The following is a 144,179-nucleotide window of genomic DNA, read 5'->3' on the forward strand; positions in this document are numbered from 1 at the left end:
TGGGGCTGTCTATATTCCTTCTAAGCCCCGCAATGGCTGTGCAGTGGGGCTCCATCAGCTATACAACACAACTGCCTACTTGCAGCTACCACGGGACTTCCACACAACGCTGCGCTTTAAAAAAGTTGGGGACTTATCCTGATGTTTTCCTTTGAAGCGAAGTCACCACAGCTCTTTCACCGTGTGACCTCGCTCTGGCATAGAGCCGGGGGCATTCTACGGCAGATGGCGATCCTGATTGGTTGCTGGAAACTGGGCAGGGGGCGGACTCAGCAAGCCGAAAGGCTGCCAGAAAAGCCCACGCTGCCTCCTGCTGTCGAGATTACCCATTGCCACCTTGCAGCAGCGAAACTGTGGGGTTTAGCAGCAAAGCGTCAGCGACGCAGCGCTGTGAAGGCAGGGCCCATATCAGGGGTATCAAAACTCTTCCAGCTCAAGGGCTGAATTAATTTCAGAGACGTTCTTGGGGGCTGCATTCCAGTGGTGGGCATGGCCAAAGGCAAAAACGGCAGGACCAAAAATACCTGTGCATCTTAGCTTAAAGCCCTTGCTGCCAGTAATATCCTTAGGAGAGGCATTTCAACCTTTTAGAAAGAGAAAAAAACTGCAAAAGCCAGGAACCCACCAAACCATCTGTGGGGCCATGGAAAAGGGGTGGGGCAAGGAGAAAGGGCAGGGCCAACTGGTGACCCAGAGTTGGCCTGTGGTCCTGAGGTCCAACATCATTGCTCTACTTGTTTACTCTGAAGTAAGTCCCACTGTCTTCAATGGGTCTTACTTTCAAGTAAGTGCAGGGTCAGCTGTAGGTCTAAGGTGGCTCTTGCCAAAGTGCCCTCCTTCCAGGAGCCACCATTATAATTTCCCAGAATGCCCCCTGCTATGAGGCAGGGGTAGGCAGAAAGTAGTACTCCAGATGTTTTGGGCTTCAACTCCCAGTATTCTTTATCATTAGCTCTACTGGTAGGGGCTGCTGGGTGTTGGAAGTCCAAAACAACAGGAGATTTACCTTCATTTCCCACCCCCTTGCTTTAAGGTGTTGTAGGAAATCCAAATAGCAGCTCCCACACTGAGCCACCTGGATATTTTCTTTAGGGGTGCCCAGGGCATATGTCAGCAGTGGGGCTGGGACACTGGCTCCTGTCCAGGGGTTATCATGCACTGATGCTGGGCTTGGGTAAGTGTGCCCAGCCTTGAACACCTAAGATCTATAGGTGCTCATCTAAGATCTATAGAAGTCCCGCTCTATGGTGTGTCCACCCATAAAATAAAATCTGTTAGGGCATTGTGTAGAACTTCCTTTCCTTGCAGTCTACCCTGGATGTCCCTTCCCATGTACACTTCAAACGAGGGTGGTTGTAGTGCCAGGGCTGAGGAGTTCGTTTGCATCACTGGCCTGCATTATATTGTCAATAGTGCAGCTTCGGTTGGACCTTGAGTACAAAGTCCAGGGCCCTGCAGGCAGCCCACCCACCGACCCCAATGACCACTCAGAGAGCAGCAAGTGATGAGGGCAAACTCCATTTTATTCCTGAAGTCATAGTTGTGCTACCGATTTAAGTGAATTTGAAATGCTCAAAGTAGTATTGGTTTTATTGGGTTGACTAACAGGTTTTGTTGTAACATATCAAGAAGCAGCAGTTGTAAGCATGAAATGGTGAGTATGGATTGGAATAGAAATGTTAGCTGTGTGCTTCACAACTGAAGTCCTACGCGTGGCCGTCTAAAGCCTCCCCTTAAGACTGAGTCCAGAGTCTAAAATTACCTAATTGCACCAGTATTTATTGTTCTTGCTTCAAATGAGAATTATTCTCCTGTTCCTACTTGAGCTTCAAAGATCAGGCATGGCACTCACCAGCTGTGCAGGCCTCTCCTTGGAGATCATTATAATAAAAGACTGTGATATCAATGGAATAGATTTCGGAAATGTATCTGATGCCAAACTGGACATGGGGCCTACATAGCTCTTGTCAAAAGGCAATAGAAAGACTTAGTCCAAACATGATGGGTCATAAGAAGGCCAAAGAACCAACAGACGTTCTCATGTATCTGGGAGTTCTGCCTCATGATTTCACCCTGTAATGGAATTAACCTAGTAAAGAAAATAAATTGTGCTGGGACAACGGATTACAATTTCCGAACACACGACTATTACAGTGCCAGTGCCATCTGTTTTGTATTGCAAAGAAAATTGTTTTAAAACTGATGCTTGCTGCATGAAAGTATTAATGTAGGTTTTTTTTAAAAAAAAATTACAAGAGCATACACACACACATCACATGGGGGAAATCGCGTTTCCTTACCATTGCTTCTCTGCCCATGCTTTTGTCTCTCATTACTTCCTCTTTTGAAAGAGGAAGTAAACAATTTGCATGTGACCCATTCAGTGGGCTGTTTTGATCCCGCTGCTTCTCCTGCACACAGCAGGAGATAGCGGCAACTTCCGTCTTAAAAATAAGTCAGACTTACTGGGGTGTTTTTCTGTCACGCAAAGGAGGCTAAAAGGGGTTAGAGATGTAGACAACGTTGTGAATACGACCTGCAAAAATCTGTAAGTGCCCAGTAACAAGCAGGCATTAAAACGCTTTTTTGATGACACCATTAGTGTGACTAAGCAGCCAATTCTTTTGTGAAGCAAATGTTACTAATACGTCTTGGGAGACAGTAAGCAACCCCCCAGAACAGGATCTTTTCAAATGAAATCTTCCTAATATGCAGAATGTGTAAAACATGCATTTTAGCAGGGCATTTCCATATCCTGGCTATGATATTCTGCTCCAGCTGCAGCTTCCAGACCAATGGCAGCCTCACATAAGGTACTCCAATTTTGAGGTTACCAATGCATGGACCAGTGGTCAAGGCATCCTTGAGTGTCTCTACATAAGTGATATATGGCACACTTTTGACTGGCCACTCACGGAAGTTTGTGGATCCTTCAGATGACATCATCAACTTCCTGTACACTCCCATACTTCTCCCTGGTTATCCCATTCTAAAAAAAACCTGGAGATCTTGAGTCTTCTGAAATATCGTGGAGTTTCCTAATGTATGCGCCACCAGAGGGTGCTGTCCCATTCAAGTATATGAGCACTGAGAGGAGGCAAAGTTTTCAATTACAAATCAGCAATTCAAACTACATGATCACCCTTCTTCACGTGTGTAATGCAGCCCATTACACTTGTGCAAAAAAAAGCAGGAAGCACAAAACCCCAGTAAAGCAATGCAACTTCTCCTTAATGTAGAGACGCCGCCTGTCCAGGAATGGCTGTAACTCTCTTACCTGCCATGGCTGGTAAAAGCTGCTCCTAGCCACTGAAGTCATCTGTGGCTCCAATATCAGTGTTGGATCAAGGAGCATCCCCAAATGACACACCTGCTCCTTCAGGGGGAGTGCAACCCCATCCAAAGCAGGCAACTGACCTGTTGGAATCCTGTGTTTCCCCAGCAACCCAAGAGAGTAAAGGGAGAGGGGAAGAGGCAATGCAGCCCCAACAACTCCATTGCCCGACTCGCAATGAGGCCCACAGACACTGCTGAATTAGCCATGCATGGAAGACATCAATTAACACATGGTGATGGTGAGAATGCCAGGATGATAGTGAAGCAAGCACAGTGAATGCCATAGTACAGTAGTCAAGGCTCAAGATGGTGGCAGTCACAAGCTCTAGGGATCCCTCCAGTCCACAGTTCGAATCCCCTGGGAGCCCACATTTATACACACAGCAATGAGGCAGCTCCATATAACCCAGTGTCTAAGGGGTAAACTACACATGATGTTAAATGCAACACATGCTGTTAAGCAAAGCTAACCATTGTTTTGTAGAGCTCAGATGTAACAGGAAACTCGGGCTAGTTTAAAAGAGAAGCTTCTTATCTCCACAGGAGGAAAGGGAAAGGGTACATAGGAAGATACCTTATAATGAGTCACACCCATGGTGCATCTAGCCCAGTATTGTCAACCCTGACTAGCAGCTGCTTTCCAGGATTTCAGGCAGGAATTTTCCCAGCCCTACCTGGAGAAGCTGGGGATTGAACCTAGGACCTTCTGCATGCAAAGCAGGGGCTCTACCACTGAGCTACAGACCTTCCCATAACACAAGGAGAAATGTGTGAGCTTAGGGTGGCCAGATGAAAAAGAGGACATGACCCTTTAACAGTCATTTAAAAGAGAGTGTTTCAGCAGATGTGATGCAAGCTACAACTGTCGAACTCTTCCTGGTTGTATGTTTTTTAAAAAGCACATTCCCGGGAGGGGGGTTTAGAGTAGGGAAAATGGGGTATTATTTATCAACACAAAATAAATTGTATGTCCTACTACCGTATTTCGTTGATTGTAAGACGCCATCGATTGTAAGACACACACTAATTTCAGTACAACCAACAGAAAAAAAGCCCCTAAGACACACCTGCGATTCTAAGACGCATCCCATTTTTAGAGATGCTTATATGGGAAAAAAAGGTGTGTCTTAGAATTGAAGAACTAGGGTACTATAGTTACAATATTCAGCTATAGCACAGCGCCACCTCGAGGATATATCATCAAAAAGCACGAAAGGAAAAGTTCTTTGTTTAGAGCTCAGTTCTGCCACGAAACCAAAAGTAGATACAACGGATTAACAGCCTTGTGTAAAAAAGCTCCCAGATATAAATAAATAAATACTCTGAGCATATGTAATTTTGCATTTTAAGCTTCAAGGTGAGACTATCTCTGCTCTGACGGGGCTGTTTTCAGATAAGTCCTAACTCTACCACTGCTTATAAATACAGGGTAATAGTTACACAAGTATTTTATGTCTAATGAAGTCAGTTTACATATACAATTATGAGCTTTCAAGTAAAAAGAAACCGACGATGCAATCCTATACATGTTTATTCAGACATAAATCTGATTGTGTTCAGTAGAGCTTATTCTCAGGTAAGCGTGTATAGCATTGCAACTTGAATAATTATGTACATGCACAAGGAGGTAGCTATAAGCTGATAAATTCCCATTTCTTAATCAATTTCCTTCCAAAAATTCATGCAAAAAAAGAAGTGATTCTAACCAGTTATGAAATATGGAAATCAAAACTATCAAGAAATGAAGGGCAGGCTTTTAGATCAGTGGGTTGAAATATTTAGGAATAAAAGAGCCAAAGCATGACCCATACTTGATCCAATTAGGCAATAATAATAATAATAATAATGGAAAGTGTAATGTGTACCTGCTGCTTTTTGCATTCTGGCACAATAGATGGAAAAAACAAACTCTAGTAATAATCTCAATCATTCCAATAATAGCAAATTATATGGAGGGTTAAGCCAAGGTTCTTTTAAATATATCACATCAGCTTGATTATTGCCAGCAAAACTGCATATAAGCAAGGCTTTCTGGGCTTTTGAGTGCATATTAAAAATGAACAATATAATTTAGAAAGAGATTAAAGAATAACCACACACAATGCAAGTACTTTGTTTACTTCCGCTGCTGGTAATGGGCTCCATTTACTGAAAGGAAAATAATTCACAGTTAACAGCACATAATTTACTACAGCCAAACATCATTTTTATCATATTTGCGAGATATGGTTACTTGCATGCTTTGCAGGGGGAAGAAACTGAACAGAAATTTCCCTATTCTGGAGGAATGGAGAGATGGCAGTCCTATTTTGTTAGGCATCAAATATAGTATTCTCTACACAATTTTATCATTAGACCAGGTGCAACTTGATGCGTTTTTCCTTGAATTGCTGTAACTTTTGCCACTTGACTGCTTTTGTTCTTGCTTCTAAAGGCTCAGATATACTTGTTGAGACTTGGATTGAGTATTTCCATGTTGCAGAGGGCCCCATGCAGAAGCAATAGTGTGTTTGTGATGATGTGCACTTAGCTAGAAACACCTTTATCTTGCTGCTACAAAGCATCCCCAAATCACATTGCTTCTGGCATGGGAATTGCATGTGGCGATTGACAATGTGGATGTCAGAGGCAGTAGGCAATGGGCATCTGTACCCAGATCTAGACCAGAAGATTTTCTTTAACCAAAAGACTAAGAAGTCAGCTGCTGGAGCCTGAAATGCAGGGAGTGCTGGGTTGTTGATCAGGCAAAGGCAGAAGGCCTGGGAAGGTCCTTGGATTTATTCATTTCCATTCATTACATTTCTGTACTGCCCAATAGCCAAAGCTCTCTGGGTGGTTTGCAGAGATTAACACCTTAAAAATATAATATTGTACATAATACACTCTTTTTTTTACATACAACCATACAGACCACACACCACACACACACACACCTAAATACACGTATAAAAACAATTTTAACAATCAACAATAATACATCCCAGGACTCTATTGTATGTTGCCTGAGAGCAGAGGAAGTTGTTATCCTGGTGCTGAAAAGATGAAAATGTTGGTGCCAAGTGAGGCTCACTGGGGAGACATGATAGCACTCTTCAAATACTTAAAAGGTTGTCACACAGAGGAGGGCCAGGATCTCTTCTCGATCCTCCCAGAGTGCAGGACACGGAATAACGGGCTCAAGTTAAAGGAAGCCAGATTCCAGCTGGACATCAGGAAAAACTTCCTGTTAGAGCAGTACGACAATGGAATCAGTTACCTAGGGAGGTTGTGGGCTCTCCCACACTAGAGGCCTTCAAGAGGCAGCTGGACAACCATCTGTCAGGGATGGTTTAGGGTGGATTCCTGCATTGAGCAGGGGGTTGAACTCGATGGCCTTGTAGGTCCCTTCCAACTCTGCTATTCTATGATTCTATGAGACAGTTCTATAACTGGGGGGAGGGGGCTCCATCAAGAAGGCCCTCCCTCTTTTTGCCACCTTCTGAGCCTCCCGTGGGGGAGAACTGGGTCCTCTAAGCCTTATTTCCCACCCAACATGATTCTTAAAGCCCCAAGCTCAAACAGAAACAAGCAAGACAATGTTCCATGGCACCCTGAGGCCTGGGAACAGCATGCACATCCCTGGGTCCATATCAGCTTTGGAGGCTTGTGGGGAGGAGGAAATAGGGATTACTGTAATACCCATATTACATCCATGAGGATGGCCACTCATGATTCACCTCCCCAAAAGAGGACATGCATCACCAAGAAAGAGGACAAAAGGCACATATTTGCATAAAATTTGCATATGCTAATTCATTAAGTATATAATTGACATATACATGCGGTACATCTCACCATAGTGCAGAGGACTGTGGCCAAGTGCATTGTTTGCCTGCCTGCTCAGCCTATTGCCCAAATGCTAACAATGGATCGGCCACACTGGTTATGGTTCATTGTCTTTTAACTGGAATTGGGCAGGACAGTCCTTCTAATTGAGGATGCCTTCAAATAGAGGATGGACCTCTGTAAAAGAGGACACATGGCCACCATTCAGACTAAGGGTGGGAACCTCAGGCCTGGGGGCTAAATCCACCCCTCCTGGGGTACCAGTCCATCCCTCAAGGGTTCCCCAGATGGCCATGCTCCCTTGCCCTAGCCCCGCCCCATTTCCCCCAACCAACAATCATTTGGTGGTCTCTCATCTTTATGCAGTTTTTCCCCATTCTGAAAAGTTGAAATGCCCTCTCCAAAGGCTTAGCTGCTAACAGTAAGAAGGAGGAAAGGAAAGGAACCTCTTGTGCAAGCACTGAGTCATTACTGACTCTTTCGCTGACGTTTTCTTGGCAGGCCTTATAGTGGGGTGGTTTGCCGTTGCCTTCCCCGGCCATTATTACCTTTCCCCCAGCAAACTGGGTACTCATTTTACCGACCTCGGAAGGATGGAAGGCTGAGTCGACCCAAGCCGGCTGCCTGAAACCAGCTTCCGCTGGGATCGAACTCAGGCCGTGGGGAGAGTTTCAGCTGCAGAAACTGCTGCTTTACCGCTCTGCGCCACACAAGGCCCTCAACAGTAAGAACTGTAAGCTAAACTATGCTGGTATTTATTTATTTGTGTTTTGGGTTCTATCCCTTTTGCCTTTGGTTCCACCCACCACGGGAACGCAGCCCCCGAGAGCTTCAGTCCGTGATTGAATGAGGCTCCTCCTTACCCCTGATTTAGGCCCTGCTCACACAGCCTTCCGTTTCCAACCATCTGGAAGGCTTGCAAATCCTTCTAATTTTTCACAGGGGTAGAGAAACCCTTCTCTAGCCCATTATCCCCCATTGCTGCCCCTATTTAAGCTCTGGGATTTCTGCACACTTGCAACACACAATCCTAGCCCTTCATTAATTCCAGTGGAGGCACAACCCTAGGCATGAGTATTTGGGAGAGTTCTAATACAGGGCAGACTCAAAACAAGGCTTCCCCCTCCGTCATTTCTTTTTGTAGGGGAAAAAGATTGTAATTTGCATGATAGCAGTTGTTTCAATGAAATAATACTCCCATCTTGATGAGGAGTTGTACATTCATTCTTACACATGTCAGTTTCTTCCTATTAGATCAGGGGAAGGGTTCTTTATTACCAATCTTTTCAGGGTTTTATCAAGCAAGGTGAATGAGGAAATGTTTGTACAATATGTCAGTGGAGCATATTCATAACTCATCGCTGATCCAGCAAATAATAATGCCAGCACTGATTGTTCAGGAAATGAAAAACGGCATCTTCCGTAGGGTGCCCTCTGTGCATTTGGAAAGATTATTTCAAGAACCAAAAAGTACACAAATGTTCTGAAGCTTCTATCTTTCAGACGTGTGGAGGCTTTGATGTACAAATGCCCGTTGATTTTTAAAATGCCTTTGCAAAATGAAGATGAAAGAGGTTGTTCCAAATTTGTATGGATTTTGCTTGATTTGTTTCACATGCTTGCTCTTAATAAAGCTAGGCAGGTTTTTTGGCACTCATAGCAACACTTCTTACCATTTCCATATAATTTAAAACTTTATGCAATTTTTTTTAGGGGGTCCGTGGACTAATCAAATATAACTGAACGTGAAATAACATTTTTGGAGATAGGATAATCAGAAGATAGGATTCAGAGAATAATTAGGAGGGCAAATTCATTTCACTCTCTACTAAACGAGCCCTAGTAAGATTTCCATTCCTGTTACCCTTTATACTAGGATTAAACAACAACAACAACAATAATAAAAATAATTTATTTCTTACCCGCCTCTTCAATTTGATCGAGGCGGGGAACAGCAGTAAGTATAAAATACATAAAATACTGATTAAAAACATAGTATACATTGTTAAAACTTCCTAAAAAAAAATCCTAAAAGCATACTAAAATTATCCTAAAAGCATACTAAAATTCCACTGGATAGGCCTGCCGGAAGAGATCAGTCTTGATAGCTTTCTTAAATGCTAAAAGACTGTTGTTGACGAATCTCCTCCGGCAGGCCGTTCCACAGTCTGGGAGCAGCAGAAGAGAAGTTCATCTGGGTAATACCTGTCGGCCTAATCTTGGCTGGCTGACAGAAATTCTTCCCAGAGGACCTGAGTGTGCGGGGCCGATTGTACGGGAGAAGGTGATCCCGTAGGTAGCTTGGACCCAAACCATATAGGGCTTTAAAGCTGATAACCAACACTTTATACTTCACTCAGAAACTAATAGGAAGCCAGTAAAGAGATGTTAAAACTGGTGTAATGTGGTCCCCCCTAGGTGTACCGCTGACCAGCCTGGCTGCCATATTTTGAACTAGATGAAGTTTCCGGACTAGGCACAAAGGTAGCCTTATGTAGAGTGCATTGCAGAAGTTGAGCCTTGAAGTTACCAGCATGTGCACTACCGTCTTTAGGTATTCTGACTCTAGGAATGGGCGCAGCTGGCATATCAGCCGAAGCTGATAGTAGGCACTCCTGGCTGTGGCATCTCTCTGGGCTGTCATTTGGAGCGACGGATCCAAAGAATTCCTCTTAGTTGGATACTTGGTATAAAACATCAGTTTACAGTGCAATTGGATTGTTATCACACAATGATGAACCAAGAAGACACTCCAAAAACAAATTGCTTTAAAAGCGTCATACAGACAGAAAACCTCTCTTGAAATAACAGTGGGAGAGAAGCCACAATGTGAATGCTAAAAAAGAAAAAAGGGGGGAAAGGGTTTCTGTACATGATAACATATTTATGTCACCCAAGATAATAGTGTTACTTTACTTCCTGCCTATAGTATAGACTGGCTAGCAAATGAAATGTGGACATTTCTATTCAAATGGAAACATTAATGCTTTTCAGAAACCACTTTCATCTCCATTCTTACTTTGTATTCAACTGGGGAAAAATGTTGATATGTTTCCAGTGAAAGTCATCCTCATAGTTTCATCATCTAATCTGGTGATCCCCTCCCCCCATGTTGCCTTTAATGCTCTTGGGTGACAATTTGGTTTTTGTACTTTTCAGAGTGGGTAACTGCTCAAAAGAAGTGCATTCTTCCAGTACTTTTCCCAGCAGGAGGGGAAAGCTCATGCTTTATCTGCAATAAACCCTTTCCCAGCATTGCAAATAAAGTAGCTAAACAGATGACTACATGGAAATCAGGGAAAGAAAGGAGAATCAGATTTATTTATTACATTCCTATACCGCCCAATAGCCGGAGCTCTCTGGGCGGTTCACAATTGTTTTTTCGCCTATCCCATCTATGAACGGATAGGCTGCCCAGTTCCTCAAGAGTGACTGTGGCCAGTGGCATTTAGAGCAAGGCCACAGCTAGACCTAAAGTTTATCCCTGGATCACCCAGGGGTCAAACCTGTTCATCTAGGTGACACACAGGGGATCCAGTGCTCAGGCAGGGGCGAACCCTGGATGATCCCAGGACAAACCTTAGGTCTAGCTGTGGCCCAAGACAAATGAACTTGACAGGCCTGGTTCAAGAATTTTTGCTAGCTTAGATGAGGGGACTTGAGGGATTTACCTATGTGAGCAATGGGCTGGATCCAGATTTAGTCACACTAGAGTATGACTAAATCTGTATCCAAACAAATGAGTGTGCCCTGGATTTTGATATCACGGATTTTGATATCTAGTGCAGCCTGTATAAAATAATAATAATAATAATAATAATAATAATAATAATAATAATTTTAAGAAAAAAATATAGTTGTACATCAAATACACAGTAATGTAATATGTATTTCTAAAAGCAATTTGGGATGCTAATATAAGATTGATAACTAATTATATGTCATTGATATTGTGATATTGAACACACACACACTTTATTATTAATATTATATCTTTGTTTCCAAATGTCAGTAAATGGATGCCAGGTATGCAATCAATGGGCTGGATCCAGAATTAATCATTAAGTATACCCATAGAAATCAATGGGATGTAAGTAGATCACAACTAACTGAAGTTGCGTAGATTCCAATATGTGTATTCTAAATATGACTGATCTAATAAATCCAATCTAATTATGCTTCAGAATTCTGCCTTCTGTCCAATAATGTAACAATTTCACTTAATTTTAATATCTGAATTCTTATAATATTTTTGCCAGTCATCTTATCGTTTAGATGGAAGAGCAGGATATAAATGATTAGAAATAAATATATTGCAAATATAATGGATTCATGGCCAATAGTGTTGTGGCATTGCTGTCTGCGCATAGTATAACTGAGAAAAACAGCCGTGCTAGATCATTTATTCCTTGGTAACTTAACTTACATCCCGTTAGTGTAAGAGGCCTCTATCACAAGGCTAATTGTGTTAGCTAGCACAACGGATTTCCCAGTTAATCCCGTCATGCCAGCTAAAGCTATAGGCATTGCACTAGAGGTCCCTTATGCTAGCGCAACATAATTTACATTAGCGGTAATGTCCAGGCCCATGTCTGTACAACACTTCTTTGCCTCCTCATTTCCCCCAAAACCCACAATATTGCTGCTACGAAGCAGCAGTAGAGTTACACAGCAGGAAGCCGTTTTCAGATGGAGCCTCATATTTCCCCCCAGTGGTTGTGGAGAGAATCAGATTTAGTGGGGGAGGCAGCATGGGGGTGGCGTGGATGTTCCTAAAACCTTTGCCCCATTTTGAACAGAAAGCAGAACCACGCTGTGACTTCGAGGATGTATTGCTGGGTACCTGCAATGCTTCAGAGTAATTGAACAAGTCACGGTAAAATGACACTGTGAAAAAGAGCAGTTTCGGGGGGGGGGGGGGGAAGCCTGATGTGGCCGAGAGTTGGCGGCTGTGTCATTGAACAATGCAACACCACTGCACAGCCATGACAGGGTATCCAGGGTGTATTGATAACCCCCAGTTTGAGACTACCCCTTCTTTTTTCTGTTGGTAGAAATAGTATTGCAATTCCAAGACAAGAAAATGCAATTAATTCATTCACACACAAACACATACACATACACACACACACACACACACACACACACACACACAGAGAGAAACTGATGTTCTGAACAGCCACTGCAGAACGAGATGAGAACCAGGATGTTTTACTACATATCTGTTTATTCAATAGATTCTTGGAGTAGGGGTTGGTGGGTTGGTTAGGTACTGTATAAAACATTTTTCCCTTCCGTAAAAGAAAGGGGTGAAAAAAAAGATTCTCTCTCAAGGAATTTGAACAGCCAGGTTCTCTGCTAAAAGAAGGTTACAAAGTTCATTCCGAACACTAATAGTCTCACGATAATAATGTTTTTATTGTCAACAATGAAACAAAGAGAGATGAGTGACAGGTCCACAATTAAATCACTGCTGTAAACATTCAGAGCACATAGTATGCACACCAATTGCCAACAGCAGGACAAACCAATACTCAGATCTCCTGAGGCCATATCCATGAGTATATTACCCCCAGGTTTCCATTTACCTCTCATACAGTAAGTCGTTACTGTAGGATGTTATTACACTGTTTAGATCAGAAGCATTAATACTCTCCACTTCAAGTTGGAATGCATAAAGATGCATGTGAACTCATGTGGGATCATAGAATCATAGAGTTGGAAGGGGCCTATAAGGCCATCGAGTCCAACCCCCTGCTCAATGCAGGAACCCACCCTAAAGCATACCTGACATATGGTTGTCCAGCTGCCTCTTGAAGAACTCTAGTGTGGGAGAGCCCACAACCTCCCTAGGTAACTGGTTTATTATTTATATTTATTTATTTATTTATTTATTACATTTTTATACCGCCCAATAGCCGAAGCTCTCTGGGCGGTTCACAAAAATTAAAATCATCATAAAACAACCAACAAGTTAAAAATACAAATACAAAATACAATATAAAAAGCACAACCAGGATAAAACCATGCAGCAAAATTGATATAAGGTTAAAATACAGAGTTAAAACAGTATAATTTAAATTTAAGTTAAAATTAAGTGTTAAAATACTGAGTGAATAAAAAGGTCTTCAGCTGGCGACGAAAGGAGTACAGTGTAGGCGCCAGGCGGACCTCTCTGGGGAGCTCATTCCACAACCGGGGTGCCACAGCGGAGAAGGCCCTCCTCCTAGTAGCCACCTGCCTCACTTCCTTTGGCAGGGGCTCACGGAGAAGGGCCCCTGTAGATGATCTTAAGGTCCGGGTAGGTACATATGGGAGGAGGCGTTCCTTCAAATAACCTGGCCCCAAACCGTTTAGGGCTTTAAATGTCAATACCAGCACTTTGAATCGGGCCCGGACCTGGACTGGCAGCCAATGAAGTTGTAAAAGGACTGGCGTAATGTGATCTCGCCAGCCAGTCCCTGTTAGTAAACGGGCTGCCCTGTTTTGTACCAGCTGAAGCTTCCGGACCGTTTTCAAAGGCAGCCCCACGTATAACGCATTGCAGTAATCCAAACGAGAGGTTATCAGAGCATGGATAACTGTAGCTAGGCTATCACTGTCCAGATAAGGGCGCAGTTGGTATATCAGCCTAAGCTGATAAAAGGTGCTCTTTGCCACTGAGTTCACCTGTGCCTCAAGTGACAGTTCTGGATCGAAGAGCACCCCCAAACTACGGACCCGATCCTTTAGGGAGAGTGCAACCCCGTCCAGGACAGGGCAAACATCACCTCGCCGGACAAATGAACCACCCGCTAACAGTACCTCCGTCTTGTCTGGATTGTGTCTCAGTTTGTTAGCCCTCATCCAGTCCATTACCGTGCCCAGGCACTGGTTCAGAACAGTCACTGCCTCACCTGGGTTTGATGAAAAGGAAAGGTAGAGCTGGGTGTCATCCGCATATTGATGACACCTCAGTCCACATCTCCGGATAACCTCCCCCAGCGGCTTCATGTATATGTTAAACAGCATAGGGGATAAAATAGAGCCCTGCGGAACCCCATGGCTTAGGAGCCACGGCACAGAGCAATAATCCCCCAGCACCACCTTCTGGAATCGGCCATCCAAGTAGGAGCGGAACCACTGCAACGCAGTACCTCCAACTCCCAGTTCAGACAACCTATCCAGAAGGATACCATGGTCGATGGTATCGAAGGCCGCTGAGAGGTCCAGGAGAACCAACAGGGTCGCACTCCCCCTGTCTCTCTCCCGACAGAGGTCATCCCACAGGGCGACCAAGGCAGTTTCCGTTCCAAAACCAGGCCTGAAACCCGATTGAAATGGATCTAGATAATCCGTTTCATTCAAGAGTGCCTGGAGTTGTCCTGCAACCACCCGCTCAAGCACCTTGCCCAGGAAAGGGATATTAGCCACCGGCCTGTAGTTGTTTACATCTTCCGGGTCCAGATTAGGCTTCTTCAGGAGTGGTCTAATTACCGCCTCTTTTAAAGAGGCCGGCACCACTCCCTCTCTCAAGGAGGCATTTACAACCTCCTGGACCCAGCCGGCGATCCCCTCCTTATTTGATGTAATGAGCCACGAGGGGCAAGGGTCAAGCACACAGGTGGTCGACCGGACTTGGCCAAGCACCTTGTCCACCTTGTTCCATTGTCATACTGCTCTAACAGTCAGGAAGTTAGGATAGTTTGAGCCAATACCATTTGTATGTTTTCTCACACATAGCTAAGGAAAAGGTAACACTATGGAAATTGGTTCTTATTCAAATTAGTTACCAGCAAAGGAATTTTAGACTGTGGCAAAGGAAGAGTTTTTGTTTGGAAGAGAAGGGAAATAATAATAATAATAATAATAATAATAATAATAATAATAATAACAATAATAATAATAATAATTTTATTTATTTCTTACCCGCCTCTCCCTCTGGATCGAGGTGGGAAGCAACATCAAATACAAAAATACTATAATATACATAAAACTGATTAAAAACATATAAAACTAATACATTATTAAAATAACAGCAAATAAAGATTGATTGAACAGCCAGACATCTTAAAATTCGACTGGGTAGGCCTGATTTCTAGGTTATTGGATACTGGCACTCTGGTATTCCAATCTTTCTCTCAATGTCCTAGAACTTGCAAAACTTTTCATTTTTTAAGCAGAAAAGGGCTGGTGGTAACTATTCTTTATTCCATTTTTTTGCTTTGTCACTTTTCAAGGAAGATTGTGTATTTGTGAGTATATTGGAAATATGGCGTTCCTTTCCCAAGGTTATTGAGGGAGCGGCACTGCTGCTACCCATTTTTGTAGCTGGGTGTCTGTACAGTAATATGGATAGGTCAGATGTTTTTTTAAAAAATATTTAGGGTGCAATCCTATGCATTTTAGACAGGAAAAAATCCTACAACTCCCTTGCTGGGGTATGCTGGGAATTGTAGGACTTTTTCCTGTCTAAACATGCAGATGTCAAAACCCTCCCCAAGTCAAAGCCTTCCCAAGGCAGGTAATTAGGGAGAAATCCTATGTATGTTTAGACAGAAAAAAAAATCCCTAAGTCCCAGCTTTCTCCAGTGTATTTCAATGGGAGTTTCTATGATCTTGCTTATGGCAGATTCTTTGAATGTTTGTAGAGCTGCCTTCGGACCATCTGAGTATGTATGTGGTATAAGCGATTCTGTGGGGCTTTTGAGAAGATAACTATCGTGAACCGCTATGATGAAAGACGTCTACTTCATGGATCTCTCTGCGCGTGTGTGTGCGTGTGTGAAAGAAAGCACATTATGAAAGACGTAGCCAAATGTAGTACATCAGTGGCATCCAAATGTAGCCATGTGACTTATTTTGGGTAAAATCCAACCTAATTAGAATAGAGCCATTGAAATGAATTAATTTTAATGAGTCAACTCTAAGTAGGGCTTAAATTGGATTATCCCTTTGTTTCCGAATAAGAACTCCGGATCAAGAAAAAGAAAATAATAATAATCTACTCCTCCTCCTCCTCCTCACAGGGCATGTGAGTGTTAGGAACTAACGTTGTATCATATTTCTTGTTTTGCACCAGCCCTGTAGCGTTGCTCGCGTGGCAGAGGTGCGAGGGAAGGAAATTGTCTTCCAGGGAAAGATCTGAGGAGCACAAGAGGAGCGCCCGCAGGCTAAGCCCTAGGGGCAACCGCGCATGCGCCAGCAACAACACAGAGGCACAAAACTGAGTGGCAAATTAATTATTTAGAGCAGCTTCTCATGACGCTGGTTTAGTCAGTGGTGGCTGGTGGCTGCGATGTCAGTGGGGCTGTGAATCCACACGAGTTTCAGTGATCCAAGGTCCAGAAACAAACCGCCATTCAGCACCTTAGATAGCTCCTTTAGAGTTCTGCCTGAAATTCATAGCCCCATTAACAACGGAGCCACTAGACTCCACTGGGTTTAAATTTAAAGGTAAAATCCTTCAAACAAATCACCCTTCAGGCTACTGTACCAAAAAAAGCAGTCTACTAAAATTGCTCCCCACAGACTTACTTGCCAGCCCAAATCCAGCGCTCAGATTAATGCAGAAGCCTCGCAGTCCATTGGCTTGCATGCAGACTATTATTGTGCTGATAAATTTTAAAATCTTTTAAAAAATAAATTAAAAAATCACATGAAATAAGGCACGAGTTCGAGCATAAGAGTTGTGCAGCTACTTTTTGTAGCGGGGGATGCGTGGAGAGGAAACCGCAGCTGTCCAATCCCATCTACGCTAAAACCCTGGATTCCCCCATTGTTTTCAATGGAAAACAGAAATGGTCTAAAGTCAACCCGGAAACTACAAGTTCTGTATGCGTTTACAGTATAACTCTACGTTCGGATTTGGCCTCCCTCCGTCGATACTCTGAAAGCGCAGAAGCGCAGCACATGCGCTATAGAATCTCGCTGTGGCGTAACCTAGCAACAGGCAAAGCGAAACGCGCTAGGAAGAGAGTGAGAGACAGGCGCTGGGCGGTCTTGGGAACGCGACTGCCCGTGTAGACAGTCGGGTACAGATCTCGCCGAGTGAGTGGAACTTCCCCGAGAGCAGACAGGGCTGGGCAGTGGTCTAAGGGAACAGAAGGGAAGCGTGTTTGTTTGTTCCTGGGTAGTGTCTGTGCCCCTTAACGGGGCTGAGTACAAAAACAACAGCAACAACTGGGATGTGTTTGTATCCGCGTAATTTTTGTAGACTAGGTCCGTCAGTTGATAAAAACACACACCAAAATCTTAATGAATTTTCTGAGATTTTGTAGATATTTCTTAGATTATTTTTTCCTGAATTTTCATAAGAATAAACCAATTATTTGTAAAGTGGCGGGGGTGGGTGGGGAAAGAAACATCCCCTTGCTTTTAAAAGATGCACGTGTCACAACAGGAAAGGCAGTAATATCTGTGAGAGAAAGAAAGAGGAAGGAAAGCCCCCTTTAAAAAGTTGTTTTCCATTTATAAACATTTACATTTTTAAAAATGTAAGCGACTGCTGTCCGAGTAGTCAAGGTCACATTTTCAATTGATAAAAAGATTTTAAAATTGATTAATCAATTAAATGCTGTAGTCCAGATTACATAATGACCATAATCATCAAGGAGCACCTTTAATAGTTAATCAATTTAACTGCTGGAATGGTAGTACTAGTTGGTAGCAGTGTGTTATTGCATGCACAAATATGTAATTTGACTTCAGGTATTTAATTTTAGTCTGTAAATTAATATGTGTGAAATCTATCTTTATGTTCAAAGAAGGCTATTTTCCCTTCTATTTTCCTTTCCCCAACAAATTTGCACCATAAATCCCACACTTCTTTTCTTTGTGATCTAAGTTTGTTTGGTGAAACACAAATTTGTCTTACTCTGATGTAAGGGCCAAACAATATGACAGCAGGAACTATGTTCACGTTGCTGTTGGGTCAAGCATTCAAGGGCAGGAGGGTTAGAGGATCTAATGTTAATATCAAAAGGACTACTTTAATGCTATGGGGAGCTTAACTCTCCCTGCCTTGCTTTGCTGTGCTGTCACTCGAACCTGCCCCACCCTGTTCTGAGATTGGTCATGATGCTTTTTCAGTGGACTTAAATGGAAATGTACATACGATTGCACCTAACCCTAACCTGGTTGTTCTCAAGCTATAATTGACTACATCTATTTTCCTTTAGACTTGGTGCTACCTTTCCTGACTTGTGGTATGGACTCTAGCTGAGTTTGTTATCGTGGTTTTGAGTAATCACCGAGCTTTTTGGAGAGATTTAACCTTTCTGACTGCCACTGCCTGTCAGTGCTGGCCATACTGAACTAGATGAACCATTTGTCTAACATTATATAAGACGGTTCCCTATGTGCCTCAAAAAGCTCTTAGACCTCACTTGTGCAGGCTAATTAGTTTAGAGTGCAATTGCACCCTTAGTCAGTTTTAACTGCTTATTGTCAAACACTGGACGTGAACGTTTGAAACAGAGGTGTAGTACCATTCAATCTAGTTCAGCACTGTCTACTCTGACTGGCAGAGGTTCTCAAAGGCTTCAAGCAGGGAAGGATCTTTTCCAGCCCTGGAATCTGAGGACATTTTGCATACAAAATATATGCTGTATCACTGAGCTATGCCCCCAAAGACCCCAGTTGCTCTTATTATCCAAATAGACTTCTTGCCAACATCCTCCTTGTTATCAGGAACTTATGTTTGACCATTTTGCTCATATCTATCCTGAGAATATCATATAGGTGTGTGTGTGTCTATCTATAGTGCCATTAATCTTCCTGGAACTTTATATAGAAACACAAGCAGACTTATCTCTAAATTATTATTATTATTATTATTATTATTATTATTATTTACATTTATATGCCGCCCCATAGCCGAAGCTCTCTGGGCGGTTTACAAAGATTAAAATATTGAGCGTTAAAACCAATGTACAAAATTTAAAAAGCATAAAACAGACAAAAAGATAAGTAACAAGCTAAATTCAACAGTGGAAGAGGGAACAGAGGGAGGAAATGGAGGGACAGTTGAAATAAGGGGTGAAATCCTTGCATAGTCATTCTCAAAGTCTTAATTAGATGGCTGCTAACTCCTAATGAGTTAGGATTGACAAGCCATTTCCAAATTCAGTCCAGAAACTTATTCACTTAAGCCATTGTTCTGCATTGTACTCTCTGGCAATTGCTATGCAAGGCTCTCCTATTGCAAAGGATATCTTAGTTCTGAGTCCAGTCCCTGTTAAAGTTTGATGAAACTTAGATGGGCCTTAATAACAAGTTCAAGTACTTTTCCATGGCTGATTGCTTCCTGTTCATTTGCTCATCTTGATTCTTCCTTGTTTTTCTGCTATGAGTTTTGGACAACTTTGACTAACTTATCAGGAGAGACACTTATACTGGCCTTAAGAAAGAAGTCTCTTCAGGTCCTCTGCTGATAAAAGTAACATCCAGCAGCAGGGAAGCTTGGTAGTTGGAGATTTGTCGCAATGGATTTGCATTTTGATGAAAGGGATGCGGGTGGGAGGGGACTACTCTCCGTTTGTATGTATTAATTATAATTGCATGTTGCCTTAGATTGGGGTGGGGTGGGTTTAAAAAAAACTAGCAAAACAGTCAGGGCTGTCTTAGTATCTGTCAGATTTGAAATCAGCTAAGTGGTAACCCATGAGTACTTGCATTGCCCTGATTTCCAGTTGCATGTGAAATACGTATCAGTCTGCTTGTTACTGCAGCAAGCATGAACTAAAGAACACAATTGGATCACACAGACATTTTTTAGTTTAGAGATGGAAAACAGGGCTTGATCTAATTACTCTGACACTTCTTTTAAAAGCTCTTTAGTTTATGTGACCCTTTAATATGATTTGCTTTTAAGGCAGACCTTCCTAATTTTCTTGATAAAATTGCCCTGCTGTTAATTTAAAGTAACTGATTGAATAGCTGCCATGTTCCATTTCTTTTAGGTTCCTATTAAAGCGCTTTTTCTTAAAGTCTCTCCCTCCTGGGAGGAAGGATTTTACTGTACATCGCAGCAAGATGTTTAAAATCTCACACATCATTTTTCCATTCAGATTGTTTGTTACAGCTTGTGTTCTCCGCAAGGACTGCTAGTGGAGCGTCCCCTAGAAACCTGGATTCTGCCTTGAGAACCCTGTAACTGCAGTCTAGGATGCGCTTCATCACATGTTGTCATTTGTCTCCATTAGTGCTGAATCAAACATAATGAAAATATGTTTCCTTTTTGAAATAGCTTACAATACATGCAGGGGGTGGGGGTTGTGTGTGTTTTGCATGACAAATATGATTTTCTGGAAGAGTCCTACATTTATCTTTAAAACATTGGAAGAGCTGTGCTGGATCAGAACTAAGACCCATCTAGTCCAGCATTCTGTTCCCACACTGGCCAACCAGTTGCCTATGAGAAGCCCCAAAGCAGACATGAGTTCAGTAGCACCTCATGTTTGTGTCCCCAGCAAGTAGTCTCTATCTTTTTATTTTTATACTCTGCGCTTTTGATCCCATAGGCTTCTCACTAGTTGTGAGAGTCAGTGTGGTATAGTGGTTAACGTATTGGATGAGACCTGGATTCAATTCTTACCTGAGCCAAGACATTCAGCGGTTGACATTGGATCAGTTACCAACTTTCAGTCTAACTTGCCTCCTGGGGAAGTTGTGAGAATAAAACAGGGATGGGGTGGACCATGTACACTGCTATGAGCTTCTTAGAGGAAGGGTGGGATAAAATGTAATAAGACCAGTTTTCATTAAATAATAAAATGAAATTAAACTACTCTTATCTTTAGGTCTAATTGAAAAATAAGTTAGACTAAAAACATTTTTGAAACCAGTTAGCCAATTCTCCTGGTTATTATTTTGCCAAATAATTTATAGTATTTTCTGGAAAGGATTCAAATCCATCAAAGATCTTAGATAGCTGTGATCTCTCCTAGGGAAAGGTGATGTTAGCTTCATAAATGAATCAAGGAATAAATAATTGCTCAGTAGCTTACCTTACATCCTCCTTTTACTGCCTGTTCTCCAGAGGAGGTAATTGCCCTCAGAACTGACCTCTGGTTTCTTGACAAAAAGATAAGTAACACATTTGGCAGTGTTTTCACTTTTATGTTTTGCTGACTGCTGCTCTTTGAGCTTTAGGTTTTTCCTTTTTCATCTGTTTTCAGAAACTGTGGGAAGATAAGGAAAGTGGTCAGCATTTTGCAAGTATAACCGTTCAGACCCACCACAATCTGTATATTTTGTTTAAAATGAATACAGACTGATATTTAAAAGTGGATTCCTTAAATTGGCCAAGGCACTTTAATGGGATATATGATATAATGGAGCCCTGTAGATACGAAATTGCAAACTGGACACAATCATTGATTCTAAACATTTTTGGAGGACCATTATACAGAAAACTCTGTTATAGGGTGTTAACATTCTTTTGTAGAGATAAATGGTGCTTTCAGACATAATGCCAAAACATGGTTTGGCATTAGTGTGCAGAAACAGCAGTAAGCCTTGGGCCCAATTACCACCACCCCAACTGCCTTAATCTAATTTCTAAATTGACTTGCAGGTTCTTGGCAAATCATAGTTTGCCATTGCATCCAAATGTGGTAAACTGTGGTTTACACAAACCCGAGTTTGCCCACAACCAAGCTGCTAGTTTATGCAAAGCTTATTTTGTTGCACTCAGACACAAAAACAGATAGTGGAATGTGGGTATCAGTTTAGAAATTGTGGCATGTGAGGGGAGGAGGGAGTGCTGAGTGAAAAACCCACAGCTTCTCATGCACGAAATGTCAAAACATGATTTGGACTTACCGCAGAATGTACTCATTGAGTGTTTTCTTCTGATTTGCCCTAAATGTCAGCTTCACATTTGACTGAGGCCTTCAAAGATCATTTTTGGCTTTTAATTCTCGAGAAACATAACTAGGATATTAAGTTAGTATTTGTTATGGCTTGAGAGATTCTGCAAATATATATCTTTTAATGAAGAAAACGTTTATGTGATTAGTTTGAAGCTTTTTGTTTATCTGCATTAGGTCCATTTCATACCATGAGTTCAGCAATCACGCATAATTGGGTGCAGGCCTGGATGTGCTCCCCATATAATGTGCACAGATTGCCTGATTTCCATTATCCCTGCAGGAAAAATATGTTATATGTAGGGATGTAACGCATTCACACATGTGTGAACTGTGTGAATATGAACTGTGCAAGTAGACAGTACTGTATTTTTAGCATTTTGTGTTTGGTTTTTATTTGGAGTAAGATGGTACAATAAGGTAAACAGAGAAGATAGGAAGGCTGTATTAATATACGTAGTTATATGTCTGCACTAGTCACATATAACAACACACCTGGATTCCTTGAGCGATTGGAATTCCATGCAGGTGAGCGAGCAGGCTGATGGAGGAGAGAAGGATCGTTGTCGTCCCTCCTCCCTCGTCCACGTGGCTTCTATGCTAACTATGGAGGAAGGGGAATCCCTTCCTCCACAACCTGCATGAAATCCAGGCAAGCTAACAAGGGATTGAGAGATCATTCCGTCCCACTCTATAGTCTGCTTGATAGAAGGCTTTATTTTATTTTTTACTATCCTGCTAAGTGGCTAAGAGCCTTAGGCCGTTTCTACACCTGCCTTTTTCCCTGGGATCGTCCCGGGATCATCCCTGTACGTCCAAATAACACACAGGGGATCCCGGGAGCAGGCAGGGAGGATTCCTCCATTTTTCTGGGATAATCCTTAGGTATAGAAAGGGCCTGAATTACCATGTTGACTGCAGAGGAGTAGCTTTCCTTCCTTTGCAGTGAGGCAAATTTCTTTGTTTAATCATGCTTCTGCCCTATCACATATAACTTGGGGGTTGAGTGGGGAAACTAATTTTTGTAAGAAAAGATGCATGTGGCTGAAGGGAGTGGAACCCTCCCCACCATAACGTCTTCCATGCTGTTGTGTTAGGGCTTTTTTTTCTTCCCAGCCCAAGCTCATTTCCCATATCAAGCCAGCCTTGGAGGAAAGTTCTTGTAGCAGTTTTAGACCTTCTCCCCCATTTATACAAAAATGGATAGAGATATAAACAGCAAACATAACTGCCCCATATCACATCTAGTTCAGTCCTCATACTGCAGGACGAAGAATGTAACTTGACTCTATGTTAGGGCTGGGTACTCACCTTGGAGGCTGATTTAGGAGCTCCAAAATGGCCCTGATTCGGCTTCGGGTGCTTCGGGACTGAGCCTACCCATTTTGGGTTCAGTTCCGAAGCAAGGTTCCAGACCCCCCATGTCACGATCCCAAGCCCTCCAGCTGCGATTCAAGATAATAAAGAGATCTGCCAAGTAAGCCACAAAACTTTATTCAGCAAATAAGTATCCCTTCACTCCTGAAAGGAATGTAAACTCTAGGAGCTTTCCTCTAAGCTAACTTGGCTGACTAAACTAGGTAGTTGTCCTTTCAACAAAAGGGAAAGCTTTCCCTGAGCCACTTTTGCTTCAGGGAGGATTCTTCTGAAGGAATCTTTGACGAGAAGCTAGCCGAGATGATCGCTTCTTCCCTGCTTTCAGCTCTGCCCTCTTGACCCTGCAGCAGACTCTGGGATCAGTCAACTCTGAAGTCCCATCCCCCTCTGAGGAAAGCTGAGTTCCCATGGACTCTTGAGTTGTTAGTATTCTCTCTGATAAAGTCTGGTCAAGATTCATCCCTGGCTCCTGAAGAGGCTGGGAGAATCTCCTGCCCCGCTTCCTGCGTTGGCTGGTAAATTTCTAGTCCTGTTTGTTCTGGTTCAGAATCTGATTCTGACTGATAACCTGAAACCCCTTTCCCCACACTAGGGAGAACAAGCCTTATCCTGATACGCCAAAGCAGGATGGACATTGTGGTTTCCCTACACTGGTGCCTGGGAAAGTAGGGTGTGAGGCTGACAGGGAGTCTACTGGTTGGCCTGAAAAACAAAACACAGGAGACGCCGTAAGCGCAGTGGAGCAGCATTGCGGTAATACAGCACGGCTGAGACCTCTGAGATCGTAGTGCTTCATAATGGGATGAGGGGGGATTGTTGCTGGTGCTGCTTCCCGCTCTGCAGCTGCTGGCCAGAAAAGTTTAACCCCTTACTACTCAATCACCACATACACACAAATGAGGAACGTATAAGTGCTTGCTTTGTGTGTGGTGATGGTGGTAGAAATTCAGACTTCTGAAATTGCAAAAGTACTGTGGATTTTATATATGTAACCTCTTTCAGCTGCCTCCTCCTCCTTTCAGTGCTTCACAATGGGTTCAGGGTGTGTGTGTATCTCCGCTCTGCAGTTGCTGCCAAGAAAAGTTTAACCCCTTTCCACTCCATCTTGCCATGTACACAGAAATGAGAAAACTGTAACTGCTTGCTGGGGTGGGGATGGGGAGAGCAGGCTTTCGAAGTTACGAAAATACTGTGGATTTTATATAGAAGTAGCACAGGTAGGGCTCGGAGGCAGTGGAGGTGAAAAGGGGAGGGAAGGAAGTTGAAATGCAAATGCCCATGCCAAGAGGTGGACAGAAGGCATACAACGCTGCTGACATGTGATAACATCTCACCTAGCTCCATGGCAGGTAGCGTTATGCATTTAGAGAAAAATGGGCTGTGTAAAGAATTGATCTTAATCGTGCAAAGAATCCAGAGGCAGAAGCTCTGGTAAGTTGCAGGATAAAAAGCCTCGTGTGATGAAGCCCTTTGTCTTGTTAGGCAAACATGTCTGCAACACAGAAGTGAGGTTTGCAATGACCTCTATTGCTGGCCATTGTATATGGTTTGTCGTGGTCATAAAAAGGCATGCACGAAGCAGTCAAATTTGTTGTGTGCAGTTAAGCAATACAGCTATAATGCCAACCAACCAGAAATTTGCATAACTGGGGGGGGGAACTGCTCTTCTTCCTTAATTTAATGCACATTTAATTTAACACACGTATGTGTGATTAGCAGAAATAATTCCACTTCAGTATAACATGCCCTCTTTTAAAAAGCCAATAAACAAAAACGTTTCTTTTTCCATGTTGCTTCTGGTTTGAGAGGATAGAGAGCAAATCTAGTGAAATAGGAAGAAAGGGAAGAAATCTATTTGAATCCTAGTTGTCAGCACTGCATTTTAAAAGGCAATTAAGTTCCTAAAGTAAGAGCAAAAGCCTGTTTGCCGCGTAGCTTCATAACTGCTTCATTTTAGTGATTGTTTCTATAAATCTTACTGCACTTAATTGTTGTTATTGAACTCAAAATGCTTTAAGGGCAAAATGCAGTTTACATTCTTCAAAACCATATGATTCTAAATGAAATCCCAAGGTGAAAAATTGATTCTCCAGCACTACTGAGCTTGGGTAGTTACACCTTGCAGTGAGCAAAATGTCTGATCAGTTCAAGATGGTGAGGTTAAATACTCACTTAACACAGGTGTAAATGAGAGCGCAAGGTCAACAGTACTGGAGAATCAATTCCATGATTTTTAAACAAGCGCTCCTTACATAATTGTTCACTTCGCTTCCAGCTCTTTGATCTATTCAAATCCTTCCCCCCACCCCCAGAGGCATGCTTTTCTATTACATTATGTGATAAATTGAAGTGTGTTGGCAAACTCAGTGGGTTAACAATACTTCCTGTACCTGCCTGCCAATTCTCTCTCACCAGTGCCCCCAGCCTCATATTCATGTTAATATTTATGTTTGAGGAACACCATAATATGTATTTTATGGTGTTTGTGTTGTACCCCGCCTTGATCCAGAGGGAGAGGTGGGTTATTATTATCGTTATTATTATTAATTTGTAGATCCCACCCCCAGAATTTTCCCTGCAGTTGTACTTACTCTCAGTTTTTCAGACTGTAGGGAAAGTAATGACTGAATGTGCGTATGAGATTTGCAAGGAAGTCTTAACTGCTAAGAGAAGGTTAAACGTCCCCTTCCTCCCAGTCTTGTAATTGTCTCCTGCAAATATCCTATATTTGCATTATTAGGGAAACACAGGGTTGGTAAACCCATATTTCCTTTGTAATGTTTAGTCCTGCTCACAAATATGGCAGAAAGCCAAGTAGCTAGTTTGGTTTCTTTTATGGAAAATTTTATTTAGCTATCTAAATATATTTTCATGCAACTATTATTGTACATATATTTCTGTTTGGGGCATGTTGTTGAGTTAAACTGCAGAGAAAAATTAACTCTGCAAAGTCTTGTGTCAAAAGGATAATTTCCATTGAAGCCCTTCATTATAGCAATCACTGTGTTTCCTAAGCCAATGCTTGCTGTTATGTCACTGTTGACTTGTACAGTATACTGTGAATTGACTAGCATCCTGCTGAGTTTTAGGAGTCACACTTTATGATTGTACCCATGAATTCAGCTCATGAATTGCTACAATTATAGCTAGTTGTATTTCATGTACTGGTCTCCCCGCCCCCGGTAGTTGTATTTTTATGTACTTTGTATTCTAGCTATGATCCCATAAGTGTAATATTTGGGGAGTTTGCCTAATCCAATTTATTTTTAATTTTCTTTTTAAATAGATATGTTTACTGTTTGGTGAATGTACATTAGTGTTTTCTTCCCTTTGGGTGCTGGTGACAATGGTAGGCTGTGGAGGTGGAAATTTGTAGATTTAGGAGGAAAGTAAAAGAAATGGAGCAGGGAACGGAACAATACCCTCAAGCCATGTGAGACACTCTTGAAGACGCAAATATTTGGTTTGATAGTTTAGTCTTTGCAGCTGTTATAGGGAGACTTAAGGGACTTTGGAGCCACCCACATTTTGGTCAAAAATTGATTTAGATGGAGAGCTTTGTCAATGTGATTTCTCGTAAGACTTTTTAGTAGCTGCTTCCCTGTGGGACCAATTCCAACTTCAGATTTGGAACCAAGAGCTCATGAACAGATGCCAATCCTCTTCCAGGCACCAAAATGTTTGGATGGAGCTGGCACATTGTGCCACATTATGCATGAAACCAGGCTAATCAAGGAGGAATCATGTATGGCTCCTATGCCTCTGTGGTGGTTGAAACCCAGAATGATGTTTCTTTCAGGCTGTGCATTCTGGAACCAAAATAGATTCTTGAGCCAAGGCGTCAGGGTAATACCAGTTGAATTCATAGCACATAGTATAGGGGGGGGGATCTACACTACTGCTTTAAAGCGCTTTATAACAGTTTTGACAACTGTTGAGGCCCAGGACACACTGCATATACAGGTTTCAAAACGTTTTCAAAGTGCTTTAAAAGCAGTAGTGTAGATCCCCCCTAGGTCTCAGAGAATGGTACATCTGAAGTTCCTCTGTAACAGTCTGTAAATGATTTAAGTTTGAAAGAAAAAAGTGCTGGTAAGGTTCCCTGAATACACATGTGCCTATCTTAAAACAAATCTGAAAATAAAACCAAACTTTTAAAGACTCTATCAAGCATAGAAAATGGTTAATTTCATCAGATCTGCTTATCCATACCGGGATATGGTTATTTCCAGAGTCTGGCAGCAGCCCTAACAAGTAGTGAGTGAGGTTAGAGGAGGTGTTTAAAAAACAAAACAAAAAAGTTGCTATTAGTTTAGCAGTTTTTAAAGGCATAAATTGCTTTGAGGTGCTGTGAAATACCATTTCCTAAGAACTTGAACTCAACAGACCTAGTAAAGCTAGAAATCATTCCTCATCCTAATGATAACTGTTCCATCAAGTTCTGTGAAGCCTCTTGTAAATTGTGTCTGCTCAGTCTTCATTGTCTGTTCATCATCTGCTCTTTTGTTTGTTTTTAGAATGGGTAAAAAGGTAAAAAAGGAAGTGGAACCTCCTCCTAAGGATGTGGTAAGTTTATAAAATACTGCTCGCTGTAAAAATGTTTTATAATTATAACCTCCAAGCTTGTTGTTCTTTTTCAGCCTTTTACTCCCACTTGCTTCCCCTGATGTCTCCAAAAATATCTTGTGAAGATAATCACATTTTTGCTTCAGTTGTGCTCTGGGTGTAAACAGAGGGACCAATCACATTGATTTCATGAGGAAACTTGTCTTTTAGTAGACTTTTCCACTTTGTAAATGTAGAAAAAGAGCTTTGGCTGAAGAAGAAAAAAAGAAGTAGAAGGAAGAGGAGGAATTCGGAATATACATTAATTGGTATTGCGTAATAACCAGGGTTGCAGCATATAATTGAATAGTGGGAAAGATGGATCTCTATCCTAATTATTTCTAAACTTTGACTTTGTCCTACAAAAATCAGTAAAATATGTGAGCCTGCTATAGAGGCTTGCACTAGTAAACAAATCCTCTACAGTTTGCCTCCAATTCCTCACATGTTATAAAGGAGCTCAGTCAATCAATCAATCAATCAATCAATCAAGGCTATTACATGGGCAAAAAGTTCCATTGAACTCAGTTGAGTGTAGTTCCACTATTGATATGTTTATGATCAGTTGTGGGATTCCATTATTTTTACTGAATATTGAAGCTGTTACTTCAGTTTTCAATCATAGGACTCCAGCAATTGATCTGTTCTGTGCATGTTCTGAAACATAATATATCTTACTATCATCACATGAAATTATTTTTTCATCAGTCATGAGAGGTAGAACTGAGAACTGCAAAATATAGTGGAAATAAATTTCTTATCTTCATCGTTTCTGTGGAGTTCTATGCATAGGATTGTTCCAAAAAGCTTAGAGCAGTCTTCCCCAGCCCTCGTATCCTCAGACATGTTGGGAGGCTTCATGTTGGTTTGGATAACAGCCAGAGGGCACTATAAGGTTAATCAAAAGAAAAAAAGCTGATATCTGAATCCAAAGATTGATATAATCATTCAAGAGCAAGTACAATCTCATGGATTCAAAGGCCTGGTTCAGACAACATGCTAAACCATGCTGCTTAACCACAAAATCGTTAACGGAATGCATTGACCTTAATGCATTTCATTAACTATTTTGTGGTTAAGCAGCATGGTTTAGCGTGTTGTCTGAACCAGGACAATGAGAGGCAACAGCCAGGAAACTTAGCAGTTAGTTTAATATTCTCTTTATACTCTGATTTCTATAAGCCTTCTTCATAAAGCACTTCGTAATGCCTGATGTTTTTGACTTTTGTGTTCTGTGTTGTGCCATCTATTACCATAGAAGCTAAGAGGCCCTGCCCCCTTATCCTGCTTCACAAGTTGTGAAGCAAGTTGTGCACCTTCCTGCTCAGTCTTTTTCACCATGGTATAGGGAGCAGAAGGAACAGATGATGCCATGTTCTACCCTAATCTAAAGAAGATTGTGTGATAAGAAGTCAGAGGAATACTCTGGCTCCCCTTGTGTTCCCTTCTAGTATGCTACTATGTGTTCATTCATTTCCAAAATCCACCTTGATTTTTTCCTTTTATGAAAATAGTTGATTCAGATATTCAGAAACTTAAATGTGTTTAAGAAGTCCTCTCAGGTTTCCTCGAGCTCTAATTCATGAGTAGTTCAAACATCAGAACTGTAAACTGCGTTTAGTATTTCTAAACTTGTTATACAAATTAAGAAGTCTTGTACACACACATGAATGGGTATAATTCTGCCTCTCCTGCAGCTGAAACAAAACCATCCATAAATAGGATTTTTGTTTTCCCTTGTTAAGTTCTTAAAAAGGTTGAACCCAAGGAATGCTGTACCAAAACTGTTCAAGCAATTTGGCACAACTTCTCTCAGTTCTTTATAATTGCCCTTATGGTGCTGCTTTTAGTTGTGCTGTAATAATTACAGAAAATAATTGTTTAGCAATAGTTCCCATTCAAATGATGTCTAGAATCATGAGAGTAAAGTCAAGTGCTGATTTTTTCTTTTTCTTTTGTGAGTATTTGAAATGGACTACAAAGGAGGGGTTAATCTCTTCCATTTTATAAGGTTGAATCTGTAATCTATATATCTATCTTATTAAAGCTCTTAGAGTTTTGAATTGATCAAAATTGAATTTCATCAGTCCTTTTCTGGATCAGTCACTATTCCCTGGTATTTTTGAAATTGTAGGAGTTGCTCCTTTCAGTCTTCTTTGGACGTAGTAGACAGTATTAGTTATCACCACACATACCAACGCCTTCTCTTATACATTAAAACAAAGGAAATCCTTGTACAAATACTTGCACATTGCTTTTTCCTTTATTGAGATTGCATCTTTTACTATCAGTTCACCATCTGCTGATCCATGAAAGGTCTGTTCTTCTATCCTATTAATGTTTGGTTTTCATAGGGTTGGTGGTAAGTTCTGTAAATACTATTAAATATGTTGACATATTCAGTGTGATAGTTTATATTTTTGTGGAACTAGTATAGACATCTTTGCTAAACTGTGAAGATTATCAGTAACATAATTTTGAGTTCCACATTTTTGTGTCTGCATTATACCTTCTAATTATTTTTATTGGCCCTGTTCACACTTATTGGCATGCCTTGCACAAACTGCTTCTGTTTTGTATAATCAACCTCCAGTTTGCTTGATTGTAGGTTGTTGTGTGGTGTGTGAACCCGGGCATTAGCTAAGAACTAATCATAAGTTAACTTTGGGTTATTTAACCCACAAATAATCTATAGACCTGGTTTGCATGTGGCACTTACATGCAAGCAAGCATACAAAGTAATTGATGGTAGATGAATTGTAGAACCAGGAACAAGAAAGACTGATGTTTCATTGATTTGCTTAACATTGTTCCTGCAATATCTGGAAGATGACATGGCATAGGTAGAAAGACAGTTTGTCTAAACCCAAGATGCAATTTTAAGTGAGTATAATATTAAAACTTAGTTCTGTTAGTGTTTGAATGTAGAGGCTTCCAAAATGTTTGATTCTAAATGAAGAACAAAAGGCAAGATTTGCCAGATTTGCCCTTTCTTCAAACGATGTCAGTTTCGAATAAATGACTAAATAGGGTCAGAGCAGCTGGATTTCATAGTAGAGTTCTTTCTGTTTCAGAAAGGTCAGGAATGGAAATGAACACTTTGCATCGCTTCCAGATGGTTGAACAGGGATCATGGGATGACGGTGCTTTGACCGCATCATGGAGAGCTGGCTTTTGAGATATGAGCCTTTGTAAAGATAGCACAAGAAGGGTTGTTCTAGTTTAAAAAAAACACTTTAATAGTGCAAAACATGCCATCCATGGCCAAATTCTGTGACTCTCCTTGAATACATTGACTGTGGAGAGTTGTTTTGCAGGGATTATTTTCTAGAGAGAGTGCTTTGCTGGCTCGCCACTGATCAGAACAACAAAATGAAGTTGCCAAAAGCGTCTTGGACTGTTGCCTGGCATAGAGCAATTAAATCATTTATGTTTTTGCCCAAAGAATTCTTTGGATCCACAAGGGAGTTGCAACACTTTCCCAGCTTTATTCATAATGTATGTAAAATCTTCTTAATCTCCATTTGCTGTTATGACTGCAATCCACCAAGCCCTTATGCTGTACAGCTTCTGCACATCTGCAGCAGTCTGTGCAGGGAGACATGCAAAATTCATGTTGAAATTATGAGATTGTGGAGCGGCAACAGCGTAGCTGGAGCTCATGGAGGGTTATGAAAGCATAGGCAAGCAACTTTGCTGAATTGGTGCTTGATGATAGCAACCACCGGTTCAGGAGGAGTCAGCATCACCTTAGGGGCCAACACATATGAGCCAATGCATGGTAAATTCATAAGAGGCTTCATGTTGGTTTGGATAACAGCCAGAGGGCACTATAAAGTTAATCAAAAGAAAAAGGCTGATATCTGAATCCAAAGATTGTACCTGCGCTTGAATAATTATATCAATCTCATGGATTCAGAGAGAGGCAACAGCCAGGAAACTTAGCAGTTAGTTATCTGGTAACATTCTCTTTATACTCTAATTTTTATAAGCCTCCTTCATAAAGCACTTCATAATGCCTGACATTTTTGACTTTTACATTTTGTGTTGTACCTCATCTATTCCCATAGCAACAAAAAAAACTAAACTGCTTCCCATGTGGGATTCTCTTAAACTTTATTTCTCAGTCTATGCTTCGTTACATGTTGCTGTTACAGTGACAACGGTACTAAAGATTTTTTTAAAAATCTTCTTGCTAGAGTCCATATGCTCAGCTCTTAGGCCTAATCACATTCTGTTGCAAAAGGTTCCACAACAGAATAATAATAACGTACTGTGAGGAAAATATTCTGCCATGGACTAGGCTACCTTTTCATTTCTCACATATTTCAATTTTGTTTGGATCATTAAAAAAAAGGTAAACTGTATTCTATTTTGCCTACTCATGTCATATTTACTATGCTTATATTGAGGCTACTTTTATTTATTCACATACTAGTTTTTCAGATGAGAGCTTATGAGTTGTCATTCTTGGTATTCTTTCTGCAGTTAAACAATATTCTTTTTGAATTGACAAGATCAGTGTTGTGCAGGTTTCAGGTGAAGGTGAATTGTAGACTTGTGTAATGTCATTGTATTTTATCCCCCTATTATTGTTCTTCCTTTTCATCCCCTTCCTATTCCTACTAACCTGTTTACTTTTTGCCTGCACCTGCACACTAAACAGAGGACTTTAATGTATAATTTACAATGGTCTCTGTTCATGCCTTCCTGACTCTTTTGTGTAGGATCTTGAGAGCTGGTTGTGTAAGATATATTTCAGTGTATTTTGATATAAATTATCTACGTACATTATATTTATATATTGACACTTTGATTAGATCTATAACTCTTTGCTGCCGACTTTATGATCATTGCCAATAGCTATGTATCAGCAACAGTATTATTTTAAAACTCATAAAGTCAAAGTCTATCCAGAACCAATAAAGCTCTATAGGGCACCTGTCAGATCTCATAGGGCATGTCTACACCAGCCCTATATCCCAGGATCGTCCTGGGATTGTTCCTGTGCATCCAAATGCCACAAAGGGGATCCCGGGAGCAGGTAGGGATGATCCCTCCATTTTCCTGGGATAACCCTTAGGTGTAGAAAGGGCCTTGGTCTCTTGCAGAAGCTCACGTTCTGGCAAACTGACACGGGACACCCAAATCAGTGAGACACACAAGGCTGGTAGAGGCAGAAGGAGTGTGTGGGACTTCCTCTCCTGCATAGCAGCACACAGTTATTTTTTGAAACAAACAAAGTGAACGTTCTTTCTTTTGTCATGTATTTTTACTTGTGTATATTTAAGATGTGCATTCCAATGTATGTTGGTGAAGGAGGGAATACATTTCTCCTGTATTTGTTAGAAGAAAGGGATAAACAGGCTGTGTTTCTTGTAGCAAGGGTGCTCCTTGTTCCTTCCTGGAATTATATTCATATTGACTTCACTCACTGGGTGCAAGATGGATTTATGGAAAGCAGTTACCCTGCTCTCTTCAGTAATCCAGGGAACAGTCAAGTTGCCATTGTTTCACTGTGCCTGTGGATTTTTGTGTCCCTTGAGGCATATCCAGTGCTGCATTTCCATTATAGTATTGAAGTGATTTTAAAACAAATATGTTTCTGCTCTCAATTATGTGCAAATAAGTCCTATTGTGATTTTGGCTCTCTTTCTTAGAATAATACTGAATTGCTATCAGAGTGGCAAACCAACCAATCAACCACTCAACTCTTCAGGTTGTTAATCCCATTCTATTATTTCTATCCTAATTTGAGATATGAGGCTATGTCCAATGTTTCATTACTGGGTCATCCACAATAAACTGCCAGATGAACAGAATGATCAACATTTGTTGGGAATCTTACCATTTTGTTTTCTAGTTTGATCCTTTATCAGTTGAAAGCAAGAAAGCTGCAACAGTGGTGCTAATGCTCAGTTCCCCTGAAGAGGAAGTTTTGTCTAAAGCCTGTGAAGCTCTTTATAAATTTGCATCAAAAGGTTTGTTTCTCAGTAATCACATCTCACTACATGTCTTATATTTCCATTTGTTAATATGTCTACTTAATGCCAAATACTTTCATTAATAATTTCTACAACGACTTGACATTTAAGTGCCAGCTGTATACAAGATATTGTACAGAGAGGAGCGTGATATTGTTCCAGTTGTCTTTCTGGTGTATGACATGATCAACCTCTTCAGGATGTGAACCAGGAGGAAAAATCTTAGCCAGATCAGACTTACAGCTGATTCAGACACCAGCTTCTTACACATATTTTATAGGATTGTACTGGGATGATTTATTTATTTTATTTATTATTGCATTTATATCCCACTTTTTTTCCTGCAAGGAACCCAAGGCGGCGTACATAATCCTCCTCCTCTCTACTTTATCCTTACAACAACCCTGTGAGGTGGGTTAGGCTGAGAGTCTGTGACTGGCCCAAAGTCACCCAGTGGGTTTCCATGGCCGAGTGGGGACTAGAACCTGGATCTCCCGACTCCCAGTCCGACACTCTAGCCAATACACCACACTCACTCTCAATAATTTCTCTGAAGGTGGATGAAACAAACCCTTGCATGTGAGAAGCTTTCTACCACCTGGGGCTATCTAAATGTCATTTGCAAATAGGTGCTGCGTCAGTTATATGATGCAGCTGCCAATTTGCTGCTACAGCAGGGCAAAGAGACCATGATGTGCAGCAGAAAAGTCAGGGACTTACCCCGACTTTTCCTGCTGGAGCAAGGTCTGCATGGCTCTCCTGCAGTCTCTCCTCGCTCCAGTGCTGTGCTAGGGGTGCTCCTGGGTGGAAGGTGGCCTCCCATTGGTTGACAGAAGCCTGGGGAGTGAGAGGGGCGGGCCTGGGCCCGATTAGCTGAATGGCCGCTGGAAAGTCCATGTTGCTTCCTGCAACGGAATTACCCAATGCCACCCCACAGCAGCAAAATAGCTGGTGTTTTTTTTTTAAAGCTGGGGCACCCTGCCGCCATCAAGGCAGCCCCCCTGTATTACCTTCCCAGCTTCAGGAAGATCTTTAATGCTGTTTTTTCACGTAGTTATTCACATGCACTCTGAGCTGCTCTAGCCTCATGAAAGAACTGTACCATGTACATAGGCACATGTTTGAATCAACTATTACAGCAAATGCCTTGTCACTATTTTTTAGGTGCAGAAGTCTCTCCCCCTTAATTTCTGTGTGGACTTGAGAAATTATTTCTAGGAATAGACACCTCTAAATGCCTACCTTTTTTTTGGTTGAATAATATAAAGTCCCTTTGATTTAAGCTAGAAAAGCAGAAGTGGGCACACTTATTAAGAGTGCTTGAAGAATGTGTGAATTCTGATCTGAAATGACTGGATCTGCACCTTCCATACCAATGTGAACATCAGAACTAAGTTATCCATTGAGGTTTACACTTCCCAAATGTTCCAGTACAGTTCTTGGCTCAAAAGAAAAATCTAAAATATTTCCAAATATGTTTAGAAAAATAAGTTTTAAAATTCATATTTAAATGCATTTTTAGATGTGAATTTATGTGGATTTAAAGAAGAAAATAGCAGATTAATGTAGAAACAGGACAGTGGACAAATGCAAAAGTGACACACCAGAAAGACACCGATTGTCTGTCTGTAGCATTTATGAAATATGTTTGTGCTAACATTATTATTCATCTTGTGATTTGACATTAAGGACCATTAACGTTTGCTTTTTAGGTGAAGAAAACAAGCTGACACTTCTTGAACTTGGAGCCCTGGAACCTTTATTTAAATTAGTTTCCCATGAAGACCCTGTTGTCCGTAGAAATGCCACCATGGTAGTCGGTATCATGGCTTCTCATAGTAAGTGTCTTCTCCTTATCAACTTGTGCAATTATATTTACTAGCAATATTAAACAGATGTAGCTGGTGAAATGATAGTGTGTCTAACACTCTTGCAGAATGACAGTAGAATAATTTATCAGAATTCTTGGGGCTGCTATATCACCATGGTGATGGAGTAATCCCAGCAACTAAGCTTGAAGCACCGTCACTTTCCACCATGTCTCGGTGAGGGGAAAAAAAAAGAAGAAGGGCCCATATAGAGAGCAATGAACTAGTACTTGAGGGTGGAGATTTAGCCTATTCTCAGCCTGGGCAACTTGTTGCCCCTCCAGATCAGTAGCAGCCCATGAGCCAAATCTGTCAGCTTACTAGGGGCTCAATAAACATATTTTTGTTGCTTGCCCAAAACTACAAAACCGGAAGTGGTTTGTCAAGCACCTGGTAGGTCACAATATGTGCCTGTTGAGCTGTGTTCAGCTTGTTGTATCACAAATTGTACAGACCTGTCTTGTGTTAATGACACTCAGTGACCCTGTTCAGGCGACACGCTAAGCCACAGTAGTTAAGTGGTTTGAGATAAACATTATGGCTTAGTGCGTCGTGTGAACCATTCCTAACCATGGTGACTACATAACCACAATTTAAACATGCTCACTAACCATCTGATGCAAAAGGTTAGCGGCCTAACCATGGCTTAGCTTGTTGTCTGAACAGGTCCACTGTCTTCTTAAAAATTCTGGCTATAAAGCTTTTGCTGTTAAACAGCCCAGTTTGTAATCCTGTGGCTTGAACCAGAAATTCTACTAGCTCCCTGTACTACCAACGCTTCTAGTCAGAGGTGGATGCCACAAGCTGTTTCAGTTCGGACATGTCCCATGATCCTCCTTGCCTGTGAAGTTAGCTGTCACCAAAAGGCCAATCCAGTGCCTGATAGAAAGTCTCCTGAGATTTAAGAGGAATAGGGCCTTTACTATCTCAGCACTGATCCTCTGGAGCCCCCTACCAGTACAAATTAGTCAGGTGCCAACCCCTCCAGGTTTTCAGCACCTACTGAAATATACCTGTTCCAGCAAGCTTTCCTGCAACAGTGATCTCATCTTCAGTATACTGTAATAACATATAATACTTTATTATAATTTTATAATGTACTGTTTTGTATATTGCTTAGAAACTGGTTTCAATGTAAGTGATTCATAAATATTAGGAAAAATGAATAAATGTTGATGCATAGATGCTTGGGGGTGTCAGAGATAGGACAAGCACATGTGGTAGGCAGACATCCCTTGCTGCATATACAGAGAATGTAGGGAAGAGCATCATATGTACTGAGATAATGAAATGTAGTTTTGGTAAAGAATTTTTGATATGTCTAAAACTTGACAAATCTTCCATAAATTATGGAACTATTACTGAAGCTAGAGCATTGCGTTTCAATATTACTTTCATAAATGGGCCTTGAATCTACTGGAGAGAGAGAAATGTAATGACTATTTTTTAAAAATGGAAATACATGAAGCATTCAAAAACTGTTTTTTACGCAGTTGAAAGCTTTTTGCAGAAATGTTGCCAAATTTAGTAGGTGGGATTATGTATCGTTGTTCTTCATTCTTTGATGTAATATTGCTGTGCATCTAATGTTTGGCAGGATATAAAAGTCTCTCTTGGAAGTTGCTTGCTTGTAGTTTCTTCTAATTTCCTGTCAACTAGTTTCTGTCTCAACTCCCAGGGACATATGCTCCGCCTTTGATGTTCCTTCCAGACCAATCCTTTAATTCCATCTTCCCGCCCGCCCCCCCACAGTAGGGTTAAATCATAGTGCTAACTCTGCATCACCAGTTCTAATTGTACTCTATATTTCAGGAGTTTTCAAACTCTTTCAGCCCAACGGCTGAGTTCTATTTCAGATAAAGTTTTGAGGGGCGCATTTCAAGGGTGGGCGGGGCTGAAGGCAAAAGCGGTGGAGTCAAAGGCAAAAGGAACAGGGCCAAAACACCAGCATATTTTTTTTAGCTTGAAGCACTTCCTGCCAGTAACTACACCTTAGGAGAAGCATTTCAGCCTTTTAGAATAGGAAAAAAACTGCAAGTTGGAACCCCCCCCCCGAATGATCAGAGGTTCAGGTGGAAATGGGGGTGGAGCCAGGGCAGGGGTCATGACCCTTTGGGGAACCCCTGGTGGGCCAAGTTGGGATTCCAGGAAGGCCAGATTTGGCCCCTGGGCCTGAGGTTCTGCACCTCTGATGTATTCTTTCAATTAACAAAATATATTGCTTCATATCTATATTTGCTTTATTGTAGATGATGTGAAAAAATCATTAAGGCAGCTTGATGTTACAAGTGCATTCATAGCTCGCCTGGCACCAGAAGGTAACTTACAGTCCCCCTTCGTACAAATTCTTGTTTGCTTCTGTCATCTGATAACAAGTTCTGTAGGAGTGTGGTTTGTCGAAACATTTTAAATTTATTTATTTAATTGTCCTTTGTAAAAAACAACAACACAACCAATTGTGTGTAGCACATTGGGTTAAGGATTTAGTAAGACCTATTGTTTATTGAGATTCTGATAACATTTTGCTAAGAATCAACAAATGAGCATTTTCTGTGCTGCTTATTGATTCCTGATTGTGCTATTTTGTTTTTATGCTGTAGAAGACGTAGTCATCCATGAGTTTGCCAGCCTTTGTCTGGCACATATGGCAGCTGAATATAATAGTAAAGTGCAAATATTTGAACAAGGTGGATTAGAGCCACTTATCAGACTGCTAGGAAGTCCTGACCCTGATGTTAAGAAGAATTGTGTTGAAAGCATCTATAACATGGTACAGGTGATGATTTTAAATTTTTAAATATCAAAGGAATGTATCTTTTACCTGTAACTTGATCCTCAGTTCATGATTCAAAATTATCCATTTGTTGGGGCATGGAACTCATTTTCATTTACACCATTTTTTTTGGTATCCCATTCTTATGTGTAACTTCCCCATATCCCATAATCTAGGACAGCCTTGCTCAAACTGTGTCCTCCAGATTTATTGGAATACATCAGCTATGCTGGGTGAGGATGATGAAAGCTGTAGTCCAGCACAGCTGGAGGCCACAAGGTTGGACCAGACTGATCTAAGAACTAGCTGTGCCCCCACTGCTGAGTTTGAGAAGGGTTCCTCTTCTGCCTCCCCACTTAATAATAGTTACCTCTAGCATTTCTGATCATATGTTAGGCTGGGCGGAGATAAAAGATCCACTTTTCCTCCCTTGGCTAAAGGATAATTAGTGTGCTCACTGTGCATGCAGATTCAGGTTCTGCTTACAGGGGATTTGCTGTCCTATTGCAGTTGGCAAGGGGGCGGAGTGGTGAGATCTATAAACAATCTCTCTCACGCTGGGTTGGAGTGATTTATTTAATGACAAGTCCCATTGATTCCAGTGGAATTTCCTTCCAATTAAATGTGTTTAGGATAGGTTGGAGCAAACTCCATTTGCATGCATTTAAAGGAAATCATTTTCAAGACTGGAATCCATAAAATCCATTTTCCCTTCATTGTGCAGAAAAATTGTTTGACCCTTCCAAAGGGTGTGTGTGTGTTTGATGAAAATGTCTGTCTTTGGGTGGGTTGAGAGGGGGAGGGAGATAAGAGATGGTTTTCCCCTTATTCTTACATAACACATCATGATTTTTCACTTCTTCTAAACTCTTGGTAAATGCTTTTGACAGCTCCTTTTCATAAGGGGAGGAAGGTTATTGTAATTGGTTACTTTCACAATCAGTGTTAATGTCACCTTATGCTGGTTAGCAAAAGAATAGTGCATTTGTATAGAAGTTCTTTTCAGAGTCTAATAGCCTGATGCACAATCCAGTGAAGCTGAAACACTAGGATTTAAGCTGATTTAGCTCCATTGACTTCAATGGTACCAAATTGGCTTAAGTCCAAGCACCCCATTTTAACTGCATTGTGGATTGGGCTATAATTGAATCAACTCAGTAATGAATTCAGTTCATAGCTCAATCTTTTCCAGGGCATCAGAGCATGTCTTTATTCTGAATCACATTTTGCTGTTTCCCTTCCTTTGCTATCTAGCTTTCTTTGTTGTAAGATATATCTGGACAACTGCACCTGGTGCTAGCTTAGATTGATAAGGGAAATTGCACAGAAACATGCCCAGGATGGTATTTTTAACTTAAAACTTTTCATTTTTACCATTTTAATTCTGCATACCAAGCGACTATTTTTTGGGGAAGATTCATTGTTAGAAAAGGGTGAAATATTTAGCAAGACAATTTTAACATAAAGCAAGAAATGCATACTACTCTGCATCCATGAAGATTCAGAGAAGTATGTAAATATCATCTTCACACTTGATTGGCTGTTTTTGTAGAATTCACATGATGCACTATAAATTTTTCTCAGTTTCTTCACAGAAAATATTAAAAACAGCATGAAAGTAGAATTGATAACACATATTAAATTATGTATAAACTAGAACTGAAAAATTTGTTCTATGTAACATGTAATTTGTGATATTCAGTCCGTAAAAATTGACAGCCTCAAAATAACTCATTTAACTGAATTTTTGCTCATATTTTCCTTTGAATAAAGCCACAATATTATGCATTATTGTGCTTTCCCATTATGACATTTTCATTTGTTATTTAACTACAGGATTTTCAGAGTCGTGCTGCAATTCGTGAACTAAACGCAATTCCTCCGTTATTGGATCTTCTGAAGTCTGACTATCCAATTATTCAGTTGTTAGCTATCAAAACTTTAGGTATTATTAGCATTGACAGAGAAACCAGAGTGATGCTTAGAGAAAATCAAGGACTAGATCATCTTTTCAAGATACTAGAAACTAAGGTACCATTTACTTGAAATATAAGTTGTCAGCTACTTGAATAAATCTTACTCAGTCACATGAACTTTAGTCAATTAATCAGTGTGATTTGCCGAAATTCATATGTGAGAAAACATAGTTTGAGAGTAAAAAGTATACTTTGGGGGCTTTTTTTAATGGTGCATATATGTGTGATAGTACACATCCTCTTAGAAGAGGCATCGCCCCTTCCCTTTCATACAGGAGAGAAAACCTCTTTTAAGATAGTTGTTGCCATCTATAGTTTTAATGGGTACTTGTACAAAATAATATCTTCCCCCAATTAATCAGGGCTACCTTAGATCTAGCAAACACAAGTCTTTTTTTTTTTAAAAAAAACCCAATTATAAACAAACAAAAGGGGAAAAACAACAACAACAACATAATAATAAAAAAATCTGTTCACAATACCTGTTTGCAACACCATTAATTGAAGAAAAAAGAAACGAAAAAGCAAGATTCGACACTGTTTCACTTATATATGCTAATATAAGGAGACCATATATCTAAATAAGCATCCACACAAAATTGTGATTGTATGATGTATGTTCAAATGCAGCAAGAGCAGTGAGATCTTCAGGTATAGGGAGATCCACACATTATACTGAAACTGAATGGTGGGAGATTCAAGACAGAGAAAACGAAATATTTCCTAGTTAAATTATGGAATTCATTAACACAAGATGTAGTGATGGCCACCAAGTTGAATGGCTTCAAAAGGTGATTAGACAAATTAATGGAAAATAAGACTAGAAATGGCTACTAGTAATTATGGCTATATATTACCTCCAGCATCAGAGGGAATTATGCTTCTTTATACCACTTGTTGGGGAATATGATCAGGAAGATGGTATTCGCTCAAGCCTGTTGACTTATCTGATCCTACATGCCCAGTTCTCCGTTCTTATGATTAAGTATTTCAACACTATTTGAAATATATAATCAGCTCCAGACCTAACTTTAAAAATGCATGCAAAATTTCCTTCATGCAAAATATGTTCTGAAAATACGTACTTAGCTTGGTCTTATTTACACAGGACAGTGAGTTTTTAATGGCCTCAATCCAGAGAGGATCTGCCCACTGAACAATGGACAGTGGTGATTTCTGGTGCCAGGAAAGATACGTTCAGGATCAGTATCCTTCCCCCCACAAACAGGTGATCAATACTGAGCATTGTTATAGAAGAAAGAGTTAATAATTTATTTGGCTGTATGCACAGCAAAACCCAGCAAAAATCCAGCACAATGCATACAACTCCAGGTGCTAGATGCACCCAGGTAGGATATGGAAGGGTCAATCAGGGCAAATATTGTGTGTGAGAATTACCTTGCTAATACTTTATTTGATACTACCAAAGGTCTGATGTGGATTAAAATAATGTTTTGTTCCATTGTAGACCATAGACTATATGGTGATGGACTATGGGAACCTGCTGTTTCTGTCATAAAACATGCATTGAATTAATTCATCTCAAAAGGGCAATCATAAGGCTTAATTAATTTTAAATCTGCTGGAAATATTAAGATGTCCCTTTTCCTGCAGAGTAATATTCAGATTCTCTTGAAGTCAGCGGAATGCTTTCCCATCTCTTTTTAACTGTCCTAAAAATTTATAGTGGAACATTTTGTACAATTTTGTTTGCACCCGTCCACAATGGGCTAGATGTTGCACCTCCTGGAAGGGGACACAGAGGAGCCTCGCATGGAACCCCTCCCCCGCATTCCTATGAACCCTTTAGCACACATGGATCACAGACAAAAGCTTGGGTTAGGATTGGTTTTTAAATAGATTGCAGCAAGCTGTTTTGTACTGTTTGGCAGTCTCTTCATATAGCATTATAGGTTAAGGTGACCATATGAAAAGGAGGACAGGGCTCCTGTATCTTTAACAGTTGCATAGAAAAGGGAATTTCAGCAGGTGTCAATTGTATATATGGAGAACCTGGTGAAATTCCCTCATCACCACAACAGTTAAAGCTGTAGGAGCTATACTCCAGTGACCAGATTAAAAAGAGGGCACGGCACCTGCAGCTTTAACTGGTGTGATGAATAGGGAATTTCACCAGGTTCTCCATATATACAAATGACACCTGCTGAAATTCACTTTTCAATACAACTGTTAAAGATACAGGAGCCCTGTCCTCTTTTCCTTATGGTCACCTTATTATAGGTACTGTAAACACAGTTCTTAAGAGAGGACCGATAAATGACATACTTTGATACAATATGTCTCCAAAAATGACAGTGGACGTGTAGTTGTTTTCAAACTCTCCTGTGATCCTCGTTTAATGTCTGCCTCTTTTTAACTTTCAGGAATTTAATGATCTACACGTGGAAGCTCTTGGAGTTGTGGCAAATTGTCTTGAGGATGTGGATACTATGCAATTGATTCAGGAGACAGGGGGTCTCAGAAAACTACTTGCCTTTGCTGAAGTTTCCACTCTTACTGATTTTCAGAAGAATGCAGCAAAAGCCATTGCTAAAGCAGCTTATGACCGTATGTCACTTCTGAAATTCATCTTATATTTCTTAGGAAAAGCAGTTGGAGCATATTTGTGGCCAATCAAGGGTTCCTCTTCATGGTTAACGGGAAGATTGGAGCTCACAAGTGGATTGCAGTGGGGGTGAGGGCATCTCCTGCCTTTAGGCTGGACAGACGAGATCACAAATATTGAATTGCCCTGTACATCTTGAATATACCCAAGTTCTTTGTGTCTTGTTGCAAATGTTGCCCCCCACACACACACTTTGTTGAAATCTGAGATGGTGCACTGCAGTGAAGCACTTGCTAAATTTTGCCCCTTAATTCATTTGTAAATCCAGCACATGGGTAAGAAAAAAACCTCACAAAAGAAAAGTCAGTGTTACAGAACCCCATCTTGTGTTTTTTTTATTGAATTAAACAAAGGTGTTTAATTAAACAAAGGTGTTTCCCCCACCCCTTACACAGCAAATATTTTTCATTCCCAGGATTAATTCCTTCTCATAATCTTAGAATTTACTATCTCAGACAGCTAGGAAGCAGACATTTTTCTTGCAAATATATAAAATGGCATACAGATTAATGCCCCCAGAGGATTAGCCACTTCATTTTACCATTTGGTAATTATTTGTTCTGTAATTCTTTGTTTATATGAACAGTTCACTGCTTTTGAATTCACCATGGAATTCGGCAACAAGCAGGCCTGATGCTCCTAGCTTGCACTCAACCTGACAATGCTGTTTAAATATGTCTCAGTTGCATCTATAGTGTGATTTGTCAATCTGAAATCGAAGCACAGCAGTACCATATAACAACATGTAATAATATAAAGAATAATGTACTTCTTATTGTCCATAATAGGATTCTGAGTCCCTCAAGGGATTCTGATGACATAAGCTGTGACAGACTTAGGTAGTTCTTATTTCCACCATCTCTGGGTTATTAATTATTTCTAGCATCTCTAGCATTATTACTTTAATATAGATAGATAGATTGTACACAGTTTCGAATGCAGAAAAGATTCTTATTCCTTGCTATATCTAAGCTTTCTGTGCCCTTCCCATTGGCAGGTTGAAATTTTAGATTTATTTATAGGAGTTAATGAAACCACATCAGTGGCGGATCCATATAACTATCAGCAACACAGAGCAGGAATTTGAATCAAATATGTATTTTCCAAGTCCCTTGTTTATACCCTGAGGATGGAGAAATAGACTAATCATTCAAATGTATTTTTAAAAGAATATTCCTAGGACTAGCTACTGTATAACCCAGCCTTCCCCAACACATCTGGAGGGCACCAGCTTGGGGAAGGCTGATATAGCCTATATGACATTCTGCCTCCAAGCTCTACCGCCTTTAGCTGTCTATAACTAGCTAAAACCCAACAGGAAGCAGAACTTCTGCTGCTATTCTGCTAGTTCCCCTAATTCTAATGGAGCACCTTCCAAGGGAAGCCAGGCTGACCCAATGCCTTTTGCCCTGTTGAAAGTTGATTAAGAACTTTGTTCTACAAGCTTTCAGTTTGTGCTGACTCTCTGACATTCTGTGCTGCTCTGTGTTTACAGTTGTAGAACTGATGTCATTGTTTTTGCTGCCTTTCATAATTTTTTTGGCCAATTCTAAAGATGCTTAATTTATTTGGATGTAAGGCTCCAGTCCTATGCACACATACATGGGAATGAACTCCATTGAACTCAGAGACACTTATTATTTTTTAAAAAAAATTAAACTTTTTTTTATTGTGAATATCAACAACAGAAAATACATTGTGAAAACCGGGGGTGGAGGGGACAACCCATACATTGTGTGTATAGAATTATCATCATTTCCATCGTATGAACCGTTAAAAAAAAAAAGGGGGGGGGAGAGAGAGTTATACAAAGGTTTCAAGGAAAGCAGACCAAATATCTGTATATTTATCCACTTGCAAGTTGCGCCTATATGATGGTAGTGCACGCACTGGTAACTTCAAGGCTTGACTTCTGCAATGCGCTCTACATGGAGCTACCTCTGTGCCTAGTCCAGAAACTTCAATTAGTCCAAAATATGGCAGCCAGTCTGGTCACTGGTACACCTAGAGGTGACCACATTACACCAGTTTTAAAATCTCTTCACTGGCAGCCGATTAGTTTCCGGGCGAAGTACAAGTGTTGGTTATTACCTTTAAAGCCCTACATGGTTTGGGTCCAGGCTACCTGCGTGATCGCCTTCTCCCGTACAATCCGTCCCACACACTCAGGTCCTCTGGGAAGAATTTCTGTCAGCCAGCCAAGATTAGGCTGACAGGTATTACCCAGAGGACTTTTTCTTCTGCTGCCCTCAGATTGTGGAATGGCCTGCCGGAGGAGATTCGTCAACTTGACAGTCTTTTAGAGTTTAAAAAAGCAATAAAGACTGATCTATTCCGGCAGGCCTATCCAGTGAAATTTTATAATGTTTTAAGGATGTTTTAAAGATATTTTAGTCATGTGTGGTATGGTTTTAATCACTTTTTAATGTGTATTTTGTATCAAGTTTTTATACTGTTTGTTTTATACTTTGAATGGTTTTAGTTCGGCTATTGGGCGGTATAAAAATGCTAATAATAATAATAATATAACACTCGTTCAAAAGTTGATAATGTTATTAGGTCCTCGATGCTTAGGATTGCACTCCACGTAGATAGAGTTGCAACCTTTAACTTGGGGGTGGGCAATTTGCAGCCTTCCAGATGTTTCAGCCTCCAACTCCCATGATCTCTCACCACTGTCTAGGGCTGATGGAAGTTGTAGACCAGAACATCTGGCGGGCCACAAGTTCCCCACCCCTGCTAATTATTTGCTTTTTGTCATGTAACCCACTTGAGAGCTGATTGGCAGAAAGCCAGATTACTACTACTGATTATTATTATTACTTTCTATTTTACTCTATTTTTAAAATGTAATTTTATCCCTGCTTTCAAATTCACTTGGAAAAGAAACATCTGCTCCCCCTTTCTCTTCCTCCACCTCCTTTTGCTTTGCTGTATCCCACAGGCATTGTTAAAAATAAGAAGCAGTACTACAGGCTACAACAGCTTTCTGACAAGAGCAACTGGAATTATGATTCTATTATCTAAGAACCTGTATCTCTGGATATAACTGTCAGTGCCTATGATGTATCTTCTTGCTACATTTCTTTATAAATGAAATCAATGTAGTTTCACAGTAAAAGTTTTCCTTTGCCTCTCTGTGTCAAGCTAGCATAAATGTAGTTGCTAGACAAAAGAGAAGTGAGATATTAGAAGTACCCGATTGTCTGCACTGATATACAGGTGTTTTTGATCTAACTTTTTTTCTAAAGACCAAAGGTTTAAAAATCTTAAAATTTGTAACCTAATACAGTACTGAAATTTTTGGGTGTTGTACCCTGCAGCTACTGCAGTTTCCAAGAAAACACTGGAAACCAAACTGAGGCTGCAATCCTATTTGCACTTACCTGGAAGTAAGTCCCATTGAAAACAATGGAACTTACTTCCAAGTAGACATATATAGAGTTTCACTGACATTAACTTTTAGTGGTTGTAAATGATTTCCCCTTTTGTCTTCAGTTGCTAATATAATAGATTAGAGTAAGTAGTTCTATCTGAAGGGCTATCCAGTCCAAGGCTATTTTAAAGATAAAGAACCATTAAGCATGGAAAGCATCAGGGGACTTGAAGTTGCTCATCAACAGTTAGCACCTGGAGAGCAGACTGAGCAGGCACATTGGTTACCTGGGGACTGTCTTGACGTCGTCTTTGCCCTGGGGTGTCTCCAAATCTGCACTGCGTCGGTTATACGATGTAGCTGCAGATTTGAAGCCACCCTGGGGCAAAGAGGTGAAGATCCGTGGCTGAAAAGTCAGGAACTTATCTCGGCTTTTCCTGCCAGAGTGAGGTCAACCTGGCTCTTCCACCGGTCTGTCCTCGCTCGGAGCCACTCTGGGGGCATTCCTGAGTGGAAGGCGACCTCTTCTTGGTCACCAGAAGCTGCGGAGGGGGCAACTCCGGTGAGCCTAATGGCCGCTGGAAAGCCTGCACTGCCTCCCCTTGTAAAGAGAACTTGCCGCTGCCACTCACCAGTGATAGCATGGGGTTTGGTGGCGAAGCGGCGCCAGTATGGCGCCGTGAAGACAGCCCACTGATCACAGCATTCCCTGATATGGGGAGATGCGTTTATGTCTATTTAAATTGTAGCGATTATTTCCAAATGTACATCTATATGCATATGTTATGCAAACTGATATCCCCTTTTTTGATGATGTACTTCCTCATTTTTAGCCACTCTAGCAAATCGAGCTGGAGTTTAGGCTTCAGCAATATGTAACAGGACATATGTAAGAATCCCTCAGGCAGTGATTCTTATGATGAGAAAAGGGATTTTACAAGAAGGTCCCTATTTTCATTTATGAAATGTTGGAGGATATAGATTTGACCATCCTACCCGATTTCACTATTAAGAGATGTGCAGTCCAGACTACCCCTGTTTACGCCACTGTTTTCAATTGGACTTTCTCCCTAGGGCAGCCTTACTCTACATCAATGGAACCAATGGAACATGGCCACGGTAATAGGATATGTAATGTACTCTTAGGCTTTCAGATGGTTTTCATTTTCTCTTCCAACATTTGAAGCAAACATTAATTTTACTTCCCTTTATACAGAACCAAAATACGTTTTAAATTTAAAATACCATTTTGTCATGACTGCTCTTTAAAAGAATGGTGAGAATTAATAAACAGTTTTGTTCCAGAGACTGAGACACAAATAACTCGCCGTATCAAAAGCAAATTACCGAAGAATGGAGACCCCCTAGAGACCATTACCAGGGATTACACACAGGTTTGGCAAGCGTCAAGCCAGAGGCAAAGTCCATTACGTGTCAAGGCAATCTGTAATCCCAATTAATGCCACCTCTAGGGTGTTTGCAGTTGCATACCGCTGACGTTGCAAACCTGATTCCTGCTTTTGTTCAGAATTCTCCCAGAACCATTTGGCTTGTGTAAAACAAAAAGCAAACAAAAACCTATTACATGGTGTATCTTTGGTGAAGTATAAAACTGTCTGGGAAAGTGAAACAGCTAGGTTTCAAATGCCTATTTTTATTTGAACCCCAGTATTTGCTATGTGTGTTCTGAACAGTTAATCAAACCTCCTTATCTGTATATTTTGGACTTGGTTAAAACAACCAGACTGCTTTATATTAAATTCCACTTATTTTTTTATGATTAAACGTAATATAGAAAGTAAATACATTTAAGCTGAAGGAAAAGTTCAGTTTTTGTATGGAAACACTTTAAAGTGACCTTTTCCCATTTCTAAAATTAATAGTGACTCTATTTTGGAAATGCAAAACTATCTCCTAAAAGTGTCTTTATACAAAACATGAACCTTTCCTTCAGTTTAAATATATTTACTTTATGTATTTTATTATGTAACAATAAACTATTTTATATATTTTATTTATTTAAATATGATTAATCTTTAAATTTTAATTAAAATACTTCTATTAAAACTAGGTTATGATTGTTTTAGGTACTTGTCAATAGGACTTAGCATATCTGTTTGTCTGCTTAAGCTTTTGCAAATAGTTGAGTATTTCTTTGAATCGCTACTCCAGAAATTAAAGTGAAAGGGAGCAGCACAGGTATACAAAACTGCCAATGAGGCCTGCATTTCCCTGGGCCGCTTGATGGCATGCATAGAATATTTCTTTGATGCACTTATATGCCATCCCATTTGTGCATTCATTTTGTAAAGCTACCGAAAAACTAACCAATCGGATGAGGGCAGTAGACATACCTTCTAAGGTTCTGGTGACATACACAATATTAAGGCAAAAGAGGAAGTCAGGCAATCTACATACAGTACATAACCTGCATGATAGGGGATAAATCTATCCCTAAATCTTCCTTACCCTTGTGCATCACAGTAGCATTAGATAGACCTGTGGAGGGGCAAACTGTGATATTCTATAACATTCAGAGTATAACCATTTGTTCAGTTCAATGGCGACTAATCTGGATGGATATGTGCTACCTCCAGTATCAGGGACAGTATGCCTGTGTACAGCAGTTGCTGGGGAACATGGATGGGAGGGTGCTGTTGCACTTGTGTCCTGCTTGTGGATTTCCAGTTGACAGCTGATTGGCCACTGTGTGATCAGAATGCTGGAATAGATGGACTATTGGGCCGTTTCTACACCTGCCTTTTTTCCAGGGATTGTCCCGGGATCATCCCTGTGCATGCAGATGACACATGGGAATCCGGGAGCAGGCAGGGACGATCCCTCCATTTTCCTGAGATAGTCCTTGGGTGTAGAAAGGGCCTTGGTCTGATTCAGCAGGGCTCTTCTTATGTCCAAACAGCTCATGGATGAGGAGTGGAGGAATCTGTGTGGTTGACTTCTCTAGCATATCTACATGCAGTGGTGTCCAACTATGGAACATTCACACCGGTACTTAGTCTCAGGCAATGAAACAGGGACACGTGCACCTTCTTCTTCCCTCTTTCTTTCATTCTGGGCCTGCATGGAGAGGGGAGGAATCTGTGAAAGAGGCATCAAGCACATCTATAACTAGCCTTCCATTGTAGTTAGGCCATGCATTGATTGGCAACTGTCAACTGTCAAATGTACAGCATCTCTACTGGAAAAGTGACCTTTTAATTTTCATGTACTTGGCTCCTATTAGCACTAATTGAGGGAAGGCATTATACCCTAGCGAGGATAGATCTGGTGGGGGGAAAGGCTTGTGCGTTCCTGACTCCGCATGAATTCAGGGTTTAAAAAAAGGGAGGGAGGTAATCTCTAGTGTCATTAGCTTACATGTTTATAGCTGGTAATTGGATTGCATCCTTTTGACCTGCTCTAAAGATTCCCATTTTTCTGCAAACTTCACCAGGATTGTATCAGGCTCTGCCTGCAATTTAAGGGCTAATGTGTTATGAATGTATGTCAGCACACTGTGATTTGATGTGGCACTGAACAAAAGCAAACGTTTGTTAGCAACATCATCTGTATGGAAATAAACATTTTCCTACCCTTCTGCCCATTGTCATCATCATTCAGTGGAACGTTGGTTAACAAATCAGTAGTATTGATGATTTGTTGTGTTTGTTCTTTATATACAGCTGAAAACAGGAAAATCCTGAATGAACAAGAAGTTGAAAAATGTCTTGTCACTCTTTTGGGAACGGATAATGATGGAACTAAAATAGCTGCTTCTCAAGCCATCTCTGCTATGTGTGAGAATTTAGCCAGCAAGCAAGCCATTGGCGCTCTAGGTAAATCAGTTATGGTGAACTTAGAATTAAGATCCAGGAAAAAAAAACCATTTGCAATTTTGCCATGGCTAATTTGGAACTCTGTATATACATTTCTCCCCCAAAGGGATTCCCCAGCTAGTTCAGTTGCTAAGCAGCGAAAATGAAGAGGTAAAAGAAGCTGCCGCCACAGCTGTAGTTAATCTGACAACAGCCCATCTTGCCAATGCCAGGTAAGCTCATGATGAATTAAAGATCCTGGAACACTTTAATCAAAACATATATTTCACTTTTTTGAAATTTCTAGATAGTTCTGCACATCACCTGGTAACTTCTATTTTTCTTTACATCCTACCTCCGTGCTATTCAATGAATCAGCCATTGTTAAAGTATCGACCAGTATTTGATACTTTAATATTAGCATTGAATACTGGTCTAGTGAAACTAGCTAGGATTTTTGTTATTTTTTTGGTAAGAAACCTGGGAGAATATTACGTATACTAATATGTAGCCTCAGATATCTGAGAAGTCTCTTGGAAGACTAGGCTAAAAATAAATGAATTTTGGGGTGACGAGAAACTTTTTTGAACTCTCCTAGGACTGGGTGTTTTATTTAGGAATCTCACCTTTTTATTATACCTGTGAATACTGAAGCATGTCACTGTTTTAGGTCTCACTGAAAGCACCAGAATTTAAATATCACAGGTTCAATCAGGTCCTGGTGGATTTCTTGAATGAGCAGAGGAGGCTTCTCATTCCCTAAAATGACCTTGGGTCTGTCTAAAAGCTTGGAAAGCACCAGGGTGGGTGTGCAGTGGGGCAGCGTCAATTATACAACGCTGCTGCCATCGTGCACCCCCACCCCCCAGGGCTTTCTACCAAAGCTGCGGAGAAAAAATGTCAGGGACTTACCCCAACTTTTTTCTCTGGAGCAAGGGGGGACATGCAAGATGGTGTCAAGACAGCCCCTTGCTTCACTCTGGAGTCACAGCGGAGGCAGTGCCTGGTGGAAAACGACCTGTAATTGGTGACCTTCCACCAGGAAGGTCACAGGGGTGGCTCTGGTCCCCAGATGGCTGCCCAAAAGCCTCGCCCCTCTCTCCTTGGTGTTGAGATTACCTGACACCACCCCAGGGGAGGGAAAGTGCAGGGTTTTCAAGGGACACAGTGCAAATCCAGCGCCGTGAAGACCCCCACCCTGGTGTGGCACCTACACATGCAGGTGTGAGATTGTACCAATAGCAGCAGGAGGAGGGACGTACACACACACATTTGCATCGAGGCATTTTTCTTCCCCAAATCCTACAAGGTTCCCTCCATCAGCTTTCTTGTTGAGGTAAGAACCGAATGGAGCAATTCACAGCAATAACTACAGCAGGGTTGTGAGGGGTGAGTCCAGAGGTCTAGATTGAGAAACCTGGAGGTCCACATTTGGCCCGTGGGCCAGAGGTTCCCCACCCCTGCCTTCAGATGATCTCTCTGTTCATGGCACTGCTTCTCCAGTGGACTGGATCAACCTCTATTTGTAAATTTTAATATTATTTATTTGTTATTTATTTGTTACATTTACATTTACGTGTTCCATCAGAGCTGAACCATATGTTACATAAGATCTGGTCTGTTGAACCTCAGGCCCTTGATACAAATTCGGCCCCTTCTGGGCCCCTGATCTGCTCCTCTGGGCCATGCCCCCTTCTCATGAACCTGCCCCATTGCCCCCAATATGCCAAGCGTTTGGCAGTTTCCTGACTCTTACTTGTTCCCCCCTCCCATTTTTGCCTCTCCTAAAGGCTTACTTACCGGCAGTAAGAACTTTAAGCTAAAATATGCTGGCATTTTTGGTCCTGCCCCCTTTGCATTCAGCCCCGGCCACAACTGGAATATGCCCCTCCGAGAGCTTCTACAAAATTGAATTCAGCTTTCTAACTGAAAGAGGTTCAACAATCTTGCAATAAATTGTATGATTGCATGCAGTGTGTCTATTTATGTATTTTACATGAAGCCATGGAAAACCCCAAAACAGGATCAGAACCATAGGGAGAAAGATTCACCTGTTTCTCTCAGTGAAAATTCCTTCCCCCAAAGCTGCTATTTATTTATCTATTTACTGCATTTCTTTACCATACAGTAGCCAAAGCTTCCTGGGCTGTTCACAAAATAAGACTAACAATAAAATACACACATATATTATAAAGCACAGTGTAATGTAATATTTGCCAGGGGAGGGAAGTTGTTTTTGGTGTTTTCTTTTGCCATCAAGGAATCTTGGTAGCAACAGGTTTTATTGATGCAACTGATGGGTGTATCAGTGTCATTTATGGTGTATTTACATGTGTCTCTGTAAAACAGGAAATTGAGTTCAGTTTTAACTTTGCACTTACTAGGCTTTGAGAAATAGTCGGCACTGGATTTTTCTTCTTCTTACCTCCCTAATAATACTGGGAACGTCGGGAAGCCATTCGATAACCCTGTAGGAAAAAAAGGGGGAAGGTAGAAACAAATGCCATAGATTTCTATCAAGGTTGAATGGACATGCCTAGGATCCAAAAATGTTGACTGGCATTTTAGAGAATTTTGTCTAGGGAACTAATAGCAATGTTTGCACTGGCCCAGTCAACAGTTCACTAGGATTGAACTTGTTGAACTTGTTTTAGGTGCGTTCATTCTGCTGTGTTGTTGGCAAATATTTGCATGAATAAGTAGGAAAGTTCATAAAAACCGGTTGTAAGCATGCATCACATACTGTATGTGCATACGTAGACATTTTCTCCTCCATTTATTTCCATCTGCATGCAGTTCATAAGGCCTGTGTTCACTCAGAGCTCCATCAAGACGAGTGTTTTATTGCATGCTTGTTACTGGGCACTCATGGATTTTCGTGGGTCCCTCTCATGACGTTGTCTGCCTCCTGCACATCTTCCGCCCCTTCTGGCCTTCTTCGCACTACAAAAAAACACCCCAGTAAGTCCAACTTATTTTTAAGATGGATGTTGCCGCTATCTCCTGTTGCGTGCAGGAGAAGCAGCGCGATCAAAACGGCCCACTGAAGAGGAAGTAATGAGGGACAAGCGTGTGGGCAGAGAAGTGATGATAAGCAAATGCAATTTCCCCCCGTGTGATGACACTCTCAGTCAAAAATAAAACCATATGTGACTAACCTTGAACAATGAACAATCCTCATGAACAATCACAAATGAGCAAGGTAGTTCACGTCTCAAAGGACTTAAAGGAATAAAATTTGCAAAAAGTTACTTGGTGTATCTCATATAATGACTAAAAGGGGGAAAGTGATTGGCTCATAGATATTCCAAGAAGAGAAAGAAAGGTAATTTGTCAGATACATTTTATTCACTTGGCTCTAATAGCCACTGACATTAATTTAACATTACCAGATGAAACATCATTCATCATGTGTCGACATTATTCTACCCAAATCTGTTCTCTGAAAAAATGCAGTAGATATTGACTCTGATACTCCTTTCTTGTGACTTTTCAGTTAATGTCAGTTGTACCTGGCTTCACATATAAAGAACTGGCTATTGGCCTCTAGGGTCCAGCCTTCCTTGAATTGCTTTGCTCTGCTCTCAAGTTAGAAAATGATTGTAAGGTTGATTGATACAACCCTTTGAGGATTTTCCTGTAAAAGTCAATTCTTGAGAGAGTGAGCTGGTGTCCCCCCCCCCCCAGGACTCCTTTCAGAATTCCAGCTTGAGAAAGTTGATGGATTTGGTGCTGGGCTCCAATGATCTCTAATTGCTAAAGTCCTGAGGTCGTGGGCATGTTGCCTTTTTAACCTAGAAGGTCATTTTTACTTGTGGTGTGTGCCAGCCCACAATGTAAAATGCTGTGGTGAAGTTGTTGTACAGCCATTTCTATCTCCATATCCCACACAATTCACATATGGCACTTTCTTGTCTGTGCTGCACCATCTAAGCCAACTCAGATTAAAATGATTAATTTGATTCACTCAACTAACTGAAAGCTAACATAGTGGCGATGATATTGCCAGAACTCTTGAGGCCAGAATTGTTTTATAATTATATAGCAGATTAAATGCAAAGACAGAATGCATTTGGAGAGAATGCATTCTGGAAATTAATGCTAAGCCTCCTTTCTTCACTCCATTCTCAGTAGGTAGGCATTTTGGGGGATGGTGGGAGAGCAGGGAGATTCTTCAACTTTTTGGAAGGCAGCAGGACTTGTATGGGGATGTAGAATCATAGAATAGCAGAGTAGGAAGGGGCCTACAAGGCCATCGAGTCCAACCCCCTGCTCAGTGCAGGAATCCCCCCTAAAGCATCCCTGACAGATGCTTGTCCAGCTGCCTCTTGAATGCCTCTAGTGTGGGAGAGCCCACAACCTCCCTAGGTAACTGATTCCATTGTCGTACTGCTCTAACAGTCAGGAAGTTTTTCCTGATGTCCAGCTGGAATCTGGTTTCCTTTAACTTGAGCCCGTTATTCCGTGTCCTGCACTCTGGGAGGATCGAGAAGAGATCCTGGCCCTCCTCTGTGTGACAACCTTTTAAGTATTTGAAGAGTGCTATCATGTCTCCCCTCAATCTTCTCTTCTCCAGGCTAAACATGCCCAGTTCTTTCAGTCTCTCTTCATAGTGCTTTTTCCTCCCGCTTCTGTTTTTAAACCTTGTTGCGCCACTGCTGCAAGTGGCTGCAGTTGTCTGTCTCATGGGCTGCCATGTTCCCCCACAACTCCCCTGTTTAAACAATGGGCTTATCTACACCAAGCAGGATATTCCACTATGAAAGCAGTATATAAAAGGCAGGAGCCACACTACTGCTTTATAGTGGTACTGAAGTGCACTGACAACTGTTGGGGCCCATGACACATCTACACCCAGCAGGATATTGCACTATGAAAGTAGTATATGGCATGTGTCAATGGGCCCCAACAGTTGTCAGTGCACTTCAATACCGCTAGAAAGCAGTAGTGTGGCTCCTGCCTTTTATATACCGCTTTCATAGAGCAATATCCTGCTTGATGTAGATGAGCCCAATGTGTCAATATGTACTATCAGTCAAAGAGAGGCATTCTGGGGAATACAGCAACCCATGGTGCTGCCAATTGCAGCTACATTGCCACTCAGTACGAGAATAATCAGTGGAGGCTGGTGGCTCCGATGTCAGTGGGTGGTGAATCTGCTCCAGATTTCAGTCAGAACTCTAAAGGAGCTCTCCAAGGTGCAAAACTCTAAAGGAACTATCCAACACTAACTCCTTTAGAGTTCTCACTAACTCTGACTGAAACCCGGAGTGGATTCACCACCCCACTGACATCGGAGCCACCGGCCTCCACTGTGAGTAATGAAATTTAAAAATGGGAGGATTAAAAGAACAACCCACTGCTGCTTATTTACTAGGCATTTCCCCACCCCCTGAAATTTTTCTCAGTCTCCCCCAAAATACATTTTTCTGCTTCCCCTTTCTTCCTCCTCCTTTCCTGATAAAATCTGTGGAGGCGAATGCTTCCGCTCAAGTCTAGTATGCTGAACATGGAACACTTTACTTATAATGCACTTTATATGCAAAATCACTGGAATAAATGAGGCTAAACTATAGCTTTATAATGTTTTAAAATTTGCTGTTAGAAGTCCTGAATGGGCACAATGAGAATACAGTCATTTTGTTATAAACATATTAGATCTTTTATCGAATAACCCTCTGTACTCATAACCATACAGCCAACAGCAATGTATAAATCTCTTGGAACAAGATCAGTATAATAACTAGCTGAATTGAGGAAAACAGATTATTTTTTTTATTACAGATAATTTTGGTGGGTCACCAACTTATTTAACCGTAATATGGGTTCTCGTTAGAAGTATATTTACACAGGCCAGTGCAAGATGTTTTTGTGCAGTAGGTTTGAATGGACTGAATAATGTACTATGTGCCCTTTCAGTGTGTAAAACATAAGTTGTGGGCCATAAGCAGTGTTCATGCTTTTGCTCTGTGTTTCTTCAAGGTGAGTTTGATTAGAAGTTGTCCTAGTGCTACAGACATATGGGGAAGCATGTGTTTTAAAATATGAAATAATTACTCTAGTCAAAAAGTATCCATTGCTATGTAGTTTCTGATCTAAGGAAAAAAGAGCACAAAGAAGAGGCAGTGTTGCTCAATCGATGTGTGCTAATAGCATCTCTCTAGCCAGACCTCTCCTCTCCTCAGGGAAGCAAACCTGTATCAAGTATGCTAAGAGATGTTCAAATTTAAACATTTGTCTATTGGGACAGATGCCACTCAATCCTGAGATCGTTTTCTTCCCTGAACCATATGACCTGTGCTACACTTCATTTATATTTTTTTTAGGGAAGCCTCATTTGTTATTTTAAGCACACTTATAAAATATATTTTTTTTGTATTGGACAATGTTTTCAAATGTGGTCTATCAAGAATGAAGTGGACTTGAACAGCTTCACTTGTCTGGCATAAGATACTGTCTTGGTTATAGCAACACATCTCGGCTTGCCACATATTAGTTTGAGCAGGCTTAGGCAAGGGAAAGCATCAGACTGAACATCCAAAGCCATATTTTCAAAGCATTTGGGCCAGTCTCCAAAATGCAGGGGAGGTTTTCAGAAAGGCAGGATGAATGGCAGGTAAACATGAAACTGAGATGGAACTGGCACCTTCCGTCCCAGTTTTACGGATATGCTTGACTGAAAATCTGGACTTCAGGAGGCAGTCTAGTTATTGCTTCAAAATCTGTGGGCACCTTCTCTTGGATGTGTTGGTTCATTCCCCATCAGTCCAAATATGAAATGATCCAAACTATACCAAGGGTTAAATCTAGATTCTGATCACTGATTTTTGTCTGGTTTGGTATGGAATTTGCTCCATCACTGCCATCTATTGGTCATTATGTCATTCTCTTCTACAGTACCACATTTAATTAATATTGAGTCATGTGTTGACTTCTATTAATACAAAATAAATGTATTATACAACCTCTTAAATGTCGCACGAGGTATGTAATTGCCTTATTAGTAATCACCTGTTTATATTTTAACAAGCTCCCAATACCTGCTAACATAAACATCTACTGTGCAATGAAGAACAGAGTAACATTATATTGGGTTTAAGTTATCTTCATAAATATTAATTACTCTTGGTAATGTTACCACAGCTCATTCTTTATTACATAGAAGTTATCAGTTTGGTTAGTCTGTCTTCTTAGGTTTTTTTTTTTTAATTCAGTTGGAAATATTTGGGAGAACACTGGCCATCACAAAGTTATTAAGGATGAACTAACCTGATTATTATTTATTATTTGTATTAATTATAGATATGGTGCTTTACAGAATTCATTACAAAGAACTTACGCTCTAAACCAGTGTAGGCAACTTGTTGCCCTTCTGATGTTTTAGACTACAACTCCCATCACTCCCAGACAGCATGGCCAATGATCAGGACTCTTTCCCAGAGGGAGGGGAGGGAGAGACAAGGATAGCAAGGAATCAATGTGAGCAAATGTGGTTTATATGTACTTAAGGCTTTGTTACAGTTGGGGATACATATTAGGGAATTAAGCCAAAGGCTTCACAGGGGAGGTAGTTTCCATGGAGGGATTTGAAGTGAAAGCGGTTGATCCAGATACATAAAGATCAATAAGAAAGAACATTCAGATGGTTGAGTGTAGCAAACTTGGAAGAACAAAAAAGTGCTGGAGAAAGATATATTGGGAGAGATATAGGCATACTTATTTTTCCAGGAAAGCAATATATAAGGCAAGAAACAGTATGTATGTATGTATTTTTGGGACAGGCCTAGTTGGATCAGGATAAATTATTTGCTATGGTATGGTTATACCCTGTTGACAGGAAATTACTTGTATTTACAAAATTTGGTAGTGGTACGACTAACTTCTAATTAATACGCTGAATTATTTACAACATTCAGTATGCCTATATCAAAGCCACATTGTTTTCCCATTTTTAAAATTTCAGTTGATATTGGAAAACATATTTAGAAAAGACACACAAAGCTGACTTTAATTGAAAATGGGTTTAGTAAGAACAGTTCAGTCGAGTTCAAAAGATTGGTTTATTTGAATGACTTACTGCAAACTGAACACAGTGGAAAGTGTTTCAAAACAAATGAAATGCCAGTATTATTTGGTGTCATGTTGGTCTGATGAATGCCACTTCTCTAAATACTTCAGCTGGCAACTCCACTATAATTTCTTGAAAATCTCCATCAGTTTACACAGATAGCATTGAAGAGGACTTACTTGGAATTCCAGTATATCAGAAGAATCCTTTATGACAGTTTGTGAGAAGGCGTTTCTTGGTGTTCCTGTTGGTAAAGGAGGGTCATCCAATAATTAGATTCGATAGTATTAGTAATACAGTATAGACTTTTCTCCTTCAACCTTAGGTATGGCCCTTCAATTTAATGTCAGATATCCAACATTTATTGGACTAAGAATAGCTGGTTGGGATATTCACAAACTGTCCCCAGAGTGATGTTGGTTCCAAAGTGTGAGTATCAATTGTGCATTCATCAGAAATGCCTCAAATATCACTGGAAATTTCAGATCATGTTTTATGAGGTCCGTCACCCAAGTGCAACCGCCAAAGAGCAAATTCAGCACCTCTCGCAGAAGCAAGACTACAAGTATCATCTTGTTTGCTGAAGCACACTGAAATTGAAATAATATTTACAGATGAACTTTTAGGAGTAGCATATAAGCATGTGCTTGCATACAACCATGCTTATGTAAATGACATGACATATTTGCCTTTTGAATGTTCCACTGAATTTTGTTTTTTGTAAGATGGTTCGAGATAATTTATAATAGCACATGTTTTCCCATAGGCTGTCCTTAAATAAGTATATTTGGAATAGTTAGTCTTTGTTCTGGTAATGTGACTTAACACTGACCCCTAGTGACAGTCTGCAGAACACAGCACAAAGTGAATGACAGTAGTAGTAGCAACATGCCTTTGTATAAGAAGATGCCATATTAGACAATTGCTAGCAGATATAGAATGCCTCCTCTACTTTTATGGGACTGTGCTCTAAAGGTTAGGAGGTTGGAAATTAGTACATTTTAATTTTCACTATAGCAAGAGGAAAATACCCTTCAAAACTTCTAGAAGATCCCTATATCTGCCCTGATTATAACTAATCTCATGGGGACTACAGAAGAGTGAGAAAGAAGAAATAGTCTTATATCCTAATCTTGAACTACATTTCCAAGTATCGGAGGACTTTAGATCTTTAAAATGAGTCCTTATCGTAGGAGACAGGCGTATTTGGCATCCTAAAAAGAGGAGCTATAACTCAGCATTGCAAAAGGTCTCAGGTTCAATCCCTGGTTCCTCCAGGGATGGGAAAGTCTCCTGTAGTAAACTCTAGAGAGCCACTACTGGTCAGTGGCAAAAACAATGAGCCATAAGACTCTATGAGATTGCAGGATTGGCTTCTCAAAACCATGCATCCTAAATGTATTTATTGATTGATTTGATTTGTACCACGCCTTTCTACCAAAAAATGCTACTCAAATTACTATGATTCACCAACTGTTAAATAGTCCACAGCATATGTGAGGAGCCATCCTTCCCGTACCCCCCATCACTCACCCAGAAGGCCCTTTTCTATAAAAGACAGGACTGAACCTTTTCTATGTTGTCTTTCATTGGGCTGGAGTGTGGGTCAATGAAGAAACCTAAATACTGACTTTGAAATGGACCTTTGGTTGCAGAATTTTTATCCCTTTTCTTTTTACAATCCAGATTAGGAAAAGTACTAGATTTAAGTAACCAATTTGTCACTTTTCTTTGATTTTTATGTTAAAGACTGCATTTGCTCGTATATTTTAATTAAATCTCTTCCTGTAAATAGGTTCCCCATGTTTTTGCCTTTGGGAGTTTTAACAGATTGCAGCCATCGTTCAATAGACTGCCTAATTGATTAGATTTACATTTAACAGTGTGTTCCTATGCATATTTACTCACAATAAGTCCCACTGGGTTCAATGGGGATTACTTCCTAATTAAAGTGTTTAGGATTGCAGCCTAAGGAGTAAGCCCCATCGAATTCAATGGTATGGATTCAGTCCGCCTTATATAGAGTGAAATCAGTGATCTTTAAATTAATTTTGACTAAAGTCCCATTGATTTCAATGGGTCTACTCCAAGTATAACTAACTGAGGATACAACCCAGTGTGGCTTACTTCTGAGTAGACATATATAGAATTAAACTGTAAAGGAAGCTTTGAGACTGAAAATCCAATACAGACTGATATATGCCAGGTTAGAAAGGGTTTTTTTCCTACTACAGCTTGTTCTCAGGCCTCCAGAATTGCCTGAGTAAAATATTAATTAATATTCAGTTATCAGTATTGCAATGGTAGCAGCATATACTGTTTGATCCTTGTCCACATGATTCAGTCAGACTGTATGAGCAATGATTATTGTGGGGTATAAAAGAAAGCATTTCATCACAAGCTTACAATAAAATGATCACACTGTGTGATGTACAGCATAAAAATAACCAAAATGCTCATTATTAAAAGATAAAAAATCAGTAAACTTAGTATGAAAGAGAAATAATTTTCTTTAAAAATTGACAGGCCATTGGAAGCCTTTCTCAAAGGAAACATATGAAGAGAAATGACCTTGTATGATACATGTTTAGCTCATCATACAACTGGTGGAATTAAGGATTTAATCCCACAACACAGAGATGGGACTCCACTAGTGCAACAGGATTTTCTGCCTCTCTCTTCCCCTCTACAGCTATCCACCCCACCTGAAAATCCAATCTGAGGTTTCTTTCCAGTTCTCTGGAAGAGATTTTGAGGGCACAATGGGAATTCCTCTACTCCCATTCCATTGAGAAGTCTAGTTCCATCAGCGGATTGACACCATTGGATCCAACTTTATGACCTTGTTCAGACAACACGCTAAGCCATGGTGGTTAAGCATTTTGAGCTAAACATTATGGCTTAGTTTGTCATGTGAACCATGACTTAGGCCCTTTCTGCACCTATGGGTTATCCCAGGAAAATGGATGGATCATTCCTGCCTGCTCCCGGGATCCCCTGTGTGGCATTTGGATGCACAGGAATGATCTCAGGACAATCCCGGGATATAGAGCTGGTGTAGATATGCCCTTAGTGTATCGTGTGAACCATTCTAACCATGGTGGCTACATAACCATGGTTTAAACATGCTCACTAACCATTTGTTGCAAAAGGATTAGCAGCCTAACCATGGCTTAGTGTGTTGTCTGAACAGGTCCTATATTTTCAGAAGTGGGCCACTTGGTGTATGTAAGGAATGGGGAGGGATCCTGACATGTCATATGTGTGCACAGTGAATTCCTGTGTATGAGTTCCTTTAAATAGGACTATGTTAGGGTGACCATATGAAAAGGAGGACAGGGCTCCTGTATCTTTAACAGTTGTATAGAGAAGGAAATTTCAGCAGGTGTCATTTGTATATATGGAGAACCTGGTGAAATTTCCTCTTCATCACAGCAGTTAAAGCTGCAGGAGCTATACTAGAGTGACCAGATTTAAAAGAGGGCAGGGCACCTGCAGCTTTACCTGTTGTGATGAAGATAAAATTTCACCAGGTTCTCCATATATACAAATGACACCTGCTGAAATTCCCTTTTCTATGCAACTGTTAAAGATATGGGAGCCCTGTCCTCCTTTTCATATGGTCAACCTAAACTATGTTGCTTTTGTGGGGACCGATCTGAAGGATATGTGATGCTGTTCCACTGATAAAGCTGACTTGGTATCTAAATGGGAGACCACTTGGGAACCAAATGAGTCAGGGAGAAGTATAATAAATAAATAGATTAGAAACCTGATTGAAATTAGAGGATTTTAATCACTACTTTGGACTGTGTTTTCTTTGATTCATGAAGATTAAAAAAATGCATCAAATCCGAAGCTTGCTTAGGAGTATGCATTGTGCTCAGTAAGACATATGCCTTGAGTAAAAACACATAGTATTGCACTGTAAGAGTGCAAACCTAAACACATTTACTAGGAATTAAGCTTCATTGAACACAATAGGACTTATTTGTGAGGAAATATGCATAGGATGGTATTGCGTAACAAAGATATAAATAGGAGAGCACATGGATAATTGAGATTTCAGTCTGTATATTTCCTATGTTAACACCTCCGCCAAGTTTTGTTTAACAAACAGATGAGCCGAGTATTGAATCACTATGAAATGACAGTCAGTCGGGCATATGCCTTGTGTTGTTTACAAAAATAATATTATGAAGGCATATAAAAAGAAGAGTTCCATTGCTTAGAGTACAGTACTGTTAGATAATTTTGAACTGGAGAAGGGGTAGAGTTATAATCCCATCTACTATCTGTAAGAGAATGTGGGCAACAGTCATACAAGGCTAAAATCTGGGAAAATAACACATTCTTGTTTTGATGAATGTTGGGGAATGATAGAAAATTATAACACCATAAAGAATGGATCAAACTGTAATTTGTTTGGTGTGAAGTCATGCTTTAAAAACTAGATAACTTTTTCTTGCCTTCTTCACTCCCACACCGTAACATCATAAAAACTCCCTCTTTTAAACCCCCAGAGTACATGCAGCAAAATTCTATGCATGTGTGACCCTAACAATAACGGAGCACATGCTTGGCATGCAGAAAGTCCCAGGTTGAAAGCCCAGTGCAGCTGCAAGAATGGATCATTGGTCTGGCTCAGTATAAGGAATTATCCTGTATCTAGTTGGGAGTAAATCCTACTGAGTTCAGTAGAACTTGCTCTCTGGTAAGTGTGCAGAGGGTTTCACAGGTTATCGCTATCTGCTCACCCAAGTGCTTCTCTGTAAAAAAATAACCACCAGGCTATTTTTCTTTCACTTTCACTGGACAGCCGTCTGTTGGAGATGCTTCTGCAATGAGCTGGGAGCTAGATTTGATAGCCCACAAAGCCCCCCCCCCCCCAACCCTATGGTCCCAGGGAATTCCAACATTCCCTCATCTCTTGAAAAGCCATTGTTGTGGCTGGCTTCTCCCTCCTTCATCCTGGATTCATCTGCGGAGGACTGGTTTTATCATCAGTCTCACTTTCCTACCATGTGATTCAGACAAGTGTTAGATGCACCTGCTTCTGTGCCCTGCAGCATTTCTGCGCCATCTGTGAGTCTTTGGAGTTTGGGGACGTGCAGGAATAAGCACAGATAGGATTACCACCACATTCCCATTTGATAGCAATAGTGTTGGGGATTTCTGTGAAAAGGAATGGAATTTTAGGATCTTAACAAAGATGAGCAAAAATGGACTTCTGAAATCTCCTGTCCCCCATTTGCCGTTGGCAAAATTGAGGGTGGTGGTGGTTGTTCATGCTGGTGGGTGGAACAGGCTAAAAAAGGAGGAGGAGAAGGAGAAGAAGAAGTGGCCAAGCCCATTGCTTGCTTCAATATTAAATGGGTTGGATTCAGAATTGCACCAGCAAATGGCAAAAATGGGGAGAGGGGCATTTTTATAAATATTCTCCAGGGCCCCCTGAAATTCTCCAACAGTTTGCAGGGAGCTTTCCTCTCATTGCAAATAGTATTGGTGGGAGAGATTTTCATCAAAATTGCAGCAGGATAAAACTCTCCCTCCCTGCCCAAGGTCTCAGTGCTGATCAGGGTCCCCTGCACTTGCTGTGTGTGTTTTTGAAAAATCAGTCATGTTAAATTCAGTAGCACATTTGGTATAATGTACAGTTTGGCTGTAAGGCTGCATTCCTATGCACATTTACTCTAGGAGTAAGCCTTGAACCTGGTTAGACTCATTTCTGGGTAAAATTGTTCTGAAAGACTGCAATCTTGCTCACACTTCATTGGGAGTTGAAGTCATCGGGATGTCTATGCCGCAAATTTTTCAGTCCTGCTACACACTTGTACATGCAGAATTACTCAACTAGCCATTTCAGCTGATTACTAAAGTTAAAGCAATGCATATGGTACACACCTGAATACACATAGGATGCTTCCTTCCCTGAGCTTAAAAGTTAACATACCTTTGGGCTTTGTCCCCCTTTCATCCACTTTTCTAGTGCCGTTGCTGAAGCGGATGGCATCGAACCACTGATCAGCCTTCTGAGTGCTAAGAGAGACGGGGCTGTTGCTAGTGCTGCTACCGTTCTCACAAACTTGGCCACGCAGGAGCCGTTGCGTCTCAACATCCAGAGCCATGGTATCATGAATGCCCTAGTAGAGCCACTGAATTCCACGAACAGCATTGTGCAAAGCCGAGCGGCCCTTGCTCTGGCTGCCTTTGGTTGTGATGCTGAGGCAAGAGCTGAGGTGAGGCGCATACAGTCTGTCATCTACTTTGACATTTGTTATCCGGCGGGGATTGGGGTGGCTGGGTGGGAGCTGGTATCTTCTGCATTTTGTGGCTATCTTGGATCTACACATCTTATATCTGGGGAAAGGTCTAATATTGCCTTTTTTAAACTTCTAATGTTTTAAATTTATCTTGTTGTATCCTATGGTTTTAATTGTGCACTGCCCAGAAAGCCTCAGCTAATGGCAGTATAAAAATGTAATAAATAAATAATTTGCAGTTCTTTAGTACATTTATAAAAGGCAAAAATACAAGGCCATCTCTGATTTTCCATTTTCTGAGCCAGGTTTGTGGAAATTCGAAGCAGCAAGAAAGATGTTTTGTTAAAGTATTGTGAATCAATAAATTATATAAAGACCCTAAAGCATCTGTCAGGGATGCTTTAGGGTGGATTCCTGCATTGAGCAGGGGGTTGGACTCGATGGCCTTGTAGGCCCCTTCCAACTCTGCTATTCTATGATTCTATGATTCTATGATATAGGAACATGCCTGATACTGAGACAAACTATTGATCCATTTACCCCAGTATTGTCAACACTGACTGGCAGCAGTTCTCCAGGGTTTCAGGCAGGGTTTTTTTCCAGCCCTATCTGGAGAAGTTGGGGATTGAACCTGGGACGTTTACCACTGATCTCAGGATCCTCTACTAATGAGGATACAAATATGCACTTTCTTAGCTGCAGTAAATGTAAACCTTTTTGAAGGGAAATATTACCATGGCGTGTTGTGCCATGTTTTCTCACCCCAAGATGATCAATGTACCAAACCTCCATGTAGAATACATGCTTTTGCATGCAAAAGGGTCATGCTGCAAATGTCCCAGGTACAATCCCTGACTTCTCCATTCAAAAGGATCTTGGGTAGTAGTGCTGAGAAAGACCTCCCTCTGAGAACCTGGCCCTGCTAGCCAGAGTAGAAAGCACTGAGCTAGATGAATCAGTGATCTGACTGGGTTCACACAATGCGCCAACCTACACTCAGTGGTTGAGTGTGGGTTGTTGTTGAACCATGGGTTGTTTGTTGAACTGTAGGTTAGCGTATTGTCTGAACCTAGGACATCTTCCACAGGATGGGTTGTTAATCATGCAGTGTGGCTTATTTTTTCTCGATCAAGCCATCTTGAGAAACCATGGTTGCTGTTGGGTTATTCTGAGTAGTTAACAAGCCACCCTGCATGGTTAACAAGCCATCCTGCGGAAGATGTCCCGGGTTCAGATGCACTAACCCAACATTCAACAAACAACCCACAGTTCAACAATAACCCACACTCAACCACTGAGTGTAGGCTAGCGGGTTGTGTCAGCAGCCTCAGTTTAAGGCCATTTCCTAGGTTCCTATATTTAACCACCTGTAACAAGCCAGTCTGCTTGTGAATAATCATGTCACCTTTATCACTGGAAACAGTACCTACCTATGAGTTCTGTCAAATGGCAGACTGGAATTCTTCCTCAATGGTGGACAGACATGATGCAGGGTTCAGATTTGGGGTGGGGGGATCTTTGGGCAAGGTATCTTTCATGGACCCCCTCTTGGACTACGCCTATCTCCTCCTTGCCACTATTGCTGCTGCTCATTAGATTGCTTCTTCCTCTGGGGCCCGTCTGCATCGCCTCCCAGTGGGAGAGGACAAGGGATGTGGAGGTCGCTGCTCCTTCTCATCACTCCTCTCATGGTTCACTGGACAGCCATCTGTTGGAAGGCGAACAGGCAGCAGCAGTAAAGAGGAGAAGGAGGAGGAGCAGCAGAGACAAGAGGCTCCAGGGTTTAGAGGTGGGGCCCCTGCCAGGCATGTGCCTTGACTGGTAGGTGCCTGTTGATGCCAACCCCTGACATGAGCCTTGGTCTGATCCATGCAAATAAACACCCCAACATGACACTTGACTTACTAGAGTTTTAACTGCCTAGAGAGCCTCGGCTATTGGGCAGTATAAAAGTGTAATAAATAAATAAAAATAATGGAGTCAGACATGTACAACTAGTTCCTGCTTTCCACCATTTTCCTTTCCTTGGCTAAGAAAGAAATGCATGTTGGAGCTCCAGTGAAAGACACAGCCTTAATTGTTCAGCCTCGATCTTCCCACTGGAATGAATGCAGCCTTTGACAAGCAATACGTTTTTGTCTCTTTAGCTACGGAATTCAGGTGGACTTGAGCCTCTTGTTAAGCTCCTATATTCGAGACACGATGAAGTCCGAAGAAATGGTTGTTGGGCTGTTATGGTTTGTGCGAGTGATGAGCCAACAGCAGCTGAAATGACCAGGCTTGGGTGAGTAGAAGGGCTCTGAAACGGAGGGGAGCAGTGAATCGTTTTAATGGTGACTCTGGGATGGCTTGTATTTAGGAATTTACAGGTAGGACCTGAAACAAACTGTCCCCATGTGGAGCGTTCTTGTTCAGCAACGCCAATAGGCAAAGACAAGGGTTCCCATTGAACTGATTCAAACCAAACAATGATGCCCTGGACCAGTAATTGCCTTTTTATGCAAAATTTATAATATTAAATGGTACAATTAAACTCAGTAATTATTTGAAATAGTCATATGAACAGTCAGTACATTTTCAAAAACAGCAGTATCAGTAAACAATTTGTAAGGGCTGATTCCTAGATGACTGAATTGTCAATGCTGTGCTGGTCAGTAAAGGCAAGATAGCCTATTTTAGGGGGTGGGATAATGGCGAGATAATACCTCTTGTTTCTCCAGCTCACCCTTCTCAAAATGTCAATACTCCTATGACCAGTCGCAGAAACAACAGTCATCAGGATTCCAGCCAGCCATGCCCCTCCCAGGGTGCTCCATTCCATTTCCCTCTCCTCTGGTTTTCCACCAACAGTCAGTTGCAGCTGATGCTCATGGGGGATGGTGAGGCAAAAGGCAACTAAATACTTTATAGGATAAGGGAAGGGAAAAAATCATGTGCGGGAATCAGCAACTAAATACTTTGCAGTGGATCAAATGTACCTTGTTGTGGGGGGATTTCTCTGCCATACGTGGGTGGGGGAGAAGCAGAGGATTGCCACCCTGTTCACCCCAATATAGAGCCGCTTCTGCAAATGATTTCATGGTCACTGAGCATGCTCAGTCCTCATTAACCTGTTTTGGGTGTGTGTGTGTGTGTGTTTTCTAAAGGGTTTGTTCTTCTTCTGCAAACTAAGGCCATTTCTACACCAGCCTGAAAATGCGGGCTGGTCACGGCCGAGTCCCTGTGTGTCCAAATGACACACAGGGACTCCCGGGGGCAGGGGGGGATGAGGGCGGGTTTTCCTAAAGATAAGTACTCCCTGGGAAAATCCGATTCTTCCTGCAGTCTCGGGATTGTCCCGAGACCGCGGGAAGTGTGGCCGCCCGTCCCAGCTTCTTCCCTCCTCCCCGCGAGTAGCAGGGAGCAGTAGAGGGAAGGAACTGGGCCAGGAGGAATTGGAGGTGGGGGGGAGTGGGATGGGAGCTTTTTAAAAAGAACAACAACTTACATTTAGTTGGAGCACACATGCGCTCATCTCCTTCAAAAAAATGGCAGGCACGACACCCTCCTTCCTGCCAGGATGCCACGCCCACATGTGGAGTAAGGGGAGGATCTCGCAATCAGGATCTCGCGAGATCCTCCCCCCTCCCTCCCGCTACACCAGGCTGGTGTAGAAAGGGCCTACTTTGTGTGTGGATGATGCTTTGTTGGCTGCATGAGGATCTTTGTTCAGAGAATGAATTTACTGTTACTATATAGGATGTGGAGATAATGTTTCATTTCTTAAGATGCTTGCAGGTAGTGTTTGATTTTACAGGTTAAATTAGGAAACAACACTGTTCTGGTTACCAAGGCATATCTTTGCACCACTTTGGCTGTTGTGCAGTCTTGGCGTATGGAAAACCCGAGAATCCTGAAGGGGTACTTATTTAACCCAGACGCAACTAATTGCAGTATGAATCTTTTAGTACAATATATGTATCATCATCACAAGAGATGAAGTTTTCAAATAAACTGAAACGATTTTAATGTGTATTTTCTTTGTTTTTTGGAACAGTGCTTTAGACATTCTTGAAGAAATTAACCTGTCCATTGGGCGCAAAAATAACTTCAGTGAAGCAGCTTTGGATAAAATACTTGATCACAACCTTCCCCAGAAATATAGTCAAATGGGGTTTTTATCATCAAGTAACATAATTTTGGATGGGTTTTATGATTATGGACAGGTAAAGTTGCTTTAAGTATCTGTTTAAAACCTTTAAGATGCAATCCTATGCAGTTTAGACAGAAAAAAGGCCTATAACTTCCAGCAAGCCTTAGCCGGCTATGCTGGCTGGACCGTGTTGAGAGTTGTAGGCCTTTTTTTCTGTCTAAACTTGCATAGAGTTGCACTCTTAGAGGGCTGCTCCCTTTCTTCTTGCTCCGACGAGAAAATGGTGCCCTATTAGCCCTTTTCATCAGCCGTTCCCAAAGACCTCTGTGCGGCCGCTGTAAAGAAGGCAAACTCCACGTTAGGCATTATAAGAAAAGGAATTGAGAATGAAACAGCCAGTATCATACTGCCTTTATACAAATCTATAGTGTGACCACACTTAGAATACTGTGTACAGTTCTGGTCACCACACCTAAAAAAGGATACTATAGAGCTGGAAAAAGTGCAGAAAAGGGCAACTAAAATGATTAAGGGACTGGAGCATCTCCCCTATGAGGGAAGGTTACATCAACTGGGATTGTTTAGCTTGGAAAAAAGGAGGCTGAGGGGAGGCATGACAGAGGTGTACAAAATTATGTATAGTGTGGAGAATGTGGATAGAGAGATATTTTTCTTCCTCTCTCAAAATACTACAACCCAGGGTCATCCCATAAAGCTGTTTGGTGGGAGATTCAGGACAAATAAAAGGAAGTGCTTCTTCACACAGCGCATAGTTAAATTATAGAACTCACTACCACAAGATGTAGTGATGGCCACCAATTTGGATGACTTTAAAAGGGGGTTGGATCAATTCCTGGAGGAGAAAGCTATCAATGGCTACTAGCCCTGATGGTTGTGTTCTATCTCCAGTATTTGAGGCAGAAGCCTGCGTGCACCAGTTGCTGGGGAACATGGGTGGGAGGGTGCTGTTGCACCATATCCTGCTTTGTTGACGGCTGGTTGGCCACTCTGTGAACAGAATGCTGGACTAGATGGACCCTTGTTCTGATCCAGCATGGCTCTTCTTATGTTCTTATATTCTTAACTCATAACAGGGCAAAACTTCACATCCCTGAAACAATACAAGGTCTTCTCCTATGTCGCACTGACTGTGCTGGGACGTAACAATAAACTATGGTTTATCATTATGGAAACAAATCTAGTCAAGCCTCAGGTTTACGCAAGCCCTCATAACATTCATGCTGCTCAGAATCACTTGAAGGGAGTGTTTGTTTAGCAGTGCTGTGTCAAAAGCAAAATCATTCAAAATATTAAGAAAATTAAGTGAGTTGGTACAAACCTTAATCAATTGCCTGGGTAGTTTTGCTGGCTTGTTTAACAAACCAGAGTTTCTTTTAAGCCACAATTCCTGGTTTGGATGTAACAACAAACCAGGAATCTGTGAAAGCAAAATTGAATCCTGCTTTATTCCTCTCCCCAGTGATGTGGGAGGAGAGTGGAGAGGGACCATAGCAGCCTAGAACTCACATAGGTTCCTTTTTGCGCATGGATGTAGCTAAAATATGGCCTAGCATTACATCCAAATGCTGCTAACCCTTGAGGTGAAAGCTGATTATATCTTGTGCTTCATTGTAATCTTCCTATAGGTAAAGCATGGTGTAAAACTATTATCCCTGGAGGAACTCAGTGCTCAGGAGCTTAATGATCGCCGTGCTATAGTCTTAATAAATGCTAAACCACCAGAACCGTAAGTCTGCTAAACACTTCCCTGACTTGTGTGTAGAATAAAATTGATTTATTATTTGTTTCACAACTTCCAACAAAACGTTGCAATGTGGAGTACTCCTCTTCGGGGTTCCAGCCAGCCGTGCCCTCTTCCAGGATACTCTATTCCATTTACCCTCCTCTGTGTTTTCATCCTTTCCGGCCCCACTCAGCATGCTCAGTCTTTATTGGGTTGCTTTGGAGTCCCTCCCCTGCTTTGCTTTCTTTCCCCCCCCCCTAAAGATTTTTCTACTTCTGCAACCCTTAGGGTTCCCTCAAGCTTGCTGAGACCTCCCTCGTGCGTGGGTGGCAACGTTTTGACTATATCAGGGTCCACACTCTGAGAATGAGCTTGCTTTATACAATATAAGGAACTGACTAACACTGAAGCCAGGCCAAAGTCCTGTAATGCCTGCCTTTTTAAGTTGTATTTATTTATTTGTTTTTAAATTTATATACCACTTTTCCCCCTTTAACAATGAGCCCAAAGTGGCTTACATGGTCCTCCTCTCCATTTTATCATCACAACAATGCTGTGAAGTAGGTTAGGATGAGAGTCAGCCATTGGCCCAAAGTGAGCTTCCATAGGATCTCCTGAGTCCTAGTCCAGCACTCTAACCATTACACCACACTGTCTCCCTTGACTGGTAGCAGCAGTCTTGACTTTTCCCTGGCCAAGACATGACCTGGAACCTACTGCCATTAGCAGTGGCCCCAATGCACCTCCTTTACCATCAGCCCCAAAGGATATAATCCTATACACACTTACCTTGAAGTAATCCTCAATGGAAACAAAAAACTTACTTCTGACTTGATGTGCATAGAATTGCACTGTAAAAGACACATCTAAGAGGGCTCTCCATTCCGGTTTCATTGAGTGCAATGCCCTTACTGTTAGTTAAGCAGAGATTATTCTTCTCGTCAGCCTTGAGGCTTCCACCATCTGCAAACAGTATCGTTTATCTTATTCCAGTGGCCAGATGCAACCAATCCTGGCCTGGTCTACTCCCATCTAAGCCCAGTCATGTTGAAGGCTACCTAGCACCCTTCTACCTAGTTCTGTACATCCATTTCTCATCGCATTTTGTTTTAAACCTCATTATTGCATTTCAGCCACAGGGTCAGATAGCCTTCTTAGCAATTCTCCATTTTCTCATCACTCACAGTCATAGTGCGTCATCAGATAGGTGGGCTGGGGGAGGGAATCTCGTTTCCCTACCGTCGCTTTGCCTCCTGCTTCTGTCCCCCAATAGAGACAAGCAGCTTCCTCTTTCTTCACACGGGAAAGAAAGAGGAGGCAAGCAGTGACCACGTGGCTCAGTCAGTGGGCATTTTTATCGCGCTGCTTCTCCTGCACACAACAGGAAATGGCGGCAAGTTTCATCACAGCAAAAAAAAAGTTTTAAAAAGATTTCCCGAGTCTTTTTTGTGATGGAAAAGCGAACAGAAGGAGTGGGAGATGTACGGATGGTAGATGGCATTGTGAAAAGGACCTGCGAAAATCCTGGAGTGACCAGCAACAGTCGTACTATAAAATGCTTGTCTGATGACGCTCTAAGTCAAAGCGGTCTTAACATGTAGACAAAAAGAGGCTGTCTAAGGGCAGAGAGGGCACAGAAGTAGGTGGAAATGGAAAAGATGGGAGGGAACAGACGAGACACAAAGAGGAAAAGAAGTGGAAAGGCAGGGGCACTCTCTACAAGGCATGACATGAACGGAGTACCAGATGGTTTCTGACTCCTTTAGTTTTATCCTGCATTTCAAAGCACTTAACAGACAACAAAGTTCTGCAAATCCTTGGTCCGTTCTTCTGTATTTCAGGAGGGTTTAGCCTACGGACACAACGATCTAGGCCATGCCCTCCCCGCTTTCCTGTTGGTTTGAAGACGTGGCATGCACTTTTACGTTACCCATGCAGATGTATGTTATTCTATTATACAGGCAAGATTTGTCTGATAGGTTGGTGTGCAGCAACAGAGTGCCCTTTCTTGTTCCAGGGAATCCTCAGCTCCTCCCATTCTGGTAGATGAAAGGACAACACAAGATACAGGTTCCACCCGAATTGCGCCTTCTGCAAGTGCTGTCAGAAAAACTAGTAAAGAAAAAGCCAGGTGTGTATTTGAGTTTTACAATTACTCTTTTTTCTCTGGGTGCAACAGATCCTAAACTTGAAGAAAACTATTTTAGATTCAGATCCTTTTCGGAGGAAACAACACTTGCTTATACAGCATTTGAAAAAAGATTCAAGAACTAAAATCAGAAAGCTACTTCAATAGAAAGTTAATTATCCAGGTTAGTAATATCTTCTTAGAAAAGCCTGGAAAAAACTTTAATCTGAAATCAGTACTGAGCAGGGGAAATCCTTATAGATTATATGTAACAGGATAAACAAAATCTATGAACCCACATATAATGATGACCAAATGCATAAGACAATCCTCCCGAGCCTGGTGCCCTCCAGGTGCCTTGCACTACAGTTCCCATCATCTCCAGAAGCACGGCCATGCAATTTGGTAAGTGTAACCGAAACAGTTTAGGTGGCATGGGGGACAACGAACCAACCCTTGAAGTTTAAATGAGGAATCAATCCAGCCTGATTGTCCAGTTAATAAAGTTTATTAAAGTACAGATAAAAACAGTGTAGGGGAAAGAAAGTAGTGAGTATGCACCATAAATCAAGAAAGCAAATCTGGAACCAGGAATCATCTGCCTAAACTCAGCATTGCGTCAGTGAGGACAGCAGCCACACTGGCATCAGGATCACTCGTTGGCATTCCTTAGAGGGCCTTGCATTCATCCAGATGGATGGAGAGAACGAGAAAGCTAGAGTGGTCGTGCTGGCTGGGGGAGATGGGAGTTGTAGTTCAATACTTCCGGAAGGCGCCAGATGCATTGGGGAAGGTTGGTTGTTGTTTTTGTTTTTGTTGTTGTTATTATTACATTTATATCCTGCCTTTTTTCCTCTAGGGAATCCAAGGCAGCGTACATAAGCCTCTCCATATAATTCCCCAATGAATACGTAACGACATCGGTGCCTCCCCACCACCCTTGCTTGCACCATGATGTAAGCCTATGCGGCAGGGTCTTGCTATTTACTGTTTTACTCTGTACAGCACCATGTACATTGATGGTGCTAAATAAATAAATAAATAAATAAATAAATAAATAATAATAATAATGATTCCTTGCTGCTGCAGAGGCAGCCCTCCTGGTCTTTTCCCCACTCTGATGTAATCACTTAAGGCATCTCCAAAACATGATTGATATTCAATAGTATACAGTGTAATAAAAGAACTATGAAATAATAATGCCATCAGCCATCATGTATATCCCCCCCCCCGATGCAGATCTGCATTCAACCATGAAATGAAATTTATTTGCCATTCTTACCCAAACTTTTATCTCTGCACTTTATTACCAGTCACGTTTGGTTTTGATCTCTGCTGACTGGGCACTTCTGTCCTCTTGTACAATGCCATTTTTTTTAATGCCCACTAAATTAATACAGTTGGATGCAGACTAAGTTAGTTGCACTTAGTTCCCATTGAAATCAATAGGACTTGATAGTGATGGCTAAGGGTGCAATGCTACACATTTACCTGAAAGTAAGTTTCGTTGAACTCAATGGGACGTACTTCTGAGTAGACATGTATAGGATTGCACTTCCATATTGATTTCAGTGGCTAAGTGGAACTAACTTATTGTGGACTGAACCCATTTTAAATAAGAATTTCACCTGCTGCTGCTGCTGTTGTTAATTTACTGCTTTTTCCTTTTTGTTTTCCATTTTTGTTTAGCAGCTGTTTAAGAAATGGGAGAATAAGTGTGTAAGAGTATCAATATGATAATTTACTAGCGGTTGGCTACCTTGAATGCATTCCTTATCATCTAAAGCAACCTTCCCCAGCCTAGTACCCTCCAGATGTTCTGTGCTGCAATTCCCATCACCCCTGGCCTTTAGTGTGTTGACAGGAGTTCATGGGAGATGTACTGCAAAATATCTGGAGGGCACCACGTTGGGCAAGGTTGATCTAAAGCAAGTCACCTTTCACTTTGATCCCCCTTGTTGTTATTATTATTACATTTATATCCGTCCTTTCCTCCATGGAGACCAAGGAGCAAACATAGAGATCTGTCTTCAGACCATAGGAGTAATGTTTAGTGTAATCAAGGGATTCCAGTAGTCTTTACATAATCGCTTTGCTTACCCAGTGTGTTTGTGCTTCCTGCTTTTGGGCTCAATTGTTATGGACTTAATTACGCAGACGGAGAGAGGCAGCCATGTGGTTTGAACTGAATATTTCCTCTCCATTCAATTCCATTGAGACAGCATCATCTAATGACAGAAAATCCCACTTCTTTAGGATGTTACCAATTTAAAGGTGGTTCTTTTCATGGCAGAATTTGCAATGGTTGTTGCGGGAGACGTCCTGGTTGTTCACGACGTTGTTTAGAAGACCCGCAAACTTCTGTGAGTGGCCAGCCATGGGCGACGTGGTATAAATCACACGTTTAGAGAAGCCCTCCTTCCGGCTCTTCTTCAAAATAGGAAAATTGGAATCCTGTTGTTTTTGTACAAAGAAGAAAAGATGGTAACAGTGCTTCTAGAGAGAAGGCTTTTAGTGCTATGAATCATTGCTTTTCCATTGTAAGCTACGAAGGGAATTGCAGTTTGCCTTTGGTAGGAATCTTTGTGTACATCTTTCTGCATGACAACTAGTGAGCATGACATAGCCATGTGGCAGGGAAGAGTCAATTCACAGGAGCAGCCATTTTTAAAATATTGTTTTCTCTTCAGTTTCTCTGTGGGATTACATGGGGAAAAGAGAGGTTGTATCCCCAAACCCACTGCAGATGTCCACCCATCCCCCAAACCAAGTGTTCTGTTGCACCAGTGGTCCTTGATGGGCTTCAGCCCTCTACCAGCTACATTCAGAGGTGTAGCCCTTTTTTATGTCCCTCCACAAAGGAATAGAAACATCTCTGTCTTGGTTAGTTTCCATAAAGATGATGGTACTTGATAAAAATATGGAAGTGAACTGATGAAGAATGATGTCTGGATGAACCATGTAAACATAAGGCACTGGCGGAAGTCAAGGGAATTAAACCATTAAGCAACAGAAGCTAGAGAGGCAAATGTTCAATATTTGATTGGGGTGAAAGGGGAGGGAGTGTTTCACAACTGAACACTTAAAAGAAAATCTTTGGGTTGGGTTGGGAGGCATCTGAGAACATCATTTCCATTGCCCTCCATGTGATGTGGGCACAGCCCCCTAAGAATTCCTGTGCTTTATAGAAGTCAGAGAGAAATGGAGAAATTACTTTGTAATTTTGATAGCTCAGTGGATGAAAAGCCAGACTCTCCAGGACGGTCTTCTTCAATCAGTAAAGGAAGCAGTAGAGAGAAAGGATCAAGGTATCTGTATTCTTATTTAAAACTAAAGTACAAAAATCAAATAAAATAGATAATTATTTTATTATTTTTATTGCACCATCGATTAAATACATGGCTTTATGAAGACCATGTGTGACAGACCCCTGCCCCAAAGGGATTACAAATAAAATCAGACATGGGAAACAGAGGAAGGGGAGGAAAATGACAGCAGGAGTAAACAGGAAAAGAATATGTGATTGTTTCAATTACACAAAATAAATGCAGCTGTTTCTAAATCAAAGATATATCTGGATTCACAAGGTGACCATATGGAAAAGAGGATAGGGCTCCTGTATCTTTAACCGTTGTAGAGAAAAGGGAATTTCAACAGGTGTCATTTGTATGCATGCAGCACCTGGTGAATTTCCCTCTTCATCACAACAGTTAAAGCTGCAGGAGCCCTGCTTTCTTTAGTTAGAGCACCCAGATACAAAAGAGGGCAGGGCTCCTGCAGCTTTCACTGATTTTTTATTATTATTATTTATTTCATTTATATACTGCCCCATAGCTGAAGCTCTCTGGGCAGTTTACTTCAGTTAAAAATGGTAAACATTAAAAAGTATACAAAATTTATACACTGTTGTGATAAAGAGGGAATTTCACCAGGTGCTGCTGAAATACCCTTTTTTCTACAACTATTAAAGATACAGGAGCCCTGTCCCCTTTTTCATGTGGTCAGTCTGGATAAGCCTTCAAGTTATTGCTAGGCTACTTTTTCTTGCCACTCCAGACATGAGAAATTTCCTACCCAGACATATTTACTTGGGGGGGGGGGGAAATAATGCAAATACATGCACACATACACATATATGTCATGCTGTGAGTACACTCTTTGGAAGCCTTATTTTGCTGTGGCTATCCATCATGTTACATTCATGTGCAACAATAACTCACGATACTCAATATGTAAACTTTAGCTGAGATGTAGGACATTCATCATGTTTGAAGCATCTCTTACGTTATAACAGAAAAGGAAATACAGAGCTGGAGCTGTAAAGATTGTATACTTGATCTTTGTTCATGACTATAAATACCTCGTTCAGGCATATCTCAAGTATAATTTTGAGGCAGTTGCTTTACACTTTGCTCAAAAGTCATCAGAGGCTGACAGAGATAGCTGCCATTTTGAGAAGTTACAGCAGAGGTCAACTCTGATTGAGCCGTGGAACCCTTGTCCCTCTGAGGTTTGGCAATGGCTGCCATGGGCTCTGTTAGGAGCAGCTAGGCTGACCTACTCCTGTGACCAAGCTTCACAGCAAAAATATCTTGAACTGGCCAAGATGGTGGCAACCATCAGCTAGTCCCTCAGACCCCTAAGATACTGGTCCTTACCATCACGCTACAAGCAGTGAGCAGGAACAGTCCCCACAAAATCAGCCACATGAGAATTGGCGAGGATGCTGAGAGATATTCAGTGTATAACGGAAAAGTTTCACCTCTAAAAAATACTCAGAGGAGTCTTTTCTGCAACAGCTAAATGCCAAATCACTTGGGGCCTTCAGTTACATCATGACATGTCTTTTTTCGTTTATACCGTCTTAGTAATTAATTAGCATAGCAAATAATATTAATTCTGGCCCATGCTCCACATACATGTTTGACATTTCAGACGTGCCATTATATAGTTACACTGTTGTGAAGATGCATATTTTGGGTGGATTCTGAGCACTTGATAACTGCTTAAAATATTACAATGGGGAACCTGGCTTACAGGTAGAAGTAGTTGTCTGTAGCCTCTGGCCACTCACGCGGTTAAACGCAGAATTTAGCCCTTTTCTCCTCTTTTACAGCTGCTCAGCTGAGTAGATGTCAATTATTTCAAATTATTTCAAATAGTGGTTTCCATTTATACTAATTCTGTTTTTATTCTAAGGTACCAGTTTGTTTGATTTAGCATGTACTAGAATAGCAGTATGGGCTTGTAGCACTGACACGGTAAAGGCTAAATTTGCCATAGGTTGTTCCTGCTACTTGAGGTCATCATGGTGCTTCCATCAATGTGCATAACAACTACATAGAAAGTGCGGATGTTGGAGGAATCTGTTTGTGGGTGGAGCTCAGTGGCTTTTTGCAGGCTCAACCACCCAGACTCCGGCACTCTCATCTGCAAGCTGGCCCAACTTGCACATGCCAAATTGGGCCAGCTCGCAGATTTTTCAGGGTTGTTTAAAAATTGTGAAAATTGCGATTGTGCAAAAACTACATCCGAAAATTGTGCAATTTGTGCAAAATTGCAGATATAAACGCTCTAATTTGCTCAAATTAGACCATCTACACCCGCAATTTTGCACAAATTTGCACTATTTATGGCTGTGATTTTGTGCAAATTACAATTTGCGCAAATAAAAAACCCCAACCCAGTAAAGTTTCCAAGTATTGGGAACTAAACTATGGCTCAACTGTGCTAATGCAAGCTGAGTCGGGGTTCTGCAGAGATAAGTTGGGCCCTAAGATATCAGGATTTCCCCATGATGGACAATTGTAAGAAAGTACAGCATCCACAACCATATATTGAACTAAATCATTTTGGCTAGATATAGGGGAACTGCACCGAGCTCACCAGCATGGCTGAAACGCTAAACCTAGCAGAAGAGGGAGTGCAGGCTGTCCAGAGAAACAGAGAGCTTTTCATGCACTATAATGGTGGATTTATTTGGAGCGGCTTATTTTGCATTAACCCAGCTCAACAGCTTTATTGGTTCCTTTGTTCCTTTGTATTTTGATTTGTGATTTTTGTTTTTGGGGGATTGGGGTTGCTTGCTTTTAAGCTTCCAGCTTTTTAAAAGGAAAACCTTTGCATTCATGTGGATATTATTGTTCTTAAATAACTAGGCTTATATAGGATCCACTTCAGTTCCTTTATTGCCATACTTATAGTACTTGTTCCACCAATACAATAAAAACCTCACATCCTAGGGTTTCCAGGGTGCTAGAGTTTTCCAACAGTCACAGTAGCACAAATTAACCTTATTTGCAAAAGAATTGTTTGTGGAAACATATTGGGTATTTCCACTATTATACGTAAGTAAATCACAACTCTACATCCCCAATATGATCTTTCTTAAATTTGTGAATATTATTAACACCAGCCATTTTGAATAACTGTACCTACAATATGGCTATCACAGGTCTGGTTCACATAGTTCCCCCCCCCCACCGGGTTATTGAGGTCCCAGATTCTTTACATATCCGCCTATACTATAAACATCAGTTGAGTGTTTTATCACACGCTCACTACTGCTCACTGGTGGATGTTTGCGCGTCCTTTAGATGATGATGTCCACCTCCTGTGCGCCTCCCACTCCTGCTTGTTTTTCCATCGCAAAATAGACCCCTTTTAATCCGTTTTTTTTTTAATGGAATGTGCCGCCATTTCCTGCTGTGTGCAGGAAAAGCGGCATGATACAAACAGCCCCTGAATGGGCTATGTGGTCATTGCTCCTTCCTCTTTCTTTCCCCGTGTAAAGAGACTGTTGCTATTGTGGGACAGCAGCAGGAGGCCATAGCGATAGTAGGGAAATGTGAAAATCCACCCGTCTGATAATGCTCAATATGTGGACACGTTCCAAACATCTCTGGCCATACATGTGCTCAAGATCACATAGAAAAACAAGCATGTGGATATAGCTGGCACCAATGTTTGTGAACTCAGCTGCATTTTCCCCCAGTAGCTACAATCATGGGCATTACTTCTGGCTCTATCCATTATATCATTCCGCTGACAATGAGATTTTGCCACATGAGGTGTGTTCCAAAGACGCTTGGGACTACTCACATGTATAGTGGATTCATGTTTGCTTTGTGTGTGTGTGTGATCAGACTCATCTTATTTATTTTAATACATATAGGCCACATTTTTCACCTACAAGCCTTCAAAGCACCTAATATTTTTTTAAAAAATACAACAAGTAAATGACAATTCACATAAAATAATAAACACACTTTAGTAGACAAGACAATCTTATCAAATATAAAAATACCATATTTGCATAAATTTTGCAAAATGTTAGATGCAATACATCTCACCATAGTGGGAAAGACTGTGTCCAGATGACCTGTGTGTCTGCTCAGTCTGCTGTCCAGCTGCTGTTGATGGGCATGTTCAAGGTCCCACTCTCCCTCCTCATGGGTCTTTATATTTAAAACAGATTTGGACTGGGCAGCCAAGGTGTGATATAATTGCAAAGAGATGGGAAATTCTAAAGCGATTGAACATTTATTGTGTAAGTGCCATGGGAAGAGAGGAGGACATCTTTTTCTCCTCTGAAGCAGAGCAGGCCCAGCCCTCTCTATGGCAAGTAGGAACAGGGTGGATTTTTAAAAAACAAAACAAAAACAGATGTATGTCCTAATAAACCGATGTTGTTCCATTTTAAAAAGAAAAGGGAAAGGGAAAAAAGAAGAAGAAAAACCAAAAGAAGAAGAAATGGAGGCAGCTGTACCTAAAAGACATGAAGATGTTCATGCAAAGGCTTCATGGCTTCCTCCTTTTGACCCCATCTTGCTGGATTACATTACAGAGGCTTCCAAAACAATCCTGCCACTAGCAACCACCAAAGAACAGGTTGTAGCCCTTGCACAGTGAGTACCAGAATGCATTGGCTGAGTATCAAAGGACCTGATTTAGAAATCTAATGGCCAAAGTTCCCATGGTGACCTTCTTGACTTTCTTGTTTCCCCCAGAGAACTAGGGTGGCCAGTTATACATCATCAAAAAAGAGGACACAGATTTGCATGACATTTGCATATGATGATTTATATTTATGAATGCAACTTTGGAAATAATTACTGTAATTTAAATAGGAATATAATACATATCTCACGATAGCGAGGAAAGTTTGACCAGTTGACCTGTGTGCCTGTCTGCTCAGTCTGCTGTCTAAGAGCTAGCAGCAGATGGACAACTTCAAGGCCCCTTTTCTCCCCTCTTAGGGTTATCTTTAATCTGAACTTGGACTGGACAGGCCTTCCAATAGAGGACATCTTCAAATAAAGGATGGTCCTCTGACAGCCTTTCAAATAGAGATGGTCCTCTGTAAAGCAGGACACATGGCCACCCTACAAGAGATCTCATCCCTGTTTCCTTATAATTGTGGGTCTGTTTGTATCTCGCCTTTCTCTGCAGAACAGACCCAAGGCAAGTTTAAATTTCCCATAAAAAATGCAAAGATAAAACAAGACAGCAAAATGACAAAGTCGATAGTCTAAAAATAAATGAGCAACATCAAGTAGTAGGAGTTGTTGTTCTTTAATTATACTGTTTGAATGTATTTTGGGGGATTGGAAAAATAAATGTTTTGACAGCCTTTCTGAAAGACTGCCCAAAGATTGACACAGTTGGACCTCTGAAAGGAAGAGAGCTCACCACTGAAGCACACCAGTGGAGATGGCTTGTGAAGTGAGGGCCTCATCAGAAAATTTGAGAGAGCAAAGTGGTTTATTGGGAGCAGATGTTGATTTGGATATATCAGCCCTCTTGACATCCATAGATGCATTTGACTTCCCCATATTTATTTGTTTGTTTAAAATGAGCTAGGTGCTGCACAGAAACATCAGAGGAGGACAGGCATTGCTCACGATCTAGACTCTAGACATGATCTACATGTTCTCTCTAGATTCTAGAGACCTTGAAGTTTGGTGAACAGGGAGGGTAATGTGGGTATCCAGACTTCTTTTGAAGACGTTGCAATGGGTAGAGAAATCTAAACTATTTAAACATCAGTTCAGGTTTACAAACCCATTGCTTCTTAAATTGGACTTTGTGCAGCATGGAAGAGAGAATGTATGTACTTATAATACCAAATAGGACAAGTTTAGAAATGGTAAAACTTAGACACATTTCATTTGTTTATTTGACTATAGTGCTATGTTCTTAATAAGTCTGCTTTTTAACTAAACTAATCAGATGTGTTCTGATCTGGGAAGGGCCTGAGGGTACAAAAAGGTTTATCAAATATTAGGGCAGATGGAATTGTCCTAATGTAGTTTGTGCCATGGTGGCCAAAATAAAATTGGAATGCAACTCTTGAAGTCCACCCCATCCCGCTCTACTATGTCTCTCCATCCATTCACTTCTGTAACAGGCTGCTGCGCCACATCTGGCCGGGGTGACAGTTGCAGAGATCTAGCGCCAGACCACATTGTAGAATCAGCGTGACGTCTTTGATGAGCTCATAATGCCACCTGTGGGTTGCCATGCTGTTATACCCCATCCTGAATACGTATTGCAGAATAACAGCTTGTAGTCTCTAGCTGCTGGGCTTTTCCCCAAATATAAACCTTTTAGTTTGTAGGCTTGGGAAAATAAAGGCAATAAAAAGCTTTTACTTCTCACAGGTAGCTTTTTCTTGATAAGGGATATTTGTACACAGCAGGCTACTTGCCAGCCAACATAATAAACCTGTATTTTATGAATCCGTAAAGGATAATACACAATGAAATGATATCTAGAAACAGCCAGCACTGCTTGGTGCATAAAGATAACACAACTGCCTGATGTACAAGGAACAGCATTAGCATTTTAATCTGTCCAACAATAATCAGCGTATTCCTAGAACCAGAATAATAAAAATAAAAGCAGCTATGACAAGTGTGATACATTTTTATTTGGCATTCAGAATTTGTATCCTTGTATATTAAGAAACGAAGGACAATTTCATACCTTACCTGTGTGGAAGCTGTTTCTGCATGGCTACATTGGCAGTGCTGATATGCAAACTATCCACATAGAATTGCCCAGTCCTTGTGATTGCTTCCTACAACCGCTATGAGAATGATGTGGGAAGTAGCCCAGTGGAACCAAATGAAAGCCAATGGGACGCAGTGGTTGGATTAGTCCAGTAGTTCCTAACCTTGGATCCCCAAATGTTATACTACAATTCACACCATCCCTGACAATTGCCCATGCTATCTGGGAATGCTGGGAATTGTTGTCCAGCACCATCTGGGAACCCAAAGTTGGGAGCCACTTGACTAGGAGGTTACATACCTATCTGTGATATTTACTGGATTACCTTGGGCTCTTCATTCTTCCTGGCCTAACCTATCTCACAGGATTGTCGGAATTAAAATGGGAGTGGAAGAACCATGTATGGGGCCTTGTGCGCCTCATGTGGAGTAAAAACGTAAGCGGAAACATTGCTTATGTAAAATACAAATTGGCTCGTAGAAATAGACCCCACACCTTTATTCTTGAAAAGCAAAACAGACTAGAGATTCCAAGTCTCGGGTTGTATACAAACAGCCAAAACATCTCTCCCTAGTTCTCCTGTCTTTCCAGACTGTGGTGGAAAGGCCTATTAACAGCACTATTCGAAGATTTTGCTTGGAAATTTTTCAACCATTTTGTGTGTATTTGCGTGTGTGTCAGGTCTGTGAAACTGGTTGTAGAATTGTTTTTAGGAGGCAGGCAAAAGTCTTAAAATGTTTGGAGGCAAAAATGCTTACCAGTAAAAGCGGGTACAGCAACGTCTGTTTCTTTTCTTTTTACTTTTCTTTCTTCAGCATACCTTTCCCGTGCTGTTTCAAGCCATGTAGAGCAGCTGTGACCAGTGTGGGCTGCCATCTTTTTTCCAACAATGCATCTGGAGCAATGCTATGTCTTGATGTAGCATAATTCCAAGTAATGCATTGTGGGGGGATATGGTGGCCTGCATGGCTGCCTACTGCAGCATGGGAAAAGTATGTTAAAGAGAGAAAATACATTTTTTAAAAAAAGACAGTCATCCCTGCCTTTATTGATAAGCCGCCCTACCTCTGAAAATTTTTGAACTTTCATTTGTCCCCTAAGAATGTTGCTTAAGAACGCCCCTCCACTTTCACAGACAGTGGATGGGGTTACAAAAATGGGAGGGCCTTCTTTGCGCATCACTATCCTACAACCTACTCACAATGTGTTGGAATACAAGGACATAATCAGACCACAATCTATGTAGTCCAGACAGTATTCTGTTGCCACCAGCCACAGACCTTTACAAAGAGGTGATGGCGTGCCCTTCTGTTGTTTATCACCTGCCACTGCTATTCAGAAATATACACATCATTACTGACTAGGATCTTGAAATGGATCCATCGTAAACACTAAACAAATATTCATGTACAAGCAGTGCCATTGTTAAGCCAGAGAAATATTATGACAATGGTTGGCGTAGTTCATCTTGTTGTGTTTTAAAACAGGTTTGTTGCAGGCAAGATGGGTGGTCCAATCGAAAGAGACAAGTTGCATGAATTCAGCTGGGAACTTCATATAAGTGAAATTGAATTTGAACTCAAATGCAACGTGGTACCTGTTGGGAGGGTCAACAAAGGGACCTTCTACCACAGGGCTTTGCTTTTCAAGGTAAAGCAAATTATTTAGCCATCTATCTGATTACAAAAGTGCTGTTATATTTGCACAAGTTTAATTTTAATGAACAGACAGTCCAAGCTAACATATATTGGCTTAAATAGAAACTTGCTACAGTGGTGTTAAAACCTTATTTATTTGTGTACTTTATAGTCATTTTGAATTGAGTCAGTATTGATTTCCCATCAAACAAAGACACGCATCCCTGTCCTGTAAGTATTCTAGCTATGAGCAGCATTTAAAATAGCCCATGTAGCTAATGTGAAGAGATATGAGCAAAGCTAATATGATACTACACTGAAAACAAAAATACCATGTTTGAGAAATGCTGTGGTGCTGTGACTTGGAAGTGCACCCAGGTCAGAAATCTCAATTATTTATTTATTATTTATTTATTTATTACATTTCTATACCGCCCAATAGCCGGAGCTCTCTGGCGTATTCAGCCGTAAACTCACGGGGGGCGAGCCCCTGTTTCTCAGCCTCAGTTCCCTGTCTGCAATATGAAGATAACAATGCAAGTTCTTCTTTGTGGTCTCTGTGCATCACATCCATGGGCATTGTGCTTGTCCGGAACCTTGTTTCAGGAACATTCCATAGCTGAGGAATTTTGGCAGGAGCCCTTCCCCTACAGTCCCAGTGTGCGTGTCCCTAGCAGGCTCCCGCTTATTCCCTCAGTTTTTCTTTGACTGCCATTGTGCGGATTTTGTTAGGATCAGTGCCTCTAGAGACTGCATTTTTTTTCTGGAAAGCCAGCTGAGGTTTATTCTTTTGGACTTTTATTCTATCTGTTCTTATTCTGCTATCGTTTTCTCTCTTTACTGTTACCTTTTATTTATTTTAGTTAGCGATCTCTTTTGCGCCTCAGAGGTGTGGCCTCAAAAGCCCCTTTTCATAAATGTATGACGTGTGTGGGTGTGTGGGTGGGGGGTTAAATGCCCTTCCACTGACAGACATTCCATCTATCTATTGTGCCTAGGAGAGGGACAAGTAGTAGAGACCTGTCCACGTTGCTAGTCCTTCACAAAACAGGCTTGGCGTAATCAGGTGGACAGAGTCGAAGCGGAACTTTGGAAGAGAACTTAGGAGGTAGTGGGAACTTAGGAAAAGCACTGTATAAATATTACATATTAAAAATGCTACTTTCCCTACATGCATTGTTCTCTTTAACAGTAAATATATTTAACGGCCCTGTGCCAACTACTCAAATGGTGAAACGGGGACATCCCAGAGACAAGATAGGGATTTCTACATACTCAAGGGAACTCCAAAAGAAGACCAAAAAATCTTCTTGTTGTGCAAAGGCCTCCTCCCATAGGAACAGAAAGTTAGAAATAGCTCACTGTCAGACACCTGGCCCCTGGCTTTATTAACAGTCACTCAAGTCCTATTTCCAGTCAATTACTTTTATTATGCAAACTACAAGCAAACAAGCATCACTTTGGGATACAGACGTATCCTCAAGCACCCATTAGAGATTTTTCTAAAAGACTTTGCATAATACGGGATTGCATAGACTTCTGTTAGTCACCTGGGTTAAGGCACTATGAAAGAGAGTCGCTATGAAACTGCCACTGGCTACTACAGACTTCCCTTCTCAGCCTGAGTGGTCTACTACATCCCACCCTCAAGGTGGGTATTTCCAGGGCGTTGCCTCCGTAGCTGCCAATCTCTTGGAACATCTCATGACCCTACGTTGCCCCACTGTTTTCAACTGATGCCTGATGCTGGGAACTCATATTCCTACCTCCTCCTCGTCTTTAGGAGCCTGTGTTCCTATGGATTCAGAGGCCTTAACCTGTTTGCCATCCGCATGATTAGGCTGCAGCTGGGCTTTCTCCTTTTTGGCACTGTTATTCTCACCATCCTCCTGCAGCCTTGGCAGATTGAGAATGCCTTCTGCCTCCCTCTCCCTGTCTGACTCCGAATCTGTTCCCTTGTCTTTTGGGGTGCATTTGCAAAGGTGCTAGGTCCAGTCCTCACACTCACAACACTAACAATGATGAAAGTAAGGGGGAAAGGAATTGTATTAGCTTCACTCACCTCTCTCTTCCTTTCTTTTTTTCCCTTTAAAGTATTTATACACTGCTTCCAATCTTAAACATCTCAAAGTGGTTTACAGCAAATATATCACTATATAAAGACAAAAACATTTAGACAAGTTAATGGTTGGGAAAATCCACTGTAAACAAGTAAGTTTTTAATTATCTTTGAAAGCTAATTATTGCCAGCACCTGAAGTATCACAAAGGGGAAGTGATTCCAAAGGAAGGGGGCCACCACAGAGAAGGCCCATACCACATTGCTGCCAGATGGGACTTTGCAGGATGTAGCATGGATAACAAGGCCTTCCCTGAAGAGAACTCTTTGCTAACTATTGCTTAGGTTGGAGGCTGCCCACCACCACCCTCCTCCTGTGTAGTACAGACCCAATTTGAAAAGAAAACCTAGAAGTAACACATTGTTTCACTTTAAGGTGCAATGTGTATGTGGGAGAGGGAAGGAATTTCCCCTTATAAATAGAAAAAAACCCACCTTCCCACACATAGAAAAATAGCATATAAAGAAGTACTAGGTGTCTATGTGCACAGTTTTATTTTTGTTTACACGGAGGGCATTCAAACAGGCAATCCCCCATCTGCAGTCTGAAGTGGTATAGTCCAGGGATAGAAATTACTACAGCATTCTAATGAATGTATAAACTGACCAATAGTCACCCGGGCATATACCAAATGTCTATTCTGAACATATGGGCCTGCCCTTTGAAGCTGATTCTCCCTTCCAAGAACTCTCTGCCGCCTGCAGCCATTCATTCCTCCCGGCTGCCTCAGAAAGAGAGGCCAGGCAGAGAGGCCCCCTTCATTGGCCTGGTTCAGATCAACTGATATTTGGCTCCTCTCTCCTCCCGGAATTATCTCATACAGTGGACACAGAACTTGGTTTTGCTGATTTTTTTCTTCCCTCCCTGTACCTTTTTCTTTCGTATCATGTTCTATTAAATTGCAAAGTACTGCTTTAAAGTGTGAGCCACCTTGAGTGCATTGGCAATAAGGCAGTCTATTCATGTAATAAAAATAAAGGGTATTGTCATCCTATTACTTCTTTCCATAGGTTCTTGCGGACCGAATTGGCATTGGTTGCAACTTAGTCCGCGGCGAGTACAACAGAGCATGGAATGAAGTGAAATTAGTTGATGATTCTCCATTAGGAATACCTGGACTTCTGCTTCCTCCTCAACTGTTTATTGTAGATGTCATGTACCAGCCAGGCTGCCTGATGAAAGAAGGAAGTCCAGAGGCAGATCACTATCGACGTATTTAATTATTTTTTCATAGTGTTTTGAATTCAAAAGAGGCTTGTCAGTTAGTTTTATTAAATCTGTGTAGAGACGTTTGTAGGGCTTATTTTCAAAGCTGGGCTGTGTGCTTTTAGATGCCCTGACCAATTTAGACGGGTCTTTGGGTCTTTTATTTTCCTACTGAAACTCTAATTTATGACTCTCAGAAAAGTCTTTAGGCATCACTCTGAATTTTAGAACAAGTCTAACTCATGTATTTGGTGTATCTTTTGGAATAAAAGGCAGATATCAAAAAAAGTAAAAGTGGTGGCTAATTAATGTTCATAGGCTGTGTTTTAAAATTCCATATAGCAATAAGAGGATTATTAGCAATATGAAGCTAAGTTTGTCCTATTAGAAGAAGCTATCATTCATTTTATTGTGTTTTGACAAGAGTCATTCAACTGTTGATATGACAATGTTGCTATTGATGCCAACCACAACATGAAGTATTAGCCATAGTGCTAGGCACTGGTTTCATGAACAAAAGGACTGACATACCACAAATTGATGCTGCCTGGATTACAACCCTGGTGTGTGTCCAAAGATCAAATAATGCCTTCTGCCCATTTTTTATATGACTCCATACAATTTCCCCAGGGCAGCTACTAACTTAGATACTTCCTGGCAATATAATTATGGAGGAATATGAAATGCATCGCTACAATGTATGGAACTGCAGTGGTGTAATTAGTTTCACCCACAGAAATCTTTTAGGGGATCCACAGTCACTGAAAACTTAGAATCTATAAGGGTGAAGAAAAGGGCCTTCAGTATTGTCATCAAATACTGTAATAAGACACCACACCACCTCCGGTAAGTCAGCTTATGACTCCGGTAAGTCACCCATATGTGTGATCCACAGAGACCAGGAAGAAGAAAGGCAGGTCGCTTTCCTGTAACTGTCATTCTTAAAGTGGTCTTCTGTGCATTCACACAACCCTCACTCCACCCCATCCCACTTTGGTGTCAATGTCAATACTAATGTTGGTACTGAAGTGAGATATTTCTCTCAGGTCCAAGACCACACTAGGCAATTTCAAGGAACTGGGGCAAGAACCCACCAGGACACACGCAGGGTGGTGGTGGTGGGTTCCTGCCAAAATGTTCCTCAGCTATAGAAGTTTTTCAAATTGAGGCTCTATACAGGTGCAGAGCCATATGTAAATGCACAGGTGACCACTCAAAGAACTACAGTTACAGATAAGCAACCTGTCTTTCTCTATTGTAAAATATGTATCCCTTGAGAATGTGCTTCCAAGGAAAACCCACAGCCACCAATCTGATGAGTTTTTGTTGACAAAGGAAGGCTTTTTGGTTTTGGTAGAGGAAAGCTTTTTCTATGAGCTGAGTACCTGTTGGTACTGCTGCTATTTCCTTTTAATTATTAAAGTTCTTAGCTCACATGCCCACACCACTCACGTTGTTTATATATCCCAACTTGACCTTATCCCTGGCCACCAAAAGCCAATTTGAAAAAGAAAAGAAAAAAGGCTTGTACCTCACTTGGAAGACACTTTGACTTGGGAATCTGAAGGGAATTCTCAAGGTGGGATTTATTGAACCTATCAGGTTAGGGTGGTGCTCTAGCTCAGTGATAGAGCACTTGCTTTCCATGCAGAAAGTCCCTGGTTCAATCACCTGCATCTCCAAGACAGTGGGCTAGATGGACTAATGGGCTGTTTCCTATATTCCTAATCCTAAAACAATGAGATTTTGAACTACTTTAAGCACTTACATCTCCAGGGAATTGCTTATAGCAGCTTTCATAGGACAGCCAATTGTCTCATCTGGTCCTGATTGGCTAGCATTTCATGCACCTCCTTTAGTGAACAAGGTTTATTTAAAGACTCAGTACAAACAGAGATGTTTGAGATAGGAAGATCTAATTGAGAAAAAGATGGGTTTCTGAATTTACTCTTCATGAAATGAGTGTTTATTCTATGAGCTTAACCTCTTCTGGCACCTCAGCATTTTAAATACGGGAATCTTAGGAGAGAGTCGAAGCAAGCAATTAGATTAACTATTTTGTACTGAGCCTGAATCAACTCCCAGGGATGGGAGGGGGGGAGATGAAATGCAAAATGGGAATCTAAAATCGTTACTGAAATATTGCAGCCTCTATTGGATCAAATATTGTCAGTTCAAAGTGATTCGAAAATGTGGCTTTGAAATATCACTATGGGCTTAAACCATAAATATTCCCCTCCTTTTTTTTCTACCCCTCCCTCATTCTGACCTGAGAAAATACTCAGGAAGGGGAAAATAAAAAATGGTGTGTTAATGAAAGCGCTCAAACTCCACTGATAAATCAGTAATGGGAGGAGGAGGGGGAGGAAGCATTTTAGTATTGCCCGTTCACAATTTATAGCAAACACAACTAAGCGTAGCACATAGGCTTCATGAGTAGGATTCCTGGCTGATTCCCTTGTTGCAAGAAACTGGATACTTTATCAAGGAAATCGGTCTGTCGAGAGGAAGAGCCATTTAGCCCTGATTGGTGCATGAAACATGACATACGCCTGCCCTTAAATCATTTATATTTTACTTTTTTATGATGCGGTGGTGAATTACCTCTTTCTGCATTTGTAATTAGAGGATGTAACAGATGGCCTGGGCCTATTTCAGGGTGATAAATCCATTCAAATAACCCACAGGGAAGCTGCTGCGGACAAACGATTCTTCGTCCACTGCATTGTTCGAGATTTGTGCTCCTTGAGATCTTGTAGAAAGGATAGATGATTCTAAAAATAGCCTCGTATAGAGAGCATAGTGTTTCCGGCCCTCTGAAGGCTTTTGTTCAGTTATTTGTAATAGTATTAGCTGTGTCCCCATCCCACCCCCACCCGTTTGTTACAGTTTGCAGGAAGCTTGGTATAATATTTTTATATAGTGATCTGGTTTGTATGGTCAGCACAGCTTGAAAGAGCAACAGTGACTTCAAGCTGTAATGATTGTGCAAACCTTGGCAGTGTGACTCTTGCCAGACTGAATAAAACATTGGTGGGAAATCATTTTATTTATTGGAAACATACTGCTGATCACGTGGATTTCTTCTGCCTTTGATGGAGTTTGTAATTTGGTTCACAGGTTTGGGGATCAGGTTCTGGATATGATTGCTGGTGGCTGCTAAGATGGTGTTAGGCAGGGAGTGGAAGATTCTACCTATATACCAGCAATCAAAGGACAATTTGATGGCCGTTTAAAGGGCAGGGTGGCTCTTTTCAGCAGTGTAATTGATGGATAAGTGAGCACTATTATAGAGTGAATGAACAGTGTGATTTTTATTTCTTTGGACAAGATAACAAAGAAATAAAAGAAATAACATTTAACTCAATAAATGAATTATTTGTACTCCTTTGGAAATTACTATTATTATTTTTTGGAGATTTCTCTGTGCTGTAATCAGGCATTATAGGCGGTGCGTGTGTGTGTCAAAGCATATACACACACACACACACACCTGGAACAATGGCATATATTGAGACAAATGGATGAAATGTATTATGGTTTTAATTGTTGTGAACCATCCAAAGAGCTTGGCTACTGGGCGGTATAGAAATGTAATAAATAAATATGAATAGAGTGATGTGCCTGGGAGGTATAAACATAAACACAAGAAAGGCCCCTGAGCTTCCATACATATATATTTAGGCTCTCAGGCGATTGCCTATATAGCTTAGGCTTTGTATTCTCTGTGCTTACCAAAACAAAAAACAAAAAGAAAATTACAATTATGCACCAAGATATTCAAAATTCTGCCCCAAGGGGTGTGTGCGAATAACCTGAACTGCATAAAATTAGCAAATTACCCTAGGTTCATAACGAGCACAAATGATTAGCCAAAGCAGAAATGACTAGTCAAAGCAAATTAACTTTAGCTAGTCATGGGGAGCAGCAAAGAACAGTGCCGGGTCCGGATAACCATTCCCTGCCCATTGGAAAGCCTGCTCAGCCACCTGTTTCTCCTACCTCTCTTTTGAGATTTGGTCAGGCATTGCTCACATATATTCATTCTGCCTTCACAAATGTAAGGAGCTGAAACTTAGCTTTTTAAAAAAGAAAAAAGTTGTGACTCTTAGGGTATATTGAAATCTATGCATACATGGTGTGATTACACAATACGCACGGGCCTGCCCAGAGTGGCTTTATTTGGACAACAAACCATCTTACCTGTTTGGAGGGTGGCTGGCATTTCGTGTACCTCTGCCAGTGGACAGAATGTCTCAGCATGAAACAGGAAATATGTGAGCAATGGGATGGCTACCAGCCAATTTACTGGAGGCTTCAGCCAGTGCTCTGTGCTTCTGGACTACTTCACTCTTAACACCTGCTTCCTGCCACGTTCTAATCCAGCTCCTGGCCTTGCTTGGCTGCTGCCACTCATTTCTTTGGACTCCGACCATCTGGCATAAAGCCAGATTGCATCTGCCACTCACAAATCTCATTCTCTTCTTTATGCTGCAGCAACAGGTCTGGGCTGCATCCGCCGCCAATTTATTTTCTTGTACTTAAATTGGTATCCTGCCCTGTCTGAAAACTGGTGCAAAAATGCAGAAAGAAAAAGAAAGAAACCAGTCTTGTGAATATAATTTTAGTGTGCTTATCACAAACATTTTTACGAGTGGATTCTTACAGATCAGATAAGAATTGTAAAAATGGGCTGGCAATACATTTTTGTGGCTCTCCCAGGCAAGACAACAATAGAGTTTCCTCCTCCAAATCCAAGAAACCTTTCCACTGCCCAGCAAAATCATGCCACTTATTCAAAAGGATCTCAAATGCTAGAAAAGCAGCAGAAAAGGATAGATTATGGATCTCACTGAGGACTCCACTCAGTGATGCATCCCTTCAAACATCGCTGGGTCCACCAGACCTGCACAAACTTGCCAGTTGCTGGCGCAACTAGGAAGAGGAAATAATAATTACACGAAAATCAGAAAGAATGTAGAGTCAAAATATAATATACTTCCGAACCATTGTTCAGAAGCCGCTGAAAGCAAAGTTTGTAAAGGGTGATGCCTGTTTCTGCATGACTCACCTGCCTGGTTGAATGATATGGCTCAGCATCTGCTGACATAAATGCGTGTGATGACTGGTCTGCCCTTCAAACCTGCCAACTAGGCTGTGCCAAGGTATGGTTCAGTCAGAAAAAAGGTATTGCCACAAGGAGAAGACTCTTGCCATCTTCCGCCCACTCTTTCAAACACCCACCCACACACATGCTGTTATTCCTGCTGCCGCCACCTAGAAGTAAGAATCTTGGAAAATTCAGTATTTTCTCTCCCTCTCTCTTCTCTAAGTTCAACCCTTAATGATAGCTAAGAAGATGAGGTACTTCTCGTGACAAGTTATCCTTCTCTGGATTCAGGTTGCATCACTGAAAGGTCTTCCAAGACAATTAGTTTATAGCACTATAAATGTAGTTATTGTTCACTAATTACACAACAACTAGACACTTTCCCCGCTGCAAGATAACACTTCCTTTGTCATGTCCTATAATATGAACCTCAAGCCTGCCAAAGATGCTCTGCTAAAGCCCAGGCAGCCATGGGAGCTAGAAGTGCGGCTTTTTTCCTGCTTTTTTGCCATCATGAATAATGCAAATATGGCTCATACATAGCAAAAAACAGCTTTCTCCGAGGAAGCATCCCTTGACTGGCAGCCATGTTGTTATTATTATTAGCATTGGATTTTTTTTGTTTTACAAAAAGTATAATTTTAATGGCGTTTTATTTATTTGTTACATTTTACTGTTTTAAATTTTATGTTCACTGTTCCAGAATGTTTCAGATATAGAGCAGTATACAAATTTTGTAAATAAATAGTGAATCCCTGCTCCGAAATTTGCATGTGGTGCAGCCCCACCCCCTCCCTTGCAGGCACTGATTGGCCACCTCCGTCCCCTTCCTCCTTCCCTCTGGCAGCAACAGCCTGACTGCATGACACCACAGTGATTGTGCCATAGCACACTAACTGCACAACACCACACTGGCCAAGCAGGGCTGTCCGTCATTAAGCTGGCAAAGGGGCTGCCCTGCCTGTTTGGCACAGAGGAAATTAATTACTATTTAAGGTTGAGTTTTGAACTTTTTTGAAGTTTCAAAATTTTCTGCACATCTACACTGCTCAAACTTCAGTTTAAAAGAAAAATGAGCAAAATCGGTCCAGTAGTTCTTAAGTAATTAGACTTACACTACTGTGTTCTTATATAAGATTCCTTCTTTTGCTGTAGTAAGATTTGCAAATGGGTAGGACAGAGAATACTGTTTGGTTATCTCACCCATTACCTACCAAGGGAAGTTCCCCTAGTCTTCTGGTTTTAGCTGTCACATTCGTTAAATCTTTTTTCTTTTTTTTAAAGAAAGAATTGGGAACGCATCTGAAGACTGCAGATGTACTGGGTGTTGTTGTATGTTTGCAGTGAAATTAACTGCTGCTTTTAGAATCTGTTGCTGTTATTCTTATGCTTTTAAACGTGATTACATGACTTTCAAATATGTCAGATTATAATCAAACAAGCAGACCCTGATAGATGATACCGTTATTGTGTAACATTAAGTACACATCAGACTCAATATTTAGTTTTTGAAAATACTTGTTAAAATGGCAATGTTTGTGCTGGCTGGCTTCAGACTGCCAACTTGTGCGCTCATGGTCCGTTTGGGTTTCACGTTTTGTTGAATCAATGTCTCTCTTCGGTAACTGTTGGAAGCAGCATGTAGATTCACTCCACTCTACATACTATAAAATCATTACACCCATAATTAACAGCATGCTCCCTCTGAGTGCTGAAGCGATCAGATTTAATCATTAATTAAACTTAGTGCTGGACCTCTTTCACTGCATAGTTTTCATGAACTTTGACTCAAGATTAGACAGCAATTGATGAGTCTAATAATTTGATCTCCTGAGTGCCCTCAACTTCCACTGAACTTAGCACCTATTCTTACCGTGCAAGTGATTTATGTCAAGTGACGCAGTAGCATTTTTTAAAAAAGTAAATTAAATCGTTTCATGAAAAGATGTAGACTTGGTCAGGACAATAGCTATCTTCATAATTCACTTTTCATATAAAATATGATTATTGTTAGCCTCTATTTTTTTAAAGTATTAACATTGATTCCCATTATACTTAGCAATGCTTATTGACTGTCTGCTGAGAAATGCGGTTTGACAAAATTGATACTATATATTCAGTTAAGCCTTGACACTCTGGTTGTAGAACCACAGAATAGTTCTGTCTGCTATGATGCACCTGCCATCTATTTGGTGAACAAAGTCATTAAGCTCCTGACTTGATTACAAAACCGATGTCTGAAATATAGAAAGCCTTGGAAAACCCATCTTGGTGATTTTTCTTTCTCTTCAAAGTGGAGGATTTTGTGGGATGATGAGGCCATGATTCCTTGATAGCACTGCTTTGGAGTGTATGCAGTGCCAGTTGTACTTAGAGTAGACCCATTGAAATGAATGAGTCTTAAATGAGGTCAACGTTGATACAGCCCCCTGGAACTCTTGCATGCAAAAGGTTCCATTGAACCCTGGGGACACCTAATCAAGAAGGGATCCATGATTAGTTAGTATGTTTTTTAGGAAGTTTTAACAATGTATGTTGTTGTTTATTCGTTCAGTCGCTTCTGACCCTTCGTGACTTCATGGACCAGCCCACGCCAGAGCTTTCTGTTGGCCTCGAGTCCGTCACCTCCAGAATATCATCCATCCATCTTGCCCTTGGTCGGCCCCTCTTCTTTTTGCCTTCCACTTCCCCTAGCATCAGCCTCTTCTCCAGGGTATCCTGTCTTCTCATTATGTGGCCAAAGTACTTCAGTTTTAATCAATATTTTATGTATTTTATACTTATTGTTATTCTTCGCCTCGATCAGGATGGAGAGGTGGGTAAGAATTATTATTATTATTATTATTATTATTATTATTATTATTATTATTATTATTATTATTATTATTATTATTATTATTCAGGACCTCCGGCCCATTTAGCCCTTCAAAGCTACTCCTTTGATAAAGGCATTTCCTCCTGCAGGTTTCTGCGATCTACCCTTGTCCCAGCTACTGTTATCGTGGACGAGGGTGGGAAGGGAACTGGATCTAGATTCCGGGGGAGTCTTTTCACCACAGCTGCCCTTGGGAACTGCTACACAGTGGGTAGAGGGGACCTCGTTGAATGGGATGCGCTGTGGTGCGGGTGGGGAAATCAGGCAGAGAGGCACCTCCTGTGAGCGGAGCCCTTCTGTCAAGGAAAGGCACGCCTTGGATCCAACCCACCGACAGTTGTTGTATCTCGCCCCCCCCCCCCCGGCGAGGCGAACAGCAGCTTCGGGAGGGGGCACTTTGGAGGAGGGGGGATCGGGTTGTCCTCCAGAGGGGACAGCAGAGCACGCTCAACAGCCGAACGAACCAAGAATGCGTTTCTGTTTTCCAATTGTTTTTTAGCGTGCGTACCCTCGCCTCGCCTTCCCATTCTCCAGTGCTCAAGGCGCTGTGTAATATATTATGAGCCCACAGCAGATTCGGAGGAAGACATGCCCCGCTTTTCTCCACAGATTCGTGAACGTCTGAATTAGGCTGGGGGGGGGGGCGGCGGCGGCGAGGAGGAGGAGGAGGCGGGGGGGGCAACGGCCTCGGATACGTCGCGCGAACAGGGAGAGGCCGCTGCGGAGAGATTGGCCTTGTTGATCTCTGCCCGCGGCGGAGCTGTGAAAAGCACCCTGGAGCTTCTTTTATGGCTCGACGGACTCTGAGAACGAGAGATAACGCCGAGCGAGGAGGGCGGGAGAGGCCGAGGGCGGAGCGGCGAGCGGGCGGGTCTCGCGTGGCAATTGCTCGCCGCCTCAGGGCCTAACGGAAGCCGCGGCGCTTCTGCCCCTCTGAGTCGACCCGTGATGGCTGCTCGGCTGCTCCGAAGACTCCCCGCTTTGCAGATGCTCCCGCGAGCTGCGCAGGCCGCCGCCCGCAGCGGCGCTTGGGTTGGCTCCCGAGCAGCTCACACCGACGACACCGGTAGTTGCAAGGAACGAGTCGGGCCGGGTCGGGCCGAGCCAGAGCGGGGTGGAAAGAAGCCAGCTGGGAGGGTGTGCAGGGCGGCGGGACGGTTTTCTCTCTGCGGGCCCACTCCGGTGTCCGATAATAATAATAATAATAATAATAATAATAATAATAATAATAATAATAATAATAATAATAATAATGATGATGATGATGAAATTTCTAAATCAGTAAAAGACACGTAACTGGGCAAAGCCCATCATGTTCATCTAGAAAAACCGACACAAAAGAGTGCTATGATGATGATATTGTTGTTATTATCATTGCTATTATTAAAAACAACACACTACTCCGGTATATTAATGAGGAAGGAGATCTGACGCAAAGGAAAAAAAGATGCGCTCGAGTTGAGGAGAAGGATGCACCATTTTTGCAGGTGCAATGAGCCATTTCTCACCCCTGGTGCAAAAGTGGAACTTGGCAACATTCCCTCTTTGCTTAAATGGCCCCCTTTGCATCTCTGTTCATTACAGATGGGCTGAAAGTAGATCTCCAGATGTTTGGTACTTCAACTCCCAGCATTCCTGGCTATTATGTTGGCAGGGCTTTCTGGGAGTTGGAAGCCCAAAACATCTGGAGATCTACCTTCTGACCACACCTGCTGTAGAGTTCCCCAGAAGATGATGTTTGGCTGGCTGTTCTTGTAACAAATCTTTCTGGTGGTGACACTAGCGTTGTGGCATGCTCTCCCCAGGAAGCCTGGCATGGCCTCCACGGCACAGTGTAATTGTATGCTGGTAAACCCACTGTGATCAAAATGTGCTCAGTGGTTATTTATACCAAGGTAAGTATGTATAGAATTGCACCTGGAGAAGCCAGGGATTGAACATGGCACCTTCTGCATACAAAGTATATGCTCTACCAAGGAGCTATAGGTTTGAGCAGATTGATGGGCCACTAGAAGAGGGAAGAGCGGTTGGTATGTCAGTCTGAAATAATGTTCATTCCAGAGTTTTTTCTTTCCTGTAACTGTATGCAATGCCTTTTTACTGTACTCAAGGCCCCAGTAAACATCTCCTACCTGAAAATGCGGCTTTGACCATTTCCTAGTAAATTCTATTGCTTTAAAGTGAAGCACATCTTCCAGCAGCTGTTCTGAACACATCATCTTTTGGCATTCTGTCAGCTATTATCGGAGGCCTCCGTGTGCTGCCTTCTCTTTACTCTGGCAGTAATTACTGTTTTCCTTCTGGTACAGTCTGGCATATATGGACACCTGTTCTACATACAGTATGATGGCTCATACCTGTCGGTTGTGTTTCAGCACATTTCAGATGTGCTTCTCATTCTCCCACCTTCGCAGATAAAGATGTGGGCTCTTTGACAAGATACGATGAATCGAATGTTACCATTGACTGGCAAAAGAAATTAACTCCTGAGCAGTTTTATGTCACCAGGGAAAAAGGTACTGAACTGGTAAGCCAAGAGATGCAATCATTTCTAAGGAGATGTCTATTCCATATAGACAAATAATCTGTAATCACTCATTTCCTAGCAAACAGGAAGCATTGTTATTAGAGCCAAGTAAGGACCAAATCAAACATTACTATTTTCCCCAACACAGTTTTGTTTTCAGTTATTTGAGTATTGAATTATCTTGCCTCCCACAGATTTAAAATGTCATAAATCAATTGAAGTTGACTTTAGAGTAGTCTTTCCCAACATGGGGGTCCTCAGATGATATTGGACTACAAGTCTCATAATCTCTGTTCATTGGGTGTGTTGCCTGGGGATGATGGGAGTTAGTCCAACAACATGTGTGGGGCAGATAGGGAAAGGCTGCCATACCAGGGATGGACAGAAAGTAGATCTCAAGTTGTTTTGGACTTCAACTCCCATTGAAATCCTGACCATTGGCCATGCTGGCAGAGGTTCCTGCAAGTTTGAAGCCCAAAACATCTGGAGACTTACCTTCTGCCCACCCCTGTTCTATTGTAACTAGGATCAAGAGACCTTGAAGTCATCACTTAATTCAACTTTCCCCAATGTGGTGCCCTCCAGATGTTTTCAATTTCAACTTTCTTCAGCCCCAGCCACCATGGCCAATGATCAGGAATCCTGGGAGTTGTGGTCCAAAATGACTGAAAGGCATCAAGTTGGGGAAGGTTGATCTAGAAATACTCATCAAGGAGGTAGAGTCCTAGATAATTCCTAGGGTGTAAAGAAAATGTAGGGGTTGGTATTCCGTATAGCAGGGGTGCAGATCCTATTTCAGCCCAAGAGCCAAATTCCATTTTAGAGAAACTCTTGGAGGCTTCATTCCAGTGGTGGGTGGGACCAAAGGCAAAGGGGGGGTGATGGCAAAATACCAGCATATTTTATCTTAAAGCTGCTACTGCTAGTAACGAAACCTTAGGAGAAGCACTTCAACCTTTTAGAATGGAGGGGAAAGTTGGGAAACCACAGAACAATTGTTGGTTGGGGAGAGTGTGGGGCTAGGAGAAGGGGCGTGGCCATTTGGGGAATCCCAGAGGGCCAGATTGGCACCCCAGGAAGGCCAAATTTGACCCCTGGGCTTGAGGTTCTGCACCCCAACTATATAGCCTCCCCATACTTACACAGCTTGGGACCACAATACCTGATGGAACACCTCTTAGTTTAACATCTAAGGTCCTCCTCCGGGTGCCTACTCTGATGGAAGCTCGGAGGATGGCAAGAAGGGAGAGGGCTTTTTCAGTGGTCCCCCCCCCCCCAATTATGGAACAATCTCCCCAATGAGGCTTGCCTGGCACCAACATCGTTATCCTTTTGGTGCCAGATCAAGACTTTTCTCCCAGGGATTTAAAAACGTATGTTGAGCTTTCTAAATGACCGCAGATCAATATCCGTTTAAATGGATATTGTCTTTGTATATTATCTGTTTTATGTTTTTATGGTTTTTAAGTTTTGTATATCTGTTTTCTTAAATGTTCAATGTTTTAATCTTTGTAAACCGCCCAGAGAACTTCAGCTATGGGGCGGTATATAAATGTTGTTGTTGTTGATGATGATAATAATAATAATAATAATAATAATAATAATAATAATAATAATATAAGATAGCTCAGCTGCAGACAAAAGCTCAATTTAGTCTAGCATTTTGTGGCTAACGGGGACCATCCGGATGCGTCTTGGGAGTTTATAAGCAACGAATGAAGGCAACAACAACATCTGTTATGTAGGGATGAATGTCTCAGGTTACATAATAATTATAATATATATTTATTTCATACCCACCTCCCTCTGAGTTGAGGTGGGGAACAACATTAAATACATATAGTGATTCTGGCTAACAGCCGTTGATAGACCTTGCCTAAGCATCCCCTTTAAAGCCATCTAAACTCTTGCCATCTCCACATCTGGCTATACTGTCTGGGGATGATGGAAGTTGTAATCCAACACATCTGGAAAATACCAGGTTGGAGAAAGCTGCTGTATAAGAAATACTTCTTTTTGTCCAACCATAACCCAACACCAATCATAGGCTTTTGTCTATATAAATAAGAGCAACATATGTGTGAGAATAACAGCATACCTGAAACTGTAGTTTTCTGCTTCTTGATTCAGATGCTCCCCACGTCCTCAGGAGGGTTTCAAGTGGGAGTGAGGTACCCCAGAATGACAGAGGGGCACTGTTGTGTAGCAAGCATGATACTGTTGTGTAGCAAGCATGACGTGTTGCTGTGGAAGATCTAATGTGCAAACCTCACTCAGAATTGGCTTTGCAAGCTAACTTTGAAAATGGAGATGGCTTTTGAGTTAGAATGTTAACATGCATGTTTCAAGCCTTTTAGTGGAATCCACCTGACCAACACAGAGCCCGGGATGTACCACTGCATATGCTGCAATGCCCTGCTGTTCAGGTAGGAGTCTTAATTGAAATCTACTTATGTTTTCATTCATCGTATTTGTATCCCTCCCTCTCTCTGAGGCGCTCAGGCACACCAGCGCATGACGTTTGCCCCATTTTATCCCTGCCACAATCCTGTGAGATAGGTGAAGCTGAAAGAGAATAAGACAGCTCTGCTGCAGACTAAAGCTGCACTCCTGTATCTGGTCATGCTAGGCAGGGCTTCTGCAGCTTTAACTATTGCGATGAAAAGGGCATTTCACCAGGTGCTGCAGGCCTACCAATGACACCTGCTGATATTCCCTTTTCTATATAACTGTTAAAGTTACAGGAGCCCTGTCCTCCTTTTCATATGGTCACCCTAGTGTTGGGGCTCAGACTCCATCTCTGCCTTATATTCAGACTTTTGGGAAGGTTACTTATCCTTTGCCATGGCTCCCATGGTAGCCATTGTTTGTGGTACTCAAAATAGTTTTTGAAATTGTCAGATGTGCCCATTGCCCAAAATGGCTGCACTTATACCTATGATCTAGAACTTCAGCTACTGCAGGATTATTTTCTTTTGACTATGGTGAGCAGCAGAAAATGCAATCAGCCATTATCTCCTATCTACCTGTGTGTTACTGGGTCTGATCAAAGGTGCTGGTTATTACCTGCACATGCAACCCTTTGCGAATAAAATTAAGGCCCAGATTCAGAATATTTGAAAGAAGGGCCCCCTTCCTCCCCAGTAAAACTTGCACAATCCAACTAAATAATGGTTTTACTACTGCATGTAATGCAGAACAAAGAGCAGCCCATTGAAACATCGTTATCTCTGCATATGCAATGTTTCTACAGTAAACGTAGTTCACTGCTCTATACTACGAAACACTCAATGAAGATTAGGAATACATAGAACTTAAGCCTCAGTTTTTACAGATAGCAAATTATAAAATTTTAATGGAACGTCAAAACTCAGTCCAGTCATAAAATTACAGTCAAGGGTCATACTTCTTTAAATTATCTCAAATGCACTCAGGACAGCTAAAATAGAGATGAAAGAAAATAACATGTGTTGGAGGTATGGTGTATTAAGGACTAATCTAATGCACATGTTTGGAGAATGTCCATTTATCCATAAACGTTCTGCTGAACTACTTCAAAGGGGCAATAGAATTTTGAACAACAGTATTTTGGTGGCTACTAAAATATTTCTAGCAGAAAATCTAAGCAGTGTACCTATAAATAAACCACACAGGGCCAATTGTGGTGGAGAGCTATTTTAATAGGGCAGAAAATTGGCAAGGGGTTTCAACAGTAAGTAAACATAGACTTGATGTACAAGATACCGTGAACTAGACATTAAACATCTGTTTGAAAATGAAACTGCAATCAATGTAGTGGGGCAGGGAGGCAACGTACTTCTGTTGATCCTGATCCAGTAATAAGAACATAAGAAGAGCCCTGCTGGATCAGAGCGAGGATCCATCTAGTCCAGCACTCTGTTCACATAGTGGCCAATCAGCTGTCGACCAGGGACCATCAAAGGAGGACACAGTGCAAGAGCACCCTCCCACTCATGTTCCACAGCAATGGGTACACACAGGTTTACTGACTCAGATACTGGAGGCAGCATGTAGCCATCAGGGCTAGTAGCCATAGGGTGACCATATGAAAAGGAGGACAGGGCTCCTGTATCGTTAACAGTTGTAAAGAACAGGGAATTTCAGCAGGTGTCATTTGTATATATGGAGAACCTGGTGAAATTTCCTCTCCATCACAACAGTTAAAGCTGCAGGAGCTATACTAGAGTGACCAGATTTAAAAGAGGGCAGGGCACCTGCAGCTTGACCTGTTGTGATGAAGAGGTAATTTCACCAGGCTCTCCATATATACAAATGACACCTGCTGAAATTTCCTTTTCAGTACAACTGTTAAAGATACAGGAGCCCTGTCCTCCTTTTCATATGGTCACCTTACCATTGGTAGCCTTCCCCTCCAGGAATTTATCCAACCCTCTTTTAAAGCCATCATGTGATAGTGTAGATCCTTATTTCAATTTTATTTGTTGCTTTTGTACACTACCCAGTAGGTGTTTTTTTTTAATGAAGGGTGCTATATAAATATTTATAGTAATTTATAGTAATAATAATTGTCAGTGCTTTCAGCTGCCACTAGGTGCCACTAAAGAGCAATGATTCTGCAATGCTGCAAAAACAACAACCCACCGTTGTGTAAGACAGTAAAACAAACTATATTCTTCCATTTTGCTTTCAACAGCAATAAGTGAAGCAACGGTGATAAATTGACTCACTCCATAATAAAAACCCAGTCAACATTATTGCCAGGAGCCAAGTAATATACCCATTGATGGGCATCCTAATCTACAAACCAGATGAGCCATAGTAATTGTATTTAACTGGTTTCATTGAATTCTAAATAATCCTTGCTGATTCAATTGAATTTTCTTCCATATACATGTTAGAGTTGTATTGATATGGAGAAATATTTACTCTCTGAAGGTCTCCTGTCATAATAAGGGTTCCATGAGGAGGTTTAAACTGCACAGGATGGATGCTTGGAGACCTGCAATCAATCCAGCTTTTGGTGGGGAGGTGATGGTGGGAAGAGAAATGTAAAGTTAATATATAGAAACACTTCATTAATGTTCAGCTTTGCTGTTTTTAATAGCTCAGAAGCAAAGTATGATTCCGGCACAGGGTGGCCGTCCTTTACGGAAGCCTATGGGACACATGGAACAGATGAAAGCAATACTAATATCTTAAGACGGCCTGATAATTCATTAGGAACAAGGGGCACAGAAGTCATTTGCAAACAGGTATACTTGCCTTGAAGGAAATATAGAAGGTACTCAAATACAAGTGTTGCATTCTTTCTAGCTACCATTGCTTTATACCCTAATTTTTGATTGCAACCACATGAAACCATCTATAGGAGGGTGACTCTATGGAAAGGAGGGCTCCTGTATCTGTAACAGTTTCATAGAAAAGGGAATTTCGGCAGGTGTCATTTGTATGCACGCAGCACCTGGTGAAATTCCCTCTTTGTCACAACATTTAAAGCTACAGGGGCCCTGCCCTCTTTTGTATCTGGTCACTCAGGGCAGGGCTCCTGCAGCTTTAACTGTTGTGATGGAGGGAATTTCACCAGGTGCTGCATACATTCAAATGACACCTGCTGAAATTCCCTTTTCTGTGCAACTGCTATACAGGAGCTCTGTCCTCCTCTCCATATGGTCACCCTAATCTATAGATTCTTCCATGTGTCGTGAAATTAGTCCCAGGTGAACTTAGTGTAGGAACGCCTGGGCCCAGTCTTCTGCTGTGAAAAAAAGAATAAAAAATAAAGGCTGTAGTCCAATACACACTGACATGGAAGTAAATCCCTTTGAACGCAATAGGATTTATGTCAGAGCAGGTATGCCTAGGACAGCACTGCACTCCTATTCACATTTTTGTGGGAGTAAATCCCATTGAATACAGTGTGACTTCCATAGGGTCAGACTGCAGCCATGAGGCAGTCAGTCATACGTTGAGTGGAAGGGGGAAGATGGCATTGCAAAAATTGATGTGAGGTTTAACGATGTGCCCCTTGCATGCTTATGTGCCTGGAATCAGCACTGGAAGACCCAGTGGATTTTCTGACTTTCAGATGTGGTCAGTTTAACAGTGGGCCTCTGATAAAGGTGAGATCATTCTTTCCTCTTCCATTTCATTCATGTTATTAAACCATCCAAAGTGGTGTCCTCAGTGAGAAGGCTTTTTGACTCCGGAAACTATCTTATTACAACTAAGGTATCTTTTCACAGAAAGTTTATCCAGGAGAAGTCACACCTTATTTCTGGGGTATTTGGATGCATGCAAACGTGGAAGCCTAGAATGGGTGAGGTTTGGATGTTGGTACTAAACACAGAAGGCATCGCTTATATATGGCAGTTGCAAACTTAATTGGCCCCTTTGGCTATGAAATCAGTATGTATAATTTATGTAGACATGCTTCCGTTTTCAAATTTAGCATCGCAATCCGGTCTGTTCTTCTCTTGCAGTGCGATGCCCATCTGGGCCATGTGTTCAGCGACGGTCCCAAGCCATCTGGGCAGAGGTTCTGCATCAACAGTGTTTCGTTAACATTTAAACCGAGCTGAAGCCAGTGTGGCTTGCATCTTTGTGCCCTGTGTGTTGATGGTGCTTTAATGCTTGGGTCTCTTTTGCTACAGACAGCTACCAGGAATTGGATGCCTGTGGCTAATGTGTCTATTCTATGTACATAGAGTGAAGATGATTACTTCATATACATGTGGCCAATGCCAATCCATTGATGTGAGATGTGCTGTACTTAGAATATTGTTAGAATATTTTCCTTTCATGTAGCCAGCCTGGTCTGGATCCCTGTGTGCATTCTTCCTATACATGCAGAGCTCTTTCACATGAAGATTGGGACATTAAATTCAGCACAGACTGTAGATCTAGGCATAAAAAGGAATGTATGCTTGTCACCCAAAGGTGTTTTTTTTTAGTTGACTCCTTTCCTAGTTGCCAGTAGGTGCAGTAATCAATTGCATGCAAATGAATGTTCAAATTTCCTAAACTTGAATAAAAGTGCCCTTTGTATGCATCTTAAATACGACAAATTTTAAAATAATTTTTAAAATGACCACTCGCTGTTAGAGAGAAAGGCCACTTTTTGTGGTTCATTAGCAACGCAGACCCATAAAGATGTCAAAAATGAACAGGTTTCAATCCCAAAGCCCCAATTCAGCTACCATTGCGGGCAATGAGTCAAGTGTAAAAACTGGTGGTTCAAAGAGCATTTCTACACGAGGCTTTAATTGGTCACTCATGGAAGTTTGTGGTTCCTTTACATGACATCATCAACCACCAGGTGTCTACCATGCTTTTTGAGTTTTATCCTGCTTTTGAAAAGATCGGAGATAAGCCAATACAAATGGTAATGTGAGATATCGTCAATGTGTATTGAGAGTGTTGCAGTATAATACAGCCACTACTAGATGGCACTGTATAATGAAAAGTATAGAACATTGCTGAGGAAGAAAGTTTTCAATTCAAATCATGTATCTGCCATGTAAAGGTGAACATTGTAGTCCTGCAAAGACACCAGAAGCTGGAAGCTACATTAAGGATGTGGGATTTTGGCCTTGTGTGGTAAAACCCAAAATGTAGTTGCATATCCCCATCTGCATAATGAGCTGGTTCAGTAAAGCTTAGATGAGCATCATGATGCAGATGGGAGATACAAATGCAGATGCATATCAACAACATGCACCTATTTCTCCTGCTGGATTTGGACACAACTGTTTTATACAAAAATTTGTCTAAAAGTTAGATTCACATAGATTGCAGTAGAGCTTTGTCACCTTTAGTTACACGAGCATTTTATGATTAGAAAGAAATCCGTAGACCCACAATCCAATACAAAGCTATGGAGAGCACAATTTGGATTTTCTAGTTTAAGCATCAAAATGTAGCACAACGCACCTGTAGCACCTCAGCAATAATAAAAGGGCTGCCTTTTATTGCTGAGGGGGGGCACTTTTAATTAATCCCAAGTTCAAATCCTTGCTCAGCCATGAAGCGCTCTGTGTGACCATCAGATATTTACCTGATCTAAGTCATAAATAAGGTGGTCGTAGGGATAAAAGTTGAGAAGAAGGCAACTTTGGAATGCTCTCTGCTACTTTCATAAATTGTAATAAAAATGCTCCTTGGAAAAAAAAACAAATAAAAAAATCTCAGAGCCCAGAAATGCTTTCTTACTCTGTGTCCTCAATTCAAACTTCCATCAATACACATGTACACACCTGACACAGAAGTATCAGGACCTTTGGCAGAGGCGTGTGCATGGTGGGAGATGCACTCTGCTAGATCATAGTGGAGATATATTGTGGCTATGCTCAGGGTGTTACCTGGAGCTCCCAGTGTGATTGGGTAGTTCTATTGGAATGGTGTTGCCTAGATGTAGTGATGGGTGCTTCATGGGCACTTGGGCTATCTTGGAGTAGTTTAAGCTGTGCCTCTGCCTATATTCAATCGGTGTGTTTGTAAATAAAATATTACAGAACACCGTAATTGGCTAGTAACTTCTTCCAACCCTTTTGGCATTGGTGTTCTTCAAATACATGTGTGTAAAAATTAGGAAGACTGTGTGAACTGCAACCCAAAATAATCACAAGTGAAAATAATTTACCAATGAATATAGGAGAGTGAAGTTTCTCCTAAAAAAAAACCACATAAAAGAAAGCTATTTGCGTTTAATATTTTTTAAAAACCTGCATCTTTCAGTGGCTTAAACATGGGACGTTGCAATCCTTAAAACAGCTTTTTCTGTCTACCACAGAGGTCTTCAAGCTCTCACGGGCATATCTGGAATTTTGAGAAATTCATAGACACCCTCACAAAATGGCTGCCATGGTGGGCCTTATTTATTTATTTAGAATATTTATATACCACTCCCCATTGAAAAATTTCAGAGCAGTGTACAAGATAAAATGAAAATAAAAACAGAATAAAACACTTAAAACAAATTTTAAAAGAAGCAAATACAGTGACTCAAGGCTGGATATTAAGGAAAAGCTTCCAGGAATAAAGATGTTTTCAGGCGGCACCAAAAGGGGTACAAAGTTGGAGCCTGCCTGACCTCCAGTGGCAGGGAGTTCCACAGGAGGGGAGCCACCACGCCTTGCCCATTTATAAAATGGCTGCCATGGCAAGCATGGCCCAGCACAATACATTAATTTCCCCAGAGAAGTAACTTGCTGAAGAACATAAGTAAAAGCTCCAAAACCACTCTTCCAGGAACTCAAAGATGATGTTGGAGGGTGGTGCTTCATTTTGCAGCAAGACAGCCTCACAATTTAAAATAAAATAAAAATCAGAAGAGGTAATAGACACCCCAGATCTACCATAAATTGGAAAGGAAACTGCCATGGTCCATTGAATCAACCGTAGCCCTTGTAACCAATAGCTTCCGGGCATTCTTCTGCCTTGGATAATCAATCTTTTTCTATATTAGCAGCTATCTGTAATGCAACTCTAGTGTATGTTACTAAATCTTAGTCTCAGTTGCCCACCTGTAAAATGGTAATAACATTGACACACCTTGGAGCAGTGTCGAAAACCACTTAGCACATCAAACGTGCTGTAGAAAGTATTAACCATAATTAAAAAGGGACTGGCACAGTAGGCGCTTGAGCACAAATTTGGCATGGATTCCATCCTGTTCACAATCCCTCAGATCAGGTCCTAATGCCTCCTTCACTTAAAGGCAGTCCCCATGTGTTCCTTTGCCAACAACCCCTGCAAACAATTGGACTTTAGGGGGGTGCAGATTAAAGCTACACAGCAGGTGGCAATCTTAATTGCGATCAACATATCTGCATCTCATATTTAGTCATCTGATCTTGTCTACAGCAGGCTCTCAAGCCTGATTATCTTCTGCGCTATTAGTCACAGGTTCAAAGGAGATGTAGGCGCAAAGTCCTCGATTTGCATGCTACATGCAGCAGAGAACCAAAAGGCGGCCTCAGCCTGGGTGATTTGGGAGATGCGGGCAAAGAGGATGGTTTTGTGCAGGTGCCGTGTTCCAAATTGGAAAGAGCCTAAGCACCAGGTGAACTATCTACCGGGATTCCTAAGTAAGTACCCTTTTCAGTCTATTCAGAGGAAAGCCATCATTGTACGGTTTGGTATTCATTGCTTGACCTAGCCAACTGGTACCGCCAAGCAGAGAGAAGTGGCTGAAGGGAAGGATAATGCCAGCCCAGGGTGGCATATCCTCCATTGGATCTGGGATCGTGCCAGAAAGCAGCAAGCAAGCGACTGAAGGGGCAACGCAGGAAATGGAATACATTCAACTATGTGTGCATGTCCCTTGCCTTTTCATCAAGAGGAATAATGAAAACTCTTTTCAGAGTCCAGTTAAAATGACAGAATTAATCACATCTTATTTCCAGGACCTTATACATTAAAAGCAATCACCCCACCCCCACCCCCATGGGACCACAGCATGAGAGATAGATGTTATTTCTCCCACTCAATATTTTTAAAAACCCAAAGAGGAGAAGGGGTGGGGAGAGAAAAGAATGGACACATCTCACCATTTCTTGAGATACTTCACATATGTTTTTTTTTTCCTGGGGGCAATTCAAGGTGCTGGTTTGAACCCAGATGGCTTGAGATTAGGGGGTACCTGAAAGTTCAGCTACGCTCATAAAAAGTTGCCAGTCTGTTAAGATTTCAATAGGAGGTAGGGGTGTGCACGGACCCCCTGCTCCACCCCGCGGGCCAATCCAAAAATGTAGGATCGGCCTGCTCCGCACTGCGCCGCTCCACCCATGCTCCGCTCCTCTTCGCCGCAGAGCTCCGGCTCCGAATCGGAGCTCCGTAGTGGAGGGGAGTGGCACCAGGTAAGGCCGGGAGAGGAGGGCGGGGGGGGTTACCGGGCCCTGCCGCCGTCGCCACCCATGCGGCGACGGCGGCAGAGCCCGGTAAGGGACCAAGGGGGAGGGGGGCCTTACCTGCCTCCGTCCGCGGTCCGTCGGCTTCTTCAATTGAGCCTGCGGTTCAACCAGGAAGTCTGGGCCGCAAATGCAGCCTAGACTTCCTGGTTGAACCACGGGCTCAATTGAGGAAGCCGACGGACCGCAGATGGACACAGGTAAGGGAGAGGAGGGGGGGTTTACCGGGCCCTGCCACTGTCGCCGCATGGACGACAGCAGCAGGGCCCGGTAAACCCCAATTACCTTTCCGGCAGAGCTCCGGATCGAGGTGAAGGATCCGCCTTCACCTCGATTCTCTTCGCCACGCTCCGCCGGCCCCCCAATCCTCTTCGCCTCTGCCTTAAGGGCAGGCGAAGCCCCCCGCTCCGCTTCTAATTCGCCGGTCCGATTAGAAGCAGAGCACATCCCTAATAGGAGGCTCAGATCAGAGTCTCTTCCCTGCTCTGCCCTTTAGAGGAGGGAAGTGGTGGCCAGAAAGAAGGGCCTACTTAGACATGGTGCCTCCACTTCGGACCTTCTTCAGCTGAACATGGGGCCTTCTGCATGCAAAGGATATGCTCTGCCACAGAGGTATGGTTCCTCCCTCATTCTCACGTTATTGATGGTTTTATTTCATGTTGATGTTGTATACCAGCTTCCCTCAACCTGGTGCCCTCTAGATGTGTTGGAGTACAACTCCAAGAACCTCCCAGCTAGTGGAGGCTGGTGGCTCTGATGGCAGTAGGGGCAGTGAATCCACTCCGGGTTTCAGTCAGAACCAGTCAGAACTCTAAAGGGAGCTCTTCAAGGTGCTTCACAGCTTCCACTACTCCCAGACAGCATTCTGGGAGCTGTAGTCCAACACAACTGGAAGACACCATGTTGGGGAAGGCTGTTGCAAACTATCTTAGACAGCAGAGATTGAAAGGTGGAATAAAGATATTTTAAAGAAGAAGAAGAAAAATTGGGCAGCTCAAAACAGGTCTCTCTTTTACACACACACACACACACACACACACACACACACACACACACACACACGATTCTTGTGAGGTTAAAATGCTATTATAAGATGCTGAAGGAAGGAAAGAAAGGATATAAATAGGCCTTATTATCTTACTTGGGACTGTATTTAGAAGTTCTCCAATTAGGGATGATGGAGAAATCTGTGTGGGGTCTGGTGTAAAATGGGTTTTGTTAGGGATGCCCTCCTGATTTCATTTCTGTTCCTGGTGCAGCACCTCACTCATTCTGCAGCAAAGCAGGCCAATTCATGGATTTTCTGGGAATTTTGTGCATTTTGCAGGGGCACGGGGGGAGGTTCTCTAATTTGCCCAAATTCGGCTGTAATTCACGCAGATTGCTCAGAAAAGTGTGCAAGTTACAGAACCTTCCAAACAAATGCACAAACAATTCCCCGTGTTTGGGGACACAGCCTGCAGCATGGCTCACAGATACAAAGTGAGTTGTACGTGCCGTGGAACTCCATCAAACCAAAACAGAACTGGATTTCCCAGCAATGGAGATGCCTGTCTCTGATGCACATATGTGTGTTGCCACACTGTTAAGTAAGAAAAAAGCAGAAAAGGGTTCTCTGGATTCAAATATTTTATTTTCACAAAGCCTGACATGGTTAGGCCTGTACTTTATTCAAAGGCCTTCCTCCGGGTGTTGTTAAAAAACAGTGTCTGCAGAATCTCCTCTAGCAAAGTAATGGTCTCCTGTGATAATCTCAGTCACCACACATTATCAAAGGAGACAATTACCTTGCTAGAGAAAATTCTGCAGACAGTGTCTTCTAACAACCCCCTGAGGAAGGCCTTTGAATAAAGTACAGGGCGAAACGTGTCGAGCTTTGTGAAAATAAATTATTTGCATCCTGAGACCCTTTTCTCCTTTTTTCTGACATGGCTTGGATGTTCTCCTCCTTTTATTTTCAGACTGTTAAGTAGCCAAACTAGGAGCAGAGTGTACAAGCAGCAACTCTTTCAGGACACCCCTAATAAAGAGTCAGGTATACCTTAAATACTATGTGAAGTTCTTTACAGGTTTGCTGTATTACCAGTTGAACAGAAAAGGCTGAACTACCTTCCCAGGCTCAACAGGAAGGGCAATTCCTCCTTAACACACAAGGTGGCAGCAAAGAACCAGTTTAGCTCTATAGGAGTTCTTGAGTACTATTCGACATTTGTAAAGGTCCTAGTCATCTTTTTTTAAAAAAACGATTTTAATGTGGTTTTATTCTGTTTTTATTTTATTTTATCTTGTACACCGCTCTGAAATTTTGAATGGGGAGCGGTAGATAAATACTGTAAATAAATAAAATAAATATAATCTTGTTTCCAGAAAATAAGGGAAATTCAAGCTGAGTCATGGTGATGTCTTTTATTGTACCAGTTATTTGACAAATAAGCTTCCGAGCTATACAGAACTCTTTGTAGGGTGGCCAAAAAAGGAAATGCATCAGCAAAAGAGGACGAGAGGGGACATGAATTTGCCAAAAATTGGCAGATGCCAATTTATAAGTATAGATGCAAAGTTGGAAATAATTATTATAACTTAAATAGAAATGCAGTACATCTCACCATGGTGTGGAAAACTGTGACTAGGGGACCTGTGTATGTACCTGCTTAGTCTACTGCCCAGGTGTGAACTGATGATGGGCAACAGTTCTTGTGGTTCTTTATCTATGAACTGGACTTGGACTTGGTAGCCCTTCAAATAGAGGACTGCCCTCTGTAAAAGAGGACACCTGGACATCCTAGCTCCTTGGTGTACAGGAGAGGAATTAACTCTGGTTTACACTGATTTTCTTTTTCTAAGCACTTTTTGTCTTAACTTTGTAGACCCACTTCCTGTTCTTTAACCATGTCCATTTAGCACCAGCTCCTACCGTCTTTGACCATACCCCATCTTAAAGAAACAGACAAACTCCACTGTTCTATAATTATAGAAGAAACCTACTCTTGATAGGCTATCTCTGTCTAACTACCGACCTGTCTCTTTGTTGCCGTTTGTTTCAAAGATCCTGGAGTGTGTGGTCTACTCTCGTTGTCTTGATTTTCTTTCTAGTAACTCTGCTTTGGATCCTTTTCAATCTGGATTCCGTCCTTTGCATTCCACTGCAACAGCCCTTACTAAGATCACCAATGATCTTCTTACTGCCAAGTCTAAAGGCCATTATTCCGTTCTTATTCTCCTTGATCTAACTGCAGCCTTCGACAGGGTTGATCATGATTTTCTTTTAGATTCCCTTCATGACCTTGGATTTTGTGGCTCTGTCTATAACTGGTTTGCCTCCTATCTAGCGGGTCGCTCCTTCAGCGTGTTGGCTAATGGCAGCTCGTCTTCTTCTTTTCCCCTTTCAGTAGGGGTTCCGCAAGGCTCGGTGCTTGGTCCGTTGTTGTTTTCTTTATACATGTTGCCCTTGGGTAATCTTATTCAATCTCATGGCCTCCAATATCATCTGTATGCCGATGATACACAATTATATCTTTCATCTCCGGATCTTTCTCCTGATGTTCACGATCGTATCTCGGCATGTCTTTCAGATATCTCAGCTTGGTTGCTTCATCGTCGTTTGAAACTTAATATGGCAAAGATTGAATTGCTTGTTTTTCCTCCTAAACCTTCTCCTCATCTCTCATTCTCTCTTACTGTCAATGATGTTACGCTTACTCCAGTCAAGGAAGCTCGTAGTCTTGGCTTTATATTTGATTCCTCGCTCTCCTTTATTCCTCATATTGAGGCAGTAGCTAAATCCTGTCGTTTTTTCCTGTATAATATTGCCAGGATTCGATCATTTTTGTCTGTCTCTTCTGCCAAGACTCTTGTTCATGCATTGGTTATTTCTTGGTTGGACTACTGCAACCTTCTTCTCACTGGCCTTCCTTCTTCTCACATCAGTCCATTGGTTTCTGTTCACCACTCTGCTGCTAAGATCATCTTCTTGGCTCGCCGCTCTGACCACGTTACTCCACTTCTGAAATCTCTTCATTGGCTTCCAATTCACTTCAGAATCCAATATAAACTTCTCCTGTTGACCTACAAAGCTTTTCACTATCTAGCTCCTTCCTATCTCTCCTCTCTCATCTCACACTATTGCCCCGCTCGTGCTCTTCGCTCCTCTGATGCCTTGTTTCTCGCCTGCCCAAGGGTCTCTATTTCCCTTGCTCGGCTTCGTCCATTTTCTTCTGCTGCCCCTTATGCCTGGAACGCTCTTCCAGAACATTTGAGAACTACAAGTTCAACCGCAGCTTTTAAAGGTCAGCTAAAAACTTTTCTTTTTCCTAAAGCTTTTAAATCTTGATTTTGTTCTGACTTTATACTGTTAGTTTTACCCTACCCAGTGCCTGTTTACCCTACCCTGTGCCTGTTTGCTTTCTCTTCCCCTCCTTATTGTTTTATTATGGTTTTATTAGAATGTAAGCCTATGCGGCAGGGTCTTGCTATTTACTGTTTTACTCTGTACAGCACCATGTACATTGATGGTGCTATATAAATAATAATAATAATAATAATAATAATAATAATAATAATAATAATATAGCATTATCGTTACATGCACTCCACTTCTCCAAGTAGAGAGAGACATTCCATGGAAGCGGTACCTGGTTTAGTTGCCTTTGAGTGAGACGGCACCAGAGACTTAAGAAGTCTTCCTAATGTTTATTTTTTACAAGGATACAAGCAGAGCATAAATGGAAGCAACCCAGCAGTCCTACAAGACAGCAGATAACACAGAGAGCAACTTGGGCAGCTCCCTAAGACTTCACCCGCAGTTCTCTCCCCCCATCCCATCCTTTCTTTACCTATATCAGCCATATTTGGAGCATTTGTTATTAAACCAGACCTTCACAAGACTTGTAACCCACAAAGACAATCCCAGATCACCACCCATACGATGGCCCATGAGGAGCTGAAAATATTGTTTGTGTTGCCTGGTCAGGAATACTAAAATGAGAGGAGGACGTAACAACTGGCTGCTGGACTTTGTTCAACATGGTAGGTCGCCAGTCATGCTCTAATATACAGACAGCTCACTTGCTACATTGATCAGTCAGGAGGACAAAACTTCCCTGATGGCGCTTAAGGCTCCCCTGAGACAATGTCAAGAAGGCCACTCCTCGTGGGCATTGAAAACCACAATGGCCAGTGAAATCTTGTGCACTTCATAATAGCTGACTGGGATAATAAAATGTTGTGATTGTGAGCTTCTCTACTTTTTTTTTTTTAAGTGCTTCCTTACCGTGGCTTTCTGCATCTTCTTTCTTTGAATGTGTGTTGTCAGCTTCCTCTATGTGCTCAATTCACTTTAATGACACAACGCCATCTGGTGGCATAATTATAGTGCAATGCCGAGATTACACACTGAGAGATATTCCCACCACATTATTTCTGGGTTTTTTAAACCCATAATTTCCAGGGGATAGCATAGGAGGGGCCCGGATGCCAACAATGTTGTGAAATGAACCTGCAAACTTCTGTGAGTGGCCAATCACAAGCATGCTATAAATCACTCCAAGTCTTTAACTGTACACTGCTTTGGTCAATAAGCAATAGCAATAATCAATCCTGTCTCCTTCTGTTCATACGAGTGTTTCTGTGATTTGCACCTTTCAAAAGTATTGCAGAGCTTCAATATTTGGAATCCCAAGAGCAGAGATGTCTTCATTACTGTTAAAAGATCTCACATTTCTACTCCAGTGCCTAGACCGAGCGTTCAGTATCCTCTTATGTCAGAGCCAGGAGCCTAGTGCCACATCCTATGCTATGCTGTTGATGTACATCAGAGCATAGGATTAAGCTGTAACACAATAAGGCTTCTGGAAATTTGAAACCAGACCTCCATTTGATTGCCCTGCCCTAATTCTTACTGTAAAAATTGAATCTGTGCCAGTCCTTGGAACAGTTCCAATCTGGATTAAGCTCTCCTGACTGAGGCCAAAATCAAGCAATTTGAAAAGTCCTTTGGTTATCGTTTAAAATATTTAATGTTCTACTAAGAAAAAGTGAAAGCAAGCAAAACATTGCACAAGCGGTCCATCGGCCTTGGATGTACGTCCTGATGAAGAATAGATCAGGTTTTGCAACTGACACAACTATTCACTCTTAAGCAGACAGAAAACATGCCAAGCATCTGATCTAACGACGCCAAGCAGCCATGGCATCGTTCCAAGAGGAAAGGGAAAACTCACTGTGAGAAATACCCGGCAGAGGGACGATAAATTAGGACACAAGCTGTACAGACCTGCACAGCGTCCGAATTTAACCCTGGCGCCATACAAAGAGTGCGCTGGATTCACACCCATTCCCGAAGGCTTCCTATGCCAGCTCAGAAGGCTTGCACCCTGTGACCAAAGCCACATCGCCCGAACGAACAGGTGCAGCCCCACCCAAACAACAACATCCGAAGACAAAGGAGAACAAATCAGCATTAAGTCCTGCCACAGGACTACTCATCCTATAATCAGAGACAGGTGGCAGGGGATAATTCTGCCAGCCACGGGATCCCTTGTTGCCCATATTGGTAGAACGTGATTAAATTATTGTTCCTTGCAACCACTAGTACTGTGGCAGCATGATTTCTGTGGCACAGCAAGTCAAATTTAAGGGGGAGGAGAAAATGGAAATGAGCCTTGTCCATAATTCAGTTAAAATCAAACATTTTATATGTAAATAGGTTTAGGCTGCAATCCTATACACACTTACCCGAGATTAAGTCCTTTTGGACTCAATGGGACTTACTTCTGAGTAGACATGCAAAGGACTTTTAAAAAACATTTTTGTTAATGCTATTGGCCACAGTCCTGCAAGCTCTGTATGTATGTTTACAGAGCTGGAGCTTTCTAACCCTCTACCCTGCTCTGTACAGCAACACCCACTCATACACTCCCATAAATACATGTGCAGCATTGCAGATTACCTTTTGAGCTTGGGAAATGGAAGGAGGAAAACCCCCAGCCTCCAGCACAACATAGGGGGCGTGGATGTGCTAGTTACAAAGAGAGCAAAAAGGCCCCAATTAGGGGTATAGTGTAGGGTGACCAACTGTCAGGATTTCCCCGGATTTGTCCTGGTTTTTGTTCTTTCCATGGTGTCAGGGGGGATTTTCTATAATTTTCAAAAATGTCCTGGAAGGACACACCTTCCCCTTTAAGGCTGCCATTAGGATGGCAGGAGGGAATGACATGCTTTCTTGAGGCACGTCATTCTCCCACCCCGAGCTCCAATTGAGGTCTTAAAGGGGAAAGTGGGTCATTCGTGGACATTATAGAAAAGGCCCCAATTGGAGTGGATGGTGGTGGTACAGAATGAAATCCTTTCCCCTCCTCCACTCCAATCGGGTTCTTTAAGGTGGCGGGGGAATAACGTACTTTCTGCAAGACTCAGAAAGCTGCTTCCCCACACACACACTAGGTGTCCTCTTTTTTGGTTTCCCAAATATGGTCACCCTAGTATAGTGCATGGGGCTTAGGTACTAGCCCTTGACTTCAGTTCAGGCGTCTGAAATAGCACCATCTCCGTCAAGGTCTGGGCCCAGCCAGTAGCTCAGGGGTGGGAAACCTGTGGCCCTCTGGATGTTGTTGGACTTCAGCTCCCATCAGCCCCAGCCAGTAAGGTCACTAGTCAGGGACAATGTGGGTTGTAGCCCAACAACTTCTGCAGTAGCTGAACGGAAGACACCCCCCTATATGCTCCCCTGAGTTTTATTGCAGGAAGGATACAGGTGTGACAGATACATGAACCAGCATCAGTTCTTCAGCTTATCAGTTGTGGATCATGCTCTAAAAACGTTTTCACAAGTGACAGTAAGAGCTGCTCCATGCACTGCCCTTCAAAAATTCTGTTTTTATAAGGATTTTTATGATTTTTATGTTTTTAAACTTGGTATATATGTTTTAATGTTTACTGTTTTAAACTTTTGTAAACTGCCCAGAGAGCTTTGGCTATGGGGCGGTATATAAATGCAATAAATAAATAAATATGTGTAGTCCCAACAATCTGTTTAGAACCCCCAAAGAACGGAGTAGATGTCCTTCCAACTGTGGCCAGAAAAGGCGAAGGGACTCAGGAGGCTGCTGGGTTCCTGCCCCTTTGACTTTCCCCATGATCCACCACACACCAACCCGTCCACATCTTTGGCAACAGCACCACCTAACCTTTTCAGAGCAGTAGTACTTCTTTTACTCTGTTGGTAGCACCTACCTCATGGCAACATTGTCTTTGGATGGAGCATTCACATCCATCTCCTCTAGAGAATTGCCGGAGCCCTATCTGGTGTACCTGTTGGAAGTACTGTAGGCCCTGTTTCTTTGGATTGCCTTCTGCTATTATTTCAGTCTTATTTCAGCAGCATGCATTTCTGTTTTTATCTGATCACACTGAGCATTTTTCATGTGGAATTTTAACCTAGAAAGGGGTTGCACCTCCAAGCGAACCAATAGCTCCATGTCCTTTGCATTTGTTTTGGCCATCATTGCAAGGCACAAGGCACCTTCAGAGCCGCTCTACCCTTCTTGCTGTCGGAGGTGAAAAGGCAAAGTCACCATTGCGATGTTTCCCCTTCTTTTGAGTCCACTCTGCTCCTCCGCCTCATGTCTGGCTGAACTTCTCCTCTGGCAGAAAGAAGAAGAAACACTTTCCATATGGTGCAGTGAAAACCTTTAGAACCTGTACCACAAAACATGCAAGCAATTGCCATTCTGAAGACAGCCACCTCAGCTCCCAGAAGATGTTGGAGCTGATGAGGTTACATCCCTGGGGTGACTCATTTTGCTCAATACCTCCCAATGGGCCTGTAAAGATTTCATTCTCTAGACCAGGGGTGGAAAGTTTTCAGGCTTGCAGCATCTATGCCCCCATTTTTTATTAGAACACGAAGTGCCACCAACTGGAGCCTGGTGCAAAAGACATACACTTAAAATTAAATAATTAAGAGTTCAGGCATTTTGAGTACCAGAACCGAGTGGAGCTTACAGTCCCTCTACATAAAAATCTACATGAGGGGTTGGATCCAGGATCTACCTTCGGCGAGATGAAGGGCTCCACTTGAAGAAGGTCCCTCTGCCCAATTTTGGGGGATCCCCTCCCCCATTCCAGAGTTCACCCCATTCAGCAGGGTCTTCTGACTTTGTAGCATTTTCAGGAGGCTGGACTGACTGCCAGAGGAAGGAAGGGACAGGGAGCCCATTTTCATCAGCACATTTGATTCAGCATAAATCTGGACCAAACCTCTGATTACCCCAACATTTCTTAATTTCAGCAGTATAATTTTTTTCAGGGGGCAGGGGCAAAGAGCAATTTTGTGGCTGCTTTTGTTAAAATACTTCAGAAATCCTTGCTGAACTATGGTGAATTAGCCCACCCATACTCTAGACCATACCAACTCTATCTCACTGGCATCCCAATCCCAAATACGTTGACTCCAAAGTCATAGAATCATAGAATCATAGAACAGTAGAGTGGGTAGCAGCCTATAAGGCCATCGAGTCCAACCCCCTGCTCAATGCAGGAACCCACCCTAAAGTATACCTGACAGATGATTGTCCAGCTGCCTCTTGAATGACTCTAGTGTGGGAGAGACCACAACCTCCCTAGGTAACTGGTTCCATTTCATACTACTCTAACAGGACGTTTTTCCTGATGTCCAGCCAGAATCTGGCTTCCTGTAACTTGAGCCAGTTATTCTGTGTCCTGCACTCTGGGATGATCAAGAAGAGATCCTGGCCCTCCTCTGTGTGACAACCTTTTAAGTATTTGAAGAGTGCTATCATGTCTCCCCTCAATCTTCTCTTCTCCAGGCTAAACATGCCCAGTTCTTTCAGTCTCTCTTCATAGGGCTTTGTTTCCAGACCCCTGATCATCCTGGTTGCCTTCCTCTGAAATCATCTTGAACTTGGAAGACTGGGAGAGAAAATAGTGGGGGGGGGAAGGGGGAGAGAGAGATGGATATGACATTCAACAGCTGCTTTAGGGGTACCTTTAAATCTTCTTCAAATAATCTGTTCCTATATTCCACGAAATAACAGACTTGTCTAGTGTGCATTTTATAATGGGCCCTTAGAATACAGTTTTCTAGATATAAAAGCAGATTATTCAGTTCTGTGGGTTTCTTATTTATTTATTTGTTTATTTATTACATTTCTATACCGCCCAATAGCTGGAGCTCTCTGGGTGGTTCACACATGCACAAACACACACACACACCTTTTGTTGCAAACTTCACAATCACTGAGTACAGATAATTAATAGTATCACCCTGTGTTCAATACTCACCCTTGTTTAATATGCCCAGTGGAGGCTGGTGGCTTCAATTTCAGTGGGGTTGTGAATTAACTCTGGATTTCATGCAGAACTCTAAAGAAGCTATCCAAGGTGCTGAACCTATTCCCAAACTGGGTTCAGCACCTTGGATTGCCCCCTTAGAGCTCTGACAGGTTCAGACTGAAACCCAGAGTGGATTCACAGCCCTACCAAAATAAGAGCCACCAGCCATGACTGAGTATGCCCATTTTAGAAACTGAGAACTGAGGCTGCTTTAAAACGGTTTATAGCCATTTGTCTGCCAAGGCCAATTTGTGAGGCTGGGGATGGAGTAGGACCTAAGCCAATGCCTCAGATGCTGAACCACACTGATCCAGAGTGAAAATATGAGTAGCAGCTACAACAGCATGACTCACCACAGACAACAAAAGTAGTTTTCATCCTGAGGAAAGCAACAACAATCTACCTCTTTCTGTGGGCTGTGTTTCTCATGGCATGCAGTTCCTTCTTACTAGTGGAGAAGGATGCAAGTTTTTCTTCCTCCAAATTTTTCACCAGGTCCTGCACCATCTGCCATGGTTGATCTCCATTTTCCAGCAGTCAAAAAGATACTATGTCAGCTAATCCATCCCCACTCACCAACTGCACCTGGTTTCCATTACATGTCATGTAATTTATGGCCTCTTCCTATGCATATTTTACTCAGAAGTAAGTCCAATTTATTTTAGTGAACTGACTCCTAAGTAACTGCCCTAGGTTTGCAGTCATATTTACTTGGAAGGAAATATCACTAAGTCCAATGGGACATCTTCACTAGTAAGCACATTCAGGATTGCAGGCAAGCAGCTGAATTCTTAAGTATGGCTACTCAAAAGTAAATCCCACTGAGCTCAATGAGACTTACTCCCAAGCAAGTGTGCATAAGATTGTAGTCTTAACCTCCATTTCTTTTCACTCCATTTCTAAAAGCACTTATGGTAGTGGCTGCGGCAATATCCTGTAGCAATGAGTTCCATGGGTTGGTTGTGCAAAGTACATCCTTTCTTTGTTTTAAAGCTGCTGCCTATCGAATTCGGTGAATCAGGGCCCCCAGGTCTTGGATTTTGAGAAGAATAGTCGAATCACTCTCTTCATATCTCTCAGGCTTTTCTCACACTACCCTACCAGATCTATTTATTATTTTTCTTTTTAACTCCCCAGGGGCCACGTGTGAAACAACTGTGTGCACCCTTCCTCTTCTAGATCATGCACCCACTGTCTGGAGGCTGGTGACTCCGATGGCAGTGGGGGCAGTGAATCCTCCCCGGTTTCAGTCGGAACCAGTCAGAACCCTAAAGGGGGAGCTCTCCAAGGTGTTACCACCTGCTTGCTTGACAGGAATAGAGAAAACTTCACACCTTGGCGAGCTCTTTTAGAGTTCCGACTGCCCCACTGACATCGGAGTCACCAGCCTCCACTGCACTAACGCCCTTCTGGACTTGGGCGCCTTTCTTTTCCCACCTGGGAAAACCTAGGAGAGAAGACCCACAAACTCCAGGTGGCTCGTTCTTACCCCAGTGCTGGAATTGATCTCTTCCTGCCCGTTTCCTCCGGGTCCAGCCCCCGGGGCTGATGCTCCTCTGGTGCCCGGGAAAGCTGGCCGCCGCCGCCGCCGGGCCTCTCTGGTGCACGTGCGTGCGCCTTGGCGCAGCCCTCAGAGCGCAGGGTGTTTACCAACAAAGCCCGGGGCTGGAGCCTGTGGCCGCCTTCACTCCCCCACCCTCTTTTTTTTGGTCGACATTGATCCTCGAGGTCTTTCCCTGTGACTGAAACGTATTTAGGCTCCCAACCCGTTTTATTGTGCGCAGAGATTTAGCACCATCCCTCTTTATGGAAATCCAGACGACCCCTTGGCTCTTGGCGAGCAGGTGCCTACGGGTTTGCGAAGCCAACACTTGGTCAAACTTTACAAGGGGACACTGTAAAAGTGTCGGCTGCTTTCACACACACCCGCCCTTCCCCCCCCACCTCTTGTGCTAGTGTGAAATCCAGTAGCTAACAAAGGTGGTGGCGAGAGGTTCGGGGGTGGGGTGGGGTGGGGTGGGGGTGGGTGAGAGACCTGAATGCTTCAATAAAGACCCGCTTTTCAAGCCCTCTTGCTTGCACGTCTGGGGGTGATTTTTGTCTTCTTTTTAAAAAGCCTGTTTTCAAAATCGGCGGTGGAGGGTGGGGTGGGGGGAGAGGAAAGGAAGATGGAGAAGGACAAACGCACAAAAAGATACCTGTTTGGCTTGTAAAGCGCCTGGAAATCACCCGTGAGCGACCATATATAATTTGATTTGCTAGGCAATCTGCGAAGCGATTGCCCATCATTTATAATGTTCATTGAGCATTTTGCTTAATTGTGTCTCTTTTTGTAAAGGAAGCACGGCCCCCCTCGCGGCTGCGGAGCGCACAAGTGGCCAGATTCCCATGGACCAGCCCGGTTTGCAGCTTTGCAAGCTTTCCCAAGCGCTCCGGGCGGGAGGGAAGAGCGGAGCGTTAATAGCTGCAGGCCGGCTGCAGGAGGAGGAGCAGGAGGAGGAGGAGGAGAGAGGCGCGCACGCGGGCAGCCGGGCGGGGGCGCGCCTTGGAGAAGGGGGGCGGCGGAAAGCAGTGAGTGGGGGAGCCGGGGGGGGGAGAAAGGGGCTCGCGCAGGTAGGAGCCCCGCTGTTTGCATTCGCCCCCATCGAGCCCACGACTGGTGGCTCCCATGTCAGTGGGGCCAGTAAATCCTCTCTGGCGTTTCAGTCACAATAATTCTAAAGGAGCTATCCAAAGTGCTGAATCCTATCCCACTCCCCATGGGTTCCTCACCTTGGATGGCTCCTTTAGAGTTATGACTGCAGCTCAGAGCGGATCCACCGCCCCCACTGACATAGGAGCCACCAGCCTCCACTGCCACAGTCCATGCAGGGGGCTGCCTTTTCTGAAGCAGCGCCGCCGCTGCCTCCGCCTCCGCCTCCACCCCACCCCGCCGAAGTGTCGCTTTATTTGGCTGGCGCAGAGAGGGAATCGAGGCTGGTTCATCTGTAGTGGGCAAAACGAGAAATGGCTCCGTTTTGCCGCGGCCGATTGCGTGCCCAGCAAAGCTAGGATGCTGAGCCGCCCAAGATAGGATGCTGAGCCGCCCAAGAGATCGCTCAGGTGAGGGGCGCAGTGCCTCGCAGCTGTCGACAGGGGGCGCGCTGCGCTAAGCAGGAAGGCGAGGTGGCTGCGGCACAGGAGGACGCGCAGATGCAACCTGCTGCGAGCGCCCTAAACGCCAGAACAGGGGATCCCTGAACGACAGCCGAATTCGGCGTTCCCACTCGCCCGCCTCAGATCGGGATCTGTTGCAGGGTTAAACCAGCTAAGTGAGCGAAGGGCAGCAGTTTCCCGAACGATCTTGTTCTCAGTCTCTTTCTTTCCAGCGTTTGAAATCTCCTTTTCAGATAAGACGAATCCCAAGTGCGCTCTAGTGCTACATCAGCCTTTTACGCTGAGTTGGAGACAGGCGGGCGGCTGGACGATCCGGAATAGTGTTCTTACTTGAGGAGTCTCCGTGGCTTATTAAGCGTGGGCTGGATGTCCTTCTTGCTTTGTCGAGGCTTCATATTTCAGAAGGGGCCGAAACCAAGAAGCAGCTGATTTGGGGCAGAAAGGGTTGGGGCTTGTTTGCCACAACAACCTTCTTTCCTTCTTTTTCAAGTCTGTTTTTCCCCCTGGAATGGTTGCAGAAAAGTCCATATCGGCAGGAGGCAACACGCGTAGGTTTAGCGCCATTGAATAACAGGTTGAGATTCTTAGAGCGCAATCCTATGCATGCTTAGACAGAAAAAGCTCCAACAACTCCCAGCATTCCCCAGCTAAATATGCATAAGATTGTGCCTTTAAAGCACTTTACTCCAGGCAAAAGTATGGCTCAGCACAGACAGGAGTGATAAATACAAGAAAGCTGCCATCCTATTCTCACTTATCAGGGAATAAGCCCCGTTTAATTCATAGAATCATAGATCATAGAGTCATAGAATCGTAGAGTTGGAAGGGGCCTACAAGGCCATCGAGTCCAACCCCCTGCTCAATGCCAAAATCCACCTTAAAGCATACCTGACAGGTGCTTGTCCAGCTGCCTCTTGAAGGCCTCTAGTGTGGGAGCGCCCACAGCCTCCCTGGTAACTGGTTCAATGGGACTTACTTCCAAGTAGATCTGTGTAAGCTTGCACTGTAAATAAATGATAAAGGGATCTCTCTTTTAAAATCAAACACCAGCGTTTATTAACTCCCCAAAGAGGGATTCTCTCCACCCATCCTAGGTTTAGTAACTCTGGAAAAAACAAAAGTACAAACAGAAAGATATGCCACCCTTTACCCCCAAATGTTGGTTCCTCCCCCAACAATCATGTTCAGAGGTACTTTTCATCTTTATTACTGCTTGTTCCGCATCTGAGCGCTGGCATCGCCACACCGGTTTATGGGTATAGAACCAGCCCTTTGTGCTTCAGGGGTGTGGTGTGGTGGGGACAGGTTGTGAAATGGATCCTACTCTAAGGCTGCAATCCTAAACCCCTCTATTACTTCCGAGTAAGCATGCCTAGGAGTGTGCTGTAACTACTAAAGGATCTTTTCGGCAAGAGGTGGAGCAAACTTTGGGACGGGCTCATCATTCACAGGGACTTCGTCGTTCTCTAGTGAGCGTGCATTACGCAGGCCAGCAGAACCGGAGGCACGCTGAGGCTGGAGGGACGACCAGAGGGAGATTGAAGCCCCCTTATCGCCCCAGGGGGAGGGGGAGAAACCTAACTATAGGTCCTACTGCTCAGTCCTGCTCAGTCCCCCTTTCTTCTCCTTCCCCACGTTATCCGCCTTGCCTCAGCGCCTGCAAATCGATGGCGTCCCATTTGTTACAGCCTTCAACCGGCTCTGTGGAGAGAGGGGGCGAGCCCCGCCCTCCCGCCTCCCGCCCCTCCCGCTTTCGTCTCCAGGCGCACAAGTGGCAGGATTCCCATGGACTCGGCCTGCTCTGCAGCTTGGCGCTGGGGTGTGTGCGTGTGTGGGAGAGGGAGGGGGGACAGGAGACACGGTGACCCCGACTTGAAAGGCCTTGAAAGGAGGCTCTTTACGGCGCGTTACCAGCCGAGGGCTGCTCAGGTACCAGCTCCTCGCCGAGGGCTCGCTGCGCTGCGCCGCGCTAGGCCCGTGCTGCAGGTGCGCTGGCCGAGTGGGCGCCTCAGCGCCTTTGTGGCGGCGGGCTTTTATTTGTGGCGGGCTTTTGTATTCCGCGGCCACCCCCACCCCCACCCCCACCCGCACCCGCACCCGCCTCTGAGGCCGCTCCGGCTTGTTGTCCCGTTAGCGCGGATGCTGCCACGCTGTATTATGGATGGGCCTCATTTGCCCATCACTGTTTCCCAGAAAGGGGGAACCAGTGGAGAACAGCATGGAAGCCACTTAGCCAGATTGACTCCGTTTCCCTCAGCCCTGGCCTCCTCTCAGGAATTCAAGCTTGGGGGAAGGGGGAATAAGGCTACACACACACACACACACACACACACACACACACACACACACACACACACACACACACACACACATATACACACCAAGTGTGACAACACCCCAATACAGAGCATAAAGGCCAATCAGCAGGATTGACTCTGTCTGAGGAAATGTTCAGTGGAACTCCGAAGCTTGCAACACTTTTAAACTGCTTCACACCTCCCCCTAAATAAATATGTCTTTGTTCTATGTCTTTATTTCTGTGGATCCATCAGGCGCACCATCCCTTCTATCCATTTCTCTCAGGGCCCCTTCAAATTTGAATTTTCTCAGCAGGTTCCCCTTAGGTGTAGCAGGGGAATGCAGAAACTGCAGGTAGACAGAGAATGTGATCAGAACACATGTGCTGGGAGAAAGACAGCAAAATAGATGGAAGGTTTTGCCACAAGAGGTATCCAACATGCAAGTTACACACTTTTAAAAAATTTATTTACATGAAAGGTTTATTCATAAAGAAAATGTGTAAGTAGCACAAACATGTGCCCTGGCCTATAGCTCTTGTACTGGATTAAAAAGTTTGGTGGCAGTTGAGATGTTGGAGGGCAAAACCATTCTGACCTATAAGCCAGACTCTTTCCGGTAAGGTCAAGTATCTCCCCAACATACCCATTCAGTCAATGTACCCACTGTTCTTCTACAGTGGTACAATTAGGAAATTTTAGACTTCGGACTTAATGGTTTTGCCATAATGGATATTATTTCACTTACTTCAAAATGTGGTAAGCCAGCCCTGCTGCAATTTAGGGGGGGCTTCTTGTTCATTGCTGAGTGGAGCTCTGGGCTTCTTTCCCCAAATCCTGTTTTGACAGTACCATTGTTCTATGCTGGAAGTTGTAGGACTCCCCACCCCCACCCCCACCCCGCCCTTCCGCCCCTGTCAAAACATGTATAGAATTGACACTATAGTTTTATTATTTCAGTTCCTGCACTGTGGTTTTAACTTTTATATCTGATAATCATATTAGTTGTGTTGACATGCTTATTATTTTTATATTGCATATTGTTTTATTAGTACTTCATTTGTATGTTTGTGTTATTGTGTTCTGTACAATGCCTGGAGAAATTGATAAATGAAATGAAAATAAAAGCCACCTACATTAATGCTAGGCAGTGAATTCCATATGGTACGTGTTCTGTGAAAGAATATTTTATTTTTCCTATCCTGAATCTACTGCTAATTTAATTTCACTGAATGATCCTGTGTTCTAGTGTGATGGAGGAAAGAGAAAAACATCTCTCTCTCCACTTTCTTAACACCATACATAATTTCATACACCTCTTCCACGTCCTACTTACAGTAGACCTATTGGAATCAATAGGCTTAAATTAGTCATGATTAAATATAACTAAATCTGGATTCAGCGCTTGGAGAATAAAATCCATCTCTTACCTATTTAGACAGTGAAACTCCTGGGCCTGATTCTAATAGTCCATGTTTCATTCCATAGAGCCTGAGAATTCATGTTTTCCTCAAAATGTACAGGAAATATACACTAAACATTAAGAAGCTTAGTCTTAATTAGAAATCTTAGAAATGTCGCTTGAATAATTATATGCATTGTACTCACTTTTTAAAACTTTTTAAAAGAAAAGGTATATTTTATCTTAGATGACATCTGTGTTTAGTTGAAGGATCACCTTCCTCACATGTACTTCCCTCCCACATGTACCTACTTGGACTTGAGATCTTCAGAGGCCCTTCTCCAGGTGTCCCTGCCAAGTGGGCCTTTTTGGTGGTGGCACCCTGGTTATGGAATACTCTCCCAAGAGAGGCTTGCTTGGTGCTTACTCTGTGGTCATTTTGATAGCAGATGAAGACCATTTCAATTCTCAAGCTCTTTAAAACAAATTTAAACATTAAAACTCTCACAAATCAAACAAATAGTGCACAGGCATCCTATCAGTGAAATAGCAAATGTTTCTTCTAAGATGGAATCTTACCAGTTAATCAGCTAACAGCACAACTCCAGGAGTTGTCTTACTTCCAAATAAGTGTGTATAGGATTGCAGCCTAAACATTGTATTCCATTCATTACAACCAGAGCACTATAATATACCTATTTTTATAATAATGTTTGACCCCAAGGATGGAAGAAGGAATATCTTATTCCCAATTGAGAGTCATGTTTACACAATCAAGACACATATTAGGGAATAACTGGCTCAAACCTTGACAAGGGATGCTGGCCCAGTCACTTGTGCTTTGCCTCTTTCTGAGAGACAGTGGGCTCCATCACACCTATTCCGTTTCAAGCGTGTCAAGGGCCTTAGCTAGATGGGGCAAAATCCCGGGGCGATCCCCAGGATTGTTCCTGTGCATCCACATGTTGCACAAGAGATCCCGGGATCAGGGATCCTTCCCTTGCCCCAGGATCTCGCCCTACACTTTAGGCCTGCTTTTTATGCGGCACAGAACGTGTTACTTGCAAGGAGCCAGGACCCGCGCACGGGGCGCAGAGCACCTCAGGAGCACTGAACCCATTGGGGGTGGGGTGGGGGGAGCAGGGAATTTTTTAAAAACAACAACAACTTACCTTTTGCACAGGAGTGCTTGTGCACATCTTCTTCTTTAAGAAAAAAAATGGTGGGTGTGACGCCTCTCCCTCTGAAGTCATCACACACCGCATGTGAACAGAAGGGGAGATCTCACGATATAAATATCACGAGGTCTTCACCCCTCCATCCCACTAGACTGGTAGGTCTAGCTAAGGCCAAAGACTCCATCACACACAGTCCCTTTCACATGGGTTTTTGCTTCTTTGCCCTTCCACTCCACCCCACCCCTTCTCCTTTCTCCTCCAGTTCATTGGCTGTGGTACTCTGATGGGCGTGGGCTCTTTCCCCCCATCTCGCTCTGGCTTTGTTATCTAGCGATTACTGATTTAAGGTTTCATCTGGGCTCTGTTTCTGTGGGCAATGGAGTGGCAAGTGTTGGAGCACTAAAAACTCCATTCAACCAACTAACAATGATGCCTTCCCCTTTCATCAGCAAGACTCCATTAGCACATGCCCCCAACAAAGGAAAAAGTGGGAGGAGAAAATAATTCAGATTTCCCCGCACCAAAATAAAATGCATCAAGTGGGAGAAGGGGCGAGATGAGTGCAGAACAGGGACAACATAATGTGAGTACCATGCTGCAAATCCACATACCAGGCATGGCGAGTGTGTGATAAATTGCTGGTGTGATGGAGCTCAGTGTCAAGGCTATCTTCTTTAAGTTGAACGCAAATGGAAAGAAACTTAGAGAAATGTGAAAAGAAGGAAGAAAGAAAGAGGAGGAAAGGAGTTACTTGTTACTAAGTGTCCCATCAATGTTTACTTTTTGTGTAGTAACCATTGAGCTCTGAGAAAAAAGGTAGAGAAATGGCTTTACCAGCAAGGCTGCATAACCACATGGCCCCAGGGGTTGTAGCAAAGAAGGAGCAAGTAAATGTTTAAAATCAAAACACACTCAATCACATCTGAGCACAACATCCTGCAAATGACCATCCGAGTTGGTCATAGTGAAGGTATGATTTTCTGCTTGGATTATTTTTCTAATGCAGTCTTCCCTAATGTTTGGATCCTCTACTCCCATGAGGCTCAGCCATTCAAGGGGCAGGAATGTTGGGAGTTGTTGCCCAAAACAGACTGGGGAAGCGTGTCCTAATGGATCAAAGTTGCTCCTTGCATTCTTAGTTGGGGCTGATATTTCCAGACAGACCAAACCCTCAGCATCCCACCCCTCCTAAAAACTAAGCACTTATATGCAGAGAATTGATGGACAAAATCAACTCTTGTTCACCACATTTTGACCACCCTAGATATGCTAGAGTTCAACATGATCAAGGGTTCTGCAGGAACTAATTACTGCTGTCTTTGTGCCTGCAGTAATGCTAACTGAAGAGAGGAAATGGATAGTGTATTTTTCCTCTGCATTTTCAACACTTGTTTTTGGTCCTATACACAGTTCCATGGAAGTAAGTCCTTCTGAACCAAAAGGAACTTACTTGTGAGTAAACCTGTATAGTGTTGCGTTGTTAGAGGGCAAGTCCAGGCCCTGCCAAGCCAGAACAAAACAGCATCTTCCCAGAACTCCATTTGAACCCAGAACCGATGTTTAAGGTCAACACTCAATTCTGGAAGTAATTTTGGGCTCAGTCCTATGCATATTTATACAGAAAACAGTCATACAACTCTCAGCATTCCTCAGCCAACCATGCTGGCTGGGGAATGCTGAGAGTTGTAGTGCAGTTTTCTGTCTAAACATGCATAAGATTGAGCCCTAAATTACAATTTAACATTCATGTGGCATGTTTAATAAAATGTGTTTTACTACATTTGTCGTGCCCCGCAGTGCTACTGCTTGCAGGACAAATCGCTATCCCTCTAGTTTTACAGATGGGAAACTAGACTGAAAAAGTCACTTACCCAGAGCCACATAAATGGCAATGGTGGCTTCCCAGATGCAAGTCCAAGACATTTATTTATTTATTTATTTAAAAATATATATTTATATCCCGCCCTATATCAATAAGATCTCACATTCTGCACATTCTTAAAGACATGCTTTCTTACCTGTATTATGGGATTAGGAGTAACAAAGTCCAGGTCAAAGGCAGGACTTCCAGGCTTGCTTGAGCCCCCATACTTTTCATTGTAGAAGCCATTCACAAGTTAATCTCACCTAATTAAGATTACTGTATGCCAGAGAAACCAGTGTCATGCGTGCAAGACAGATAGCTCAAGCAAGTAAGCCAAGCCGTGTGTTTCACAGGCAGAAGGTAATATACTACTTGTTGAGCTATCTGAAAGGCAAGGCATTGCCTCTATCGAGGGGCACAGACATATTCTTCACTAAATGCTCCGAGGTGCAGGGGCAGCGCTGATTGCAGTTCACGCTGATAATAATTCGTGATGAATGGACGAATTGATTCATGCCACCGATCAATCCCCAAAAGCTTTCACCCTTACCATGTTTTTGATTCCCCCTCTGCTTTAGAACGCATTGGTCCCAAACCCAGGATGTTCCAAGAATTAAACCTTTGTTCGCTGCCGGTCCACTCTCCTGATTATTATTTTTCACCTTATCGCACTTTGTGGAGGGCTTTGAAGTCTGGTCATTCATTACCCTTCTACCGTCAGCTTTGCCTTGCATGTAGATAGAGAAGAGCTGCCTTTTCTCTTCCGTTCTGCCCTGTACAAATGCTCTTCTCCTCCCTGCTACAAAGTGTGTGTGTGTGTGTGTGTGTGTGTGTGTGTGTGTGTGTGTGTGTGTGTGTGTGTGTGTGTGTGTGTGTGATGGGGGAAGACTGTGGGCCTATTCTAAGCACATTTAGGGTTGGATCTAGGAACTTACTTCCTTGAAGGGCTCTAGTGGAAGGTCCCCTCAATCACATTTTTGGGGATACCCCTCTTTGCCCCCCCCCTCAGCTCACCCCACTCAGCAGAGTCTCCTGACTTTCCATGTAGTATTTTCAGGGGGCTGGAGAGGTTGCTGAAGGGAGAAAGGGGCAGGAAAGTCCGCTTCCACCAAGGCAGCTGATCCAATATAAATCTGGATCCAACTCTTACTGGATAGGAAGTTCCACAGAGTTCAACGAAAGTTGCGAAACATACCTCGAAAAAAGTGCAGCATAGTGTTGCAAGTCCAACCCACTATCCAAATTATTTTTATCAACGGTTTGCCTAGGGCTTTCACTGCTCTACCATCACTTCGCAACAAAGGTAGGTCACTATTAATCCCATATTCCAGGTTGGAAACAGAGGGGGGGGGAGTGTTTGCTCAAGCCACAGTATTCCACGAGTGAGGTGGGATTTTAAACCCAAATCTCAAGCTGCAAAAGAGGCTATCCGTGGTCACTAGCTTCTCTCTTCTTCTTCCTCGTTAAAATGGAAATATTTCCCACTTTAAGAGCAGGGCCAATCATTTTTGAAGATGGTGTTCAAGGCATTTTGCCCCGATTCAGAATTCCCAACTTTTTAAATCAGTTAGAGAAACTAGGAAATGATTGCTGCAACTTAGGCTCTGAATTTAAGAGGAGTAGAAGGCAGCTGACAAGAATGGGAAGCGTAAAATCCGATGTGTTTAAAATCGATACACGCTCAATCACAAGAAGCTGATGTAATTTGGTCTGATGTATCAGGGGAGAGATGCTCTTTAACTTCGATGTCATCAAAACATTCGCAATATAGTCAATAAATCAAGGCTTCAGCTGTTTTTATTTGTTTGTTAGGGAACAGGAAAAATCATGGTACATCTTTATTGACTCTCCAAAGCAAGGTCAAGGCGCGCGGGCGCGCACCCACCCACCCACACACCCACCCACACCCACACACCGACACACCATTGAAGAAAAGTGCAGAAAATGACAGCCAAAATGATCAAGGATCTGGAATGACTCCCCTATGAGGAAAGGTTGCAACATCTCGGATTGTTTAGCTTAGAAAAAAGGGAGTAAAGGGAGACACCCTAGAGGCGTACAAAATTTTGCATGGCGCGGAGAAAGTGGATAGGGAGGCATTTCTCTCCCCTTCCTCCCCCGTTATACTAGAACCTCATGAAGCTCAATGGTGGAGGCGCAGGACAGATAAATGACAGTACTTCTTCACACGGTACATATTTAAACTATGGGATTCACTTCCACAAGAGGTAGTGATGGTCTCCAATTTTTATGGCTTTAAAAGAGGACTGGGCAAATTCATGGAGGATGAGGTCATGATGGTTATATGCTACCTCCAGTATCAGAAGCAGTATGCCCTTGTATACCAGTGCAATTCCAGTATCAGAGGCAGAAAACCTATATACACCGGTTGCTGGGGAATACGGGTGGGAGGGTGCTGTTGCACCTGTGTCCTGCTTGTGGGTTCCTGCCACTGTGTGCACAGAGTGTTGGACTAGATGGACCCTCGGTCTGATCTAGCCTGGTTGTTCTTATGTGCCTGTAAATTTGTAAAATAACGAGGAAAGCCGTGAGAAGGGAGGAAGTTTTGCGCAGCTGTCAGCTTCACCCTGAATCATTCAATATAGTCCATAAACTATCTTCTAGCTAGATTTTTGCTTCTACATGAAATTATTGGAGGGGAGGTTTGCGCGATGCTCCTGGTAGCCTTGGAAATACCTATTGTACTCACAAAAGATCTTGAAGCATCTTTCTAGTCTTACCCAACCTGGTGCTCTCCAGATGTGTTGGACTACAACTCCCATAGTCACCAACAATCATGGACTGGAAGGCACCTGAGTTCTCTCTCACACACCTTGATTCATTCCTTTGCTTTTGTTTATTTGCACCTGTCTTCAAAGCACGTTTACTCTGGAATTATGCCCTACTACTGATTTCACTGGCTTTTATTTTCCAGACAGACTGCACACATAAGAACCCCATACTTTTATTCTGCAGTTCTGATTTGTAGTAACTGCCATTTGTGGCTCTGGGTGCACAAGCCATAAAGTGGATTAGAATTTCCAGTTCCACAAAAGCACAGAGACTGAAAAGGTAAGCTACATTTTAGCCCCTTCCCCTTACTGTGAGTGTGATTGGTTGATTGAAGAGTATTACGTGGTAATGCTAAGTCTAGTTAAATAATCTCAAGGTTGCACTCAAAAAGTGCAATCCAGTGCGTGTTTACCCGCCTCCAAACAACAAAGAGTTTTGTGCACTTTAAAGATTAACACATTTCATCTAGCAGAAGCTTCTGTGGACACTGTCCACTTCAGCAGATCCATGACTTCATGTATCTGATAAAGTGGACATCATCCATGAAAGCTTATGCTGAAATAAATTTCCTAGACCTTAAAGTGCCACAAAACTCTTTTGTTATTTTTGCTGCAACAGACTAATACAGCCAACAGACTAACACCGCCATTCAGTTAGGTGTTCTCCCAAGCAAGTGTAGCTAGGATTGGAGCCTTAGGGTTGAATCCAATGTTAGTCCTACTTAGAGTAGACCCATTGAAATACCTGGATCTTACATTGGACTAATATCAGATACAACCCTTAGAGCAAACTTCCCCAGCCTGGAGTCCACCAGGAGTTTTGAATTACAGCTCCCAGCATTCCTGACCATTGGTTGGGGCTGATGGGATTTGAAGTCCAACATGTGGAGGGCACCGTGTTGAGAAAGTCTGCCTTAGAGTGTTTAGGAACTTTTCCTTCACATGGTACTGGGAGCCACACTTTCCAGGTTAAAGGGAGTGGAGAGTTCATGTTCGTGGCATGCCTAAGGGGTTCCTGATTGATGGAAAAAGAAATAAGCACCTTCCTTCTGTTTCTGTGGTCTGGACTAAATGGGTTGATAGTGGTCAGTGGAGGCTGGTGGCTCTGATGTCATGGGGCATGGAATCCGCTCTGGGCTTCAGTCAGGGCCAGTGAGAACTCTAAAGGATCTATCCAAGCTTCAGCACCTTGGATAGCTCCTTTACAGTTCTGACTGGTTCTGACTGAAACCCAGAGCAGACTCATCATCCCATGACATTGGAGCCACCAGCCTCCACTGATAATGGTGCTGTCTGGGTAAGTCTTTAGGGCAGATATCTGGGTACCACACAGCAGAATGAGCCCAAGGCCACCCAAACGCAGCAGGGCCGCCTTCCCAAATAAGTGAAGTAATGGCACATTGCCATCCAAAGAGTCCCCTCGTCCCCAGTAAGTCCGAAGTCTTTCATTTCCTAAGGACACCGCTGTATGATCTAGAGAAGTGGAGAATCATGCGAGGGAGGCGTTATTGGACTTGATGGCCATGAAGGTGGCGGGTTAGCCAACAACCGTGTTTGCTCTTCGCTGCGTGTTTCCTCGCGACGCTCCAGGGAGGACAAGGCACAATGGCTGCAAATCCCTCTGCCTAACCTTTTGCGCAACGGAGGTGCCTCCTGGACAGCCCGCGCCTCAGCGGACTTAGGCGGTGGCAGGTTAGATAGACGGCAGCCGGGCAGCGCTGACGCGAGGAAAGCCCGCGCACCATCCTGCTTGGCTCTGACCCCGCCTCCCCCCCCCCGAGCCGTCTAGGTGTGTGTCACCCCCCTCTTTCTCCTTGACCGCAGGGTCCCTCCGCTACCCTCCCCCCCCGTCTCGCTGAGCTCTGATTGGCTGGCGCTGTTGGTTAATGGCACGCGCCTGCGGTTGTAGTTATAAGAATCCTCGCGTGCCAGCCCTCAGCTCATGTAAGTCTCCAGCCTCCCTCTGGGGCGAGAGAGCGCGCGCAGAGCACGGAGACCAGCGTAGCAGCAAGTGGAAGCGCCACAGGAACCGGAGGCAGGGGGCTGAGGAGGAGGAGAGGGCGGCGGCGGCGGCGGCGGCGGTTCGCCTCGCCTCGCTTCGCTTCCTTCACCAGCCTTTTCGCCAGCGTGGGGGAAGAGCCCAGCATGGAGGCGGTCCTGCTGGAGCACTTCCCCGCGGGGCTGGACTCCTTCTCCTCAGAGCCTTACTTCGACGACGAGGAGTTCTTCACGGACCACTCGTCCCGCGACCCCCTGGAAGGCGACGAGCTGCTGGAGGCCGACGTGGACTTCCTGGCCCCGCAGTTCCACGAGTGCTACCGCAGCGAGGGGACGGGCGCGGGGCCCGCCTTGGGGCCCCCGCCTGAGGGCGCGCTGTGCTGCGAAGCGGCCCCGGGCAGCAGCTTCTCCTCGTCCTTCTCGCCGCCCTCGTCGCCCTCGTCGTCCAGCTTCGCCTACGAGTGCTGCGGGCTGGCGGCGTCGCCCGGGGGCAGCCTGAAGGCGCTGAGCGCGGCGGCGGCGGCGGCGGCGCGGCGGCGGCGGCGGGTGCGCTCCGAGGCCGAGCTGCAGCAGCTGCGGCAGGCGGCCAACGTGCGCGAACGGCGGCGGATGCAGTCCATCAACGACGCCTTCGAGGGGCTGCGCTCGCACATCCCCACGCTGCCCTACGAGAAGCGCCTCTCCAAGGTGGACACGCTGCGCCTGGCCATCGGCTACATCAACTTCCTCAGCGAGCTGGTCCAGTCCGACGTGCCCCTGCGCAGCGCCGGCAGCCAGAGCCCCTGCCAGCCCAAGAAGGTCATCATCTGCCACCGGGGCACAAGTAAGTGCAGGGCGCACCCTCCGCCCCCAGCCCCCAGCGCGCTCGCCACGAAGGGAGCCAGCAAGGCCGGCGGACTGTCCCCCGAAAGCACTCGGCTTCCAGGCAGGCGGGCTCTTTCACGCGCACGCCGTCCCCCGTCTGGTTAAGCAGCTGCACTCGAATCCTTTCCTCCACCTCTGGTGGAAGCGGGCGGCTCCGACGCCAGTGAGGTGGGGAATCCGCTCTGGCTTTCCATCAGAACCAGTCAGAACTCTAAAGGAACACCTTGGAGAGCTCCTTTAGAGTTCTGGCTGGTTTTGACGAAAACCCGGAGGGGATTTACCGCCCCACTGGCATCGGAGCCACCAGCTTCCACTTGACATCTCCTACAGCTTTTCTCACTCCCACGCATGGGCGCAGGAATGGCACATACACCAGTATACCCAGCAGCAGCCCAGTCTCGCTCGGATTTTCTGCCCTAGGCGTCTTCAGGTGCAGCTGCTGCTGCTGCCCACCCACGAAGACCCACAGGCGCACACGGGGCATTCTTCACCCTTCCCGTTCACACGCACATAAAGCCCCGCACATGGGCCCACTGGTCACACCGGCATAGAAATGGAGAGAGCACCCACATTCGAGGTGTGAATTCTGAAGTGCGCTCACCCCATTCGCATCCGTACACCCTTTGCTATTAGATCACTAGAGAGTGGAAAGTGATCGCCCTCGAGACGTGGCAGTACATCATCTCAGGCTGATATCTTTCGCATTCAAGTCAGTGCACGGATTCAGGTCTAGATGATGATGATGATGATAAATAATAACGTAGCTTCAAGAAGAGTCGTTTGAGGAACGGAGTTGGACAGACACTTCTGCCTTTCCACTCTTTGCGCAAATGCAAAGTGCTCCAGTAGCGATGCTATCATAAAGAAAAGCCTAGCCCTAGTTTGAGTGAAGAAAAACTCCAGCACGCAATGCCAAAAGTTTCTGCTATGGAGAAGGCTGGTCTAAAGGAATGCACTTCCTTACTCGTGGTTGCACGTGGCTTTTCTCCAAGCAGCTAAGTGCAGTTCGAGTGGAGAGAAAAGAACACTCTTCTAGAGGCAAATATTAGATGGCTCCCTAAGACTTGATAGATAGATCTATCCGATAGATGGATCGTGGGGTGGGGTGGGTGGACTGAAGAGTTGGCACTACATGCAACAGGCGCTAAATGCTGCAGCTAGAGGAGCATCTGCTGTCGCCCTGTGCTACAACAGCCAGAGACAAAACGGGATGTCCTTTGTGTGAGTGTTGATTCCTTTCTGCACTTGGAGGAGAATATTGAGTGTGTGTCTTTCTCTTTCTCTCCCCTAGGATCACCTTCTCCAAGTGACCCAGATTATGGACTTCCTCCTCTCGCGGGGCATTCTCTCTCTTGGACTGACGAAAAACAACTTAAGGAACAAAACATTATTAGAACTGCTAAAGTGTGGACTCCAGAAGACCCTAGAAAATTAAACAGCAAACCTTCCTTAAGCAACATAGAAAACGAACCTCCGTTTGACCTAATATCATAAAATGTTTTGGAATGTAAATACCCATCTTTATACTGGTGTACATTTGTACTTAAAGACATATTTTTTTCAAAAGTATTTTACAATACAAAAAAAAGTATTCTAATGGCAATCAACTTTTTATTTATCTATTTATTGTTTAGTGGAGTTAGGAAACAGAACTGTCCTTTTTAAATGTATAATTTATATAATTTATCCTAATTTAAATATATGCAATAATGTGAGATTCCTCCACCAGCACCTTTTGGCAAAATTATTTGTTGAAAAAAGAAAACACTTCCCAGAAAATGTGAACATAATTTATTACCATTTGTTGAATATGGCAATTATATTATATTAATAATAAACTTTGATTACATCTCAGGTGACTTTTTTTTTGAGGAAAGTGTGTATGAATGTGTGATTGAGTGGATGCTCTTGTATTACTTTAAATTAGGTAAACACTGTATAAAAGCATGCAGTCTTCCACAAATTTCAAAGCAACTTCTCTTAATATAGGATTTGAACAGGAATCAGTTGGTACATGTAAGTTTAACAATAGCAGAGGTATCCTGCATTTACTTACAGTGGGTTTTGAACAGATCTATGCTGCATAATCCTACTCTGTTCTAGAGTAGGGTCATTCATCTGGATGGTACTACAGTGTAGGGGTGTTACCGCCTGGGGGGGGGGAACTTCACCTACTAAATTTCACTGTGTCTGGCTGATGTTAAAGGCCCAGGTGCAGGGATGTTTCAAAAAGTGACAACCCTACTTCACTGATGTAAGATCTTTTTGAGTTACACAGAACCCTCTTTGGTAAATGTTCCCTTCAAAAGCAATTTGGAGAGACATACAGATGGTGGGGCGGATGGATGTCCTTTCCTTGAGAGTTTTAGGCTGTAATCCTATACACTTTTACCCAGGACTGAGTCCCATTGAACTCAGTCAAGCTTACTACTGAGTAAACATGATAGGATTGTGCTGTAAGGCTCACATGTCTGTACTACAGCAATACCTTTTCAGACAGGTTTGTTTCCTTATTAATTGGGTTTCATTAATTTTGCTAAACCATCAATTTCAAATTATAGCTTAGCAAAATTCTGTTTCAAACTCCCTCTGTCAGGTGAGAGGAGAAATCTCTTAAAGGATGTCTATATTAAAGATAAGAGCAGTGTGGTAATGGAACCAGTTACCTCCATGGCTTGGGCTTGTAGGCTCTCTCTCTCTTGCTGGAAGTCTTCAAGCAGAGTCTGGATGGCCATCTGTTTGGGAAGCTCTAGCTGTGGTTTTCCTGCATCTAGCAGGAGGTTGGACTAGATGGCCTTTGAAGCACCTTCCAGGTCTATGATTCTCCATATTGGACACAATTAATATACAGGTTACACAATTACCTGTAGGAAAGAACTAGGTAATCAATAATAAATCTCAAGGTTTAATTAAGTAGACAGTTAAAGCCTTCTTGCAGATTAAAACCCTGTCCCTCTTTCCCAATGGATCTAAGGAGCTGAAAACAAGCAAAGTCACAAACCTCTTGAACAGTATGGGAACTGCAGAGTTGTGCCAGCTTCCTCCTCCACCAACTTTGATGGCAAGGTTTCCATCTGGATCTTCCATAATACTGATGGGTTTTGAACTTGTTAAACTTTGAAGGTCATTTTTGTTATTCCGGCAGAGTTCATACCATATCCCCAAATTTGGAAAAAAATAAAATATGCTATGTCCTTCTAACAGTTATCTCTTAGGATATATTTCAAAGGGGTATAGTTATGTTAATTAAGATGTTGCCATAAGCAAATGTATTTAAATTTAATCAACCAGTTAAAAGCCAGGTTAACCAAATTTTTAAAGTGCAATTGATTGAAAACCTGTTGCTGTTGTTATTGTTGCTGCTGCTGCTGCTATTGGTAGTAGTAATAGTAAGTAGTAGTAGTAGTAGTACCAACAGTAATAGGATTACTACTGCCAGCAGCAGTAGTGGTTGTTGCTGCTGTTTCTTGCAACTGGAAAAATGGCCCTTTCCTCCTGAGCCTCTGAGACTAGATTCAGCCTTTATTCAGCAATAGACTCACTAGGAAGTTGCTTGCACAATTCACTTTCATCCTCAGCCTTCCATTCCATAAAATGGGTATACATCTGATCTACTTCAGAAGACTGCCGAGAGGATAGTGAGACAATTGTGCATCCTAAAAGTGCAAGGAGAGGAACTATCAATAGCATACAGAGTATTGTCAACAGGTAGGAAATAGCCCTAAATGTGTCTGCTACCTCTTTTCCTAGCTTCCTTTCATACAAGCTGCGCTGTGCGTGTGTTAGTTTGTGTGCGTGTGCGTGCAACAGGCTCTCACCTAACACTGGACAAAGTCATTAAAGAAAAACGACGAGGTCGTCTAGGTCAAGAGAGTAGGGGCACTCGCCTTGCGAGGCTAGGAGACCTTTATTAGACGAATTCCTCCGGAGCCCTGAGCGAGATCCGGATTTAGTCATGTTTAGAGTAGACCTATTGAAATCAATTGGAGTTCAGCTAGCCACGTCTAACGCGAGTCCCACTGATTTCAACGAGTCTTCTCTAGGTATGGCTAAATCTGGATGTAAAAGAAAATGAAAGACGTAAAAAGACAGAGAAGATCGAGGCCAGATCGTGCAGAGATGGCGGAGGCCTCGCTTGCGACGGTCCCTCTGCACCTGTACGAGGGTTTCATGCGTGCCGGCCGATTAGGGGACGGCTGCGTAGATCGACCCTGTCTACACACACACCCCTTCTCAACGGAGGTGGTGGGTGGAGGCTTCTTGCTGCCCTGGGGCTGTTTCGGCCGCGGCTGCTCCCGCGGCTGGCCAAGGCCGCAGGTGCTGATTTTCCCGTGGTACCCGCCGCTTGGGAGACGTCACGGGCCCGGGTGGGTCCCCCGGGAGAATCCCAGCTGCCCAGGCCTGGCCTGGCGCTTGATCCGGCGCAGCTTCGAACTGGCCCGACCCGGGGTGGCCGGCTAGGCGGATGGGAACCGCGCGCTCTCTCCCGTCCTCCGAGCCCGAGGTACATAATTGCCCCCACTCCACTCTGGTACTTTATTGGGGTGGGGTGGGGTGGAGCAATATGGTCTCCTGGCCTGCGCCGGCAGGGCTAATTGCATTAACCTAGTTAGCCCAGCGAAGGCTCCGGCCTGGCATGGATCCCTTCCAATCGCGAGGACCGAGGCTCCGGTTGCCTCGCCCTCCCCTTGAGAAGCTCAGACGCAGTGGAGGCGGGTGGCTCCGGCGCCAGTGGGGCGGCGAATCCGCTCCGGGTTTCAGTCAGAACCAGTCAGGACTCTAAAGGAGCTCTCCAAAGTGCAGAAGTCCCTTTAGGGTTCTGACTGGTTCTGACTGAAACCCGGAGAGGATTCAGAGCCCCACTGGCATCGGAGCCACCAGCCTCCACTGATGGGATCAGAGGATGAAAGCTTTCCCCCACCCCACGCCATCCCCATGTACACACCCCAAAATAAAATGGGCAGGAGAAATGCAGAACGACGGTCATCTTTAGACTGGCCGGGGCTCTCGCAGGGAGGGAGGGGGGGGAGAGAAATCCGCAGAGAAAAAGGGAGGGAGGGAGGGAGGGAGCCCGACTATAATTCGATTTTGTCCTGTATTAGGACCTCGTTAAACACAGAAAGTCGCTTTGGCACAAACGCTTCCCTGAGGCATGTAATCTCATTACGCTCATTAGAAAGTCAAATGGTCGTCGTCGGACTTGAGCGTTGTAGCGAAGCGCGGTTCGGGAAGGGCCGGTCCCGTTTGCTTCTGTGTGTGCGTGCGCGCGCGTGTGAATGTGTGCGTGTGCGTGTGGGGAGCGAGCGAGAGCGCCCTCCGCCTCGCTTGGACGTGCTACCGGGGCACTGCACCATTCAAACACTACGCGCATTGTTAAGGGGCACCTTTTCTTCGGCCGTGCCACTTGTGTGTTGTGGTTTTTGTCATTCAATGCCTCGTCACATCCTTTAGTGCGGTGCAGATCAAGCGGAAGAGCCGGGCTGCGCAAGGAAAACACCCGGGTCTCTATCTTGTCACTCTCCTGTCTTGACTTGGCAAAGTCTCTTTAAAAGGCCGGCTTCAAAGAGGCTGACAGGTTCTTGGGCTGGACTCACGACCCATTCAGGCGAGGGGGGTGAGGCTGCTTTGCAAATAAATAAATAAATAAATAAATAAATAAACGCGATGGGGATAAAAGCTTTAAAAGCCCTGTAAAGAAACAACTGGTGTGGGGGTGAGGGTATGTGGGTGGGTGTGGGGGTGTTTCAAGCAGAACGTTCATTCCGGGTCCCTCTGCCCCCAGTGGAGATCCAAGCCGTATTGTAATGTAAGGCAGCCACGGAAGTTGCAGAAGAAAACTCAGTCCCAAGAAATGGAACAGGAGCGGTGGGTGGGGGGTGGAAATATTGCTTGGCACTGGAAGGAACCAGCGTGTGGGCTTGCATGACTGACAGCTATTCAAGCCTTTGAAACCAGCCTTCTCTCCCCCACCCTCCATCCAGAGCAACAATAACAATATTCATAGATCTTCACCTCCCCTTGGGTTGGTAGGCTTGTATTCAAATGAATTATGCATTCTGCCCTCCCTCCCCCTCCCCCTCCCCCCCTCCCCAGCAGTCTGATCGGAAGTGAGCAGCATTTATTTATTGTGTTTAAAATGGTGGATGGGGGGAGGGAGGGAGAGAGAACCGAACCAGGTTTCCCACCTATTAAATCAACCCAGTTGAAGATTTTGAGTCAGTTTACAGAGACCTCTCTGGCTGCCCCCCACCTCCCCAATGCCAGGTTTGCAATGGGCGGGAAGTCCTTTCGCGGTTCGCCAGACCACTGGCAGAAGAAAGGGCTCGAGGTGGGGTTGTGAAAATGACGCCGGTGTGGTTGCGACTCTGGATGACTTGGGGAGCGGCCTAGGCAGCAGCACATCAGCCCGGGCTGCTTCAGGCCTCGCCTCAGGATGGCCTCTCCACGCCCCGCCCCTTCCCTTATGTGGGGAGGCGCAGCTCTGGGGCACCGTGATTTATGTTTACACAAGGAAGCCGGGGGCGGGGCGGGGGGGGCAGCAACGTCCCGAAGGTTGCTGACAACTTTAGAGAAAGCCTCCTAAACTTTTCCGGCTTCTTGTACTCAGACTGTCCTCGCCCTTGAGACCAATAGCATTTGTGATGCTCCTTAAATCCCATTGAAAAGGCCATTTCGTGGGACAAAAACAGGCGCAGAGAGACCATTAAAACCTCAAGGCATCAATCTCTTTCGGGCCCAAAGTGCAAAGGAAAGGTATGGGAAAGGAGTGATTCCCCTGCACGCAAAGGCAGGGCGCAGAGGACACTGAGAACCTGCCCCCTTGGGATTCCCAGGCTTTCTAATCTGCCCATATTAGGATTAAGGCCCCTATAATATATGGGGTGTGAAACCTCGGCTAGGCATGAACTCATCCCATTTTCATTAAGGTCTCTTTTGCAGTGGCATCGAGGACCAGCTGCCAGGATGAACAAACACCAGTTGAGTGTCCCTGGTAAATCTCCCTCACTCTCTCTCTCTTTTTTGTCTCCTCTCTCTCCCCCCTCTCTCCCCCTCCCCAAAGCCTGTGGGAATGGGCCCGCGCTCATTCCACAACAAATTGCATTTTCGAGATCTGGAAGCATTGGGAGGCAACGATTCCCACGACGGGATGTGAGGTCTGGCCAACAGGTGTTCGGATTTGGCCGAGAGAGATAGGGAAACCCGGGGAGGCAAAAGCCTCGCTGCCAAGCAGAGCAGGCTGCCCGGGCGCCTCTTGCTTTTTACATGGCGTGGAAGCCGCAGACAATCGAAATGATATCTTTATTGCTAGGTTCATGTCCTGGGCTATAACATATCAATCCCTGTCGGGTTTCTCTCGGATGCACCTGGTATTTCAAACTTGTTCTTTTTGTGTTTCTGGGTGCTGGGCTGCAGCTGCCTAAAACAAGCAGAGAGAAAGAGAGAGAGAGAGAGGCCCTTACAATGTCTCCAAGACGTGTTGGCATGGTTTGCTTGTCTTTAATGTACCATTAAGCATTGTCTTGACACAATATGGGAACTGTAAAGCATGACATGTGTTATAATAAAACACATTTTCAATGTTACACTTGCAGTGGGAGCTGGGATGCAAGCAAACAAACAGGCCCAAGTCTTTTTATTATTATTTTTGTCTCCCTTTGCTTAGCCTCCAACCGGCAATTAAACTTAAGACCACTACTTTTCCCCCTCCCTGATCAGCCAATTAAATTTTATGTCTCCTAATTTTTCACACAGAAAAAAAAAAGTCTCCGTGCTGGCTTCTAAAGACATTGATTTTCTTGCTATCACCTGGCGTTCAGACCTTAGTTCCATTTATCAAGAAGGGGAACGTCAGGCGTTGCATAAAGTGACTCTGTTACCATAAGGCTCTCACCATCCTGGCCTATTGTTTTCCCTTGTTAATAACTCATTACCAGGATTTAACAAATCCACCATTACATATGTTTTGTGTCTCCATATTTTGATCCGTACGATTAAGCAGATGTTACGATTGAAAATTGAAAAGTCCAAGGCTACTCTAGGCTGAAAGAAAGAGGGCAGCCTCAAACAACGAGCTAACAATGAGATTCAGAAGATCTTCAGAAAAACATTTACGACCAATAAACAGACTCCAACCTGCTCCATTTCAACCATTGTGTGCCTGGGGGGAATAATTAAGTTTAATAGGGAATAGGTCTGCGGGGTTTTCAATGCCAAGATCACAGGTGCGGGGTGGCACGCTGAATGATTCGCCTGATTTTTGCCAAGCTCAAGGGCCCTTCTCTGGGACTTGCGAGCAGAGGGAAAACATTGTCATTTCTTTTAATTCGCAGCATTACTTTTAAGGCGAACAAAGGGGCGGGGGGAGGGGGGATGAGTGGCTGGCGCGGCGAATGAGGCGCGCGCGGCTGCACAAGAGAGCAGCCTCCTCAGCCGAGCGCGCCGCCCGCTTGGTGCGCAGGGGCCTTCTCGGGTCTCCTCAAAGCCTCGCTCCTCGCCCCCCCAAGCTGCTCCCAGGCCTCGGCCCACCCCCAGCATGAGCCGGGGAGTCCCCGCAGGCCTCAGCCGCCTTTCGAAGCGCCTCCAGCCCGGCGCTCGAGGGCTAGGCGCTTTTCTGGGCAGGTTGGCTAAACTCTCCTCCAACTCTGAGGCGAGCGTTTGGGGAGAGTCGCCGAGTGGAGACGCGCGTGCGCCCTGCCTCTCCCCTAAATGTTCGGGGCGCAGGGGAGCCGGCCAGGAGCTGGCTCTCGACGCCCCGGGGAAGCGAGGACCCCCTGCTGCAGCCCCAGCCCTCCGCTCCTCGGCCTCGAGGGGCTGGGAAGAGACCTCTAAGCTCGGCTCTCCGCCTGCCCTGGCCTCGTTGCGCATGGAAGTCTCCAAGAGGGGGCCCCGTCAAGGCGGGCCGGCCTGAGGCGCGGGCGCGTGGGGCAGAGGTGCCTCGGCGGCTGCGGACACCCTAAGGGGCGGCCGAGGGGCCTACACCGCCTCGGCCCCTGGACCCGACCCCCAGGCGGCTGCCGGAGGGAGAGGAACCGGGTCCCCCTGACAGGAACGAGGTCTCTGGCGCTCACTGCCCGTTCCGTGCCCAGATCTGCCCCGAGGCCGCTTCGCCCGCTGGCCAGAGGCGCCTGGGAAGAGCGGGGCTCGCCCTTGACC

General features: G+C 43.0%; 3 protein-coding genes across 4 annotated transcripts; all 3 read left to right on the forward strand.

The window, feature by feature from the left end:
* The first annotated feature begins 17,109 nt into the window (after nucleotides 1-17,109).
* On the forward strand, nucleotides 17,110-87,994 carry ARMC3 (armadillo repeat containing 3). The gene is made up of 19 exons (XM_063147620.1): nucleotides 17,110-17,174; nucleotides 27,908-27,956; nucleotides 33,859-33,976; nucleotides 35,692-35,817; nucleotides 38,097-38,165; nucleotides 38,448-38,623; nucleotides 40,457-40,651; nucleotides 42,981-43,164; nucleotides 50,282-50,434; nucleotides 50,541-50,646; nucleotides 64,471-64,720; nucleotides 66,892-67,028; nucleotides 68,781-68,949; nucleotides 70,523-70,623; nucleotides 72,638-72,751; nucleotides 75,979-76,056; nucleotides 80,455-80,655; nucleotides 84,250-84,412; nucleotides 87,529-87,994. Exons 2-19 carry the CDS (start codon nucleotides 27,909-27,911, stop codon nucleotides 87,736-87,738), a joined length of 2,598 nt encoding a protein of 865 aa, XP_063003690.1. The 5' UTR covers nucleotides 17,110-17,174; nucleotide 27,908; the 3' UTR covers nucleotides 87,739-87,994.
* Nucleotides 87,995-96,573: 8,579 nt separating this feature from the next.
* Nucleotides 96,574-106,415, forward strand: MSRB2 (methionine sulfoxide reductase B2). 2 transcript variants are annotated; one of them, XM_063127566.1, is made up of 5 exons: nucleotides 96,574-96,775; nucleotides 98,124-98,236; nucleotides 100,586-100,662; nucleotides 103,323-103,499; nucleotides 104,698-104,754. In XM_063127566.1, exons 1-4 carry the CDS (start codon nucleotides 96,658-96,660, stop codon nucleotides 103,483-103,485), a joined length of 471 nt encoding a protein of 156 aa, XP_062983636.1. In that variant the 5' UTR covers nucleotides 96,574-96,657; the 3' UTR covers nucleotides 103,486-103,499; nucleotides 104,698-104,754. The 2 variants fall into 2 exon arrangements, with proteins under 2 accessions (XP_062983636.1, XP_062983627.1); XM_063127557.1 differs by having other exon boundaries at nucleotides 96,577-96,775; nucleotides 103,323-103,470; nucleotides 104,698-106,415.
* A 27,884-nt stretch (nucleotides 106,416-134,299) lies between these two features.
* On the forward strand, nucleotides 134,300-136,873 carry PTF1A (pancreas associated transcription factor 1a). The gene is made up of 2 exons (XM_063147621.1): nucleotides 134,300-134,985; nucleotides 136,318-136,873. Exons 1-2 carry the CDS (start codon nucleotides 134,310-134,312, stop codon nucleotides 136,518-136,520), a joined length of 879 nt encoding a protein of 292 aa, XP_063003691.1. The 5' UTR covers nucleotides 134,300-134,309; the 3' UTR covers nucleotides 136,521-136,873.
* The last annotated feature ends 7,306 nt before the right edge of the window (nucleotides 136,874-144,179 follow it).

This window comes from Elgaria multicarinata, chromosome 1, assembly GCF_023053635.1.
Source record: "Elgaria multicarinata webbii isolate HBS135686 ecotype San Diego chromosome 1, rElgMul1.1.pri, whole genome shotgun sequence".
NCBI lineage: Eukaryota > Metazoa > Chordata > Lepidosauria > Squamata > Anguidae > Elgaria > Elgaria multicarinata.

Coding starts and splice junctions, on each gene's coding strand:
- ARMC3 (XM_063147620.1), top strand. CDS start 27,909: ATGGGTAAAAAGGTAAAAAAGGAAGTGGAACCTCCTCCTAAGGATGTG. Junction 40,652..42,980: donor TCAAGATACTAGAAACTAAG/GTACCATTTACT, acceptor TTTAACTTTCAG/GAATTTAATGATCTACACGT. Junction 64,721..66,891: donor ATGCTGAGGCAAGAGCTGAG/GTGAGGCGCATA, acceptor TTGTCTCTTTAG/CTACGGAATTCAGGTGGACT.
- MSRB2 (XM_063127557.1), top strand. CDS start 96,658: ATGGCTGCTCGGCTGCTCCGAAGACTCCCCGCTTTGCAGATGCTCCCG. Junction 100,663..103,322: donor TGCAATGCCCTGCTGTTCAG/GTAGGAGTCTTA, acceptor TGTTTTTAATAG/CTCAGAAGCAAAGTATGATT. Junction 103,471..104,697: donor CAGAAGTCATTTGCAAACAG/GTATACTTGCCT, acceptor CTTCTCTTGCAG/TGCGATGCCCATCTGGGCCA.
- PTF1A (XM_063147621.1), top strand. CDS start 134,310: ATGGAGGCGGTCCTGCTGGAGCACTTCCCCGCGGGGCTGGACTCCTTC. Junction 134,986..136,317: donor CATCTGCCACCGGGGCACAA/GTAAGTGCAGGG, acceptor TCTCTCCCCTAG/GATCACCTTCTCCAAGTGAC.